Here is a 144179-nt window from a genome sequence, read left to right on the forward strand (position 1 = left end):
GAGCTAAGGTTGCTTTTATAGTATCCTATTTGGAGGGTGAGGCTTTGGCGTGGGTTAATCCCCTCTGGGAGCGTGATGATCCTTTGGTCTCCCAACTCAATCCGTTCCTGGATACCTTCCGTAAGGTTTTTGATGAACCTGGTCATCTGGTCTCTACCACTGAGTCCCTCTTTAACCTTTACCATGGTACTCTCTCAGTAGCCCAGTACGCCATCCGTTTCCGGACTCTGTCCTCAGACCTTGGGTGGAATAATGAGGCTTTGGTTGGAGCGTTTTGGTGTGGTTTGTCTTCACGGATTAAGGATGAGTTGGCGGGACAGGACACTCCCACCTCTTTGGATGATCTTATCTCCTTGGCCATACTCATTGATCTGCGCTTTCAGGAGCGCACTCGTGAGCTTGCCAGAGAGAGGAGACCTCTTCGCCAGACCACTGTTGCTCGAGGGACTTCTTTTTCTCAAGCAGACCCGGTGGCTTCTTCATCTTCTCCTGAACCCATGCAGGTCGATCGCCTTAAGTCTTCTGAGCAACGCCGCAAGGAGAGACTCGCACAAGGTCTTTGTTTTTACTGCGGCAGTGCCTCTCATCTCTTACGCGCTTGTCCTCAGAAGCCGGGAAACGCATCCGCCTAGGACAGGTAAGAGAGGCCTTCCTAGGTGGTTATGATTCCTCTCCGCCTCTGGTTTTGTCTGTTATTCTACATTTAGGTTCCCGTCACTTTTCTCTGGAGGCTTATGTTGATTCAGGAGCGGCTGGGAACTTTGTTCAGCTCGAGGTTGTTAACAGGCTTGGGATACCTGTTAGACCCTTGGAGACTCCTAGACAAATAGCTTCCGTCGATGGTCAGCCTTTGCGGGAGACCGTCAACTTGGTTATGGAGGAAGTCGAACTTCAGATTGGAGCTCTTCATCGTGAGAAACTGGCCTTTTATGTTTTACCTTCTTTGTCTCATTCTTTCCTTTTGGGTCTTCCTTGGTTGAGAGATCACGAACCCACGCTGGACTGGCGTACTGGAGATGTTCTACGGTGGGGACAGTCTTGTCTGAACAGGTGCCTGCTTCCCGTCAAGCCTGCATCCTCCTCTCGGTCTGCTTCGGAATCCGTGGGAATTCCTCCAGCCTATTGCGCTTTCTCGGACGTCTTTAACAAGAAGGAAGCGGAGATTTTGCCGCCGCACCGCTCTTATGACTGCCCGATAGACCTTGTTGCTGGTTCTACTCCACCTAGGGGTCGTATTTACCCATTGTCTCCTACCGAGACTCAAGCCATGTCCGAATATATTCAAGAGAATCTGGCCAGAGGCTTCATTCGAAAGTCTTCCTCACCTGCAGGAGCTGGGTTCTTCTTCGTTAAAAAGAAGGACGGTTCTCTTCGCCCATGTATAGACTACCGGGGTCTCAACACCATCACGATCAAAAACAAGTACCCACTTCCTCTCATACCAGAACTCTTTGATCGTCTACGTGGAGCACGAATCTTTACCAAATTGGATCTCAGAGGAGCTTATAATTTGATCCGTATCCGTTCTGGTGACGAGTGGAAGACTGCGTTTAATACCAGAGATGGTCATTATGAATATTTGGTTATGCCATTCGGTTTATGCAATGCACCCGCAGTCTTCCAGGAGTTCGTAAATGATGTTTTTCGGGATCTACTTTACACCTGTGTTGTAGTGTACTTGGACGATATCCTTGTGTTCTCTCCAGATCTGTCTACTCACAGAAGAGATGTACAACAAGTACTTCAGCGTTTGAGAGAGAATCGGCTGTACGCAAAACTGGAAAAATGTGTCTTCGAACAGTCATCCCTACCCTTCTTGAGTTTCATCATTTCCGACGCTGGTTTGTGTATGGATCCGGGAAAAGTTTCTGCCGTGCTCAACTGGCCGCGTCCTCTTGGAGTGAAAGCAATTCAGCGATTTCTTGGATTTGCTAACTACTATCGGCAGTTTATACCTCACTTTTCCTCTCTTTCAGCTCCAATCTCCTCCATGATTCGGAAGGGTGCCAATCCTCATCTGTGGTCGTCTGAGGCTGAAGAGGCTTTCCGGTCCATCAAGCAAGCCTTTGCCTCAGCTCCTATTCTTCATCGTCCAGTGGCCAATAAACCCTTCATCCTTGAAGTAGATGCTTCTGCAATTGGAGCTGGAGCTGTGCTCTCGCAGACATCCTCTTCTGGTCGTCTTGTGCCCTGTGGTTTTTTCTCTAAGATCTTCTCCTCCTCAGAAAAAAATTATTCCATCGGTGATAAAGAACTTTTGGCAATCAAGTTGGCATTAGAGGAGTGGCGGTACCTCTTAGAAGGGGCTTTACATCATTTTATAATCTACAGCGATCACAAGAATCTGGCGTATATTCGTTCTGCGCAAAGACTTAATCCTCGGCAGGCCAGGTGGGCCTTGTTTTTCGTCAGGTTTGACTTCGAACTTCGTTTCTTGCCAGGAAATAAAAGCTCCAAAGCCGATGCTCTGTCTAGGTCATTCCAGGTGGTGGATTTGGAGGACGAGCCTGCACACATCATTGATCCTGCCAGAGTCATCACAGTTGCTCCAGTCTCTCTCACTTCGTTGCCTCCCGGTAAGACCTTTGTCGCTGAAGGGAACAGGAGACGTGTCTTACTTTGGGGTCACGCCTCCAAACTGGCTGGACATGTTGGTTTAAAAAAAACCTTTCGTTTGATCTCTCGTTTTTACTGGTGGCCAACGTTGTCTAAGGATGTCCAAAGTTTTGTTGCCTCTTGTCCTTCCTGTGCCAAGAATAAGATTCCCAGGCAACTACCTTCTGGGCTTCTACATCCTTTGCCAGTACCTTCCACTCCGTGGCAACATTTATCTATGGATTTCATCACTGATCTGCCTCACTCTTCTGGTTCCACCGTCATCTTCGTGGTCATGGACCGTTTCTCCAAGATGGCTCATTTCATCGCTCTCCCAGGTTTACCTTCTGCTCCCGAATTGGCAAAGATTTTTGTTCACCATATTTTTCGTCTTCATGGTCTTCCTTTACATATTGTTTCTGACCGAGGTGTTCAATTCACCGCCCACTTCTGTCGATCCCTCTGCAAATCTATGAACATTTCGCTTGATTTTTCTTCGGCCTACCATCCACAGTCCAATGGCCAGTTGGAACGTACTAATCAGACCTTGGTAACTTATCTCCGTCATTTTTCCAATTCTCATCAGAATGATTGGTCTGACTTACTGCCATGGGCTGAGTTTTCTTACAATAACCATCCCAGCGAAGCCACTAACAAATCTCCATTTTTTATCGTCTACGGTCAACATCCTGGTCTTCCTCTTCCGGTTCCTCCTGTCTCTACTGTACCAGCGGCTGATCTTCTGTCTAGAGAGTTCTCCAGGGTCTGGCAGGAGAACAAGTCCGCCCTTGAGTTGGCTCAAGTTAGGATGAAGAGACATGCGGACAAAAGACGTCTTGATTCTCCTATATTCCATCCTGGGGACAAGGTTTGGGTTTCTTCTAAATTTATCCGTCTCAAAATCCCTTCACATAAGCTGGGTCCTCGCTATATCGGTCCATTCGAAGTTTTGTCTCGTATTAATGACGTTTCTTACAAACTTAAGTTGCCTGCCTCTCTGCGTATTTCTAATTCTTTTCATGTGTCTCTCCTTAAACCTGTAGTTTTTAATCAGTTTCATTCTTCTAACCTTTTTTCTCCTTCGCCTGTTTCCGAGGATGATGTCTTTGAAGTTAGGGACATTTTAGCCATGAAAAAACTTAGAGGGAGAACTTTGTTTTTGGTTGACTGGAAGGGTTTTGGTCCTGAGGAGAGGTCCTGGGAGCCTCGAGAGAACATTCGGGCTCCTCGTATTTTGTCCCGGTTTCTTTCTAGTCTTAACCCTCCGTCACATACAATATTCGGACTAACGAGTTCACATACAATGTGCCTGTCAGGCGCCTGCTGGAAAAATACCTATAATATCTAATGTTTGCAATTTCAGTGCTCTAAAAGTGATCAGTGACCTTCATAGGGATGTAATAAAAGAGACTACACATAATCAGTTGCAAAAAAAAACATTTACTTAACATAAAACTAATAACTATGAAATACAAACTTTTCAAAACTCCCGCCAAATAGTCCCCAGTTCGACTCTCTCAAAAAAATGTACAAAGAAAATTTTTGAACACAAACTTAATTTTAAGGTACCTTAAGTACTATTAAAAACATATTCAATCAGAAGTAGATGCTGAGGTTTCCCCAGAAAAGTCACACTTGCAGAGCAAATAGCAAGAATTACACACCATTTTTGCATGTGTCAGGCAAATTGCTTTATGACATTTGAGACATTCATAATTTGAAAGCCTTCTGGTTCCCCTTTCCGGTTGGCAGGTGGTGCATCTCCTTCTTTTGTGAGGTGGTGCAGATGGTGACTTTTCACCATCATCTTCTGGGCGGAACCTTTTGAGCTGAACTTGAAGGCGAGAGGGGATACCGATTGTTTTCACGCTTCTCCTGCGTAGCTCTCCAAGTACTAGTTCATGGGCCAATTTTTTCAGATACAATCGTCTACGGAGTGGTTCAAGCTTGTTTTCAAGATAAATTACTTGTGAATTTATACCACCCAAATTCAACATAGCAAAAAATATGACCATTGGCCAGCGTTTGATGTTTCTGCTGACGTTGAAAGTGGAGCACATCTGATCTGCTGTATCCACACCCCCTTTGGTGGCATTGTAAAATGTAATTATCTCCGGGTTTTTTTCTGCCCCAGTCCCAGGATCGATGGCAGCATCATCATGAAGTGTTGATAGAAGAAGTACGATTTTTCTGGAATGGCTTCTTGTTCCATTTAGTATTTTTATCTTTTCCAATATAATATGATCCAACTTCTTCATCCTCACCACTGTCACCATCTTGCTCTGTTTCAGAATCCAGGACACATTCTTCCACCTCATCATGAGAATCAATCTCACTTTCCTCTCCTAAATCCTCATTCAGTGTGAGGTCTCTATCATCTAACAGCATGTTTGTTACTTCCTCAACATCAAGTTGTTTGGATAAATTGTACATTTTCCTCTCCATTTCAGCAGATAATCTGAAGCAAGAGAAGGAATATGTTAGGGAACTACTGTATATGCCTGAGCAGCACACTTTCTTTTATAAAATCTCCCTTATTTCTATGAAATATCCTCACATTTTGTGCTATACATTCATAAAACAAGCTAAATAAACTATTGTGATGAATAAAAACATAAAATACCAACCTTACTGAATGTGACGTATTCACATAAAATGAGCCTGAGAGATCTGTGCAGCTATATCCTCTCCCCTGAAGCTCTGAAATCCAACTGTGATATCAGGTTTCACAGACCTTCAAGAGACAGGAGACTACCTGGAGGGAGGGGGTTTCCTCACAATCTGGTGAGGAAGGAGAAATGAAAGTAAAAGAGAAGCGCCTGTCAGATCAGTTGTATGTGACGGAGGGTTAAAAAGGAGGGGCGTAAAGATGGGGGTACTGTCATGCCATTGCTGCCGCCGCCTCTCCCCACTGCAGCTCGCCGGGTGTGCGCGTGTCGCATTCAGCTCTGCGCGTGCGCACATCTGATTCCTCTGTTGGCGCTCTTTCCTGTCCTCTCCGTCATCCTGGGGGACTGTAACCCGGAAGTAGCTCCCATGCTGCTATGTAAACTGCTTCCTGCTGCTTCTCTGTGCCTTGATGTTCATTTGTGTTTACAAGTGCTACTGGTCACCTGTGGTCTCTGTGCGTTCCTAGCTCTCTGACTTTGGGTCTCCCCCGCCCTCTGCAGTGCCTGCCTGTTTCCTGTGTTCCTGCCTTGTTCCTTCAGTTCCTTTTCCTCTGCGGTACCTGCCCGGCTCCTATATCTTTTCCTTGCTCACGTCAGCCTCGGTGTCTCCATATTGTCCTGCCAGCCTCCGTGCCTCCGTAGCGTTCCCATCTTCTCCCTTGTCTCAGTAGTTCCTTTCTGTTCCCTCTTTCCCTTTGTGCCTGCTGTGTTCCCATCTGATCTCAGTCGACCCTCCAGCTTCCATGGCGATAGTCCCTCACGAGCCTGCCCCTAACTCTCCCTGTATAGGGGGCGGTCCACCTGGTCAGCTCGTCCGAGAGGGGTTCGTCATCACGGTCCAGTGGGTCCACTCTCCGTTTTTCACTGTTTGAATCTACATGCTCTAATAGGACTGCACTCGGGTGACATCCGAGTGCAGCCAGATTCTTACAGCATCACATCTCCATTTTTAGATTAATGGCTTTCGCAGGGATGCGTCATTTTGAAACTAGAATCCCAAAGATACACTCTTTTGTTCTTCGGGCCCTGGCCAGTCTGTAGTTATAAATCCTTTTAGTGTGGTTCAAGTCCCGACTGGAATATGGCTTCAGTAGGTTTTCACACATGTGGAAGACCTCATCCCCAACCATACCAAATTGCATCGGTGGGCCTTGAGTGTTGGGGAGAGGTCGTGGCAGTAGAAAATTAAAATTTCTTCCATACACACTTTGGCCCATATCCGAGTTCTTAAGTCTGTGAGTCATTGCCAAAAGCTCCAATGTCCACGGCGATGAAGCAACAGTCCGCATCTGCTGCCATGAGCAAAAATATTTTTTGTAGTTGAAATACTCCGATCCAGTCCTGGCGGGTTTGATATTGCGTATGTGCTTTCCATCCACCGCTCCCAAACAGTTGGGGAAATCACACACACTCCAGAATTTTTCTGCAATTTCAATCCACATGTCCTCCGTGGGTAGGGGGATAAACTCATCCAGGAGAACATTCCACTAAGCCCGCCAGGTGTCCGCAACTATTCCAGACAGGGTGGAAATTCCAAGACGGAACTGAAAGTGGAGGGATGATAAGCTCTCTCTGGTTGCCAGAAATCTGAAGTAAAAATAAAAAAATAAAATTACAATCAATTCCATTTATGGTGGTGTTTAGCTAAAGACATAAAGGAAAATACAAATAATACATGGCAGACCAATAATTATGACTGGCATTTGTTTAGAATTATTACATACCTTAATGTAACCAGGAGATGTTCCTCTGCTGGAATCGCTCTACAGAGCTGCGTGTCCTGTCTCCGGATGGCTCCTTGGACACGACCAAGCAATTCACGAAAGAGTCTTGAGACATCCTGGTATATTCCGGGAATTTGTCCGGGTTGGCATTAAGCTCGCCATATAGCGTATGATAGGCTCCACAGCTCTCCCAGAGTTCAATAATGAGGTGTCTCCAAAAACGCAGACGCCGTGTCTTTCTCTGTCATTCTCTATTTCTTTGCTGCTCCCAAGCAAACGCACAGGCAAGAAACAGCTTGATGCTTAAATCCAGGTTGAAATAAAAGCTCTCCATGCGAAGATCCATCATGACACAGGATACAGTAGCAAATTGTGAAGATTTCAGCAGTCCAAGGGTCTATATATAGATATCCCATAATATACACACACTGTAGTCCCATTAGTGGTGTCTGTTTATCTTGATTTAGTTCCTGCTAAATTTTTCACCATGCGTACAGAAAATGCAAACGCATGAAAAAAGCATGGAAAAGCGTGAAAATGCCATGTTTTTTAAATGCATGCGTTAACGTATGTGTCTTATAAACGCTGCGTTTGTACGCGTTTCAATGCGGTTTTTCTTGCATTTGCTGTTGCGGATTAAAAGCTGCGGATTCTAACGCAAATGTGAAACTAGCCTTAGCAAGTTATTTCTAACCATTTTATTTCTGATTAAGTTACATTCTGCTATTCTTATCTATTTGTACCAGTTCTTTACAACTTAGAGAGCACAGCATGATTACGAACACTGGCTCTGAGATCTATTCTTATTCTTATCAGAATAATTTCTCACCAGTACATCCACAATTATATATTAGCTAAGTTATTCTCTAGCCTGTTTACTATTTCTATTTTGCTATTGCTATTTGCTATTTACAGAACTGTTATGTGCAATCGCAGAGAGACTGTGCAAGACTGACACCAAATCAGAAAAAGCGCAGTCCCAGACACAATGGGGGAAAGCTGTCACAACTAAGCGATCTTTAAAGGGCCAGGCACTCTTCACCCATCTACCAGTAAATGGGAGGGGGACTTTAGCAGAGCCCTTCCCAGACCTGCTGTCACTGGACACTGCTGTGCAAGCGGGATCTAGTCAAGATAAGTTAGATAACTATGCAAGAAACCTTGGGTGTGTAGCAGGAAGAGAAAGGAAAATGAACCCTAAGACCAACCTGAAAGAGAGCAACCAAGTCTGCAAGCACCACTGACCACTACAACACAGAGCAACTTCAATATACGCAAAGGCCCGAGCTGAGACCGTGGTTAAATAACCCGCCTGATGCTGAAGGAAATGATCAGGTGTTAAATACCTCCAAATCATTTTCAGGCAACCACCTAGTACTAAACACAGCAGCGTCCTGCGTTGCCTGGCAACTGGAGAACACAGAGTTCAATGTTCCCCTGGTAGTGAAATCCATGAGAGATATGGCATTCTGCGTCCCCACACATCCTACCATTCCAAAACACAACACTCCGTAAGACTGGGATGTTTTTCCTTCGCGCATAGTAGCTCTACCTTCAGGGTCAGAACAATGGCGGCGCTTGAGACTGAAGAAATATATCACCGGACCCGATCCATTCCCAGGTTGGAGCATAGAGCCACAATTCCTAACAGTACTCCATCCCTAGGAGAGACATTTGGGCCCTTACCATCCACCTTGTCCATAAACCTCTTTTGGAACTCTTTCACCACCACAGCACCATAGGAACTGCAATAAACAGAAAAGACTTGAGCTGTGAACAGGGTTAAATAGCAAGCCTGATGCTAAATGAAATTACTAGGTGTTGAATACATCCCAATGTTTCTCAGACAACCACTCCCTGCTAACTTGCACAGCAGAATGGACACCATCCCAACCATGTATGTTGTTTCATGGTTGCAACTTACCACGTGACTCCACAATGGGGAAGGAAAGCTGAACGAAGGCTTCTTGCTGGAGATGGAAAAAAAGCAGCTCCGCCATGATGCACCGAGCATCTGTACTTGGTTTCAACAGTCATTCTGCTGATATTTCCTTTACATGAATGCTTTTAATGTATTTGATGTTTCAACTAAGCAAAATCTGAGAACAGGACCAAAGGGGTTTGGGCAGTTTTTGAAAAGCTGCAGCACTGTCATTTTGGCAATTCCCACAGTTTCATAACACATATCTTTGACTTGACAGCAGATAATTTTTGGCTGAATTTGACCATTTAACATTTCTAACATTGTATATCTGCCCAGGTTAAAAAGATTAGTGTAACAACTATTGCTTATCGCTCACCACATTACTTTCCTACTGTGTTTAGCATGCAAGTAGTTAAGACTGCTGGCGCGACAACATCCGACATCAGTCAAAGTCGCTAATGATTAATATTTCCCATGAGACCAGGTGGTCTGTCTATAACGAGTATTAATCTAACTTTAAGGGGAAATATGTAGTGCGTATTTATTCTGCAGCTCACTTCATAAGCTCTGCTAAATTCTACAAAACTAGCTGCCCATTAGCATCTAAATCAATGAAATCTTGTACATTTAAATCAAACTTTTTTAATTAAATTTTCCTCCCCTCGTGTCCCCCTCGCTGCCTCCCTCCTCCTCTGTGTTGCTAATATTACACATTTATTTAACAAAATGGGTTCTCATTAGAAATGCATTTACACTTGGAAAATCTTAAAAACATTAATCAGCTGCATCTCTAATTTCCATGTGGTAGATTAATATGCATTGTGACAGGGTCCTGATCATTGCACAGATTGGTAGACCATGCCTTTTATCCAGCTAGATGCAGACTGAAGCATGAAGGATAAGCACTGGACTGTGATATGATGGACACTTAAAGCGTCCTTCCAGCTATTTACCATGCGGTAAGGTAATGTAGATTAAGCTCCTCATGAAATGACTAGATGGTTTGAAAGTGATAACTTATGATCTAATCTAGAAACTAGGTACTTCTCCAAGAGTGGTCTCAACATCTTCTGCCTCTGTAAGACTCTGGACAGACTACAAGAATATTGAATGTTTTATATTTCAGAATACACCAATTACTGTCAAAACCCATGTATTCTTCTTTTTTTATCCCTCTAAAGTATATGCAAGGTCATTGTGACCTTCAGAGTCAAATAGACCAAGCCATCAGTAGTAAGGGTGTAAGGTTCACCCAGGGATACTTATGACAATTCCTAGTTGTGTTGGTGGATCCAGGCTGTGGACAGAGACATGACATTGGTTTGTGGAGGCAACAGGTAGCTTTACTTAGTATAATGGCTTCTCTATCAGTGGTGTACAATACTTAAAGCACTTCATATGGGCAAGGAATCTTGGTAGTTTATTAAAAGGCAGAAGCAGTTTGGCCAGGGTGACCTTACTCTTGCCACATCAAACACCATACCCTCACAGTACAAGACATGCTAAGATTACACCGCGGCATCGCTCTGTTTAGCTTATCTTCCATTTAAGACATAAGGTCTTCAGACCAGTTATGGGTATAAGCTACTAATAAGTCTCATCAGATGACATCCAAGTCTAATCCAGGACTACTAAAGTGAAGATATGACCTCTTTTTTATCTAGTGACCCCCTGTTCAGGTGGGTGACACCTTGCCCTCAGGGCATTCCATCAGAGATCTGACCCTATATGTCAAGTACAATATGGCCACCGTGCCATATCCAATTATGGACAACAACTAATAAGCTAAGTACTCCTTTATCAACATTTTACTCCTGATGAACCTCGGAAGAGGGGAAACGCATCAAGTATAATCATGAGCGTCATAAAGTTATTGAGTTTTTTTGTGGTTTTGTGATCTGTGTCCTGTGGTTATAATATCAGTACACATTAGTGCTTTGTTCAATATTAGCACACATTACCACATTGGTGGTGTAAAACTCTGCTTGGGTCTCTATATTGCTTCTACTGTATCAAGTGGGTCTATTATCTCCTTATGAATATTTTTTGTATATATAACTCTTTGAACCTGACAATAGCAATATACAGTATATCAATACATGAATTACTATTAGTAAGTGAGTGGCATTTTTTCACTCGATTTGGTTCTCTGCGCCATACTCGCTGTGCTAAGTGGGTCTATTAACTCTTTGTATCTTTTCATAACCAATCTTCTTCATCTCTCTATAACTGACTGACTCTTATGTCTTTGGATTTCCACATTGGAGTCCTTTTTATGTACTATTACTTTTTGATTTTTCTCTTCTGAACCTCTCCATAATGGGGATGGCAGCAGCATTTTCCTCTGTATAAAGCACTGAGCACTATTCCTCTGTTTGGTCTCCTCATTACTTTACCTTTAATTAGCCTAGTTAGGGACAGGAGGGACAGCCGCTGATGAGCGAGGGCACCAATCTAGTTATTAATAGGGTGCCAACCCCTGCTGTTAGGCAGGCAAATATATGTAGGGTCCTACTAATTGCGGACTTACATTATCTTGGCCGCATGAAGAGACCCATGTAAATATGTTTAAAAATTCATCCTTTATTTAACATCAAAATTAACTATTTGATAGCATAAATATATGTAGAGGTAGCTTTGGTGACATTTATACACCCAGATGTAGCCTGATGTTATCTGATGCCAGGACACATGTCATTATATATCCCTACTTCCGTAGGTCAATGAGCCTCACTGTTTTGACTATCACATTTCTAATACAATATTATTACGCTTTTTGCTGCTGACATACTGTATATATCTATCCATCTCTAACTACGAATCTTCTGCTCCCCTATTCCATCCAGAACTTTTAAGGGCGAGCAGGATGTGCTGTCGACGAGCGGGGGCGTCATTACGCAGGTTTAGGGTGCCAACCTCTGCTGATAGGTAGGGCGAATCAGTGATAGAACAGGGGCAGCCACCTCCTTGTGTGATATTCTCATTTTTTGTACCTGAGTGTCTCTCTGGTGGTGGTGTGTGTCTTTTTCAATTTTTAGAACATATATATTTTATTGATAAAAATAAAAGTTATATTTTATTATTGCAATATAGTATTGAGTCCAACGGTGAATTGTCTTGTTATATACAGTACTTGTACTGTCTATCTTTGAAACTGTGAAATCACTTTGGCATCCCCATACTGCTTAAGGAACCTAAAGATTTGATTTCCACCATGGTGGTAAGGCCAGAATTCTCTCTGGTGACATGATGGATGAAACCCCATACCACGAAGAGCAATGCATCACACTGGAGCATGTATACCACACATTCATTAATGTGTTCACAATAATAATAACGTACATACAAAGAAACAAACAAGGTATTGTGCAATAACTGTAGATGGGGAATTAAATGGCAAAATCTCCCAGAATCATATCATTTTCAAGGAGATAAAAAAAATGAGTAAAATCATCAGTAAAGGCAGTGTGGTTAGAAACAGGCCAGCAAAAGAAAGTTAAAAAACTTTTATGTTTTTCCCAATTTTTCTATTCTGATTTCTCACTATTTTTGGCAACAATAGGATCAGATTTAAGATTGAATCTTGAGATGCAGCATTACAGAGTTTCTTCTTTATCATCAATCTAGAACTGAAGTTAAATCAGGATGTGCAATGATTTCTATTTCCACTAAATACAGGTCCTTCTCAAAAAATTAGCATATAGTGTTAAATTTCATTATTTACCATAATGTAATGATTACAATTAAACTTTCATATATTATAGATTCATTATCCACCAACTGAAATTTGTCACGTCTTTTATTGTTTTCATACTGATGATTTTGGCATACAACTCCTGATAACCCAAAAAACCTGTCTCAATAAATTAGCATATCAAGAAAAGGTTCTCTAAACGACCTATTACCCTAATCTTCTGAATCAACTAATTAACTCTAAACACATGCAAAAGATACCTGAGGCTTTTATAAACTCCCTGCCTGGTTCATTACTCAAAACCCCCATCATGGGTAAGACTAGCGACCTGACAGATGTCAAGAAGGCCATCATTGACACCCTCAAGCAAGAGGGTAAGACCCAGACAGAAATTTCTCAACAAATAGGCTGTTCCCAGAGTGCTGTATCAAGGCACCTCAATGGTAAGTCTGTTGGAAGGAAACAATGTGGCAGAAAACGCTGTACAACGAGAAGAGGAGACCGGACCCTGAGGAAGATTGTGGAGAAGGACCGATTCCAGACCTTGGGGAACCTGAGGAAGCAGTGGACTGAGTCTGGTGTGGAAACATCCAGAGCCACCGTGCACAGGCGTGTGCAGGAAATGGGCTACAGGTGCCGAAATGGGCTACAGAGAAGCAGCACTGGACTGTTGCTAAGTGGTCCCAAGTACTTTTTTCTGATGAAAGCAAATTTTGCATGTCATTCGGAAATCAAGGTGCCAGAGTCTGGAGGAAGACTGGGGAGAAGGAAATGCCAAAATGCCTGAAGTCCAGTGTCAAGTACCCACAGTCAGTGATGGTGTGGGGTGCCATGTCAGCTGCTGGTGTTGGTCCACTGTGTTTCATCAAGGGCAGGGTCAATGCAGCTAGCTATCAGGAGATTTTGGAGCACTTCATGCTTCCATCGGCTGAAATGCTTTATGGAGATGAAGATTTCATTTTTCAGCACGACCTGGCACCTGCTCACAGTGCCAAAACCACTGGTAAATGGTTTACTGACCATGGTATTACTGTGCTCAATTGGCCTGCCAACTCTCCTGACCTGAACCCCATAGAGAATCTGTGGGATATTGTGAAGAGAAAGTTGAGAGACGCAAGACCCAACACTCTGGATGAGCTTAAGGCCGCTATTGAAGCATCCTGGGCCTCCATAACATCTCAGCAGTGTCACAGGCTGATTGCCTCCATGCCACGCCGCATTGAAGCAGTCATTTCTGCCAAAGGATTCCCGACCAAGTATTGAGTGCATAACTGAACATTATTATTTGATGGTTTTTTTGTTTGTTATTAAAAAACACTTTTATTTGATTGGATGGGTGAAATATGCTAATTTATTGAGACAGGTTTTTTGGGTTATCAGGAGTTGTATGCCAAAATCATCAGTATTAAAACAATAAAAGACCTGACACATTTCAGTTGGTGGATAATGAATCTATAATATATGAAAGTTTAATTGTAATCATTACATTATGGTAAATAATGAAATTTAACACTATATGCTAATTTTTTGAGAAGGACCTGTACTGGATAGACATGAAGAAGATTTAAATGGCAATGCTTTTCAGGATTCATCATGCATCAGCCTCCTACGTTTTGAACAAGGCATCAACTTTTATATTTCATTGTAATATCTGCTCAAAAGCACGGATCTCATTAAAGGACATGTCCAATGGACGAAGATCATTTTAATAATTGGATCTTTGAATAATAATTTCCACAATTGGATGTGTTCCTATAAATAAAAATAAAATGCTCCTGTGCTGAGATAATCTTATAAATGTGTCTCTAGACTCCCTACTGTGTAATGGCTATGTCTGACCATGCAGGAACATGGTCTGATAATACTACAGCTCCTGGGCAGGGGAGGAAGCAAAAGAGTCTGGTCTGGTCACATTCTCCTCCATCAGTAGCTATTATGAAGACAGGAGAGCCATGCAACCTGTGATGAAGGCAGTACTGACAAGTGTAAAGGACACCGGTAATACTTAAAAGTTAGTAAGTGCCACAAACTCATTTCTTCAACACATTTAAAAAAAAATATTTACTGACCACTCCCTTAAAGTCTTACTTGAATACATTTTTTGGGAGGGTCTATGCCACAAGCGGTGGTATAGACTATTTAGTTTGGTGAAAGGGTCATCAAATCTATATGTCCCATCTCAGAGTAACCTGTGTTGTGAATTCTGTGGCCAAGCTCCCTCCTGTGGTCGTGAGTGGTACTTCGGCTGGTTCTGTCTATGAGCTTCCTTTGGTGGATGAGAGTGGTACTGCGGCTTCTGAGTTTCCTTCCTCAGGTGATGAGGTTAAGTCGTTAGGTGCTGCTCTATTTAACTCCACCTGGTGATTTGATCCTGGCCTCCAGTCAATGTTCTAGTTTTGGTCTTGCTTCCTCCTGGATCGTTCCTGTGGCCTGTCTATCCTGCATAAGCTAAGTTCTGCTTGTGTTACTTTTGTTTGCTATTTTTTCTGTCCAGCTTGCTATATTGGTTTTTCTTGCTTGCTGGAAGCTCTGAGACGCAGAGGGAGCACCTCTGTACCGTTAGTCGGTGCGGAGGGTCTTTTTGCCCCTCTGCGTGGTTGTTTGTAGGTTTTTGTGTTGACCGCAAAGCTATCTTTCCTATCCTCGGTCTATTCAGTAAGTCGGGCCTCACTTTGCTAAATCTATTTCATTTCTGTGTTTGTATTTCATCTTTACTCACAGTCATTATATGTGGGGGGCTGCCTTTTCCTTTGGGGAATTTCTCTGAGGCAAGGTAGGCTTATTTTTCTATCTTCAGGGCTAGTTAGTTTCTCAGGCTGTGCCGAGTTGCATAGGGAGCGTTAGGCGCAATCCACGGCTACCTCTAGTGTGGTGTGATAGGATTAGGGATTGCGGTCAGCAGAGTTTCCACGTCTCAGAGCTCGTCCTATGTTTTTGGTAAATGTCAGGTCACTTTGTGTGCTCTGAACTTCAAGGTCCATTGTGGTTCTGAATTACCTGTTCATAACAGTACTGGAGGCCCAAAGTACTAATGCTTCTCAATAGAGGGAAAAGAGAAGTTCTGAGACTGTGTTCTGTCTTTCTTTTCCTCTTTACATCAGGGTGGTTCAGAACACAGGTGTAGACATGGACATTCAGGGTCTGTCCTCTTTGATGGCTAATCTCACTATAAGAGTACAGAACATTCAAGATTTAGTGGTGCAGAATCCTATGTTAGAACCTAAAATTCCTATTCCTGAGTTGTGTTCTGGAGATAGAGCTAAGTTTTTGAATTTTAAAAATAATTGTAAACTATTTCTGGCTTTGAAACCCCGCTTCTCTGGTGACCCAGTTCAACAAGTTAAGATCATTATTTCTTTATTACGTGGCGACCCTCAAGACTGGGCATTTTCCCTTGCGCCAGGAGATCCTGCATTATGTAATATTGATGCATTTTTTCTGGCGCTCGGATTGCTGTACGACAAACCTAATTCAGTGGATCAGGCAGAGAAAAATTTGCTGGTTCTGTGTCAGGGTCAGGATGAGATAGAGATTTATTGTCAGAAGTTTAGAAAGTGGTCCGTGCTCACTCAATGGAATGAATCTGCGCTGGCAGCTATTTTCAGAAAGCGTCTCTCTGAAGCCCTTAAGGATGTCATGGTGGGATTTCCTATGCCCGCTGGTCTAAATGAGTCTATGTCTTTGGCCATTCAGATCGGTCGACGCTTGCGTGAGCGTAAATCTGTGCACCATTTGGCGGTATTATCTGAGCATAGACCTGAGCCAATGCAGTGCGATAGGACTTTGACCAGAGCTGAAAGGCAAGAACACAGACGTCAGAATGGGCTGTGTTTCTACTGTGGTGATTCCACTCATGCTATCTCCGATTGTCCTAAGCGCACTAAGCGGTTCGCTAGGTCCGCCACCATTGGTACGGTACAGTCGAAATTTCTTTTGTCCGTTACTTTGATCTGGTCTTTGTCTTCCTATTCTGTCATGGCATTTGTGGATTCAGGAGCTGCCCTGAATTTGATGGACTTGGAGTTTGCTAGGCGCTGTGGGTTTGTCTTGGAGCCCTTGCAGTGTCTTATTCCATTGAGAGGAATTGATGCTACGCCTTTGGCCAAGAATAAGCCTCAGTATTGGACCCAGCTGACCATGTGCATGGCTCCTGCGCACCAGGAGGATATTCGCTTTCTGGTGTTGCATAATCTGCATGATGTGGTCGTGTTGGGGTTGCCATGGCTACAAGTCCATAACCCAGTATTAGATTGGAAATCAATGTCTGTGTCCAGCTGGGGTTGTCAGGGGGTACATGGTGATGTTCCATTTCTGTCTATCTCATCATCCACCCCTTCTGAGGTCCCAGAGTTCTTGTCTGATTACCGGGATGTATTCGATGAGCCCAAGTCCAATGCCCTACCTCCGCATAGGGATTGTGATTGTGCTATCGATTTGATTCCTGGTAGTAAGTTTCCTAAGGGTCGACTGTTTAATTTATCTGTACCTGAGCACGCCGCTATGCGGAGTTACGTGAAGGAGTCTTTGGAGAAGGGTTATATTCGCCCGTCATCGTCACCATGGGGAGCGGGGTTCTTTTTTGTGGCCAAGAAGGATGGTTCGCTGAGACCTTGTATTGATTACCGCCTTCTAAATAAAATTACGGTCAAATTTCAGTACCCCTTGCCGCTGCTGTCTGATTTATTTGCTCGGATTAAGGGGGCTAGTTGGTTCACCAAGATAGATCTTCGTGGTGCGTATAATCTTGTGCGTATTAAACGGGGTGATGAATGGAAAACAGCATTTAATACGCCCGAAGGCCATTTTGAGTACCTGGTTATGCCATTCGGGCATTCTAATGCTCCATCAGTGTTTCAGTCCTTTATGCATGACATCTTCCGAGAGTACCTGGATAAATTCCTGATTGTATACTTGGATGATATTTTGGTCTTCTCGGATGATTGGGAGTCTCATGTGAAGCAGGTCAGAATGGTGTTCCAGGTCCTGCGTGCTAATTCTTTGTTTGTGAAGGGGTCAAAGTGTCTCTTTGATGTTCAGAAGGTTTCATTTTTGCGGTTCATTTTTTCTCCTTCTACTATCGAGATGGACCCTGTTAAAGTTCAGGCCATTTTAGATTGGACTCAGCCAACATCCCTGAAGAGTCTGCAGAAGTTCCTGGGCTTTGCTAATTTTTATCGTCGCTTCATCAATAATTTTTCTAGTATTTCTAAACCGTTGACTGATTTAACCAAGAAGGGTGCTGATGTGGTCAATTGGTCTTCTGCTGCTGTGGAAGCTTTTCAGGAGTTGAAGCGTCGTTTTTTTTCTGCCCCTGTGTTGTGCCAACCAGATGTTTCGCTTCCGTTCCAGGTCGAGGTTGATGCTTCTGAAATTGGAGCAGGGGCTGTTTTGTCGCAGAGAAGTTCTGATTGCTCGGTGATGAAACCATGCGCCTTCTTTTCCAGGAAATTTTCGCCGGCTGAGCGAAATTATGATGTTGGCAATCGAGAGTTGCTAGCCATGAAGTGGGCATTCGAGGAGTGGCGTCATTGGCTTGAAGGAGCTAAGCATCGCGTGGTGGTCTTGACTGATCACAAAAACTTGACTTATCTCGAGTCTGCCAAACGGTTGAATCCTAGACAGGCTCGTTGGTCGCTGTTTTTCTCCCGTTTTGACTTTGTGGTTTCGTACCTTCCGGGCTCTAAAAATGTGAAGGCGGATGCCCTGTCTAGGAGTTTTGTGCCCGATTCTCCGGGTTTGCCTGAACCGGCGGGTATTCTCAAAGAGGGGGTAATTTTGTCTGCCATCTCCCCTGATTTGCGGCGGGTGCTGCAAAAATTTCAGGCTAATAGACCTGACCGTTGCCCAGCGGAGAAACTGTTTGTCCCTGATAGGTGGACGAATAAAGTTATCTTTGAGGTTCATTGTTCGGTGTTGGCTGGTCATCCTGGAATCTTTGGTACCAGAGATTTGGTGGCTAGATCCTTTTGGTGGCCGTCTCTGTCGCGGGATGTGCGTTCTTTTGTGCAGTCCTGTGGGATTTGTGCTCGGGCTAAGCCCTGCTGTTCTTGTGCCAGTGGGTTGCTTTTGCCCTTGCCGGTCCCGAAGAGGCCTTGGACACATATCTCTATGGATTTTATTTCGGATCTCCCCGTCTCTCAAAGAATGTCGGTCATTTGGGTGGTTTGTGATCGCTTCTCTAAGATGGTCCATTTGGTGCCCTTGTCTAAATTGCCTTCCTCCTCTGATTTGGTGCCATTGTTTTTCCAGCATGTGGTTCGTTTACATGGCATTCCAGAGAACATCGTTTCTGACAGAGGTTCCCAGTTTGTTTCGAGGTTTTGGCGAGCCTTTTGTGCTAGGATAGGCATTGATTTGTCTTTTTCCTCGGCTTTCCATCCTCAGACAAATGGCCAGACTGAACGAACCAATCAGACCTTGGAAACATATCTGAGATGTTTTGTTTCTGCTGATCAGGATGATTGGGTGTCCTTTTTGCCTTTGGCCGAGTTTGCCCTTAATAATCGGGCCAGCTCGGCTACTTTGGTTTTGCCGTTTTTCTGCAATTCTGGGTTCCACCCTCGTTTCTCTTCAGGGCAGGTTGAGTCTTCGGACTGTCCTGATGTGGATACTGTGGTGGATAGGTTGCAGCAGATTTGGACTCATGTAGTGGACAATTTGACTTTGTCCCAGGAGAAGGCTCAACGTTTTGCTAACCGCAGGCGCTGTGTGGGTCCCCGACTTCGTGTTGGGGATTTGGTTTGGTTGTCATCTTGTTATATTCCTATGAAGGTTTACTCTCCTAAATTTAAGCCTCGTTTCATTGGTCCTTATAGGATTTCTGAGGTTCTTAATCCTGTGTCTTTTCGTTTGACTCTTCCGACTTCTTTTTCCATCCATAACGTGTTCCATAGGTCATTGTTGCGGAGATACGTGGCACCTGTGGTTCTATCTATTGATCCTCCTGCTCCGGTTTTGGTTGAAGGGGAATTGGAGTATATAGTGGAGAAGATTTTGGATTCTCGTGTTTTGAGACGGAAACTCCAGTATCTGGTTAAGTGGAAAGGTTATGGTCAGGAAGATAATTCCTGGGTCTTTGCCTCTGATGTCCATGCTGCCGATCTGGTTCGTGCCTTTCATGTGGCTCATCCTGGTCGGCCTGGGGGCTCTGGTGAGGGTTCGGTGACTGTTGTGAATTCTGTGGCAGAGCTCCCTCCTGTGGTCACAAGTGGTACTTCGGCTGGTTCTCTCTGTGAGCTTCCGTTGGTGGAGGAAAGTGGTACTGCGGCTTCTGAGTTTCCTTCCTCAGGTGATGTGGTGAAGTCGTTAGGTGCTGCTCTATTTAACTCCACCTAGTGCTTTGATCCTGGCCTCCAGTCAATGTTCTAGTATTGGACTTGTTTCCTCCTGGATCGTTCCTGTGGCCTGCTGCTCTGCATAGCTAAGTTCCTCTTGCTATTTGTTTGCTGTTTTTTTCTGTCCAGCTTGTCAATTTGTTTTTTTCTGCTTGCTGGAAGCTCTAAATTGACAAGCTGGACAGAAAAAAACAGCAAACAAATAGCAAGAGGAGCTTAACTATGCAGAGCAGCAGGCCACAGGAACTAGGTGGAGTTAAATAGAGCAGCACCTAACGACTTCACCACATCACCTGAGGAAGGAAACTCAGAAGCCGCAGTACCACTTTCCTCCACCAACGGAAGCTCACAGAGAGAACCAGCCGAAGTACCACTTGTGACCACAGGAGGGAGCACTGCCACAGAATTCACAACAGGTGACCCCTCCTCAAGGGGGGGTACTGTAGTGAATTCTGTGGCCAAGCTCCCTCCTGTGGTCGAGAGTGGTACTTCGGCTGGTTCTGTTTATGAGCTTCCTTTGGTGGATGAGAGTGGTACTGCGGCTTCTGAGTTTCCTTCCTCAGGTGATGAGGTTAAGTTGTTAGGTGCTGTTCTATTTAACTCCACCTGGTGCTTTGATCCTGGCCTCCAGTCAATGTTCTAGTTTTGGTCTTGCTTCCTCCTGGATCGTTCCTGTGGCCTGTCTATCCTGCATAAGCTAAGTTCTGCTTGTGTTTCTTTTGTTTGCTATTTTTTCTGTCCAGCTTGCTATATTGGTTTTTCGTGCTTGCTGGAAGCTCTAAGACGCAGAGGGAGCACCTCCATACCGTTAGTCGGTGCGGAGGGTCTTTTTGCCCCTCTGCGTGGTTGTTTGTAGGTTTTTGTGTTGACCGCAAAGCTATCTTTCCTATCCTCGGTCTATTCAGTAAGTCGGGCCTCACTTTGCTAAATCTATTTCATCTCTGTGTTTGTATTTCATCTTTACTCACAGTCATTATATGTGGGGGGCTGCCTTTTCCTTTGGGGAATTTCTCTGAGGCAAGGTAGGCTTATTTTTCTATCTTCAGGGCTAGTTAGTTTCTCAGGCTGTGCCGAGTTGCATAGGGAGTGTTAGGCGCAATCCACGGCTACCTCTAGTGTGGTGTGATAGGATTAGGGATTGCGGTCAGCAGAGTTTCCACGTCTCAGAGCTCGTCCTATGTTTTTGGTAAATGTCAGGTCACTTTGTGTGCTCTGAACTTCAAGGTCCATTGTGGTTCTGAATTACCTGTTCATAACAAACCTGGTGTCAGATTTATACAAATGACAACTTAGAAATTCATGTATTGATGTCTGACTTTTTCAGTGGGTCTTACTCATAAGTACATAACAAAGAAATAAGATATGCAGGTATAAGAATAAGCTATTACTAAGATCCCACAAAGAGAATAGTACTGTTTCAACCATTTAGCATCCATTTTAGAATACTGTTACATGAACATGTGAACATACTGTGTAGTCAAAAGTTCAGGAAAGAGAAACAAATAATGGTCCAAATAGTTAACATCATCTATCCATTGTACTAGAATAGCTGTAATGGTGATGAACAGTATGGAAGAAAAAGGTCTGCTAACTCAGATATGAAGAGCCAACTTGTAGTGCCGCAGGAATATCTAACAGAGAAGGAAGGGAATTCCAGTATCAGGATCTTCAATAAAAAATACTATATATTGCGAGAAAAGAATTAAAAGGTTGCAATTCCAAAGCCAACTGTGGCTAGCAAACGCGTTTCAGATATATCATTATACAGATTCTGATGTAGGAATTCCTTTCCTTCTCTAGTTGATGAACAGTAGAATGGGATGGAATTGAGGAAGGAAAAAAAACAAGGAGAAAAGAAAAAAAACAAAGGAAAGAAGGAATAAAGCAAGAGAGGACACTAAGAAATGATCGTCTATACTGACGCATAGGCAATAGACCTTTAGGCGAAATTCACACACGGCAAAATTGTTGCAGCCTGTAGATCTGCTCAGTTAAAGATCAAAGCACTTTACAGTAACAGGAGAAGGAATGAGAATTTATAAATGTCATCCATAAACTGCAAACATTTTTGTGTGGAAAAACAAACAAGCTGCCAATTTTCACTTCTGCTCACTGCTCACTCTGATGCAGCAGCAAAGCAGTCGATTTTCACTGTGGACTTCACAACTTTCATTGAAGTAGGGGTGAAAGCTGCAGTGAATTTGCAGCTAAATCCACATTCAACACATGATTTATTAAGGATTTGCTGCAGATAATTCTGTTGCGTGTGGACTCACCCTTACATTGGTTTGATTGATCATTGTCTCCAAAATCCAAAATGAAATGCCCATTGAAAATCATCACAATTACAGCACAGTGGAAGTGGAACCATTGCTCATAGGGTGGTCTTCTATAAGACTACCCTTCTATAATCACAAACTCTAAGTTCCAAATTCTGAGTTAAGAATATAATCTCAGTTCTTCTCTTATCAACAATTCTTCTACAAGAGGCCAATCTTGAAATACAAGAGAACAACACAATTAAGGTGTCCCCGATCTAATTTTGGTATGAATCCTCTAATATATGTTGGCCCTATAGTTGAACTTGCGGACCCTAATATCTGTAGTTATGCTGTGCTGATTATGATATCTTAGCTCTTCCCACCTGACGCGAGTGAAACACTATGAGCATGATTACACCTTGTGTGAAGCATCTGATCGTGATGACACTCATCTAAATGAAATTTACTCCATCTGTATATCACACATGTTATTAAAATCTTAATAATGCACCTAGCCTTCTAAATGAAACATTACTATGTCTACAGAAATAACATGGATGCATCTGTTGACTTACAAAACAACTTTAAATAGAGTTATGGTTGGAACATTCCCATAGTTTTATTCTTGTCAAAAACAGAAAAGACAAAGATTTGCTAGCTTGACCTTTAATAAGGTTCTAATGTCTGTCAGTTAATTTTATTATCTAATATGAAGAAAATGCATAACTAGCTGAATATAATTTTGATTTAAAGTAATTTTAGATGGGAGGTCTTAAATATTGATGATCTTTCCTTAGGATAGGCAGTCAATATTTGATCTGGTGCAGTCTCCTTTACCTCTACACAGCTTGTCTACATGTGGAGCTATGAGAGATGACTTGATCATTTCACGTCACGCTGGTCCATGGTCTAGGTTAGTGCATTCTGGCCGTGGAAAGGAGCAATGTGAATTTCCTGACATTCTAGGACCTGGAGCTCATGTTATGCTTGCTGTGCTGGTGCATCATCACTTGTGCACCACACTGCATGCAGATAATGTCATGCCAGGCTGGCAAATTAAACACCGCATTGAGGAACGTGGGAGGTCAGAAAATGAGTGCAGCTGCTGTCTACAGCCAGACTTCACTAACCAGGACCGTGGACTGGGGTTGTGCAAAGTTATTTGCTCCTCTCTAGTGGCCATGCTTGCTACATCTGTATTTAAGCAGTTTCAATACTGTAGTGCAGCAGTATTCACGCTATGCAGTTGTAAGGTTCTAGCAGGAACACAGGATGCAGTGATGAGCAGGTGGCAGAGCAAGAGTTAACAAACTTTGCATGAGAATATGTCCCAACAGTAATTACTCCCCACAGGGAGTAAGGGGGTGTAAGCATACGGGCCCACAATATATATTTATCAATAAAGGAATTGTAACAGATGAAAAACAACAGGATAACTTATCAGTCTCTGGATCCTGGAAGACGGTGGTTGGAAAATCGCACGATGGCATCATAGGTGGTGCGTGACGTCCCCTAGCCGATCCTGAAGATAGGTGAAGCACTGTCTGTATGGCGACGGAGTATCCTGATCTTCTTATACGTGGCCTTGTGATCCTGGAAAGAGGTGCAGAGCGGGGGGAAGGATTGCTGCTCAGCCAAAGAACTACAAAGTCTCGGAATGAAGGCCGCAGTCTCACAGCTGTGGACCGCAAGTCAGCTTTGCAAGAAGAGTCAGTGAATATAAGTTGCACCAAATGGTCAGTACTATTAGAGCCGGGGTTAATGGGTAATTAGTCTCTGTAGTTGCAGAGTCTGTAATTGTGCAGTCTGTCGGTGCAGGGGATGTAAAGCGGACCTATAAGCTGGCATCGGTCTGTGGAGAGGGAGTCAACCTTCTCTTGTTGCACACCCTGGGAGCCCCCAAAAGCCCTGTTTCTGTGCATGCAGTCCCCTTTATATCACCTCGCCCCCAGAAGTCAGGTGCAAGGTCTATTCCAGTCAGGAAGTGCTTCCCCAGCAACAAAGGTGACAGACCCGATAGTTCCGGCCTGGACACACAGGGAAGATCACTATTCTGGTCCATTTTCCTACACAGTGAGGAGGCAATGACCCAGGGAGTGGAACATCTCCATACTGGGAAACCCAGAGGGAGCCCGAGTCCCAAAAATAAAAAGGGTAATAGAGCCACCACTGGGGGAGTCCAAAGCCCCCAGGAGCCTCTGAAGGGTTACTAAAGGCTGATGGTAAAGACCTGATCTGCAGGCCATGTTACGGTCCTGGACGGTAGCCTTCTCAATGTCTGATGGGTGTTTTCAATACACCAGGATGCCCTCCGGTCTTCAGGGGGCCCCGGCCACATTCCAGAGGGTGATGGATCGGATCCTGGCTCCACATAAGAAGTATGCCAAAGAGTACCTCGATGACATAGTGGTCTTTAGCCCTGACTGGGCTAGTCATCCGCCAAAAGTACAGGTGGTTCTGGATGCTTTAAGAAATGTGGGGTTCACGGTAAATCCAAAAAAATGTGCCATAGGGAAGGAAGAGGCCAAGTACCTAGTCTATGTTGCCGGTTGAGGTGAAATTAAACCGCAAATCAACAAGATCCAGACGATCAAAGAGTGGCTGCAGCCGCTTTCCAAGAAGCAAATGAGAGCGTTTCTTGGAATTATGGGTTACTGTCAGCGATTCATTCCAAATTTCGATATGATCACCAAGCCATTGACAGATCTTCTTAAAGGCTCCAAATCGACGATAGTTAAATGGACTGATAACACAAAGATGGTGTTTCAGGAACTGAAGAGAGCTCTGTGTAAACATCCAATTCTGGTCGCACCAGATTTCAGCTAAGAATTCGTGGTCCAGATGGATGCAATGCATCAGAAGTTGGCTTGGGAGCCATGCTGCTCAAGTAATAAATGGAGAAGAACATGCCATCCTGTATTTGAGCCAGAAGATCTCGTCATGCAAAAAGAACTACGCCATCGTTGAGAAGGAGTGTCTAGCCATAAAATTGCCCCCGGATACATTGAGGTACTATCTACTAGGCCGGAGGTTCACACTTTTGTCTGATCATGCTCCTCTGAGATGGTTAGGTTAAGGGAGAAAAAGTGTAAGAATGCCCGGGTGACTAGGTGGTTCTTAGGCCTCCAGGATTTCAAATTCCGTGTAGAACACAGGCCCGGGAAGTCACACAGGAAAACAAATGCCCTCTCCCGAATGCCCTGTTTGTGTCTCAGGGTGCAAAAGCCCCAGGCTTTGGGCAGAGGGGAGAAATATGTGACAGGGTCACTGGCACTGTATGTGAGGGGAGATATGTCTCATGGAGATTGCTCTCCTCCATGATCTAGAAACCCATAGGTTTATTTTCAGCATGATATTTGCTGAAGGAGCTAAGCAGCCATGTTATGGGGAGATTTTGGGGTGAGTAGGTAAGAGATGGGTGGCATGCCTTCTCACTGTGTCTCAATCTCAAGGGTGTGGCTTGGGAAATAAATGTCCATCCAGTTTTTTCATCTGTCTGTGATTTGCAGTGGCAAGGAAGCCTCTATGCTGACGCTCCTGAGAGAGCTTCCATATGTGTCAGGGCCGCCATCAGGGCACTACAGCCGTGACTGGCGTATGGGGCCCGGTGAACAGAGGGGGCCCGCATCGGGCCCCCTTTTACCTGCTCACCGGGCCCCTACCGGCAGCCACAGGCTGAACCGGGCCCTTAGCGGCGGCCGGTGCTACAGCTGTACGCTATTGACGTGCGGGCCCGCGCCCGCACGTCAATAGTTAACAGCCGCCAGCCGCAGCGTGCAGGTCGCCGGCGTCTGACGTCAGTCGCCGGCGAGTGCACGGTGCAGCTGCGTGGAGAGAGGAGCGCGGCAGGTAAGTCGAACTTTTTTGTTTTTTTGAGAGCGGCGATGGGGGGGGCACAGGGTGGGGGCCGGGGGGCAGTAAAGCTGGACACAGGGTGGGGGCCGGAGGGCAGTAAAGCTGGACACAGGGTGGGGGCCCGGGGGCAGTAAGGCTGGACACAGGGTGGGGGCCGGGGGGCAGTAAAGCTGGAAACAGGGTGGGGGCCGGGGGGCAGTAAAGCTGGACACAGGGTGGGGGCCGGGGGGCAGTAAAGCTGGACACAGGGTGGGGGCCGGGGGGCAGTAAAGCTGGACACAGGATGGGGGCCCAGGGCAGTAAAGCTGGACACAGGGTGGGGGCCGGGGGGCAGTAAAGCTGGACACAGGGTGGGGGGGTGGGGGCCCAGGGCAGTAAAGCTGGACACAGGGTGGGGGCCGGGGGGCAGTAAAGCTGGACACAGGGTGGGGGCCGGGGAGCAGTAAAGCTGGACACAGGGTGGGGGCCCGGGGGCAGTAAAGCTGGACACAGGGTCGGGGCCGGGGGGCAGTAAAGCTGGACACAGGGTGGGGGCCGGGGGGCAGTAAAGCTGGACACAGGGTGGGGGCCGGGGGGCAGTAAAGCTGGACACAGGGTGGGGGCCCGGGGGCAGTAAAGCTGGACACAGGGTGGGGGCCGGGGGGCAGTAAGGCTGGACACAGGGTGGGGGCCGGGGGGCAGTAAAGCTGGACACAGGGTGGGGGCCGGGGGGCAGTAAAGCTGGACACAGGGTGGGGGCCGGGGGGCAGTAAAGCTGGACACAGGGTGGGGGCCGGGGGGCAGTAAAGCTGGACACGGGGGGGCAGAGTGCTGGGCAGAGTGCTGGACAGAGATGGGGCAGAGTGCTGGACAGAGATGGGGCAGAGTGCTGGACAGAGATGGGGCAGAGTGCTGGACAGAGATGGGGCAGAGTGCTGGACAGAGATGGGGCAGAGTGCTGGACAGAGATGGGGCAGAGTGCTGGACAAAGATGGGGCAGAGTGCTGGACAGAGATAGGGCAGAGTGCTGGACAGAGATGGGGCAGAGTGCTGGACAGAGATGGGGCAGAGTGCTGGACAGAGATGAGGCAGGATTGGAAACAGACGGGGCAGAGTGCTGGACACAGATTGGGCAGGATTGGACACAGATTGGGCAGGATTGGACACAGATGGGGCAGGATTGGACACAGATGGGGCAGGATTGGAAACAGATGGGGCAGGATTGGAAACAGATGGGGCAGAATGGAGACAGATGGGGCAAGATTGGAGACAGATGGGGCAGGATGGATACGATAGAGACAGATGGGGCAGGATGGGGAGATCATATGGGGCAGAATGGATACCCATGAGGGCAGGATGGGAGAACATATGGCTGGAGCCTGGAATGAGACACACGGGGGCTAGGATGGCGAATATTACCATAGGGGCTAATTAAGGGATATTATTATTGCAGTGATGTATTTATTTTATTTTTTGAGTATACTGTTTTAAATGGGGGGGAGGTCCTGTTACTGTGTAGAGTGATACTATGTTGCCTTCTTCATGTGGTGTAATGTAGAAGTTGGGAAAATTAAGTAATGTGTTCTACAAGCGGAACTCGAGATAACTGTTTTATTTCCTGCAGAGACGAGTCCTGGCTGGATGAAGTGATGGCGGTCTGTGCTGGATGAAAGATGAAGGACTTCACCTAGAGACGTCACTGGTGAGTCAGTGTTACCTATACACTGACACTATACACTGTATACTATATACAGAGGTCCTGTGTACAATGTCACCAGTGATCACTGTATTACCTATACATTATATACAGAGCTCCTGTGTATAATGTCACCGGTGATCACTGTATTACCTGTACACAGACACTGCATACTAATTACAGATCTCCTGTGTATAATGGCACTGCTGGTGATAGTATTGTGGTTTTTTTTTTATTACTGATCAGTATTGTAGTATTCAGTCATTTGTGGTTATATGCGGTCTGGTCATGGTGTAGCGGTATTTGTTCCTTGTATTTTATATTATTCGATCACTGTGGTGGTAATATGTCATCTGGTGATAGTGCGGTGATATTTGTTCCTTGTATGTAGTATTATAGGTCATTTTAAAAATTGAAAAATAAATAAAGATATACCTAAATTGTATTGCATATTTTAACAAATATTTAGTAGGTGTTAGGAGTCAAGTTTCCTCTGCTGCACAGGGGGAATCTCGATCCGTCTCCGCTGCGGTCTCCCATTCTCCTCCAGCCGCAGTGGAGCCTGCTCAGCAGGGACGTCGATCCCAGCTTCTCGCTCAGTCTGACTCTGTGAGAAGAGTTATTGCTGCTTCTCCAGCTTCTGCCTGTAAAGCCTATACTGGTCAGCAGCGAGTGGACTTCTCTGGGACTAAGTCCTTGTCTGCGCACACTGAGCATGCCCAGGGCAAGATCTCCCATTGGAGATCGAGGGTAATGTGCTCAGACTCTGCAGCGCATTCTATTGGTCCTCTTGGCAGGTCTTGGAAGGGCAAAGTTTCTGTGGCCGCTTCCTGTCCTGCAACTATATAAACTGCGCATGACCGCACGGCCATGCGCTAGTGTACAATTTAATACGTGTGTTTGTTGTGAGTGCAAGTCGTTCTTTAAATACCCCTACCCTATTGTATGATTGTTCGCGTATGGAGTATGGCTGCTATCTAGCGCCCGACTTATCACTCAACGTGTCACACACGTGTCAGCGTCTACTGCTGTGACCGCCAGTGCGGTGCCACGCGCCAGTGTGTGCTTCCTGACCCACGTCTGGGTGCTTAGTGGTGCCTGCCAGCACGGCACAGTTCGCACTTCGGTGCCTTAATTATATTATTCCTTTCACACCCAGTAGCGGTGTAGTGCCAGCAAGGGTCTAATCGGACTACAATCCCTGTTGGGGTTTAGTTCGCTGACCACTTGCTCGCGCTCTATGTGCGGTACCGCGGTCCTGTGACGCAACAGGATCGCTTTCTTCACGCTGGGTGAGGTTTAACCCACGCGTGTATACTTTTGAATACCGCCATATTGTCTGTCATTTCCTAGCAGCAGGTTTCACCTGCACGGTGGACCCCGGACTGCGAACGCATCTATATCATCTCTCTTGGTGCGTTCCGCCAGTCCTAACATTACACTAGCGCCAGGGTCTGGCTAGTGATGACAGACAAACAGCAATCTCTGCGGCATATCCAGCAGCTGGAGGGTAGGTTGGCGGCTCTCGAGAGCGCGACCTCAGCTGTGGATGTTACTGCAGTAGCTGTACAGGCTGCCAGCGTGGCTGCAGCTACTATGTCCATTGCCACCCCTGTTCCGACATTATCTCGCCTCCCGCTGCCAGAAAAATTTTCTGGTGATAGCAAGTTTTGTAGGGGATTTGTGAGTCAGTGCTCTATTCACCTCGAGCTCCTGGCTACACGTTTTCCCACAGAGCGGGCTAAGGTGGGATTTATTCTGTCTCTATTGTCGGACAGGGCATTGGAATGGGCTACGCCGCTGTGGGAGCGTGGCGATCATGTGGTGCAGAGTGCTCCGCTGTTTCTGAGCGCTCTGAAACAGGTCTTTTTAGGACCTCAAGTCACCCATGATACTGCGCTCCAATTGCTGGCATTAACTCAGGGTGAGTCCTTGGTCAGTCATTTTGCCGTCCAATTCCGCACCTTAGCATCTGAGCTGGATTGGTCGGATAAAGCTCTTATCCCCATATTTTGGAGGGGCTTGGCTGACCACGTAAAGGACGCTCTGGCCACTAGGGAGATTCCTGCCACACTGGAGGAGTTAATAACTGTCTCCACTCGAATTGACCTCCGTTTTAACGAGTGGAGGTTAGAGCGAGCCCAGTGTAGGCAGAGGTTTCGGCTGGCTCCTACTTTCGCCAAACCTCTGGAATTTCCGGTCCTGGTTCCTGAGTCACATGAGGCCAGGGAAGTGTCACAAGCAGGATCTAAGTCCCGGACCGCTTGTGCACTCAGGGTCTGTCATGTTTGCCAGCAGTCAGGACATCTAGCAGCCAGATGTCCTCAGCGGTCGAGGAAACGTCAGCGTCTAGTGGTAGTAGGTGGAGGTACACTAGACACGGCGACGTTTGCCTCTAAGTTGTCCTTTAAGGGGACAATTACTATTGGCTCATTCTCCCACTCGGTAGAGCTCTGCGTGGATTCTGGGGCGGAGGGCAATTTTATGTCTTCTGCCTTTGCCCAACGTCACGCAATACCCCTGGTTATGCTTGCTCAACCAGTAACGGTGCAAGTGGTGAATGGGTCGACATTGCCCTCACAGATAACACATCAGACCATCCCTTTTACCCTGTCCATGTCGCCATCTCATCAGGAGATAATTTCTCTGCTCGTCATTCCGGAAGGAATTGATGAGGTCCTGTTGGGAATACCTTGGCTACGGTACCACTCTCCTCATATCGAGTGGTCCTCAGGCAGAATTCTGGGTTGGGGTGAATCTTGTGGGGGTAGGTGTCAGAGGGAGTGCGTTCAGGTTGCTACTACTGAGGTACCCGCAGATCTATCCTCTCTTCCCAAGCAGTATTGGTCTTATGCAGACGTGTTCTCCAAAAAGGCGGCGGAGGTCCTTCCGCCTCATCGCCCCTATGACTGTCCTATTGATCTCTTGCCTGGTGCTGAGCCTCCCCGGGGTCGAGTTTATCCGCTATCTCTCCCGGAGACGGAGGCAATGTCACAGTACATCCAGGAAAATCTGGCAAGAGGATTCATTAGGAAGTCAGTGTCACCTGCTGGGGCAGGGTTCTTCTTCGTGCAGAAGAAGAATGGGGAATTGCGCCCATGCCTAGACTACAGGGGTCTTAACGCCATCACCGTTAAGAATAAGTATCCTTTGCCCTTGATATCTGAGTTATTCGATAGACTTCGGGGAGCAAGGGTATTTACTAAATTAGATTTGCGGGGTGCTTACAACCTGATTCGCATCCGTGAGGGGGACGAATGGAAGACAGCCTTTAACACCAGGGATGGGCACTATGAATATCTGGTGATGCCCTTCGGGCTCTGTAATGCCCCAGCCGTTTTCCAAGACTTTGTGAACGATATCTTCCGGGATATGCTTTCCACCTCGGTCGTAGTCTATCTGGATGATATTCTTATCTACTCTCCAGATATTGACTCCCACCGGAGAGATGTTTGCAAAGTCTTCGACCTCCTACGGGCAAACTTCCTCTATGCCAAATTGGAGAAGTGTATGTTTGAGCAGGAGTCTTTACCTTCCCTGGGCTACATCATCTCGGCCCAGGGATTGGCTATGGATCCTGCCAAACTACAGGCAGTGATGGACTGGCAGGAACCCCATTCTCTGAAAGTGGTGCAGCGCTTTATGGGGTTCATAAATTACTATCGTCAGTTCATCCCCCACTTCTCAACCCTGGTAGCTCCCTTGGTATCCCTCACCAAGAAGGGAGCGAATCCTAAATCGTGGTCCGAGGAGGTCTCCAAGGCCTTCACTTCTATTAAGTCCCACTTTGCTAGCGCTCCCATCTTACATCGTCCCGATGTGGATAAGCCATTCCTAATGGAGGTGGATGCCTCTTCCGTTGGTGCAGGAGCAGTCCTCTATCAAAAGGATGCTCAAGGTCGGAAGCATCCATGCTTCTTCTTCTCAAAAACCTTCTCACCAGCGGAGAGAAATTACTCCATCGGGGAAAGGGAGTTGCTGGCAATGAAGTTGGCCTTTTCGGAATGGAGACATCTCTTGGAGGGTGCTCGGTTCCCATTCCAAGTCTTCACGGACCACAAGAATTTGGTCTATTTACAGACAGCCCAGCGGCTGAATTCTCGTCAGGTCAGATGGTCCTTGTTTTTCTCCCAGTTCCACTTCACTCTACATTATCTCGCCGGGGAGAAGAACATTCGTGCTGACGCTCTCTCTCGCTCCCTGGTGTCAACTGTGGAGGAGGAGGACGAGCCTCGGCTCATTGTCCCTTCAGAGAGTCTGAGAACCGTAGCTCCGGTTTCGCTTGAGTCTGTGCCTCCGGGCAAGACTTTTGTCCCCATCAATTTGCGTCCGGAGGTTCTCTCGTGGGCTCATTCATCCAGAGTGGGTGGACACTTTGGGGCAAAGAGGACATCTGAGTTGTTGGCGAGAATGTATTGGTGGCCACATATGGTTCGTGACGTTGGAGACTACGTTCGGGCATGTGTCTCTTGTGCCAAAAATAAGTCTCTCCGTCAACGGCCAGCTGGGTTGTTATACCCTCTGCCGGTGGCAGACAGGCCCTGGGAGATGGTCGGGATGGACTTTGTGGTGGGTTTGCCCAAGTCACGTGGCTGTACTGTCATTTGGGTTATCACCGACCATTTTTCTAAAATGGTGCATTTGGTGCTGCTTCCCCGGCTACCTTCTGCACGGGCCTTGGCAGCATTGTTTGTTAAACACATCTTCCGTCTTCACGGTATGCCAGACAAAATTGTCAGTGACCGGGGTCCCCAGTTTGCGTCTCGGTTCTGGAGAGAGCTTTGTCGCCTTCTCAGTATCGAGTTGAATCTCTCTTCGGCATATCATCCCGAGACGAATGGGTTGGTGGAGAGAGCCAACCAGACCTTGGTCACATATCTGCGACATTTTGTCTCTGCTAAACAAGATGACTGGGCATCTTTGCTACCGTGGGCGGAGTTTGCTCTTAACAATGCTGTAGCTGACTCCACTGGACAGACCCCATTCCTCCTTAACTATGGTCAGCATCCGCGGGTACCTGTGCCCATGCCCGTGTCTTCCGCCGATTCCAGGGTGGCAGACTGGGCTGTGGAGGCACGGGACATTTGGGATCGCACTCAGGATGCCATTCGGGCTTCCAAGGAGAGAATGAGGTCCTCCGCCGATGTTCATCGGCGCCCCGCTCCGACCTTTGCTCCTGGCGACTTGGTGTGGCTCTCCGCCCGTAACATCAGGCTGCGAGTTGAGTCCACTAAGTTTGCGCCTCGCTACTTGGGTCCCTTCAAGGTTCTCGAACAGGTTAATCCTGTGGTCTACCGCCTGGCTCTTCCTCCACGCTTGGGTATCACCGACACCTTTCATGTGTCCCTCTTGAAACCCGTATACATGTCCCGGTTTTCCGAGTCATCTGCCGGGACATCGGGTTCGTCTACGGACGATTACGAGGTGAACGCTATTTTGGGGTGTAAGGTGGTACGCGGCAAAAAGTTCTATCTGGTGGATTGGAAGGGTTATGGTCCAGAGAACAGGTCATGGGAGCCTGCTGAAAACATTCGGGCCCCACAGCTCATTGCTGCCTTCGAACGTAGCGAGGCCCAAGGAGGGGGGGGCCCTAGGAGGGGGGGTAATGTTAGGAGTCGAGTTTCCTCTGCTGCACAGGGAGAATCTCGATCCGTCTCCGCTGCGGTCTCCCATTCTCCTCCAGCCGCAGTGGAGCCTGCTCAGCAGGGACGTCAATCCCAGCGTCTCGCTCAGTCTGACTCTGTGAGAAGAGTTACTGCTGCTTCTCCAGCTTCTGCCTGTAAAGCCTATACTGGTCAGCAGCGAGTGGACTTCTCTGGGACTAAGTCCTTGTCTGCGCACACTGAGCATGCCCAGGGCAAGATCTCCCATTGGAGATCGAGGGTCATGTGCTCAGACTCTGCAGCGCATTCTATTGGTCCTCTTGGCAGGTCTTGGAAGGGCAAAGTTTCTGTGGCCGCTTCCTGTCCTGCAACTATATAAACTGCGCATGACCGCACGGCCATGCGCTAGTGTACAATTTAATACGTGTGTTTGTTGTGAGTGCAAGTCGTTCTTTAAATACCCCTACCCTATTGTATGATTGTTCGCGTATGGAGTATGGCTGCTATCTAGCGCCCGACTTATCACTCAACGTGTCACACACGTGTCAGCGTCTACTGCTGTGACCGCCAGTGCGGTGCCACGCGCCAGTGTGCGCTTCCTGACCCACGTCTGGGTGCTTAGTGGTGCCTGCCAGCACGGCACAGTTCGCACTTCGGTGCCTTAATTATATTATTCCTTTCACACCCAGTAGCGGTGTAGTGCCAGCAAGGGTCTAATCGGACTACAATCCCTGTTGGGGTTTAGTTCGCTGACCACTTGCTCGCGCTCTATGTGCGGTACCGCGGTCCTGTGACGCAACAGGATCGCTTTCTTCACGCTGGGTGAGGTTTAACCCACGCGTGTATACTTTTGAATACCGCCATATTGTCTGTCATTTCCTAGCAGCAGGTTTCACCTGCACGGTGGACCCCGGACTGCGAACGCATCTATATCATCTCTCTTGGTGCGTTCCGCCAGTCCTAACAGTAGATTACAGTACAGTAGGGCCCGGCCAAAAGTGTCTACCGTGTTATGGTGGCGGCTTAAAAAATCTTTTGGCCAAAACAAAAGCTGCCGGCTATATGTGTGATCTGGTGATGGGAACTGTCAATGTGTGATAGGTGAGAAGTGGAGATTTTCCAAGAGAGAGCGGTGGGACTGTGGACAGTTCGAGGGGTGGAGCCTGGAAGCGGGGCTGGGGTGGAGCCTGGGCGGAGTTTCAAGGGGGCCCCGAAAATTTTGCCAGTATGGGGCCCCAAAATTTCTAGTGGCAGCCCTGATATGTGTGGGCCCAGAAGTGCTGGGCTGGACTGTTTATGAACTTTTTATTTCCTTTTGAGCCAGAAAGGCTGTTTTTCTGTTACCATTTTGGGTTTATGATACAATAAACCACCCAGAGACTTTAACCCCGCGTGTGCCTTTGTCTACCTCGAGGAGCAGCTAAGTGAGCCGACCTTCCACAATACCTATTGGTAGGCAACAAAGTTGCAGGAAGCCATCCTCAATTCCCTGTCTTTTGGTGCATTCCGATTGCTTTCTTGGCATGTCTGTCCCTCACCTTTGAAGCTCAGGATGGCCATAAACATTAAGGTACCTTCACACTGACCAAATTCACAACGATATCGCTAGCGATCTGTGACGTTGCAGCGTCCTCGATAGCGATATCGTTGTGTTTGACAGGCAGCAGCGATCTGGATCCTGCTGTGACATTGTTGGTCGGAGCAGAAAGTCCAGAACTTTATTTCGTCGCTGGATCTCCCGCAGACATTGCTGAATTGGCGTGTGTGACGCCGATTCAGCGATGTCTTCACTGGTAGCCAGGGTAAACATCGGGTTACTAAGCCCAGGGCCGCGCTTAGTAACCCGATGTTTACCCTGGTTACCAGTGTAAATGTAAAAAAAAAAAACACTACATACTTACATTCCGGTGTCTGTCGCGTCCCTCGGCGTTCTGCTTCCCTGCACTGTCAGCGCCGGCCAGCCGTAAAGCAGATTACAGCGGTGACGTCACCGCTGTGCTTTATGGCCAGCCGGCGCTCACAGTCAGTGCAGGAAAGCACAGCGCTGGGGGACAGACACCGGAATGTAAGTATGTAGTGTTTGTTTTTTTTTACATTAGCACTGGTAACTAGGGTAAACATCGGGTTACTAAGCGCGGCCCTGCGCTTAGTAACCCGATGTTTACCCTGGTTACCAGGGGACTTCGCATAGTTGGTTGCTGGAGAGCTGTCTGTGTGACAGCTCTCCAGCGACCACACAGCGACTCTGCAGCGATCGGCATCGTTGTCTAGATCGCTGCAGCGTCTCTAAATGTGACGGTACCTTAAGTCCTATTGTGTTCTCTTTAAAAATGCCACTCACTGACATGTCTGTCTGTATTTTATCTCTATTAGAACAAAGCACTCGACCTTTTGACATCTCTCAGACAATCAGTTGGCTGGTGCCCACATACTGTACACATTAGATGGTAATGGGCCAAACTTTAGCCTTGAAGTTCTGGGATTCCAGGTTCAAATCTCACTAAGGTCAACATCTGCAAGGAGTATGTATTTTCTCTTAATGTTTGTGTAGGTTTCCTCCACGTGCTCCGGTCTCTTCCCACACTCCAAAGACATACTGATAGGGAATTCAGATTGTGAGCCCCAATGGGGACGTCGACAACAATATTTGTAAATAGCTATGAAATATGATAGCACCATATAAACAAGCATAATAAATAATTAAATATCCTGTTGGCCAACACATTTCAACATCTTTGGCAGACATTAGTATAATGTGTATTGGGGTCTTAAGACCCTGACCAGTTGCCCAGAATTCTTTCCAACTGCTGTGTCTTTTTCCTTAATTATAAATCTAGTACAGTAACTTAGCAAAGTTTAAACTGTATATGCTTTTGGAAAGAGATGGAACAAGCTTCCTAGGGTAGTCAGCCAATGACTGCAGCTGTAAGAGTCACATGAAAGTGGGAGGAGCTAACTCAGGTAAGGTAGTACGAATTGAGTTGTGTGTATTATGGGAGAGGAGAGAGAAGAGAAAGGCAGATTGCAGGGAAAGGAGTTATCTTTCTCTGACTGCTGGGTCTAGAAGGGACCAATTAAATATGGTGAGCTGACAGCCTTCATATTAGGGAGATTCTTATTTTCCAGGAGGAAAAGCTGTCTTAAAGCAGAAGTAAAGCTCAGCCTTAAGGTACCGTCACACTTAGCGACGCTGCAGCGATACCGACAACGATCCGGATCGCTGCAGCGTTGCTGTTTGGTCGCTGGAGAGCTGTCACACAGACCGCTCTCCAGTGACCAACGATGCCGGTAACCAGGGTAAACATCGCGTAACTAAGCGCAGGGCCGCGCTTAGTAACCCGATGTTTATCCTGGTTACCATCCTAAAAGTAAAAAAAACCAAACACTACATACTTACCTACAGCCGTCTGTCCTCCAGCGCTGTACTCTGCACTCCTCCTGTACTGTCTGTGTGAGCACAGCGGCCGGAAAGCAGAGTGGTGACGTCACCGCTCTGCTTTCCGGCTGACCGACGCTCACAGCCAGTGCAGGAGAAGTGCAGAGCACAGCGCTGGAGGACAGACGGCTGTAGGTAAGTATGTAGTGTTTGTTTTTTTTACTTTTAGGATGGTAACCAGGGTAAACATCGGGTTACTAAGCGCTGCCCTGCGCTTAGTTACCCGATGTTTACCCTGGTTACCAGTGAAGACATCGCTGAATCGGTGTCACACACGCCGATTCAGCGATGTCTGCGGGGAGTCCAGCGACGAAATAAAGTTCTGGACTTTCTTCCCCGACCAGCGACAGCACAGCAGGGGCCTGATCGCTGCTGCCTGTCACACTGGACGATATCGCTAGCGAGGACGCTGCAACGTCACAGATCGCTAGCGATATCGTCTAGTGTGACGGTACCTTTAAGGAAGGAATACACTGAATTGATGAAACAATTGTCCCACAGAGATCTTCCTGTTCACATCTATTAGTTAATCTTCAACTGTGAGTGTAAACCTAATCACCAATTACCAACGGTTTGTAAATAATTACATGCCCTGTTATCATTAGTAAAGAGACTATTCTTTTCAAGTTAACACTGCTTCTTCATGATTGGGGATTAGTTGCACAAGCCACCATCACCACCATCATCCTCTACTTAAAGAGGCAGCTACTGTGTTCTGATGTGCCCAAATTTGGGATTCACCATGAGTCCTATATCAAGGAGCCTGTCTCAAACAGATTGATACTCACCTTGCTATGCAACAAACTATTTCCTGTTAAATCCCTTTTCCTTTTATATATTGTGGAATTTTGTGTGTGTGTGTAATTGGGGAGAAAAGAAGACTAATCATGATTGAAAGAAAGCTTGGCCACAGTAAGGCACATTATAGATCGCTAGAACCACAACCGTCTTCCTTACACTACATGAGGTCATCACACTTCCAATTCCAGGTCTTGGAATGGCCTATTTAAAGCTGTCCAGCTGACTCATTCAGTGTCTGGGAAGTGAAGGTGGAAAGACCTGTATTGTGTTGGTCAGTATATGCCTGAAGGCTTACTCGGTATAAAGTTCTTTTAAATTTTCCCATTTTTGTTTGCCCTACCATGTTTTGAGTGGGGCTTAATATAGTATCCTTCTCTGTACTTCCTTGCTGTCTATAGTTCCTGGTCGATGTACGTTTAGGAGTTACAGCTCTTTATCTGAGGGGTTTTCCTTGCCGAGTAAACTCCTTGTTGTATTCTTGCAGTAAGTTGGTTTGCTTTCGCTCTCAGCACCTTTTCTTTTTATCTCTGGTAGGTTCGTGGGCGGACTTACTGGTTACTTTTATTTTTGGTATTCTTTAACATTTACTCCCTCACCGTATTTGAATGTGCCTTAATTTTTCTCCTTGGGTTCTTGTATCCATCCTTGCACTTTGCTTTTCCCTTGTTGGTAGCGTCTTGTGGATGCTACTCTGGTTGCTCAGTAGGTACGAGAAACCCTTTGAAAGCCTTTTAGGGAGTCAGGCCGGAGGTAGTGTTTTTTTGTTGTGTGACTAGGGCCTTTCTAGTCTGTACAAGGACCAGTTGGGTGTAGGTGCTGCGTTTCTTTGCTGTGACTGTGAACACGTTCATAACACTGATTTAAGCAGGTGAGCCCATACTTGCTGCATGGACTGTGTTTTGTTATATTGTATCTTTGATGCTGAATAAAGGCCAGATTTATGGCCTTATGGACTTCAATAAATCTTCTAATTTTATTTAGAACCTGCTGCCTGCGCCTAACTTAAGTGTTGCCAGAGCGAGTGAATCCCTTTAGCATATCTGTAAATGGTGTATGTAATTTGTTGGAAGGTTTTCCATATATTCAGAAGCCTAACAAGGCCCTTCGTGTCATTTACAATATTGGAGTCTTATACAGCAGAGGAGCTTTTTCGCTTATCCAGGAACTTGTACTTGTGCAACTATAACCTCTGCACCCCATGTAACATACCCCTGCATATATTAGCTTCACTGGATGAGTTAACAGAAAACAACTAAAGCTTTTCTGCTTTTATTGTTTGGTTTGCATACAGTTTGGCTGTCATGTAACATCTCTTTCACAGTACTGCCTTACCATCATTGATTTAAGAGGTCACCAGCTGAATTCCAAAGATCAGAACATTGCCACTGTGGTGCAAAGACTGTGTACGAGAGTGCCCAGAATGAAAGGCAGTTTACTCTCGCACTGTCTGGAGTATTAAATCTTTTCTCTCCACACTCATTTCCTTTAAACAATGAAAAGAGACATCAAAAATGCAATGATCCATCAAGACTTTCTTTCCAAATCAAATATACAGAGAAATTCATTCTGCAGTGATATAGCACGGCACATTATAATAATCCTTAAAACATAATAAAAGAGGAGAAAAATGGACAAGATTGATTTTCTGAAGAATTTGCGTTTTATTGATTCATCTTCTCAGCTCGAGAGTCTCTCTCTTCTTTCCTCTTTCCAAGTTAAATGACTTTATTGTTTTAACGGCAGAGTTAATATCAGATGAGCTATTGATTGAGTTTCAATGGGAAGAAACAGTAGCTGGGGAAGCTCTGAAATGCTGACTAATGAATCATTCAAATCACATTTTAACACATTTTAAATACTGCTCTCCATTTAATTCAGTTACTAGGTGTGAGCTGAAAAGTGTATAAAAGAATTTACTAATGACTTTGTAGTCATGTATGCCGTTACTCATTCTATTATCATACTCAGAGGGAATTTTCGCGTAGATCGATTGCCTGAACACTCATTTCAAAGGGTACTCCAACAGCTACATTAAGAAGACGTCCTGGCTAAGGACCCCCTTCTGTGTGCAGATAGGTAGCAATTTTCAGTCTGAGGGACCCTGTTATGCATTCATAGGTATATAAAAAAAAGTATTTTTATTTTGAATAGTTATTTGTTTTGGGGTTTTTTTTACCCAGGGAAAATAAGCAAACTAAATCAACTTTTTAGCTTTCATTTACAGAAGTTATCTCCAATGACACAATTCTTGTATTGGAATTTTACCACTTATACGATAGTAATATTATCTAGAGCATATCATAATGATAAATAGGGGTGCTAATTTACCAAACTTTGTGTGAATCTCACAAGTAGGATTCCCAGTAACAACTGGTCAGGAGTAGGGTTGAGCGACTTTTACTTTTATAGGATCGGGTCGGGTTTCACGAAACCCGACTTTCTCAAAAGTCGGGTCGAGTGAAATCGGCCGATCCTATAGAAAAGTCGGGGTCGGGGTCGGCCGAAACACGAAACCCAATGCAGTGCAATGGGATACTATGGTTCCCAGGGTCTGAAGGAGAGGAAACTCTCCTTCAGGCCCTGGGATCCATATTTAAGTGTAAAATAAAGAATTAAAATAAAAAATATTGCTATACTTACCCTCTGACGCGCCCTGGTACTAACCGGCAGCCTTCCTTCCTTAGAATCAGCGCGTGAAGGACCTTAGATGACGTCGCGGCTTGTGATTGGTCGCGCGACCGCCCATGTGACCGCTCACGCGACCAATCACAAGCCGCGACGTCACCGAAGGTCCTTCAAGCGCTGATTCTTAGGAAGGAAGGCTGCCGGAAAGAAGCAGGGTGCGTCCGAGGGTGAGTATATACTCCTATTAGGTATATACTCACCCTCGGACGCACCCTGCTTCTTTCTGGCAGCCTTCCTTCCTAAGAATCAGCGCTTGAAGGACCTTCGGTGACGTCGCGGCTTGTGATTGGTCGCGTGAGCGGTCACATGGGCGGTCGCGCGACCAATCACAAGCCGCGACGTCATCTAAGGTCCTTCACGCGCTGATTCTAAGGAAGGAAGGCTGCCGGTTAGTACCAGGGCGCGTCAGAGGGTAAGTATAGCAATATTTTTTATTTTAATTCTTTATTTTACACTTAAATATGGATTCCGATACCGATTTCCGATATTGCAAACATATCGAAACTTGGTATGGGAATTCCGATACCAGATTCAGAAGATCGCTGACCTCATGGCCGACCCCACACAGGGGTCGGGTCGGGTTTCATGAAACCCGACTTTGCCAAAAGTCGGCGACTTCTGAAAATGGCCGACCCGTTTCGCTCAACCCTAGTCAGGAGGATGTGTTCATTTCTCAAACTGAAGAGGCCAAAAAATAGACTAGACTAGATACTTTCCATACCTCATTGCATCTGTAACCCAGAACACCCTCATTCTTTAGTTCAGTCCCAGCAGGTCAGCAAAATAAGACATACAAAGAGTAAAATTAATGAAATCAAAGTAAAATTGGGGCTTTTAAGGGAACAGTCAAAATATAGGAAACATGAGCTTTGCACAGGATGCAAACAGAAAACATACATTTCACTTTTATCCCATTTAGCATTTACTCAAAATGCAGCAGGCAAAAAAGTATTGAACACGTCACCAATTTTGTAAGTAAATACAATATATGGACATCATTGGTTTGACTTATTTGCCTGATCAGATTGGATGGGTTGTTACAGACATCTGGTGAGAATTTCCTGTCAATAGCACCTTTAGAGTTCGCTCACATCAGTGGAAGAGTGCAATAAGAGAAAAAAATCGCATTGCTCTCTGTCCAATGTTATTCAATGAAGCAGTGCTCATCTGCAAGTTTTTCCTGAGCTCGAATCAGGCTGAGGAAAAAATCGCAGCACGCTACAAGTGGCCTCGTATATCGGACGAGACTCGTCAATGTAAGTCAACGGGTGCAAGAAAAAAATTGAACGGCACATGGACCGTTCTTATGTATTGCTATTGATACGCACACATCTCAAAGGATAAAGGTGTACTTCGGCAGAGTGGTGATGTCAGTAACTATTCCGCTCATCAGAGTCGAGTGGTCTCACAGAGAGCAGCGTGACTCTGCGACTTTGATGAGCGGTATAGTTAATGACATGACCACTGTTCAGAGCTGCCGGGTCTTTCGGAACTTGGAATGGCTGCTGCTATAACCTATAGAGCTTGTTTCTGTGAATGACGCTCTATAGCCTTTAGACATTGGATTCGGAGATCGTCGTGGGATTCCCAAGGACTATATCAAACCTGTGTGGGAACTTTTTGACTTCTAATAAATTGGTTAAGGAGGGACAGTGTCTTGTCGCTTTTTGTCTCTATGTTTTTAAGGTTTCCATTTATGGACTATAGCAGATTTGGTGGACTTTGACAGATTCCCAGCACTACGGCAGACTTGCCTGGCTTTTTATTTTTTATAAATTGGGGAACCAGGGAATATGTCGGGAAGTGTTTGAAATAAAGTATGTTTTTGTGTTTTTATTTTTTGATTACTGGGTTAGTAATTGGGGTGTCTGATAGACACCTCTCCTTTACTAACGCTAGGGCTTGATGGCAGCTGTGAATTTTGTCACATCCAACTACCATTACACCAATTGTCTTTGTACCAGGGCAGTCGCGAAGAGCCAGGCAAAGCGCCAGAACTGGAGCATCTAATGTGAGGCGCCATTTCTGTGGCAGCTTTGAGCTTGTATTTTTAGGCTGGGAAGGGCCCAATAACCAGGAACCTCGAGGTGTAGGTCGAAGTGGAGGAAGAGATGGAAATGTCAGTATGAGTGGAAGATGCAAGGGAAGAGTAATCCAACACTTTTTTTTATATTTTTTTTCTTTTTTTTCTTTTTTCATGCATTTTCCTTTTTTATGTAACTCACTTAAAAGAAACTAGAATTTGCAAATCTAAAATTAGCTATCTAGAACCACGAGGTGTAGGTTCAACAGGAGGAAGAGGTGAATGTGGCGGTATTAGTGGAAGAGGCAAGGGAGGTATAATCCAACACTGTTTGGTTTTTTTTTGAATTTTTTTGAATTTTTTTCTTTCTTCAAGTATTTTTTTAATTTTTTTTAAGTAACTCACTTAAAGTAGAAATTGCAAAACTAAAATTATCTATCTAGAACCACGAGGCATAGGTCCAAGTGGAAGAAGAGTTGGACGTAGCTGTATAGGTGAAAGAGGCAAGGGATGAGTAGTTTGTTATTTCTTTTTGTTTTTTTTTTGGAACTAACTTCAAGGAACATAGAATGAGCGCAAAATACAAGCAACAAGATACAAGCTACAACCAGGGGGTGGAGGTCCAACTGGAGGAGAAGGTGGAAGAGGTGGACGTGGCGGTGGAGTAGGAGGTAGCCAAAAAAGATTTTTTGTTTGTTTATTTGGGTAGGAGGCACCCAAATGAAACTAATGGCAAAAGAGTTGAAGACTGGCTGAGTGTGATTATTGTTGTCCATACCTTTGGATGACTAGACAAGTCCTGTGGGATCCATGCCTGGTTCATTTTAAGGAATGTTAGATTCCTCATGTTGGAAGTGGATAGGAGGATCCCCCTGTCAATGATGAAACCACCTGCCGTGCTAAACATACTTTCTGACAGTACAATTGCTGCAGGGCAGGCCAGCAATTCCAAGGCATAAAGGGCAGGCTCAGGCCATGTGTCCAATTTGGAGACCCAGAAGTTAAATGCAGCAGACCTATCTGTGAGTATGTGGAGACCAATGGATACATACTCTTCCAGCATCTTGTTGTAATGCTGCCTTCTGCTAATACAGGTGATATGAGATGATGATGCCTGATGTTGGGACATGCTCACATAGTTTTGTCACATTTTGGCCATGCTATCCATGCCCTTGGTGGTGCTGGCGGTGCCCGAGCTGTGTTCGCTACTTCTCCCTCCACCTCTGCCTTGTTGTTCCTATGAGCCCACGCTATCAGGTGGAAAAGCGATTAGTAGTTTTTCTACCAGCCCTTGCTTGCATTCACACATTTTGCGATCCCTCTTGAGTGATGAAAGTAATGATGGTACATTGTCCTTGTAGCGGCGATCCATCAGGGTGGCCACCCAGTATCTGCACTGGTAACAATACGGGCAACTCGGCCGTCATTTTTGCAAGCACTGCAGCATGTATTGGCTCATGTGTGCCAGGCTGTCCAGAAACAATGACAAGCTGTCCTTAATTTCAATTAAGGACAGCTTGTCCAAATTTGGGGGGGAAATGGGGGTATATCATCTGAGTACTCTTTATCCCCCCAGTCATGCTCCAGTGATACCCCTGAGCTGATCTTACTGCCACCTTGCTGTGAACTGCTGTGAACAATGTTGTTCCTCCTCATCATTAGCGGTCCTGAAAAATGATTTCTTTGGCCTAGAAATGGCACCTAGGTGGATAAGGCCAATTATTTATTTCCCAGACTACTAAAAAAAGACTCAAGTACAGAAAACATATTTCTGGGGCCTAGAAATTGCAACAAAGCAGCGGATGCAATATATATTTGCTAAACTACTAGAAAACACACAGCAGTTCTGAAAAATTACCGTATTTTCCACTTTGTAAGACGCACTTTATTTCCCCCAAATTTGGGGGGGAAATGGGGGTGCGTCTTACAAAGCGGATATACCACTTACCGTTACAGGCTGGGATGAGGGGGTGTCCGCTGCTGCCTGCCGTTGCCCGCCACCGCTATCGCCCGCCACCGCTGCCGCGGTTGTCCGCTGCTGCCCGCTGCTGTCCCGGGAGATCCTGGAAACTCCGGTGCTGCGGCGGGCTCTGGCGACATTTTGTGAAAGACCAGAGCCCCCAGGCAGTTCGTCCATGCGTTCCTGTATGACTGACTTCGGGAAAATGGCTGCCGGAATCTCGAGAGATGAGATCTCAGTGCTGAGATCTCATCTCTTGAGATTCCGCCGGCCATTTTCCCGGAGGTAGTTCCAGTATGACTGACTTCGGGAAAATTGCCGCCAAAATCTCGGGAGATGAGATTTCAGCGCTGAGATCTCATCTCTCGAGATTCCGGCGGCTATTTTCCCAGAGTCAGTCATACAGGAACGCATGGACGAACTGCCGGGGGGCTCTGGTCTTTCACAAAATGTCGCCAGAGCTCCCCGCAGCCCCTGAGACAGCCCTGCAGCCCCTGAGAGAGCCCTGCAGCCTCCGAGACAGCCTTGCAGCCCCGGAGACAGCCCTGTAGCCCCGGAGACAGCCCTGCAGCACAGGAGCCCCTTTGCAGCACAAGAGCCCCCCTGCAGACCCCCTCATCCCAGCCTGCAGCACAGGAGCCCCCCTGCAGACCCCCTCATCCCAGCCTGCAGCAATGCTCCACTCCTGCCTCCAGCACCGACCCTGGGACCCTGATCCGCTTGCAGCCACAACCCCTGGTGAGTAATAAGACGCATGGATTATAAGACGCCCCACCAATTTATTAAAAGAAGTTTTTTTCCTATTTTTCTCCTCAAAATTTGGGGTGCGTCTTATAATCCAGAGCGTCTTACAAAGCAAAAAATACGGTATTCCTTTAGGCTTTTCATCCCTAATGGTTGCTGTTTTTGGTTGGGGAAGTCCAGATGGAATACAAAGTGGATTCAGCGGGATGTTGTCTAAATGAGTTTTTATGGATGAAAAGTTATCAGAAATATAAATACAATAAAAAGACAAAGTGAAAGGTGAAAAGTCCACACAATGCATTTCAATGCAGGACCTACATCTTCCTCCTTTACTATCCTCTTGTTACCTTTCTTAAGAAATATTTTTATTAAGCACTGTTTATGGTAACCAAGATAACAAGCCATAAACAATACAAATCTCTCCTTTCTTCAGAGCATTTTTCGGACTATAAGATGCACCGCAACATAAGACCCACACCAAATTTTCAGTAGAAAAATAGGGAAAAAAATTAATTAGTCAAATGAGGGTCCATCTTACCATCAAAATTATTCAGCTTACCTGGGGGGGTAAGGTGTGATAGGAGCGCTGGTGGAGTGGGTTCACAGGAGGTGTTCAGTGGTCTGGCTCATCCCAGGCTGGTGCAGGAAGTTTGTTGGTGTGGGGGCTCCGCCATTGTGTGAAAGCCCCCACACATCCATCCCACGCTGATGTGCTGCAATTTTGGAGATGATGGGGAGACGAGATCTTGACGCTGACATCTCATCTCCGGAGATCTCATTCCGCCCATGCGCCGCCTCTGGCAGCCATTTTCATGGAGACCAGCTCATTACAGTGATGGAACAAATGAGGGGGCTCTGGCCTTTCACAAAATGTCAGCAGAGCCCCTGCACCACCGAGCATCTATAAAAGTGCGCACACCAGCCTGGGATGGATGTGTGGGGGCTATTGGATTTCCACAAATGCTGGTGGAGCCCCTGCACCACCAATCATCTGCGAAACTGCCATGCATCAGCCTGGGATGTGTCTCCTGGTAAGTGCATCCAGTCTGTAATCTTTGAAGATAAGTTGGTGGATGGGTTATATGTGTTGTATGATATATAAGGGGTGCTCACTGTTTGGTAGGTTATGATGCTCTGAAGAAAAAGTCATCCATAAAAAATCAAAAACTTCAGCACTCAAGTGATAAATGTATTCTCAAATAGCAGTTGCTCCTGTTCTGCACAGATGTCATTGTGTCCGTGAAGAGAATCTGCCACTGACATAATCTGATCCTGCTGACACAAAGCCAAGGACATGATGCACAAAGTGATTTTGCTTGAAAAAGGCATATCCATGCCGAAACGTTGCTGAAGTATATCTGTTTTCACTGGGGTCATTTATCCTGATTTTTTTGTATTGAGGCTTTTTTTGCCTCCTTTGTTTCACATGAATATTTGGAATAAATTAATCACTTGAGTGCCAAAGTTTTGGATTTTTTATGAGTTATATTTGTGGCCATTTTTCTCACTTTCTTTAAATGAGTTGTCTGAGCAAAATGAAAATTTTCCGGTGACTTGGTTTGCTTAAAAAATAATAAATAAGGCTGTACTCACCTCCCAATATTTATCTAGATTTAGCACAGACAGCTCCATGGTTTGTGTTTATGTAACACCCCAGGAAAATGGTTGTCACAGTGATGTTGCCTTCCCTTCGGGGAGGGTGATGCCATGCCTGGGAGCAAGGAAGATCCCTTTAACTTGGAGGAGGAGCTAGTTAGTCTATCAGAGGGAGAGAGCAGAGAGGAAGCATACAGAGCGTGTCTGAGAGCAGAAAAGCTGGGGCTGTGCCGCGAATGAAGTGCTGCAGCTTCAGGCCAGAAAGGAGAAGCAGGCACGTTGCATTTGTAACAAGTGCCAGAGAGGAGAAGCACATGAGAGTTTAGGAGCTGGAGGGGAGCTGCGACTGGGCTCCATCCAAGCTGAAGCGCAGGAACCGGACATCGGGAGCCCGCGGCCGTGTGGAACTGCATGTCCCACAGCAGAACTGGAGGGCAGAAGACTTCAGGTCGCCCTTTCGCACCCACACCCGAAGGTGCAGCAACATGCAGAGCCCAGATTCGTGATGGAGACCCTGTAAAAAGGCTCACATTGCCTACCATGCATGAACTGTCTTAGGACAGGGAAAGAGAGGACCTTGTGTGGAGCCATACACAGCAAGGGACTCGCCTCAAAGCACGAGAAGGAAGGCTTTCTAACCTCACCTGAGAAAGGGATCCAATTGCTTCCAGGCCGACCAGATCTTACCAACACCTATTACCGATACCCTGGACTATGGCCGTAACCACCAGTAAACAGGTAAAGAGACTGCAACCTTGTGTCCTTTGATTATTTCTGGCACCACACTATCCTTGCCAAATACATCGGGAGCCCTGGGGACCCAGCTTCACCTGTGGGAAGCCATACCATCCCTGCTGCCATAACACCACCCCAGAGGACCCCTTTTAGCAGCTTTGGTCACTCTTGATCGGGTACCACAGGTGGCATCACAAACAAACTTTATTTCATATCACCCCTTTAAAGACCGTCTCTTTACTTGGACGCCCAGGGCCACGGACCGGGTCGCTGCCACTGTGACTTCCCCTTTAATGACCACCAAACCCCGTACCGAGTAACCCCAGAGGCACAAGCGAGCACTCCATATACGCAGGAAGGAAAACATCACATTTTTAGCAGCAGCGGGACCACAGTGACCTGTGATTGGTGGCCTCAGTAAGGTGACTTTCGCAGTGCATCATCAGTCTCTGATGATCTGCTGCAGAAGTCAAATGACCCAAGCAGTCAATCAAAGGTGACGTCTCCATTCTGGACTAAACGCAAACAACGGAGCAGCCTTTGCTGCTTCCAGATAGGTTCTGGAAAATGAATATAAGTAATGTTTTACTACATAAAACCAGGTGGAAAGTTTTCATTACACCCAAACAACCCCTTTAATGCTGATAATTATAATTGGGGTCCTTATTTGAAAGTAGCTCGGAAAAAAGCCTTCCTTAGTGAATTGAACTCTGTGATAATTGATCATTAACAGCAGGAGCGTAAGTATAATAGGCACAGGGGTTGCAATCACACCAGAGCCCAGGAGCCTAGTAGGCCCAAATGCCCCTTGAGCCCATATGAAAAGAGCATTGCTGTTAAAGACTTACAATAATTGGGGGCTAGTTGGAGCATTGACATTGTAGTCCACAAGCTTCAAGTTACGCCAGTGATTAACAGCCACACAGTCCTCTGTAGACCTGTCCTGCAATAACTTGTATTAAGATAGTAAGAGGGAACTGAAAACTTAAACTGGTCCCAGAATTAACTTAGACCACCAGGAAATAGGTATTAACCAACTAGTCAACTATTCTAAATCACAAATGAAGCTGGCGTTAATGTTTCCACTCCCTTCGACATTGAGGCTAGACCCCTTCACTACCATAGATCATTGGGCAAGTATGTGTAAGGAGGAGAACCGGGCCATGGGTACCTGTCCTGTGCCGGGTCCCTAATTGTCGGGGCTGTCTCATCTGTTGTCCGGGAGAAAGAGTCAGAGGCTGGACAGACTTTTGCACTCGGAAGCTAGGGGTGTGGCTAAGCGGCAGCAGCCACAGAGTGTGAGGAAGCAGTCAGATTTGGCAGGAACAGGCAGCACAGAGAGAGGACTGCTCCATCCCTGGAGCACAGGGACTGCGCCGGCCCACATCTGTGTACTCACACCGTCACCAGCGGGGATTCCAGAGAAGGAAGTGCATTGCACCCGGTAACTGGCACAGAGCGAGGTGCCGTGCGCTTTGTGACCGTGAGTACAGCGCACGTGCCGCCTAGAGAAAACCGGATACTGGACAGACGTTTGCAACCCACCTTACCAGTACATACCTGCCCGCTCACGTTGGACTCTGATAGTGCTGCGGCCTTGTTTATTCCGGACGCATATACTTATGAACTAGGAGTTCAACGGAAGGTGCCAAAGACTGACCGCTGCAGCCAGAAGACGGACCGCCATTACTAAGAGAACCTTTTTTGGACAAGCACCGCGCCAGCCGTTGTTGGCGCTACTAACCCCCAAGTAGTATTTGCAATCTGAGGAACTTCTGACACGATAAGTGTACAAAAAGGACTGCCGTTACCGTGTTAAATAACTCTGCATATCCTTTGCAATTGGACCTCGTTTAACCCTTCATCTCCCTGCGAGGAGTTACTCCCCTGTTCAATTAGAATGGTAAAAATTGTTAACCATTGCCCTGTTTCCTGTCTGTCACTGCATCCCTACCCTGCTCACATATGCATAAAGCTTTGCGCTATACTGCCAAAAATATGTTAAAACAGATAACATGCACTGAAGATAGGGAGAAATTAGCTAAATTGTCTAGACATGGCTCCTCGCATTATCATCTGTATTGTACTGTCCGTTTTCACATCCTGCTCCTTCTTTTAGTATGTGCCATGTTGCATCTACTTGACAGCATAGATCCATTATATAGGTCAATAGTGTCAACTCTATACTGTCATGTTATGGACTAAAGCGTGGAGGGGGGATGAATAATTTAATACCATGATGGGTCTCAGCCCTTCAGATCTCTGACGTGTATGCGGGTAACTATTGAAAAACTGTCACACTACAAAGAAAATGATAGCTGAAAGTTTCTCATTATTAATAAGTTTTATAGACCATAAAATGACAAAAGCCAAGCAAAACATATGTATATTTAATGAATAGCCACGGAGAAGGTAATTAACACCGGGCTAATCAATACCAATACAATTTAAACAGGTGTAAGATGTCCGATAATGATGCTCCTGTCGGTTTCTCTGTAGAAGCCACTTTGTTTTTATGACAGCAGGAAAAATACTTACAGTAAAACCGCAAGATAAATATATAAATTGTAAGAAATTGTAATTGATTGCATGACTCATGTGCAATTAACATCATCTACTATATAATTGTCTAAGGGTCACTTCCGTCTTTCTGTCTGTCCTTCTGTCTGTCTGTCTGTCACGGATATTCATTGGTCGCGGCTTCTGTCTGTCATGGAAATCCAAGTTGCTGATTGGTCGCAGCAAAACAGCCACGGCCAATCAGCGACAGGCACAGTCCGGAAGAAAATGGCCGCTCCTTACTCCCTGCAGTCGGTGCCCGGCGCCCGCATACTCCCATCCAGTCACCGCTCACACAGGGTTAATGCCGTCGGTAATGGACCGCGTTTTGCAGCGGGTTACGCACTCCGTAACAGCTGCTATCAACCCTGTTTGTCCCCAACTTTTTACTATTGATGCTGCCTATGCGGCATCAATAGTAAAAAAAATGTAATGTTAAAAATAAAAAAATTAAAAAAAACCTACTCATCCGACGATGCGCTTGCGCCTGCCGCCATCTTCCGTTCCCAGGATGCATTGCGAAGTTATCCAGATGACTTAGCGGTCTCGCAAGACTGCTGAGTCATCTGGGTAATTTTGCAATGCATCCTGGGAACGGAAGTTGGCGGCAACCACGCGCGTATCGCCGCGTCACCTGACGAAGGACAAAAGGTCAGAAACGCGCGTCGGGGTGCGCTGTTTAGGACGTGGTGACCCTTGAAGGTAATACTCAGCGTATCATATGGTTTAGATACCCCCTTTTTTCTCTGGCACTTTGCACTTTATTTCAAATACTGCCTTATGTTAGCTTCTACCTTGATCTGGCACAAAGCACTTTTTGATTTTTATATGATACACATTGTTTGTGGTTATGCAGTTTAGTAGGATTTTTGCACTATTGCACATTTTGTGTATTGCACTTTGGTAGCAATTACCATATGTAAACTGGGTCGTCATTACATATCACAGCATATATACTGGCTGGCTTTTAGTCCTATTTTGCGCACGTGATATTGATTATTGGTATTGCCATCTGTATAAAATAAAGGCATTTTATCATTTACCTCCTGTAGGGTGTTTCTCTGGGGATCTGTTGTCTGGTTGTTTGGATTGTTTCTATATACTGCATGGGCAGTGTTATATACTACGTGGCTGCTATATACTGTGTGGGCTGTGTTATATACTACGTGGCTGCTATATACTGCGTGGCCTGTGTTATATACTACGTCGCCTGTGTTATATACTGCGTGGCTTCTATATACTGCGAGGGCTGTGCTATATAGTACGTGGCTGTGTTATATACTACATAGGCACTGTTATATACTATGTGGGCTGTGTTATGTACTGCATGAGCTGTGATATATATATTACATGGCCACTGTTATATACTGTGTGGGCAGTGTTATATATTACGTGGCTGCTATATACTGTGTGGGCTGTGCTATATACTACGTGGCCACTGTTATATACTGTGTGGGCAGTGTTATATACTACATAGGCACTGTTATATACTATGTGGGCTGTGTTATGTACTGCATGAGCTGTGCTATATATTACGTGGCCACTGTTATATACTGCGCGGGCAGTGTTATATACTATGTGGCTGCTATATACTGCGTGGGCAGTGTTATATACTATGTGGCTGCTATATACTGCATGGGCTGTGCTATATACTACGTGGCCACTGTAATATATTGTGTGGGCAGTGTTATATACTATGTGGCTTCTATATACTGCGTGGGCAGTGTTATATACTATGTGGCTGCTATATACTGCATGGGATGTGCTATATATTACATAGCAAGTGTTATATACTGAGTGGCCTGTGTTATATTCTATGTCACCTGTGTTATATACTGCGTGGCTTCTATATACTGCGTGGGCTGTGTTATATAGTACGTGGCTGTGTTATATACTGCCTGGCCACTGTTATATATTGTGTGGCCTGTATTAATGCATCGAGTATTCTACAATATGTATGTATATAGCAGCCACATAGTATATAGCACAGGACACGTAGTATTTGTCTGCTATATACTACATGGCTCCTATATACTACGTGGCCTGTGCTATATACTATGTGGCTGCTATATCTAATATATAAAGCTGAATGTGTGTGTGTGTGTATGTGTGTGTGTGTGTGTATGTATGTATGTCCGGGATTGGCATCTGCACCGTCGCAGCTACAGCCACAAAATTTTGCACAGTCACACGTCTGGACCCTGAGAGCGTCATAGGCTATGTTGTGAGGCGAAATTTTAACCCCGCGCGTTCCAATTCACCAAACAGTTTTGCCCCTATCTACATGATGGGGGAAAAAAGTGAAAGGAAAAGTAACATAGTAACATAGTAACATAGTTAGTAAGGCCGAAAAAAGACATTTGTCCATCCAGTTCAGCCTATATTCCATTATAATAAATACCCAGATCTACGTCCTTCTACAGAACCTAATAATTGTATGATACAATATTGTTCTGCTCCAGGAAGACATCCAGGCCTCTCTTGAACCCCTCGACTGAGTTCGCCATCACCACCTCCTCAGGCAAGCAATTCCAGATTCTCACTGCCCTAACAGTAAAGAATCCTCTTCTATGTTGGTGGAAAAACCTTCTCTCCTCCAGACGCAAAGAATGCCCCCTTGTGCCCGTCACCTTCCTTGGTATAAACAGATCCTCAGCGAGATATTTGTATTGTCCCCTTATATACTTATACATGGTTATTAGATCGCCCCTCAGTCGTCTTTTTTCTAGACTAAATAATCCTAATTTCGCTAATCTATCTGGGTATTGTAGTTCTCCCATCCCCTTTATTAATTTTGTTGCCCTCCTTTGTACTCTCTCTAGTTCCATTATATCCTTCCTGAGCACCGGTGCCCAAAACTGGACACAGTACTCCATGTGCGGTCTAACTAGGGATTTGTACAGATGCAGTATAATGCTCTCATCATGTGTATCCAGACCTCTTTTAATGCACCCCATGATCCTGTTTGCCTTGGCAGCTGCTGCCTGGCACTGGCTGCTCCAGGTAAGTTTATCATTAACTAGGATCCCCAAGTCCTTCTCCCTGTCAGATTTACCCAGTGGTTTCCCGTTCAGTGTGTAATGATGATATTGATTCCCTCTTCCCATGTGTATAACCTTACATTTATCATTGTTAAACCTCATCTGCCACCTTTCAGCCCAAGTTTCCAACTTATCCAGATCCATCTGTAGCAGAATACTATCTTCTCTTGTATTAACTGCTTTACATAGTTTTGTATCATCTGCAAATATCGATATTTTACTGTGTAAACCTTCTACCAGATCATTAATGAATATGTTGAAGAGAACAGGTCCCAATACCGACCCCTGCGGTACCCCACTGGTCACAGCGACCCAGTTAGAGACTATACCATTTATAACCACCCTCTGCTTTCTATCACTAAGCCAGTTACTAACCCATTTACACACATTTTCCCCCAGACCAAGCATTCTCATTTTGTGTACCAACCTCTTGTGCGGCACGGTATCAAACGTTTTGGAAAAATCGAGATATACCACGTCCAATGACTCACCGTGGTCCAGCCTATAGCTTACCTCTTCATAAAAACTGATTAGATTGGTTTGACAGGAGCGATTTCAAAGTGTTGGAGGCGTCGCAGCTACAGCCACAAAATTTTGCACAGTCACATGTCTGGACCCTGAGAGCATCATAGGCTATGTTGTGAGGTGAAATTTTAACCCCGTGCTTTCCAATTCACCAAACAATTTTGCCCCTATCTACATAATGGGGAAAAAGTGAAAGGAAAAGTGTTGGAGGCGTCGCAGCTACAGCCACAAAATTTTGCACATTCACACGTCTGGACCCTGAGAGCATCATAGGCTATGTTGTGAGGCGAAATATTAACCCTGCGCTTTCCAATTCACCAAACAATTTTGTCCCTATCTACATAATGGGGAAAAAGTGAAAGGAAAAGTGTTGGAGGCGTCGCAGCTACAGCCACAAAATTTTGCACAGTCACACGTCTGGACCCCGAGAGCGTCATAGGCTATATTGTGAGGTGAAATTTTAAAGCCGCACTTTCCAATTCACCAAACAATTTTGCCCCTATCTACATAATGGGGAAAAGTGAAAGGAAAAGTGTTGGAGGCAAATTGACAGCTGCCAGATGTGAACAAGGGGGACTTAAAGAATGAGAGCGATGGCCCCAAAGAGTATATACCTTACAGTTGCTAAGGTGGGGCCCCGACATGGGATACTCACCACACACGGGGATATGAACACACACACAAAATGCGCCACACACTACCACGTGCTTGAACACATATTACCCTCAGCACACATTTCACCACACATACACCAACCTCGCCACATAAAAGTCGAAACACAAAAGTTGCCGCTCAAAACTCGCCACGCGCAAAACTCGCCACATGCAAAAACTAGGCTCACGCAAAACTCGCCACAAGTGCAAAACTCACCTCATGGAAAACTCGCCACACGCAAAACTTGCACATGCGGAAAAATTGCCACATGCACAAAAGTTGCAACACATGCAAAAGTTGCCTCACACAAAACTTGCTCATACTCAAAAGACACCACACATAAAACTCGCCACACGCAAAACTTGGCATGCGCAAAACTTGCTGCACACAACTTGCTACACTAACCTGTCACATGCAACTCGACACACAAAAAGTTGCTACACGCATGTCCCCACACAAAACTCATCTCACAAAAGTCGCTACATGCATGTCGCCACACGCAACTCAACACACACAACTTGACAAACGAAACTCGCTCTAAAACACACACAAGTCTGGTATTATCCTTCAAAAATAAAAATCTGATTAATAAGCAGACAAACTACAAGAGCAACAAATGTACCATATAGGAAATACGGCAGCTGTCAGTCACATGACCTGACTATTATGTGTATGTGTGAGCTAATATATACAGCCAGGGGGAGGGCTTCCTGTTGGCTGGGGATTTATCAGGCTGCCAATTTAGCTTACAAATACTGAGGTCAAAATACTGAGCAAATAACGTGTGAATGAGGTCTAATACAGGAGGAGATGACACACAGGTATATACCATATAAAGGAGAGATGACACAGGTATATATTATATACAGGAGGAGATGACATACAGGTATATGTTATATATAGAAGATGACAAACAGGTATATACTATATACAGGAGGAGATTACACACAGATATATACTATATACAGGGGAGATGACACCCAGGTATATACTATTTACAGGAGGAGATGACATACAGGTATATACTATATATAGAAGGAAATGACATACAGGTATATACTATATATAGGAGATGATGACATACAGGTATATACTATATACAGGGGAGATGACACACAGCAGGTATATACTATATACAGGTGAGATGACATACAGGTATATACTATATACAGGAGATGACATACAGGTATATACTATATATAAGGGAGATGACAAATATGTATATACTGAGGTGAAAATGAGAGGTGTGAGGTGAAAATGAAAAGGTGTGAGTGCAAAATGAGAGGAGTGAGGGAAAATAGTGGAGTGATCGGAAAATGACAGATGTGAGGTCGAAATGACAAGTGTTAGGGGGGAATGAGAGGAGTGAGGGAGAAAATGAGAGGTGTGAGGGAGAAAATGAGAGATGTGAGGGGGAAAATGAAAGATGTGATTGGGAAAATGAGAGGCGTGATGGGAAAATAAGAGACGTGAGGTGCTATAACTAACCACAGATATTTACTATGCTCAGGCAACGCCGGGCTCTTCAGCTAGTACATACATAAATACATATTCTAGAATACCCGATGCGTTAGAATCGGGCCACCATCTAGTGTTGCATAATGGTTTATTTATAGGGAATTTCTTAGTACTTCTCTATCTAGTAAATAGGAAAACATTTCCAGGGTGCATATTTAATGGTCAGTTTATTATTATTAATATTATAATACTTTCTACTTAAAAAGACTGCGCTCAGCATTGGATTTAATGAATTTCCTTTGATGCTCAATTTGGATATATTCGCTGTATGGCATCTTATATTGGTGTCAGTGTTGACTGTATGTGTTCTCTGTTTCCAGCATACTTTTAGAAAAATGAAGCTGAATCTCAAGTTCAGAAACAGAGCTTCAAAGTATTATTCTTTATGTAGTGCCTCTGCTTCCCAGGGCACCGTACATGTGAAGCAGAGGATTAATAATAGCTTATTAACAATGGGTAAATGGAGCATAAACTTTATGGGGCATTGGGAGACCCCAGAGCTCACTTTTCTGCATTCCCTCTGTAAGATCTTTGAATTTTCTATAGTAGAAATGTTGAACAGTACAGGTTGCTGGATCTATGAAGCAAAATAAAAAAAAAGATGTGGAAGGGGATGTCCACTGCTTGGATTGATTTGCATTACTTGGACAACTTATTCCTTACGTTTGGCCCCGTAAACATAAAAACATACAGTGGGTACGGAAAGTATTCACACCCCTTTAAATTTTTCTTTGTTTCATTGCAGCCATTTGGTAAATTCAAAAAAGTTCATTTTTTTCTCATTAATGTACACTCTGCACCTCATCTTGACTGAATAAAAAACAGAAATGTCAAAATTGTTGCATATTTATTAAAAAAAGAAAAACTGAAATATCACATGGTCATAAGTATTCAGGCCCTTTGGTCAGACATTCATATTTAAGTCACATGCTGACAATTTCCTTGGGATCCGCCTTGAGATGGTTCTACTCCTTCATTGGAGCCCAGCTGTGGTTAATTAAACTGATATTCCTAATAGGTATATACTCACCCTCGGACGCGCCCTGGTTCTAACCCGCAGCCTTCCTTCCTAAGAATCAGCGCTTGAAGGACCTTTCGATGACGTCGCGGCTTGTGATTGGTCACGTGACGCCCATGTGACCGCTCACGCGACAAATCACAAGCCACGACGTCATCGAAAGGTCCTTCAGGCGCTCATTCTTAGGAAGGAAGGCTCCCGGTTACAACCAGGGCGCATCCGAGGGTGAGTATAGCAATATATTTCATTTTTATTCTTTATTTTACACTTAAATCTGAATTCAGATACCGATTCCCGATATCTTAAACATATCGGGAATCGGTATCGGAATTCCGATTCCAGATTCAGAAGATCGCCGACCTCATGGCCGACCCCACACAGGGGTCGGGTCGGGTTTCATGAAACCCGACTTTGCCAAAAGTCGACAACTTCTGAATCTGGCCGACCCGTTTCGCTCAACCCTACTCATGAGAAAAAAATAGACCTTTATGGTGATAATTCTAAGCTGAATGTGTGGAGAAAACCAGGTGCTGCTTATCAACTGCCCAATACAATCCCAACAATGAAACATGGTAGTGGCAGCATCATGCTGTGGGGGTGTTTTTCAGCTGCAGGGATAGGACGACTGGTTGCCTTTGAAGGAAACATGAATTTGGCCAAGTACAGAGATATCCTGGATGAAAACCTCTTCCAGAGTGCTCTGGACCTCAGTCTTGGACGAAGGTTCACCTTCCAACAAGACAATGACCCTAAGCACACAGCTAAAATAACAAAGGAGTGGCTTCAGAACAACTCTGTGACCATTCTTGACTGTCCCAGCCAGAGCCCTGACCTAAACCCAATTGATCATCTCTGGAGAGACCTGAAAATGGCTGTCCACCAGCGTTCCCCATCCAACCTAATGGAACTGGAGAGGATCTGCAAGGAACAATGGCAGAGGATCCCCAAATCCTGGTGTGAAAAGCTTTTAAGATCATTCCCAAGAAGACTCATGGCTGTACTAGCTCAAAAGGTGCTTCTACTCAATACTGAGAAAAGGGTCTGAATACTTATGACCATGTGATATTTCAGTTTTTATTTTTTAATAAATTTGCTAAATTTTCTTGATTTCTGGTTTTTTTCAGTCAAGATCTGGTGCAGAGTGTACATTAATGAGAAAAAAATGAACTCTTTTGAATTTACCAAATGGCTGTAATGAAACATGGAGTAAACAATTTGAAAGGGGTCTAACTACTTTCCATACCCACTGTGTATACTCCCCTCCAGCAACGGCACCATTCCTGCGGTGTCGGCACCCACGTTCCCAGGGCTCACATGAGGTTGTTATGTTACACAATGCCGGTGCCTAATGGACACTGGCATTACTATCGCCACCTTCAGACTAATGAAACATCAGCAGGAAGTGAGAGAGAAGCCGAAGTCCTTTTTCCTGTTGGTGTTTGATTTGTCCGATGCCGGGGCGAGTGACGCCATCGCTGATTGGGCACAGGGCTCACATGACTTATCAACCTCACATGAGCCCCAGGAACAAGAGTGCCAACACCATTCGAATGGCGCTGACATCAGAGGTGAGTATAGATGTTTTAATTTTCATGGGTCCAAACATGAGCAATAAGAAGGGGTTGTCCTAGTAGAGGACAACCCCTTTAAGCATTTCTTATCCAACATGAGTAATGTCATGCTATGCCATATATAATACCTACAAATGCACTCCCTTAAATCTCATTATTTTTTGCAAAAAAAGAAAATGTGTCCATTTTTACCACCAGTGTTTCTTCCGTATTTATCATATGCAAACAAATAAAAAATGTTATGCTTCTACTACTCATTAAACTGTAAAAAAAGGACACTCGGTTGACACCCAAATGTCATTGTCTTACTGTCATTTTTTTAACAGATTCATTGATTTGAATGTCTGGGCTTAGATCAGAAATTGACATGTATCCATCATTTTATTCTTTTCGGGCACTATTTTTTCCCTTCAAAAATGCAAACAGGTCAATCTATTCATATAATGTTTTGAGAAAAAAGGGCCATATATTATAAGCTCATCCATGAAAGCATGAACATTAAACCAAAAAAACAGAATATGGATCTCTGAGCAATATTTAAAATATAAATTTTATTGATGATTATATTGAAACAATTTTATCATCATAACAATAAATAAATAAATAGAAACAAAAAAGGAGAAGGGTATAGTGACACCTTGGTGCCGCGTCCAAAGACAGTTGGTATAATTAAAAAGGTATAATTAGACCACAGACATGTAAATATGCACATATAATTCCTATAGGAGGCAGCCGAATTAGAGACTATATATCTACTATATAATTGTCTAAGGGTCACTTCCGTCTGTCTTTCTGTCTGTCGCGGACATTCATTGGTCGCGGCCTCTGTCTGTCATGGAAATCCAAGTCGCTGATTGGTCATGGCAAAACGCCCACGACAAATTTGCGACGGCCATAATCTGGCAGCGAAATGGCCGCTGCTTTACTGCCCTGCAGTCAGCGCTGAGCGCTCACACAGGGTTAATGTCCGCGGTCTGTTAACGCAGCTATTAACCCTGTGTGACCAAATTTTTACTATTGATGCTGCGTATGCAGCATCAATGGTAAAAAGATGTAATGTTACAAATAATAATAATAAAAAAAGGTTATTCTCACCTTCCGAGGTCGGGCGCTGTCCTCGGCAGTGCAAGTGGCAGGTTCCGGTGCCATGGATGCTATGCGAGAAGGACCTGCCATGACGTCACGGTTAGGGTTGAGCGAAACGGGTCGAACATTTTCAAAAGTCGCCGACTTTTGGCGAAGTCGAGTTTCATGAAACCTGATCCGACCCCTGTGCGTGGTCGGCCATGCGGTACGCGACTTTCGCGCCAAAGTCGCGTTTCAATGACGCGAAAAGCGCCATTTCTCAGCCAATGAAGGTAAACGCAGAGTGTGGGCAGCGTGATGACATAGGTCCTGGTCCCCACCATCTTAGAGAAGGGCATTGCAGTGATTGGCTTGCTGTCTGCGGCGTCACAGGGGCTATAAAGGGGAGTTCCCGCCGACCGCCATGTTACTGCTGCTGATCTGAGCTTAGGGAGAGGTTGCTGCCGCTTCGTCAGAAGCAGGGATAGCGTTAGGCAGGGTCCATTAACCACAAAACCGCTTGTGCTGTAGCGATTTCCACTGCCCAACACCACCTTCGGTGTGCAGGGACAGTGGAAGCTCCTTTTTTTTTTTTTTTCCTCAGCGCTGTAGCTCATTGGGCTGCCCTAGAAGGCTCCCTGATAGCTGCATTGCTGTGTGTACGCCGCTGTGCAAACCAACTGCTTTTTTCAAAGCACAAATCCTCTTGTTCCTTCGTTTCTGCACAGCTATCTTGTTTGTTTGTCCACACTTTTTATTTAATTTGTGCATCAGTCCACTCCTTATTGCTGCCTGCCATACCTGGCTGAGATTACTGCAGGGAGATAGTAATTGAAGGACAGTTCCTTTTTTTTTTTTTTTTTTTTTTGTGGGAGATTAAGATTGACATTTCTGCTAGAGTGCCATCTCTGTCTGTGTCATCTCTCACTCAGTGGGCCATAGAAAGCCTATTTATTTTTTTGCTTGATTTGGGTTCCAAAATCTACCAGAAAAAATCACAACATCAATCAGTGGGAGAAAAATATTGGCCTCAGGGCTTGTGTGCCACTCCTTACTCCTGTGTGTGCCATCTCTCACTCAGTGGGCCATAGAAAGCCTATTAATTTTTTTGCTTGATTTGGGTTCTAAATTCTACCTGAAAAAATCAATAAATCAATCAGTGGGAGATTAATATTGGCCTTTGGGCTTGTGTGCCTGTCCTAAGCGTGCCATCTCTCTCTCTCTCAGATAGTGGGCCATAGAAAGCCTATTTTTTTATTATTTTATTGGGTTTATAAATTTTCCCTGGAAAAAAAAAAAAGTGGGAGATTAATATTGGCCTCTGGGCTTGTGTGCCAGTCCTGAGCGTGCCATCTCTCTCACAAATAGTGGGCCATAGAAAGCCTATTTATTTTTTTGGTTGATTTGGGTTCATAATTCTACCTGAAAAAATCAATCAATCAATCAGTGGGAGATTAATATTGGCCTTTGGGCTTGTGTGCCAGTCCTAAGCGTGCCATCTCTCTCTCTCTCTCAGATAGTGGGCCATAGAAAGCCTATTTATTATTATTTTTTTTATTGGGTTTATAAATTTTCCCTGGAAAAAAAAAAAATGGGAGATTAATATTGGCCTCTGGGCTTGTGTGCCAGTCCTGAGCGTGCCATCTCTCTCACAAATAGTGGGCCATAGAAAGCCTATTAATTTTTTTGCTTGATTTGGGTTCCAAAATCTACCAAAAAAAATCACTAAATCAATCAGTGGGAGATTAATATTGGCCTCTGGGCTTGTGTGCCACTCCTGACTCCTGTGAGCGTCATCTGTCACTCAGTGGGCCCTAGAAAGCCTATTTTTTGTTTTATTTGTTTTCTAAATTCTCCCTGAAAAAATCATTTTATTTTCTTTGGTTTCTAAATTATTCCTGAAAAAAATCATTTTTTTTGTATTTTTTTTTCTCTAAAGTCTCCCTGAAAAAAAAAAAAAAATCTGTGGGAGATTCATATTGCCCCTTCTGCTTGTGTGCCAGTCTTGACTCCTGGGTGTGCCATCTCTCTCTCTCTCCCCAATTGTGGGCCATAGAAAGCCTATTAATTGTTTTGCTTGATTTGGGTTCCAAAATCTACCAAAAATAATCACTAAATCAATCAGTGGGAGATTAATATTGGCCTCTGGGCTTGTCTGCCACTCCTGACTCCTGTGTGCGTCATCTGTCACTCAGTGGGCCCTAGAAAGCCTATTTTTTGTTTTATTTGTTTTCTAAATTCTCCCTGAAAAAATCATTTTATTTTCTTTGGTTTCTAAATTATTCCTGAAAAAAATCATTTTTTTTGTATTTTTTTTTCTCTAAAGTCTCCCTGAAAAAAAAAAAAAAAAAAAAAATCTGTGGGAGATTCATATTTCCCCTTCTGCTTGTGTGCCAGTCTTGACTCCTGGGTGTGCCATCTCTCTCTCTCTCCCCAATTGTGGGCCATAGAAAGCCTATTAATTTTTTTGCTTGATTTGGGTTCCAAAATCTACCAAAAAAAATAACTAAATCAATCGGTGGGAGATTAATATTGGCCTCTGGGCTTGTGTGCCACTCCTGACTCCTGTGTGCGTCCTCTCTCACTCAGTGGGCCCTACAAAGCCTTTTTTTTTTTTTTTTCCTAAATTCTCCCTGAAACAATCATTTCATTTTATTTGTTTTATAAATTCTTCTGTAAAAAATAATTTTTTTTAAATTTTTTTTTTTTCTGAAGTCTCCCTTTTAAAAAAAACAAACACAAATCAGTGGGAGATAAATATTTACATTTGCGCTTCAGTGACAGTCCTGCGTGTGTGCCATCTCATTTGTTGCCAACAACAACAGAGTGTGTAACATTGTGGCTGATTTTCGTTGTGGTCTCACCCACCTGTAAAGGGGTAGCTAAATCATACTGAAGTTATAGCTCACCGTGTAAGTTGTGTGACAGCAACAAATACCGTTCGTTTGGTAACGTTTTTAAAACAATGAGGAAGTCTGGTGGAAGAGGTCGTGGCCGGGGGCGTTCATTGTCAGCTGGTAATGAGGGTAGTGGTAGTGGTGGAGCATCAGGTGGTCGTGGGAAAAAAAATATTGCACCTAAGTCTGGAGCTGTGGAGCCAGGTTCGTCGTCTGGCTACACAAGGCCTCGAACCCTCCCTTTTCTGGGAGTAGGAAAACCGCTTTTAAAGCAGGAGCATCAAGAGCAAGTTTTGGCTTATCTTGCTGACTCAGCCTCTAGCTCTTTTGCCTCCTCTCGTGAAACTGGTAAAAGTAAAAGCAGCGCGTCGTTAGTGGATGTTCACGGTCAGGGACAAGTCGCTTCCTTGTCCTCTTCAGCAAAAACAACAACAGAGAAGAATGCAGCAGGCGACACAACGGGTTACTCCATGGAGCTCTTTACACATACCGTCCCTGGCTTAGAAAGTGAAGCAGTTAACAGTCCATGCCCATTACAAGTTGAATCTGACATGGAGTGCACTGATGCACAGCCACAGCCAGACTACTATGCTGGTCCTTTGACTCAGACCACAACATTGCCCTCGCAGGGTGCTGATCAAGAATCAGACCCTGATGAGACTATGTTGCCCCATCACGAACGCTATACCACCGACCGACACGGTGACACAGACGAAGTTGCACACGAGCTACAAGAAGAGGTAATAGATGACCCAGTTCTTGACCCCGATTGGCAGCCATTGGGGGAACAGGGTGCAGGCGGCAGCAGTTCTGAAGCGGAGGAGGAGGGGCAGCAGCAGGCATCAACATCGCAACAGGTTCCATCTGCCGGGCCCGTATCTTGCCCAAAACGCGTGGCAAAGTCAAAACCTGTTGGAGGACAGCGTGGCCATCCGGTTAAAGCTCAGTCTGCAATGCCTGAAAAGGTATCCGATGCTAGAAAGAGTGCAGTCTGGCATTTTTTTAAACAACATCCAATTGATCAGCGCAAAGTCATCTGTCAAAAATGTTCAACTACCTTAAGCAGAGGGCAGAATCTGAAAAGTCTCAATACAAGTTGCATGCATAGACATTTAACCACCATGCATTTGCAAGCTTGGACTAACTACCAAACGTCCCTTAAGGTTGTAGCACCCTCGGCCAATGAAGCTACTCATCAACGCAACATCCCTTCCGGCAGTGTAGGGCCACCATTTTCTGCACCACCTGCAGTATCTGTGCAGGTTTCTTTGCCAGGCCAAAGCAGTCAGGGTCAGGGAATCTCCAGTTTCGTAGTAGGAAACACTGCATCTAGGGCACCGGCGGCAACAATACCATCTCCCACCGTCTCTCAGTCTGCCATGTCCACCGGCACCCCCGCTAGTTCCACGATCTCCAGCTCTCCAGTCCAGCTCACCCTACATGAGACTATGGTTAGAAAAAGGAAGTACTTAGCCTCGCATCCGCGTACACAGGGTTTGAACGCCCACATAGCTAGACTAATCTCGTTAGAGATGATGCCCTACCGGTTAGTTGAAAGCGAAGCTTTCAAAGACCTGATGGACTACGCTGTACCACGCTACGAGCTACCCAGTCGACACTTTTTTTCCAGAAAAGCCATCCCAGCCCTCCACCAGCATGTTAAAGAGCGCATCGTCCATGCACTCAGGCAATCTGTGAGCACAAAGGTGCACCTGACAACAGATGCATGGACCAGTAGGCATGGCCAGGGACCACTCCATCTGCAGCTGCCACTGTTGCACACCAGGTCTCCCATTATGGGGCAGCTACTGGCAAACGTCAGCAGGCTGTATTGGCTATGAAGTGTTTGGGCGACAACAGACACACCGCGGAAGTTCTGTCCGAGTTCTTGCAGCAAGAAACGCAGTCGTGGCTGGGCACTGTAGATCTTGAGGCAGGCAAGGTAGTGAGTGATAACGGAAGGAATTTCATGGCTGCCATCTCCCTTTCCCAACTGAAACACATTCCTTGCCTGGCTCACACCTTAAACCTGGTGGTGCAGTGCTTCCTGAAAAGTTATCCGGGGTTATCCGACCTGCTCCTCAAAGTGCGTGGACTTTGCGCACATATCCGCCGTTCGCCTGTACACTCCAGCCGTATGCAGACCTATCAGCGTTCTTTGAACCTTCCCCAGCATCGCCTAATCATAGACGTTGTTACAAGGTGGAACTCAACACTGCACATGCTTCAGAGACTGTGCGAACAGAGGCGGGCTGTTATGTTTTTGTGGGAGGATACACATACACGGGCAGGCAGTAGGATGGCAGACATGGAGTTGTCAGGTGTGCAGTGGTCGAAAAGATTCAAGACATGTGTCAAGTCCTTCAGTGTTTTGAGGAATGCACACGGCTGGTTAGTGCAGACAACGCCATAATAAGCATGAGCATCCCCCTAATGTGTCTGCTGATGCAAAGTTTGACGCACATAAAGGATCAGGCGTCTGCACCAGAGGAAGAGGAAAGCCTTGATGACAGTCAGCCATTGTCTGGTCAGGGCAGTGTACAGGACGAGGTAGCGGGCGAAGAGGAGGTGGAGGATGAGGAGGATGATGGGGATGAGTATATTTTTAATGAGGAAGCTTTCCCGGGGTCATTGGAAATTGGTGGCGTGGCAAGGGCGGGTTCTGGTTTTTTGAGGGACACAAGTGACGTAGATTTGCCTGCAACTGCCCCTCAGCCAAGCACAACCGCAGATTTGACAACTGGAACTTTGGCCCACATGGCGGATTATGCCTTGCGTATCCTCAAAAGGGACACACGCATTACAAAAATGATGAACGATGACGATTACTGGTTGGCCTGCCTCCTTGATCCTCGCTATAAAGGCAAATTGCAAAATATTATGCCACATGAGAACTTGGAACTAATATTAGCAACAAAACAATCAACTCTTGTTGACCGTTTGCTTCTGGCATTCCCTGCACACAGCGCCCGTGATCGTTCTCACACGAGCTCCAGGGACCAGCAGACCAGAGGTGTTAGAGGGGCAGAAATCAGAAGTGGCATTGGCCAGAGGGGTTTTCTGACCAGGTTGTGGAGTGATTTTGCTATGACCGCAGACAGGACAGGTACTGCAGCATCAATTCAAAGTGACAGGAGACAACATTTGTCCAGTATGGTTACAAACTATTTTTCATCCCTTATCGACGTTCTCCCTCAACCGTCATTCCCATTTGATTACTGGGCATCCAAATTAGACACCTGGCCAGAATTGGCAGAATATGCATTGCAGGAGCTTGCTTGCCCGGCAGCTAGTGTCCTATCAGAAAGAGTATTCAGTGCTGCAGGTTCAATACTAACTGAAAAAAGGACTCGTCTGGCTACCCAAAATGTAGATGATCTAACCTTCATTAAAATGAACCACAACTGGATTTCGAAATCTTTTGCCCCACCTTGCCCGGCTGACACCTAACTTTCCTATGAAAAGTTCTTGCCTGTGGACTTTTCTGAATGACTTTTCCAATCTCGTAATTTTCTGCACCTGATTGTCCAGCATACGACATGTTTACTCCTAACGAAATGGCCAAACTCCCCACACGGGGCCGTGGTATCGCCACTTTGCGCCAGCACCCGTGAGAGTGCTGTTTGTCTGAAGAGGTGGGTGTGCCCGCTTTTGGTCGACGGCACTGCCACTGGGTCCCTCATAGTACAATAAAGTGTCTCTGGCGGTGGTGGTGCGCACCCAACGTCAGACACACCATTGTAATATGAGGGGCCCTGGGCCTGTACCACCGGCCACAAGACAGTTCCCCCCCCAGCTCAAACAGTGCTCTACCACTAGCAAAATTATCTCTCACAGCTTCACCAATGTTTAGTCTATGCGCTGACATCCTTCAATGCCTGGCACTGACAATACCATTGTTTTGACATTTTTGTTATGTTAGGCCTTCGAAGCCTGTCTGCGGTCCGTTCTTTCTACAACTACTACACTGACCAGGCCACTGCTGGCCGTGTTCCCCTGGAACCAATTTAAACTTGCCTACAGCCAGCCCAATTTTGTTATGTTAGGCCTTCTTAGCCTGTCTGCCGTCACTCCTTCCACTAGACTTCCACTGACCAGACCACTGTTGCCCGTGTACCCCTGGAACCAATTTTAAATTGCCAACAGCCCAATGTTATGATGTTAGGCCTTTGATGCCTGTCTGCCGTCACTCCTTCCACTAGGCCTCCACTGACCTGTCTACTGCTGCCCGTGTTCCCATGGAACCAATTGTAAATTGCCTACAGCCAGCCCATTTTATTACGTTAGGCCTTCGAAGCCTGTCTGCGGTCCCTCCTTCCACTAGGCCTCCACTTACCTGTCTACTGCTGCCCGTGTTCCCCTGGAACCAATTTTAAATTGCCTACAGGCAGCCCAATTTATTATGTTAGGCCTTCGAAGCCTGTCTGCGGTCCCTCCTTCCACTAGGCCTCCACTTACCTGTCTACTGCTGCCCGTGTTCCCCTGGAACCAATTTTAAATTGCCTACAGCCAGCCCATTTTATTATGTTAGGCCTTCGAAGCCTGTCTGCGGTCCCTCCTTCCACTAGGCCTCCACTGACCTGTCTACTGCTGCCCGTGTTCCCCTGGAACCAATTTTAAATTGCCTACAGCCAGCCCATTTTATTATGTTAGGCCTTCGAAGCCTGTCTGCGGTCCCTCCTTCCACTAGGCCTCCACTTACCTGTCTACTGCTGCCCGTGTTCCCCTGGAACCAATTTTAAATTGCCTACAGGCAGCCCAATTTATTATGTTAGGGCTTCGAAGCCTGTCTGCGGTCCCTCCTTCCACTAGGCCTCCACTGACCTGTCTACTGCTGCCCGTGTTCCCCTGGAACCAATTTTAAACTGCCTACAGGCAGCCCAATTTATTATGTTAGGGCTTCGAAGCCTGTCTGCGGTCCCTCCTTCCACTAGGCCTCCACTGACCTGTCTACTGCTGCCCGTGTACCCCTTGAACCAACATCATAAAATAAAAAAAAAAGTATTTTGCTTATAAAAAAGAAAATACTGGTGAGATATCAAATGCAGACATTTTAACATTAAAAACAAACACACAACTAAAATCTGGTACAGTACTAAAAATGGCCACCAGCTACAATTACTTTCTCCTGCAAGTAGTTAACTGAAAGGTTTTTTAAATTGAAAACACAGATATGGCATCCACCGAGTGTTGTCCTGTCGCGTCTTCTTTATATTATTGCCGAGAAGATGCAAAACAATGAAAATAATAAAATCATTAATTACCAAAATAATAGAGAAAGTCAACACCACATTGCAAATAAACATTCATTCCAAATAAAGAAGCAGGGCGCGTCCGAGGGTGAGTATATACCTAATAAGAATATAATCACCCTCGGACGCGCAATGCTTATTTCCAACAGCCTTCCTTCCTAAGAATCAGCCCTTCCGTGGTGTAGAGAGACGTTGTGTTACACTCCAAGGTGTTCCCCAGGTTGCCTTTCCTGAGCTTCGATCTTCCGGCTCTCGTTTAGTAGTTGTTGGAAACTACGCTGCATTAGGCCTTCAAATTGGGTATGGGGTGTAGAGAGATGGTGTGTTCCACTCCAAGGTGTTCCCCAGGTTGCCTTTCCTGAGCTTCGATCTTCCGGCTCTCGTTTAGTAGTTCTTGGAAACTACACTGCATTAGGCCTTCAAATTGGGTATGGGGTGTAGAGAGAGGGTGTGTTACACTCCAAGGTGTTCCCCAGGTTGCCTTTCCTGAGCTTCGATCTTCATGCTCTCGTTTAGTAGTTGTCGGAAACTACGCTGCATTAGGCCTACAAATTGGGTATGGGGTGTAGAGAGAGGGTTTGTTACACTCCAAGGTGTTCCCCAGGTTGCCTTTCCTGAGCTTCGATCTTCCGGCTCTCGTTTAGTAGTTGTTGGAAACTACGCTGCATTAGGCCTTCAAATTGGGTATGGGGTGTAGAGAGAGGGTGTGTTACACTCCAAGGTGTTCCCCAGGTTGCCTTTCCTGAGCTTCGATCTTCCGGCTCTCGTTTAGTAGTTCTTGGAAACTACACTGCATTAGGCCTTCAAATTGGGTATGGGGTGTAGAGAGAGGGTGTGTTACACTCCAAGGTGTTCCCCAGGTTGCCTTTCCTGAGCTTCGATCTTCCGGCTCTCGTTTAGTAGTTCTTGGAAACTACACTGCATTAGGCCTACAAATTGGGTATGGGGTGGAGAGAGATGGTGTGTTACACTCCAAGGTGTTCCCCAGGTTTCCTTGCCATTGCTTCGGTCTTCCGACTCTCGTTTAGTAGTTGTAGAAAAGTACACTGCATTAGGCCTACAAAATGGGTATGGGGTGGAGAGAGATGGTGTGTTACACTCCAAGGTGTTCCCCAGGTTGCCATTCCTGAGCTTCTATCTTCAGGCTCTCATTAAATTGTGGTTAAATGGAACAACTGCATTTGGCGTACTAGTTGGTTTGGGGCCTACTATCGGTGTCTGCCACTCCTTGCTGTTCTCCTGGTTTCCTGTCCTGAAATTCCATTTTCAGGCTCTCGTTAAGTAGTTGTTAATGTTAGACTGCATTTGGCCTACTAGTTGGGTTGGGGCCTACTATCGGTGTCTGCCACTCCTTGCTGTTCTCCTCCACTGAACAAAGCTGTGCCGCCTGTTTACTACGGTTGCCAATTTTGAACTGCATTTCGACTACTTACTGATTTGGCCCTACTCTCTGTGTCAGCCTCTCATTCCAGTTGTCCTCCACTGCAATGCCCCCTGGTTATTCCTGTGTTACCAATTTTGAACTGCATTTAGCCCACTTTATTCTTTGGGCCTATATCTGTGTTTCCACTTCATCGTGCCCATTGCCCAGCCAGTGATAGATGAGTCTGCTGGTACATTGACCCATAACGCAACATTCCCCGTGCATGCTACACAACAACATTGTGACCCTGCTGAAAGTCAGGTTGCTCTTCCCGCATACCATACCACCTTACACGGGGACAAAGAGGAAGGTGCAGATGAAAGTGCAGGTTCCTTCATCAGGTGGGGGGAGGAATACTAGTTGGCGACGTCACTGGCACAGGGCCTCTCATAGTACGCAAAAGTGTTGCTGCCGGTGGGAGGCGCCCCCGCCGTGCAAACACACTGCTGTACTTTGAGGGGCCCTGTGCCAGTGCCAATGCCAACAAGTGGGCCCCCCCTGCTTGCTCAGGATCACAGCACTTGCAAAGTTGAAATACTTACCTCTCCCTGCTCCACTGCCGTGACGTGGTCCAGATTTCCTGGGCCCACTAATTACTTGAACCAGCCCTACCCCACACAACTTTAGCCAAATGACCCCCAATTTCAAATGCCTTCCAATCATTATAAGGTAAATTACGCTTGACAAGCTTCATTAAGAAGAATGGATGGTTTTGACATTAAAATGGGCACTCTAGGTGTTTTCCTGGCCCCCACTCACTGCCGACTATGCTGCCCCATTGACTTGCATTGGGTTTCGTGTTTCGGTCGATCCCGACTTTTCGCCATAATCGGCCGATTTCACTCGACCCGACTTTTGAGATAGTCGGGTTTCGCGAAACCCGGCTCGACTCTAAAAAGGTCAAGGTCGCTCAACTCTAGTCACGGTCATGTGACCATGACGTCATCACAGGTCCTGCGCTCATACCAACCCTGGGACCAGAAGCTGCCGCGTGCACCGCACACAGGGCCAGGATTTCAAGGAGCCTTTGGAAGGTGAGTATATGTTTATTTTTTACTTTAAGTCTTTTTTAACCATGCATATAGTGCCCACATTGCTGTATACTACGTGGGCTGTGTTACATACTGCGTGGGCTCTGTTATATACTTCATCTCTGTGCTATATTGTAGCTGGGCAATATACAATGTGACTATCCAATAAACAACCTGGCTGTGCAATATACTATGTGGCTCTGCTATGTACTACGTGGCTGGCCAATATACTACATACCTGTGCAATACACTACGTGACTGTGTTATATACTACGTAGCTCTGCTAAAAACTACATACGCTGTGTTATATACTATGCTGGTTGTGTTATGTACTACGTCACTGTGCAATATAGTACGTAGCCTGTGCTATATACTACCTACATATTCTAGAATACCCGATACGTTAGAATCGGGCCACCATCTAGTGTGTATATATATATATATATATATATACTTACTAGCTGAAGAGCCCGGCGTTGCCTGGGCATAGTAAATATCTGTGGTTAGTTATAGCACCTCACGTCTCTTATTTTCCCATCATGCCTCTCATTTTCTCCCTTACACCTCTCATTTTCTCCCTTACACCTCTCATTTTCCCCCTCACTCCTCTTATTTCCCCCCTCACTCCTCTCATTCCCCCCTAACACTTGACATTTCGGACTCACATCTGTCATTTTCCGATCACTCCACTATTTTCCCTCATTCCTCTCATTTTGCACTCACACCTTTTCATTTTCACCTCACACCCCTCATTTTCACCTCAGTATATACATGTTTGTCATCTCCCTTATATATAGTATACACCTGTATGTCTTCTTTTGTATATAGCATATACCTGTATGCCATCTCCCCTGTAAATAGTATATACCTGCTGTATGTCATCTCCTCCTGTATATTGTATATACCCATGTGTCATCTCCTCCTGTATATATTATATACCTGTATGTCATCTCCTCCTATATATAGTATATACCTGTATGTCATCTCCCCTGTATATAGTATATACCTGCTGTATGTCCTCTCCTCCTCTATACCTATGTTTCATCTCCTCTTTTATATAGTATATACCTGTATGTCATCTCCTCTTGTATATAGTATATACGTGTGTCATCTCCTCCTGTGTATAGTATGTACCTGTAAGTTATCTCCTCCTGTATATAGTATATACCTGTGTATCATCTGCTCCTGTATAAAGTATATACCTGTGTGTCATCTCCTCCAGTATATAGTATATACCTTTATGTCATCTCCACCTGTATATAGCATATACCTGTGTGTCATCTCCACTATATATAGTATATACCTGTGTGTCATCGCCCCTGTATATAGTATGTGATGTTCGTCCTTCGTTTTCGAAGATGACCATGACTTCAGGGTTAGAAGAGAATTAATAGTTATGGGTCCGGAGGTGGCTGATGAGTCCAATCCGGGCCCTGAAGGTTCGCCCACATACTTGACATACGAAAGCAGATGTGGTCAGTACACAAGATTCTACTTGTGCCTTGCGTACAGCACGCTTTCTTTTTGCGTCACAGATTTTCCTATCTTCAGCTGCACGTGCTCCTGAGGTGATCCTGCCCCGCCATCCTGGACGATCCAGGGCAAGCTCTTCCCATTCATTGGTGTTGACTTCCAGGTTTTTGAGAGACACCTTTATGCAGTCTTTATAGTGCTTCTTCTGCCCCCCAACTGCTCACTTTCCTTGGCACAGTTCTCCATACAGCAGTTGTTTCGGTAGTCGGCTGTCCGGCATTCGGACCACATGTCCAGCCCACCTGGCTTGGACTTTCAGCAGGAGAGTGTAAATGCTGCAGAGCCCAGTTTGTTCCAGAATTGCCGTGTCTGGGACATTGTCTTCCCACCTGATGTGGAGGAGTCTGCGGAGGCAACTCAATATAGTATGTACCTGTATGTCAACTCCCCTGTATATAGTATATACCAGGATGTCATCTCCTCCTGTATATAGTATACACCTGTATGTCATCTCCTCCTGTATATAGTACATACCTGTGTGTCATCTCCCCTGTATATAGTATATATGTGTGTGTCATCTCCTCCTGTATATAGTATACACCTGTGTGTCATCTCCTCCTGTATATAGTATATACCTGTGTGTCATCTCCTCCTGTATATAGTATATACGTGTCATCTTCTCCTGTATATAGTATATACCTGTAAGTCATCTCCTCCTGTATATAGTATATACCTGTGTGTCATCTTCCCTGTATATAGTATATATGTGTGTGTCATCTACTCCTGTATATAGTATATACCTGTGTGTCATCTGCTCCTGTATATAGTATATACCTGTGTGTCATCCTCCTGTATATAGTACTAAATTGGCAGCCTGATAAATCCCCAGCCAACAGGAAGCCCTCCCCCCTGGCAGTATATATTAGCTCACACATACACATAATAGACAGGTCATGTGACTGACAGCTGTCGTATTTCCTATATGGTACATTTGTTGCTCTTGTAGTTTGTCTGCTTATTAATCAGATTTTTATTTTTGAAGGATAATACCAGACTTGTGTGTGTTTTAGGGTGAGTTTCATGTGTCAAGTTGTGTGTGTTGAGTTGCATGTGACGACATGCATGTAGCGACTTTTGTGAGATGAGTTTTGTGTGGCGACATGCGTGTAGCAACTTTTTGTGTGTTGAGTTGCATGTGACAGGTTAGTGTAGCAAGTTGTGTGCAGCAAGTTTTGCGCATGGTGAGTTTTGCGCCTGGCGAGTTTTATGTGTGGTGCGTTTTGAGTATGTGCAAGTTTTGAGTGAGGCAACTTTTGCATGTGTTGCAACTTTTGTGCATGTAGCAATTTTTCCGCGTGTCCAAGTTTTGCGTGTGACGAGTTTTCCATGAGGTGAGTTTTGCACGTGTGGCGAGTTTTGCGTGAGCCTAGTTTTGCATGTGGCGAGTTTTGAGCGGCGACTTTTGTGTTTCGACTTTTATGTGGCGAAGTTGGTGTATGTGTGGTGAAATGTGTGCTAAGGGTGGTATATGCATTCAAGCACATGGTAGTTTGTGGCGCCTTTTGTGTGTGTGTTCATATCCCCATGTGTGGTAAGTATCCCATGTCGGGGCCCCACCTTTGCATCTATACGGTATATACTCTTTGGTGCCATCGCTCTCACTCTTTAAGTCCCCCTTGTTCACATCTGGCAGCTGTCAATTTGCCTCCAAAACTTTTCCTTTCACTTTTTCCCCATTATGTAGACAGGGGCAAAATTGTTTGGTGAATTGGAAAGCGCGGAGTTAAAATTTCACCTCACAACATAGCCTATGACACTCTCAGGGTCCAGACGTGTGAGTGTGCAAAATTTTGTGGCTGTAGCTGTGACGCCTCCAACACTTTTCCTTTCACTTTTTCCCCATTATGTAGATAGGGGCAAAATTGTTTGGTGAATTGGAAAGAGCGGGGTTAAAATTTCACCTCACAACATAGCCTATGACGCTCTCGGGGTCCAGACGTGTGAGTGTGCAAAATTTTGTGGCTGTAGCTGCGAAGGTGCAGATGCCAATCCCGGACATACACACATACATACATACATACATACACACATTCAGCTTTATATATTAGACTAGCTGAAGAGCCCGGCGTTGCCTGGGCATAGTAAATATATGTGGTTAGTTATAGCACCTCACTTCTCTTATTTTCCCATCACGCCTCTCATTTTCCCAATCACATCTTTCATTTTCCCCCTCACATCTCTCATTTTCTCCCTCACACCTCTCATTTTCTCCCTCACTCCTCTCATTCCCCCCTAACACTTGTCATTTCAACCTCACATCTGTCATTTTCTGATCACTCCACTATTTTTCCTCACTCCTCTCATTTTGCACTCAAACCTTTTCAGTTTCACCTCACACATCTCTTTTTCACCTCATCACCTCCGTATATACATGTTTGTCATCTCCCTTATATATAGTATACATATGTATGTCATCCCCTGCATATAGTATATACCTGTATGTCATCTCCCCTGTATATAGTATATACCTGCTGTGTGTTATCTCCCCTATATATAGTATATACCTGAATGTCATCTCCTTCTATATATAGTATATACCTGTATGTCATCTCCTCCTGTATATAGTATATACCTGTGTGTCATCTCCCCTGTATATAGTATATATCTGTGTGTCATTTCCTCCTGTATATAGTATATACCTGCATGTCATCTTCTATATATAGCATGTACCTGTATGTCATCTCCTCCTGTATATAGTATATACCTGTAGGTCATCTGCTCCTGTATATAGTATATACCTGTGTGTCATCTCCTCCTGTATATAGTATATACCTGTATGTCATCTCTTCCTGTATATATATATGTACCTGTATGTCATCTCCTCTATATAGTATATACCTGTGTGTCATCTCCTCCTGTATATAGTATATATCTATGTGTCATCTCCTCCTGTATTAGACCTCGTTCACATGTTATTTGCTCAGTATTTTTACCTCAGTATTTGTAAGCTAAATTGGCAGCCTGATAAATCCCCAGCCAACAGGAAGCCCTCCCTCTGGCAGTATATATTAGCTCACACATACACATAATAGACAGGTCATGTGACTGACAGCTGCCGTATTTCCTATATGGTACATTTGTTGTAGTTTGTCTGCTTATTAATCAGATTTTTATTTTTGAAGGATAATACCAGACTTGTGTGTGTTTTAGGGCGAGTTTCGTTTGTCAAGTTGTGTGTGTTGAGTTGCGTGTGGCGACATGCATGTAGCGACTTTTGTGAGATGAGTTTTGTGTGGCAACATGCGTGTAGCAACTTTTTGTGTGTCGAGTTGCATGTGACAGGTTAGTGTAGCAAGTTGTGTGCAGCAAGTTTTGCGCATGGCGAGTTTTGCGCGTGGCGAGTATTATGTGTGGTGCCTTTTGAGTATGTGCAAGTTTTGTGTGAGGCAACTTTTGCATGTGTCGCAACTTTTGTGCAAGTGGCAATTTTTCCGCGTGTGCAAGTTTTGCGTGTGGCGAGTTTTCCATGAGGTGAGTTTTGCACTTGTGGCGAGTTTTGCAAGAACCTAGTTTTTGCATGTGGCGAGTTCTGCGCGTGGCGAGTTTTGAGTGGCGACTTTTGTGTTTCGACTTTTATGTGGCGAGGTTGGTGTATTTGTGGTGACATGTGTGCTGAGGGTAATATGTGTTCAAGCACGTGGTAGTGTGTGGCGCATTTTGTGTGTGTGTTCATATCCCCATGTGTGGTGAGTATCCCATGTCGGGGCCCCACCTTAGCAACTGTACGGTATACACTCTTTGGCGCCATCGCTCTCATTCTTTAAGTCCCCCTTGTTCACATCTGGCAGCTGTTAATTTGCCTCCAACACTTTTCCTTTCATTTTTTCCCATTATGTAGATAGGGGCAAAATTGTTTGGTGAATTGGAAAGGGCGGGGTTAAAATTTCACCTCACAACATAGCCTATGACGCTCTCGGGGTCCAGACGTGTGACTGTGCAAAATTTTGTGGCTGTAGCTGCGACGCCTCCAATACTTTTCCTTTCACTTTTTCCCCATTATGTAGATAGGGGCAAAATTGTTTGGTGAATTGGAAAGCACGGGGTTAAAATTTCACCTCACAACATAGCCTATGACGCTCTCAGGGTCCAGACGTGTGACTGTGCAAAATTTTGTGGCTGTAGCTGCGACGCCTCCAACACTTTTCCTTTCACTTTTTTCCCCATTATGTAGATAGGGGCAAAATTGTTTGGTGAATTGGAACGCGTTGGGTTAAAATTTCGCCTCACAACATAGGCTATGACGCTCTCGGGGTCCAGACGTGTGACTGTGCAAAATTTTGTGGCTGTAGCTGCGACGGTGCAGATGCCAATCCCAGATATACATACACACACACATTCAGCTTTATATATTAGATATATATATATATACATATAATAAATTTAATAAAAGGTACAAATGGTAGCAGATATAGAAAGATTAACTCTAACGATTCATAAGGGCACGATGATATGATGTGATAAGTGCATAGTGCAGACAGGCATCCAGATGAGAGTAATCGTATAGAAAAAAGCCCAACCATTCATATAGTCATAAGTAGAAGCGGCTTAATCGACTCAGATTATAGTAAAATACAGACCCATAGGTAATGTGCAATAAATCATAATGAAAGTGGTAAAAAAGAGCACCCATAATAGACCAACCTCAATGAAGGATGTGGAGAACAGACTCCAACGCGCGTTTCGCAATGTTGCTTCCTCGGGGGTTTTCTATACATTTACTAATTTTAACAGATCGGTACATCCTTTTCTATAGATTGAACATCCTGTTTGTTATCTATTTATTGAATACACATCAGTGGCAATCTGCGTATACCCGTGTTCAACTTTCATATTCCTGGGTCCTAATACAAAATCTATAAGTGGCCCCCATCTGTAATGTGCCATCTATAGCACTGTGACAGAAGATACTGTGGTCCCTCTCAGTACAGGGGCCAGGGTATGAGTGGTTCCTCTGCATATCTATAGCTATGCCCCTGATGTTTTCTACATCCCTCTCCATATTTTCCAGTAATTGCTCCATTTGCTGTATTGTTGAGTACATTTCCCCTGTCTCTGATCAGAATATAATTTTTCTGTTTTTCTATTTACTGATATATTTTCAGAATAATTTTGCAAATGTAGAAACAATGATAAATGATGTGTTTCATGGGAAAAGTGCAGTAAATTGCAGGCTGCTTTACTTACGCAAGGCACAAAGGCTGGAACACATATTTTATGAGAAATCAGTCTCCATGCAACAAAGCAAAACCACATTAATTATTTTAGGCTCCTGTCTTCCCTAACGGGGGGAGAATAATATGCAGCTTGAAATAAATTGGGCAGAGCTGCAATTCCAATCACAACCTGCAGACAGTAAGCAGCGATGTTATGTGATTTTGCACAAAGGGAATCTGCCATCAAGTTTTAGACACCTAATCTGAGCAGCATAATATTTGGCAGATATTCTAATTCCAGCTGTCTGTCACTTACTGGACCTTATCAGCAGGAGATTATCACTATAGGACTAGTAAACCTGCTGACATATAGTCCTCCATATTCATGAGTTCTGTGTAACCCCACCCACTCCACTGGTTGACAGTTTTCTACCTATGCACAGTGTACACAGAAAGCTGCCAGTCGGTGATGGGGCGGACCTGTTGGGCTCGGCTGAACTTTCAAAAAAGTTTGGATCAGATACCAGAACGGTAGCCGACTCCGGACCCCATTCAAATAAATGGGGGGCCCAAACATCCGGTGTTTGCCACGCTGTCCTCTGTGTGGCAGCAGGAGAAACGGCGTCTCTGATCAGCTGTGATCTGATCAGCTCTAATCTGATCATGACAACGCTCTGGTCCCCGCAATTTAAATTGTGAGCCCAAATAGGTACAGTGATGATAATGTCTTTAAACAGCTGTGGAAATAAATGCTGCTATATAAGCAATTAAAAAAAATACTGACAATGTACATCATTGGAATCAAGGTCTCTGCCGTACGTTATGCTGGTCAAATTTGGCAATGTTGTAATCGTAATAGCCCACTTAATAAAAAATAACAGATAAACTTGATGAAGAACATCCGCAGGATGGTCGTCACATCAGTACTTTTTGGCAGATGGAACAATGTTGAGCACTAGGTACCGCTATGCCATAATCAAGCAAAGGCATAGTTATCAGCAGAGGTTCCCAAGACGCCAGCATTAAAGGGCCAGCTGAGGCAGCTTGCACTGTCTTGGTACAGCTGCAAGACAGTATCAATGTGGATCTTGTGCCGGGGTCCTGGGAATATTTTTGCTCAACTCTAGTAACTTGGCATTCATACCACACAGTGAACTCTGTAGAAAACCTCAGAAAACATTGATATGACTCTTGTTTTTTCAATTGCCCCCAGAATAAAATCTTTATAATAACTTATTCAATACATTATACAGCTCTGGCAAAGATTAAGAGACCACCACATCAAATCCCTGTTATGAGCAGCCCAATCTCCAGACCTGAACTCCACTGAAAACCTCTGGACTGTAATCAAGAGGATGATGGATAGTCACAAGCCATCAAACAAAGAGCTGCTTAAAGGGAACCTGTCACGCATCTCAGGCATTTGTAACTAGAACAGCCACCTTGTGCAGCACAAATGCTGCATTCTTACAAGGTGGCTTTTTTAGTTATGATACCTGCACACGCTGAAATAAACGTTTATTAACTCTGGGCCTGTGCGCACCAGGCGCCGCCTCCTCTTGCAGCATTATCGTCCCCCTGGCGCCTGTGCATTAAGTTTTTTTGGGGCATGCGCAGTTGTGCTGCCCTTCGTACTACTTACAGTGCAGGCGCCAGGGACGATAATGCACCAAGAGGAGGCGGCACCCGGTGCGCACAGGCCCGGAGTGACGGCTGAGCTGCGTCTGATTAGGAAGGAAAGACCCGCTTCCGGGACGGTTTCACAGTATGAAGGGGCACATTTTATAAATGTTTATTTCAGCGTGTGCAGGTATCATAACTAAAAGAGCCACTTTGTAAGAATGCAGCATTAGTGCTGCACAAGGTGGCTCTTTTAGTTACAAATGCTTGAGGGTGGTGACAGGTTCCCGCTAATTTTTTGTGCCACGAGCTGTGTGGAAGACTGGTGGAAAGCATGCCAAGATGCATGAAAGCTGTGATTAACCCCTTCATGACCGGGGGATTTTTCGTTTTTCCGTGTTCATTTTTCGCTCCCCTCCTTCCCAGAGCCATAACTTTCCGTCAATTTGGCCATGTGAGGGCTTATTTTTTGCGGGACGAGTTGTACTTTTGAACGACATCATTGGTTTTAGCATGTCGTGTACTAGAAAACGGGAAAAAAATTCCAAGTGCGGTGAAATTGCAAAAAAAATGCAATCCCACATTGGTTTTTTGTTTGGCTTTTTTGCTAGGTTCACTAAATGCTAAAAATGACCTGCCATTATGATTCTCCAGGTCATTACGAGTTCACAGACACCAAACATGACTAGGTTATTTTTTATCTAAGTGGTGAAAAAAAAATCCAAACTTTGCTAAAAAAAAAAAAAAAAAATTGCACCATTTTCCGATACTCGTAGCGTCTCCATTTTTCATCATCTGGGGTCGGTTGAGGGCTTATTTTTTGCGTGCCGAGATGTCGTTTTTAATGATAGCATTTCGGTGCAGATACGTTCTTTTGATCGCCCGTTATTGCATTTTAATGCAATGTCGCGGCGACCAAAAAAACGTAATTCTGGCGTTTCGAGTTTTTTTCCCGCTACGCTGTTTAGCGATCAGGTTAATACTTTTTTTAATTGATAGATCAGGCGATTCTGAGCGCGGCGATACCAAATATGCGTAGATTTGATATTTTTTTATTGATTTATTTTGATTGGGGCGAAAGGGGGGTGATTTAAACTTTTATGTTTTTTTTATTTTTTTCACATTTTTTTAAACTTTTTTTTTTAACTTTTGCCATGCTTCAATAGCCTCCATGAGAGGCTAGAAGCAGGCATAGCACGATCGGCTCTGCTACATAGCAGCGATCTGCTGATCGCTGCTATGTAGCAGAATTGCACGTGTGCTGTGAGCGCCGACCACAGGGTGGCGCTCACAGCGACGGGCAATCAGTAACCATAGAGGTCTCAAGGACCTCTATCAGTGGCGTAACTACCACGGTCGCAGCAGTCGCCACTGCGACCGGGCCCGGGGGAAGTCAGGGGCCCCGGCAGGTCAGATGCACGCCGACACCAGCAAAAAGTTAAAAACTGTTGCCGTGCAGGTGATTCCTCCCGCACGGCAACAGACAGACCGGCCCTCCACCTGACCTGCCGGGCGCACACATCAGATCAGCAGCCGACGCCTGATCTGAAAGGAAGAGCTGAAGATCCTGTGGTGACGTCATCACTATCATAGGGCTTTCACCATTTATCAGCTCCGCCTCCTGATCACATGACGATGACGTCACCACAGGTCCTTCAGCTCTCAGCAGCTCAGTCCTGGTTGTGTGCAGCTCGTGTTCTCTGGTATCAACCAGCAGCAGATTTCCGGTTCCTGCTGTTCTGGTGAGATGTGGAGACAGGGGCAGAATGCGGAGTCGGATGGGGCAGAATGCGGAGACGGATGGGGCAGAATGTGGAGACGGATGGGGCAGAATGTGGAGACTGATGGGGCAGAATGCGGAGACGGATGGGGCAGAATGCGGAGACAGATGGGGCAGAATGCGGAGACGGATGGGGCAGAATGGGGAGACGGATGGGGCAGAATGCGGAGACGGATGGGGCAGAATGCGGAGACGGATGGGGCAGAATGCGGAGACGGATGGGGCAGAATGCGGAGACGGATGGGGCAGAGTGAGGAGTCGGATGGGGCAGAGTGAGGAGTCGGATGGGGCAGAGTGAGGAGTCGGATGGGGCAGAGTGAGGAGTCGGATGGGGCAGAGTGAGGAGTCGGATGGGGCAGAGTGAGGAGTCGGATGGGGCAGAGTGAGGAGTCGGATGGGGCAGAGTGAGGAGTCGGATGGGGCAGAGTGAGGAGTCGGATGGGGCAGAGTGAGGAGTCGGATGGGGCAGAGTGAGGAGTCGGATGGGGCAGAGTGAGGAGTCGGATGGGGCAGAGTGAGGAGTCGGATGGGGCAGAGTGAGGAGTCGGATGGGGCAGAGTGAGGAGTCTGATGGGGCAGAGTGCGGAGTCGGATGGGGCAGAGTGCGGAGTCTGATGGGGCAGAGTGAGGAGTCGGATGGGGCAGAGTGAGGAGTCGGATGGGGCAGAGTGAGGAGTCGGATGGGGCAGAGTGAGGAGTCGGATGGGGCAGAGTGCGGAGTCTGATGGGGCAGAGTGCGGAGTCGGAGGGGGCAGAGTGCGGAGTCGGATGGGGCAGAGTGTGGAGTCGGATGGGGCAGGAGCATGGGCAGGATGTGGATTTGGGTGAAAAATATTTTGGCGGGGGGGCCCCATTTGAAAGTTCGCACCGGGGCCCATAACTTTGTAGTTACGCCACTGGCCTCTATGGTTACCATTCACAAGCATCGCCGACCCCCGATCATGTGACGGGGGTCGGCGATGACGTCATTTCCGGCCGCCCGGCCGGAAGCGGTAGTTAAATGCCGCTGTCTGCGTTTGACAGCGGCATTTAACTAGCTAATAGGTGCGGGCAGATCGCGATTCTGCCCGCGCCTATTACGGGCACATGTCAGCTGTTCAAAACACCGCGGAGCCCTGCATCAAAGCAGGGGAGCCGGCATCGGACGGTATAGTACGTCCGATGCCGGTAAGGGGTTAAAATCATGGTTATTCCACAAAATATTGATTTCTGAACTCTTCCTGAGTTACAACATTAGTATTGTTTCTAAATGATCATGAACTTGTTTTCTTTGCATTATTTAAGGTCTGAAAGCACAGTTTGTTTGTTTTTTGACCATTTTTCTTTGTCAGGAAAAAATACAAAATGTATTGCTCGGAAATTTGGAGACATGTTGTCAGAAGTTTATAGACTAAAAGAACGATTTACATTTCACTCAATAATATACCTATAAAGAGAAAATCAGACAAACTGAACATTTTGCAGTGGACTGAATTTTTGCAAGAGCTATATGTTTCCCAAAACACTCATCTTGCAGTCACAAACATGCCGTCATATTGTTACATCATTGAAAAATTAACCCCATTCTGCCATCAGATGTACTATCCCATCCATGTGACCTGGGACTTAATTCCCATGGATGGGATATTACGTCATACGCAATCAACCGCGCTCACATGGGGAGCACAGCCAGGTAACAGCGGATCATCACAGCTGACACCCGGCACCATGTGTCAGGAGCGGTCACGGACCACTCCCGGCACATTAACCCCCGGAACACTGCGATCAAACAAGATAGCAGCGATCTGGTGGCACATAGAGAAGCATCGCACAGGGAGGGGATTCTGCGTGCTTCTCTGAGACCCTCAGAACAACGTGATGTGATCACGTTGTTCCAAGGTTCTCCTCCCTGCAGGCACCCCAAATCCAAGATGGCCACGGGGTCCTTCTGGGTCCTGCAGGGAGGTGGCTTGTCAGTGCCTGCTGAGAGTAGGCGCCGGCATGCCTCCTGCACTGCCTGTCAGATCGCTGATCTGACACAGTGCTCTGCAAAGTGTCAGATCAGCAATCTGACTTCATATAGTGATGTCCCACCCTGGGACAATGTAAAAAAGTTTAAAAAAAATAACATGTGTAAAAGTATTTAAAAAAATCCTAAATAAAGAAAAATAAAAAAAATACATTTCTTTATCTAAATTAAAAAAACAATAAAAGTACACATATTTAGTATTGCCGCGTCCGTAATGACCCGACCTATAAAACTTTCCCACTAGTTAACCCCTTCAGTGAACATCGTAAAAAATAAATAAAAAAAGAGACAAAAAACAATGCTTTATCATCATACCACTGAACAAAAAGTGAAATAACACGTGATCAAAAAAATCAAAAAGTTATATCCCTCAGAATAAAGCGATGCAAAAATAATTATTTTTTACATAAAATAGTTTTTATTGTATAAAAGCACCAAAACATGAAAAAAAATGCATTAAATGAGGTATCTCTGTAATCATACTAACCTGAAGAATAAAACGGCTTTATCAATGTTACCACACGCGAAACGGCATAAACGCCCCACCCAAAAGAAATTTATGAATTGCTGCTTTTTGTTCATTCTGCCTCACAAAGATTGTAATAAAAAGCGATCAAAAAATGTCATGTGCCCGAAAATGGTACCGATAAAAACGTCAACTCGTCCCGCAAAAAACAAGCCCTCACATGCCTCTGTGGGCCAAAATGTGGAAAAATTATAGCTCTCAAAAGATGGTGATGCAAAAACTATTTTTTGCAATAAAAAGGATCTTTTAGTGTGTGACAACTGCCAAACAAAAACCAGCTATAAATATTAAATCAAACCTCTCTTCATCACCCCCTTAGTTATGGAGAAATAATAAAATAAAAAAAAATGTATTTATTTCCATTTTTCCATTAGGGTTATGGTTAGGCTTAAAGTTAGGGTTGGGGCTAAAGATAGGGTTTGTCAGGTTTAGGGGTGTGGTTAGAGTTATGATTAGGGTTGGGATTAGGGTTAGGAGTGTATTGGGGTTAAGGGTGTGGTTAGGGTTGGGATTATGGTTAGGGGAGTGTTCAGGTTAGGGGTGTGGTTAGGGTTCTGGTTAGGGTTGGGATAAGGGTTAGGTGTGTGTTCGGGTTAGGGTTGGAGTTAGAATTGGATGATTTCCACTGTTTAGGCACATCAGGGGCTCTTCAAATGCGACATGGCTTGCGATCTCAATTCCAGCCAATTCTGCGCTGAAAAAGTAAAACAGTGCTTCTTCCCTTCTGAGCTCTGCCGTGTGCCCAAACAGTGGTTTACCCCCACATATGGAGTATCAGCGTACTCAGGACAAATTGTAGAACAACTTTTGGGGTCCAACTTCTCCTGTTACCCTTGGGAAAATAAAAAAACTGGTGGCAAAAAAATAATTTTTGTGAAAAAATATGATTTTTTAATTTTTCCGGCTCTATATTATAAACTTTTGTGAAGCAGCTGAGGGTTCAAAGTGCTCACCACACCTCTAGATAAGTTCCTTAGGGAGTCTACATTCTAAAATGGTGTCACTTGTGGGGGGTTTCAATGTTTAGGTACATCAGTGGCTCTCCAAATGCAACATGATGTACAATCTCAATTCCAGTCAATTTTGCATTGAAAAGTCAAATGGCGCTCCTTCCCTTCCGAGCTCTGCCATGCGCCCAAACAGTGGTTTACCCCCACATATGCGGTATCAGCGTACTCAGGACAAATTGTTCTACAACCTTTCGGGTCCAATTTCTCCTGTTACCCTTGGCAAAATAAAAAATATTGGATCAGAAGTAAATTTTTTTTAAAAGAAAGTTAAATGTTCATTTTTTTTAAGCATTCCAAAAATTCCTATGAAGCACCTAAAGTGTTAATAATCTTCTTGAATGTGGTTTTGAGCAGCACCTTGAGGGATGCAGTTTTTAGAATGGTGTCACTTTTGGGTATTTTCTATCGTATAGACCCCTCAAAGTGACTTCAAATGTGATGCGGTCCCTAATAAAAATGGTGTTGTAAAAAAATGAGAAATCGCTGAACAACTTTTAACTCTTATAACTTCCTAAGAAAAAAAATATTGGTTCCAAAATTGTGCTGATGTAAAGTAGACCTGTAGGAAATGTTACTTATTAAGTATTTTGAATGACATCTCTGTGATTTAAAGGAATGAAAATTCAAAGTTGGAAAATTATGAAACTTTCAAAGTTTTCAACAAATTTGTTTTTTTTCACAAATAAATGCAAGTAATATCGAGGAAATTTTACAACTATTATGAAGTACAATATTTTCTCGAGAAAACAGTGTCAGAATCACCAGGATCCATGCAAGTGTTCCAGAGTTATAACCTCATAAAGGGACAGTGGTCAGAATTGTAAAAATTGGCCCGGTCATTAACATGCAAACCACCCTTGGGGGTTAAGAGGTTAAAAAGTGAAGATTAAAATGTATAAAAGAAAGTGATGGCCAGACTCATTGCAGCAGTATTGGGCTCAATTGAGAACCATTTGATTTGGTTGGCTCGGTGGCATTGCTACTCATTATGGTGGCAATCGGGAGGAGATAGCACAACATCACATAGGCAAATTCTCATTGTGACGCACATTCATACAACCCCAAACTGTCTGTTTTCCATTTCTCTATAAATTCTGAAGCAGTTTATAAGCTTTTGCATCTGGTAAACTGCTAGACGCTCTGTAGACAAAGACTAAACCCATAAATCTAAAGTAGTTTACAGGAAGTGGGAAAATAAGAAAAAAGATCCAAGAACCGGTGAACATAACACTGTTACACTTGGCCTCAAGTTCTATAAAACAGGGAAAACAATCAGCGAGATGTGCAGCATTTTTCTTGTCTTTTATTGAAGAGAATGTTGAGAAGGCACATTACGCATGTAACAAGGTTCTGGGACAAAGGATGTTCCCTTAGTAGTTGCTGAGAGCTGTATTATCAGTAAATTGAAGTTATCTGCACCTTTTGTACCAGGGAATAGTACAGGAAAGGTTCCCTTGATTGTCATATATTCCACGCTACATTGTGCTTAAACAATATGTGATCTGCCAACAAAATGTTTCATCTCGGAAATAACATGTGTAAACTCCACTGACGCCAGGCTCCTTCTGCCATTAATCCATATTACAATGTGTCTGTGTCGGGGATGGAATTGTAACCACCATGTGGTCATTTAAGTCAATGCATTTTTTTTTAAATAATATATTGGAAATTTTGCTTCTTCTCTGAAAGATTGATCATAAATATTTAACATACAGCAGCACATTTTATTGAACATATTTCTGAACATCGGAAGCATTCAGACATTATCTTTGGAGAGGAATAAGGTGCGGTGGGGTGATTCATTAACTCCATATATGATCGGGGAACATTCTCTATGCAATATTTATACTGATGTGTCTTTAAAAAAAATGTGGATTTCTGCTTGATGTAACAAAATGAAGAAAAGTTAAATTAAGGGTTAGAAAATGGGATTAATCAGTGGTATTGAGAAGTAATCTAGTGATGCAATTGCAAACTGCTTTCTTTGTGTTGTGTGAACATCCTATGAGCATTTATCTATCTATCTATTATCTATATATCTATCATCTAACTATTATTTATCTATCTATCTATCTATCTATCTATCTATCTATCTATGTATTATCTATCTATTATCTATCGCAATATATATTGTCTACCTATCTATTGGCTATCTCTCTATCTATTATCTATATATCTATCATCTAACTATTATTTATCTATTTATCTATGTATGTATCTATCTATTATCTAGTATATCTATCTATCTATCTATTATCTATCTGTCACAATATATATCGTCTATCTATCTATCTATCTATCTATCTATCTATCTAGGTAGCTAGCTAGCTATAGGTACCGTCACATTTAGCGACGCTGCAGCGATCTAGACAACGATGCCGATCGCTGCAGCATCGCTGTTTGGTCGCTGGAGAGCTGTCACACAGACCGCTCTCAAGCAACCAACTATGCGAAGTCTCCTGGTAACCAGGGGAAACATCGGGTTACTAAACGCAGGGCCGTGCTTAGTAACCCGATGTTTACCCTGGTTACCAGTGCTAATGTAAAAAAAACCAAACACTACATACTTACATTCCAGTGTCTGTCCCCCGGCGCTGTGCTTTCCTGCACTGACTGTGAGCGCCGGCTGGCCATAAAGCACAGCGTTGACGTCACAGCTGTAATCTGCTTTACGGCTGGCCGGCGCTGACAGTGCAGGGAAGCAGAACGCCGAGGGACGCGACAGACACCAGAATGTAAGTATGAAGTGTTTGTTTTTTTTACATTTACACTGGTAACCCTGGTTATAAGTGAAGACATCGCTGAATCGGCGTCACACACGCCGATTCAGCGATGTCTGCCGGTGATCCAGCGACGAAATAAAGTTCTGGACTTTCTGCTCCGACCAACGATGTCACAGCAGGATCCAGATCGCTGCTGCGTGTCAAACACAATGATATCGCTATCCAGGACGCTGCAACATCACGGATCGCTAGCGATATCGTTGTGAAGTTGGTCAGTGTGAAGGTACCTTTAGGCAACTGTTTCATATCTATGTATTTAGTAAAGATTGGTTCTGCTGACATTCAATTTCAGCAGTTTGCTTGAATTTAGCATAGAAACTCAATTTGCTCCGAATTAATTTAATCTGAATCAAATGTGCATTATAAAGCTCTGGGGTCTCTTCTGAGCACACTCACCGCATTGCCCACTAGCTCTATTTTTTAAATACCACATACTGGCTAGTAGTCACTGTCCTTCATCTCTGCAAGCCAGATACGCTCAATGGTGTATCGCTAATGCCAGAAGACTGGGTGGTCCCTATGGGGCCCGTAATGTCACCTCACACTTTCAAAAGTATCTGTAACCTGGATGCAAATAAAGTTGAAAGTATTAATAGAAGAGGTGTTCCATCATTCATCTTGTGTGTCTGAGCTCCGATGTCTCAATGTAGCGGGCATGATGACGTTACTACTTGGCGCCCATCGTACGGAGAGTCAGAACACACGCTGCAAAGACTGGAGCAGTGAGAGAAAAAGGAAAGGTGAATAATGACAAATTGTAACATCCATTGCCAATGTAAAGATTTCCAATAGGAATAGAAGAGGACTGCAAAATGGATATTCTATTTAAGAAATAAGTCATTTCTATGTTGGCCTGTGCTTAGGAGTGGACCTCCAGCACCTCCAGTGATCAGCTAACTGATGGAAATGACTTAACCAGGCACAGATCCATATATTTTGTGTTTTGTTTCTTAATCACTCGAACTCAGTCGAGGGGTTCAAGAGAGGCCTGGATGTCTTCCTGGAGCAGAACAATATTGTATCATACAATTATTAGGTTCTGTAGAAGGACGTAGATCTGGGGATTTATTATGATGGAATATAGGCTGAACTGGATGGACAAATGTCTTTTTTCGGCCTTACTAACTATGTTACTATGTTACTATGTTACTATGTAATCAGCTCATTATTTATTGAAAAATGAGAAACAAGTAACAGTCACACAACAATCAATTGAGCATTGAATTATCCATCATGTCTTGATGTTGAACAGAATTGTAATATATATCTAATATAAAATAGCATTGACTTTTCATATTTTCTATATTTTTATTTATTCTGTGCTCTCCTTGTCATGTGTACCGGAATAGAATGCAGAATAGAAATGACAGATGTTTAGGTGTTATAGGGTAGATAGAAAGCTAGATAGATATCCATGAGATTTATAATTAGTTATTTGCATTTGTAGTTTAGTGTACATGTATTAAGCTGATAAATAAATTAATCAAAAACTGATGTGCGGGTCTACCTTATTTTTGATAACTAGCAAAGGTTAAGCAGACAACTGCAGGCTGACATTACCAGACTAGGAAGGTCCATCATTATTGGGCACTTCCCAGCCTAAAAATACCCACATCTGCCCCAGAAGTGGCGCCTCACATCAGATGCACTAATTTTGGAGCTTTGCCCACCTCTTCCCAATTGGCCTGCTGCAGTGATAATCGGGGTAATGGTAGTTGGGGTTAATGTCAGCTGTGATTTGTCAAAAATCCTCAGTAGTGGTGTGGACAAGCATTAAAGTCTCCCTCCATAATTACTGGGACTTCTAGGAAATGATTGACAAAAGAAAGTACAGTTTTTAAAACTTCCAAAAAGTATGGGAGGGGGTAATGTATAAAGCAACAATTATAATTTTGTTGATATATTTTACATTCAATAAATCTAACTTCAGCATCAATTCCGACATATAAAGGGGATAGATTTATATATTAAAACACTAACCCTCCTTAGCATGTGCGGAGTATCCAGAGTGAAATTCTCTGCCCATCCATGGTCTTTTCATCATGTGTAATAAGTCATTGGTCATGTATGTTTCTGATGCATAAACTATTCCAAGCTGACTCTGGCCTATCCAGGAAACCACAGCACATCTTTTTACTGACTCTCCCAGACCCCAGACATTCCAGGCTAATATATTAATCTGGTACGCCATTCCTAAACAAATATATACGGTATGTAGACCAGCATATGGCTTATACACTTTAAATGAGTTTCCCCTTTTGCTGCTCCAACCTTCCCAGCAGTTTCCTGAGGAGATGCAGTTTCTATGGATGATAACCCCATTTTCAGATATCAAGTATAATACAACAAATAACGGAACCAGAATCCCCAACCAGTGAAGGGCAGGGCTATTAGATAGCTTGAGATTGACAAGTGAAAATTCAACCTATTCCATTTTAACGTAAATAGTGCTAATCGAAACATTGAAACTCTTCCCGCAGACTTTTCTCCAACTCAGAGAGGAAATGTCAACAATCCTGCCCATACTTTGCAAATCCCTTATGTTAAAGTGAAACAATGTTTTCACCGGTGTCCTTTTGTTCAGTAACTGTCTCCTCCTCTGTTTGTGGAATGCATGGACCGTTGGTTGGCGTCCAGCCAAGCCATGGCCTTCTTTGGAGAGGTAAACATGGGTACTTTTCCCCCTACAATCACTCTGCAGCACATAGGGTACATCATGGAGTAGGGTCATTGTTTTGCATGTAGTCTCCTTTTATGGCCATAAATTAAGCTGTCCTTCTCTGTACTTCTGCTGAGACATCTGGGTATACGGACATATTGAAGCTGTAAATGCATAGTGCTGGATGATCCCTTGCTTTTCGCAGTATCATGTCATGACCTGGAAGAGAAGTAGCATCATTAAAATAGGACATAGCAAGTCAGCCGGCAGTCCCAGATGAGTGCTCTCCCTATGAGCATGCTCTAGAGCAAACAAAAAGGGGGATAGGGCTTTTATTCCGAACTTATCCAGAAGCCAAGCTTCAAAGTATCCAAACAGATCACGGTCCTCCACCTTCTCCGGCACCCCCACATTGTGTAGGTTATTTCATATTAGCCTGTTTTCCAGCTCTTCTGCTTTGCTAAGAAACATGTTGATATTTTGTTTCTTTACTTTCAGATCTTTCTACATGCATGGTACTTGGTCCTCCACAGCACCCACTCTTCTCTCCACTTCATCCATCCTTTCATTAGATTTTTGCATATCATGCGACTTTGTCTTTCTTTAGGTTTAGTGTTACTTACCTTATAAATATTCCTATTTTCAGAAGACATCATTAGACGTGATCTTTTATTGCTACCATCTCTCAGATGCCTTAGTTACTTCGGGGTCACATATAGATTTTTATGCACATAAGTTTTCTCAACTTGTTTGATAATATTTGATAATTGGCTCATTATTCATAGTGATAATGGCTCATTACAACCAACACTGATAACCTACCTCACATGCAGGATATACTATACCAATTATTGTATGCAAGGAATGTATAATGTAGATGTTCTGATGTTTATTAACATATGAGAGATAATGGATCTTTCCTTACAGCATAAAAATTTGAAAAGTTAAATAATAAGCAACAATCAGAAGTCAAACAAGTAGACCAAAAGAAGCAAGAAGACCATGGAGAAATCACCAACCACACAACTGAAGAACCGATATCAAATCTTTGTAGAGGATGAAGATGGCACACCTAAGGATGAAGCAATACCAGCAAGCAAAAAAGAAAAGGGCACACAGCAACAAGTGACAGCAAAAAGTACAGCCAAGAAGCAATGAAGAGTGGTGGTGGTGGGAGACTCACTACTGAGAGGCACAGAAGCAGCCATCTGCAGACCGGACATAACTGCAAGAGAAGTATGCTGCCTTCCAGGTGCGATGATCAAGGATGTGACCGATAGGATACCAAAGCTCTTCAGCTCCAAGGACGTCCATCCATTTCTTCTGATACATGTTGGCACCAATGACATGGCAAGGAAGGACCTATCGACAATCTGCAAAGACTTTGAAGAGTTGGGGAAGAAAGTAAAGGAACTGGATGCACAGGTAGTTTTTTCTTCTATCCTTCCAGTAGACGGGCATGGCACCAGGAGATGGAACAGGATCCTTGATGCAAACAACTGGCTAAGACGATGGTGCAGACAACAAGGATTCGGATTCCTGGACCACGGTGTGAATTACTGGTACGATGGACTCCTCGCCAGAGACGGACTACACCTCAAAACAAACCTGGGAAACACACATTCACCAGAAGACTCGCTACACTCATCAGGAGGGCGTTAAACTAGAAGAAGAGGGGACGGGAAGAAAAACATTAGACTTGAACAAAGAAGACCCAGGAAAACATACTCAGAAGGGAGGTAAGAACATTTCTAAAACAATCCACAGCGAGGAGATTGGAACAAAACAAAATCCTCTAAACTGCATGCTTGCAAACGCCAGAAGCCTGACAAACAAGATGGAAGAACTAGAAGCAGAAATATCTACAGGTAACTTTGACATAGTGGGAATAACCGAGACATGGTTAGATGAAAGCTATGACTGGGCAGTTAACTTACAGGGTTACAGTCTGTTTAGAAAGGATCGCAAAAATCGGAGAGGAGGAGGGGTTTGTCTCTATGTAAAGTCTTGTCTAAAGTCCACTTTAAGGGAGGATATTAGCGAAGGAAATGAGGATGTCGAGTTCATATGGGTCGAAATTCATGGAGGGAAAAATGGTAACAAAATTCTCATTGGGGTCTGTTACAAACCCCCAAATATAACAGAAACCATGGAAAGTCTACTTCTAAAGCAGATAGATGAAGCTGCAACCCATAATGAGGTCCTGGTTATGGGGGACTTTAACTACCCGGATATTAACTGGGAAACAGAAACCTGTGAAACCCATAAAGGCAACAGGTTTCTGCTAATAACCAAGAAAAATTATCTTTCACAATTGGTGCAGAATCCAACCAGAGGAGCAGCACTTTTAGACCTAATACTATCTAATAGACCTGACAGAATAACAAATCTGCAGGTGGTCAGGCATCTAGGAAATAGCGACCACAATATTGTACAGTTTCACCTGTCTTTCACTAGGGGGACTTGTCAGGGAGTCACAAAAACACTGAACTTTAGGAAGGCAAAGTTTGACCAGCTTAGAGATGCCCTTAATCTGGTAGACTGGGACAATATCCTCAGAAATAAGAATACAGATAATAAATGGGAAATGTTTAAGAACATCCTAAATAGGCAGTGTAAGCGGTTTATAACTTGTGGGAATAAAAGGACTAGAAATAGGAAAAACCCAATGTGGCTAAACAAAGAAGTAAGACAGGCAATTAACAGTAAAAAGAAAGCATTTGCACTACTAAAGCAGGATGGCACCATTGAAGCTCTAAAAAACTATAGGGAGAAAAATACTTTATCTAAAAAACTAATTAAAGCTGCCAAAAAGGAAACAGAGAAGCACATTGCTAAGGAGAGTAAAACTAATCCCAAACTGTTCTTCAACTATATCAATAGTAAAAGAATAAAAACTGAAAATGTAGGCCCCTTAAAAAATAGTGAGGAAAGAATGGTTGTAGATGACGAGGAAAAAGCTAACATATTAAACACCTTCTTCTCCACAGTATTCACGGTGGAAAATGAAATGCTAGGTGAAATCCCAAGAAACAATGACAACCCTATATTAAGGGTCACCAATCTAACCCAAGAAGAGGTGCGAAACCGGCTAAATAAGATCAAAATAGATAAATCTCCGGGTCCGGATGGCATACCCCCACGAGTACTAAGAGAACTAAGTAATGTAATAGATAAACCATTATTTCTTATTTTTAGGGACTCTATAGCGACAGGGTCTGTTCCGCAGGACTGGCGCATAGCAAATGTGGTGCCAATATTCAAAAATGGCTCTAAAAGTGAACCTGGAAATTATAGGCCAGTAAGTCTAACCTCTATTGTTGGTAAAATATTTGAAGGGTTTCTGAGGGATGTTATTCTGGATTATCTCAATGAGAATAACTGTTTAACTCCATATCAGCATGGGTTTATGAGAAATCGCTCCTGTCAAACCAATCTAATCAGTTTTTATGAAGAGGTAAGCTATAGGCTGGACCATGGTGAGTCATTGGACGTGGTATATCTCGATTTTTCCAAAGCGTTTGATACCGTGCCGCACAAGAGGTTGGTACACAAAATGAGAATGCTTGGTCTAGGGGAAAATGTGTGTAAATGGGTTAGTAACTGGCTTAGTGATAGAAAACAGAGGGTGGTTATAAATGGTATAGTCTCTAACTGGGTCGCTGTGACCAGCGGGGTACCGCAGGGGTCAGTATTGGGACCTGTTCTCTTCAACATATTCATTAATGATCTGGTAGAAGGTTTACACAGTAAAATATCGATATTTGCAGATGATACAAAACTATGTAAAGCAGTTAATACAAGAGAAGATAGTATTCTGCTACAGATGGATCTGGATAAGTTGGAAACTTGGGCTGAAAGGTGGCAGATGAGGTTTAACAATGATAAATGTAAGGTTATTCACATGGGAAGAAGGAATCAATATCACCATTACACACTGAATGGGAAACCACTGGGTAAATCTGACAGGGAGAAGGACTTGGGGATCCTAGTTAATGATAAACTTACCTGGAGCAGCCAGTGCCAGGCAGCAGCTGCCAAGGCAAACAGGATCATGGGGTGCATTAAAAGAGGTCTGGATACACATGATGAGAGCATTATACTGCCTCTGTACAAATCCCTAGTTAGACCGCACATGGAGTACTGTGTCCAGTTTTGGGCACCGGTGCTCAGGAAGGATATAAAGGAACTAGAGAGAGTTCAAAGGAGGGCAACAAAATTAATAAAGGTGATGGGAGAACTACAATACCCAGATAGATTAGCGAAATTAGGATTATTTAGTCTAGAAAAAAGATGACTGAGGGGCGATCTAATAACCATGTATAAGTATATAAGGGGACAATACAAATATCTCGCTGAGGATCTGTTTATACCAAGGAAGGTGACGGGCACAAGGGGGCATTCTTTGCGTCTGGAGGAGAGAAGGTTTTTCCACCAACATAGAAGAGGATTCTTTACTGTTAGGGCAGTGAGAATCTGGAATTGCTTGCCTGAGGAGGTGGTGATGGCGAACTCAGTCGAGGGGTTCAAGAGAGGCCTGGATGTCTTCCTGGAGCAGAACAATATTGTATCATACAATTAGGTTCTGTAGAAGGACGTAGATCTGGGGATTTATTATGATGGAATATAGGCTGAACTGGATGGACAAATGTCTTTTTTTGGCCTTACTAACTATGTTACTATGTTACTATGTTAATTTTTGGATATTGTGTGCGTCTCGGACGGGCATGCCATTGGTGCCAGTTATACAGCCACTATAGGGCCTCAACAGGTAATAGGGGGTACTTCTACCTCCAAAGAACCAAGCGGATTTTGTCACAAAAACATTCGAGGACTACAAAGGACCCATAAAGAGTTTGTACACAGGAGTCCTCTTATGTCTGTTTCCCCCGATGCATCTTTTCTATGGTCATGAACTCCTAAATTATTTATGCAGGTCACAACATGGATGGAGTTTCTTTAGCAGGCTATATGTAAAGTTAAAATGTTAAACTTCTAAAATATTGTGTATGACACTGCAGTGAGCTCCCTCTAGTGGCAGCTGCGATACAGAATTCTGTAATGTGATGAGATGGGCGGACACCTAACAGACCGCTAGAACTCTGACGAGAACTTACAGAAGTAGCATAGCATTTCCTGAAAATTCCATAGACACAACGGATTAATGGGAATAGAGCCTAAAACTGGAATGTTCATTAGACAAAAACTGTCCAAAGTAGTAACTTTCACAAGACTGACTGAATCTAATGTGTAGGTGGATTTCCCAGAAATAATTGTTGGCATTTCTACATGCCAGATCCTTTGTTCCAATGGAAAATTAACCACTTCCATTATGTAAATATAAACCTAGCACTCAGCTTAAATGTGTAGAAGGAGAATTTATTGCAGTACACAGAAAACATTTCGGTTCATATAGAACCTTCTTCAGTTACGTGCAGTACTGAGCATGCAAGATGCGCAACTCTCTAATGAGAAACTTGGTATGATGTATGTTGTAACGGAAAACCGTATCGTGTGGTTCAAAAAGCTATAATGAGAATAGCGATCGGGCAAACGTGCCACCAGACACGGAGTCCACTGCAAGTCTCAGACTTGTGCAAGTCTCAGTACAGCACGTAACTGAAGAAGGTTCTGTATGGACAGAAACGTTTTCTGTGTACAGCAATAAATTCTCCTTCTATGCGTTTAAGCTGAGTGCTAGGTTTATATTTACTAGACCTACGGTCTGGGAACCTAACTTTAGCACCACCCCATAGCTGTGCTCACGGTGTTTCTATACTTCCATTATGTGTCTGCTAATAGCTTTTTCTAGTTTCTAGTCTCATTGACAAAACATACTTGATTAGAGTTTAGGCTTATGGAGCAGACATGGGACAGATATCTAAGGTGTATGACCAGCATTACACAACTAAAGACATCACTGGAACATCATTCTTTACAGGAATAGACTTTTGTTTGGAATATTTGAAGTTTTTTTTCTAGAATTTGTTACCTGCTTATTTTTCGAAGTTGGCACTTGGGAGGAGAGCTTAGTTAAACCCAAATCGTTCCTCTGTTAATTTTAAGGCCTATTCACAACCTTGTTTAGGTGTTATCTCATTTATACTTGTCCCTTCCTTGCTCAATGCCCAGGTCCCAAGAAATCTTACAGAATCGCTGATTTACAGAAGTTTTTTGTGGGGTCAGGAAGACTTGCCTTCCTGAATAGAAGGAACCATTCAGGTAACTCTACGCCTTTGGGTGATATACTCACCCTTTTTTTTTAGTGTTTTTTTTCCAAGAGCTTTGTAGATGTTCTGGTAGGATTGGCAAGGTTATATTAATGATGACACTATTTTCAAATCATTTTCTAAAGTAGATTTTAAAAGCAATCAGATGTCACAGTTTTTGATTTCAGGGTGCGCAATGCTGTGATGAAAAGACTGGGCAGATACCTGTCCTGGAAATTGCTAATTGGACATGAACTTATGAGTTACCAACAAATTGATGATATCACATAGAAATGGTTAATTCAATAGCTATGGTATAAACAATGTCCTGTTCATTATATCTTCTATTTTCTTACGTGTTAAGATTTTGGCATGTGATGTCTACTTCTTACAAACTATACAGAGTCTGGAAATACTGTAGGGGATTTATATGACAGCTCTCCGGTTTGCAGAAAGCAAACAACAACAGACATTGCTCAGAAAGGAAGAGAACAATATAGACAGGATTGATTGAAGCAGTAGGGTTTAGCCGATTTTCTGAGCTTTGCTTTGCTACATGTAAATTAAGTATACTCACCAAAGACCTTCATATAGCAGGTATTCATAGACATTGTATTGAACACTTTTCTTCCTGGAAATTCTGGCATTCTTATATAAAAATACACCACCCATTAAACTGCGTCTGTCCTGTGTTATTGATCCCTCCTTTCCTCCTCATCAAAAGGCCCAAACTACTGTTTCTCTGTCTTTCTCTTTGGGAAAAACATGAAAATCTATGTGTATAAATCAATCACTACTTATGAATGCTGGCAGTGGTTCATTTCTTGGGTCCTGTGGGAGAGAATTCATGTAAATTGAGCCTTATTGTTACATAGTACAGTGTGAGTGTAATTACTGTAACAGTACTGGGAGAGCAGCCTCTGAAACAGATGGGATTTGTGCTTTAGTCTCAATGCGCCGAACCTGGATTTTGCAAAGTATGTAGAATTAGTAATGTGTGTTAAACTAGGGATAGGAATCCTGCAGCTCTGCGGCTTGCGATTATCAACTGGGAACTTACAGTATTCTGTGAGAAAGCAAGTAAACTTTCTTTGACTTCTATATATATATATATATATATATATATATATATATATATATATATATATATATCAAGATCAGAGAAGTATGAAGAAACACATAAAATATATAGGAAATACAGTTGATGCAGCATGTATTGCTTTAAATGTTAAATGTCATATCTTTAGCTAGACCTGCTCCAGTGACAGTTGACTGTGACCAGGCTTTCCCGTCTTCACTTTGTGGGTGACACTAGTGATGGAGAAGTCATGATCAGTATCTCCTGTCTAGCCAGAGATTACTGTGGCTGGTACCTATAGTACCACCTAGCCAGGCTGTGGGTGTGTGCTACCCAGCAGCCCATCAGGAGTAATCTGCTCCATGCTGTGGCCAATGGGGCAGCACCGCAACCCACTTAAACTCCCAGCATACTGCTGGAAATTGCCAGATTTTCCCTCAGTTAACTTCAAACATCTCTGGTGCTATTTTGTGGTTTTAAAATTGTTGACCTAGCTTTATGCTGACCCCATCTTATCTGTCATCCCTCCTGATTCTCATCTTTGCGTTACCAGTGTGAACCCAGTAATGACTGATACTTTGCTCTTATAATCACACACAGATAAATCATAAATATAAGGTTCTATCCAGCAGCCCAGCAGGAATAATCTGCTTCAAGCTGTGGCCAACGGGGCGGCATCGCAACCCACTTAAACTCCCAGCATACTGCTGGAAATTGCCAGATTTTCCGCTCAGTTAACCTCAAACATCTCTGGTGCTATTTTGTGGTTATAAAATTGTTGACCTAGCTTTATGCTGACCCTGTCTTATCTGTCATCCCTCCTGATTCTCACCATTGTGTTACCAGTGTGAACCCAGTAATGACTGACACTTTGCTCTTATAATTACACACAGATAAATCATAAAAGTTTATACACATGGGAAGAAGGAATCAATATCACCATTATACACTGAATGGGAAACCACTGGGCAAATCTGACATGGAGAAGGACTCGGGGATCCTGGAGCAGCCAGCGCCAAGCTGCAGCTGCCAAGGCAAACAGGATCATGGGGTGCATTAAAAAAGGTCTGGATGCACATGATGAGAGCATTATACTGCCTCTGTACGAATCCCTTGTTAGACCGCACATGGAGTACTGTGTACAGTTTTGGGCACCGGTCCAGAAGGATATAATGGAACTAGAGCGAGTACAAAGGAGGGCAACAAAATTAATCAAGGGGATGGGAGAACTACAATACCCAGAGAGATTAGCAAAATTAGGATTATTTAGTCTAGAAAAAAGACGACTAAGGGGCAATCTAATAACCATGTATAAGTATATAAGGGGACACTACAAAGATCTGTTTATACCAAGGATTGTGACAGTTTTTCCACCAACATAGAAGAGGATTCTTTACTGTTAGGCTAGTGAGAATCTGGAACTCCTTGTCTGAGGAGGTGGTGATGGCGAACTCAGTTGAGGGGTTAAAGAAAAGCCTGGATGTCTTCCTGGAGCATAACAATATTGTATGTTACAGTTATTAGGTTCTTTAGAAGGACGTAGATCTGGGAATTTATTCTGATGGAATATAGGCTGAACTGTATGGACAAATGTCTTTTTTCGGCCTTGTTAACTGTGTTACTATTAGTGATGAGTGAGTGTACTCGTTGCTCGGGTTTTCCTGAGCATGCTCGGGTGACCGCCGAGTAATTATGACTGTTCGGAGATTTAGTTTTCATCGCGACAGCTGATTTACAGCTACTAGACAGCTTGATTACATGTGTGGATTCCCTAGCAACCAGGCAACCCCCACATGTACTCAGCCTGAGTAGTAGCTGTAAATCATTCAGTTGCCGCCATGAAAACTTAATCTCCGAGCAGTCATAAATACTCGGAGGTCACCCGAGCGTGCTGACTAAAACCCGAGCAACAATTACACTCGCTCATCACTAGTTACTATGTTACTATGTTAGATCTTCAGTGAGATCAGAACTATTACAATCCAGCAGAGCTCACACAATCCAGCAGAGCTCCTGCAGTACAGCAGGGCTCACACAATAACGCAGAGCTAACACAGTACCGCAACACAGTACAGCATGTGCTTACATAGTGCAGTAGAGCTAACACAGTACAGCTGAACTAAAACAGTACAGCAGATGAATCACAATACACTAGAAGTGAAGTTGAAGTTTGTATCATTACCAAAACATTTGCAGCTGAAATATCTCACAGTGCTTTAGCTCCCATCATTCATGTAGCCTGTGTGGAGGAAGGGCAATAAATCAGAGCCAACATCTATGTGAGAAAACAACTGTAAATATGCTTGTTGTGTTTGTAATGAGACAAGGTTCAACTCTGCAGTACTGTCTTGATTATCATCAGACTCTGAGCTGGAAGCAGAGCTAACAGCACTGGTGGAAAAATAAAGTCTAGATGCGAATGTAAGAAATAAATCTTTAAGGACATGTTACAGCCAAGATCCTTTTGTTTTGAGGAGATTTTCCACCAACTCTTCATAGTTATATGCTCTTGAGTTTCCAAAAACATTAGTTATCACTACAGCGAATGTTACCCTTGAAGCCTCTTTCTTGCCCTGCAACAAACAGAGAAACTCCCCATCCTCAAGAAGCTTCTGAATCTTAGGTCCAATAAAGACTCAACCTTAGAAATATATCAATGAGATACTTGAATGCTTATTCATTTTTATACATTGCCTTTACAAAGTTCTTCAGTAGGCAGTGGAGTACCGCCAATGGCTACCGCTCATCGGGCCCCAGCCAGTAACTGAACCTGAGTCCAAGACGCAGGTTCAGGTAAACTCTATTGCTGTGTAGGCCTGCACGGCAATAGTTAAAAGCCACCAGCCAGTTGGTGGCTGGCAGCTGACGTCAGCACGCATGTCGTCGGCGTATGACATCATTGCCATTCGTCGGTGAGTGCACGCTTGAACTGCATGAAGGGATCATTGCTGCAGGAACTCAGCCAGGAAAGGAGAAAGTTTTTTATTTAAAGTGGTACGGGAGCAGGATGGGAGACTTGCGGGCAGTATCGGAGACAAGGGGGCAGGATATGAGACATGGAGGCAGGATGGGAGACACGGGGGCAGTATGGGAGACATGGAGGCGGGATGGGAGACATGGTGGCAGGATGGGAGACATGGTGGCAGGATGGGAGACACAGGTAGTAGGATGGGAGACACAGTGGCAGGATGGGAAACATAGGTGGCAGGATGGGAGACACAGGAGGCAGGATTGGAGACACAGTTGCAGGATGGGAGACACAGGTGGCAGGATGGGAGACACAGGTGTCAGGATGGGAGACACAGGTGGCAGGATCATGGAGCAGGATGGAGACAGATGGGACAGTATCACGGGGCAGGATGGAGACAGATGGGGCAGGATGGAGACAGATGGGGCAGGATGGAGACAGATGGGGCAGGATGGAGATGGATGGGGCAGGAACACAGGGCAGGATAGAGACAGATGGGGCAGGATCACGGGGCAGGATGGAGACAGATGGAGCAGCAAGGAGACAGATGGGGCATGATGGAGACAGATGGGGCATGATGGAGACAGATGGAGACAGATGGGGAAGGATCATGGGGCGGTATAGAGACACATGGTGCAGGATCATGGGGCAGGATGGAGACATATGGTGCAGGATCACACGGCAGATGGGGCAGGATCATGGGACAAATGGGGTAAGATCATGTGACCGATGGGGCAGGATCTCCTGTGTATAATGACACTTATGGTGATATTAGTATTGTGTTTTTTTTATTAATGATCAGTATTGAAGTATTCAGTCATTCTATGGTGGTAATATGTTGTCTGGCCATGGTGTGGCAGTATTTGTTCCTTGTATGTGCTATTTGGTCACTATGTGGTGGTAGTATGTGATCTGGAGATGGTGCGGTGGTATTTGTCCCTTGTATGTGATAATATTTGGTCACTGTGGTGATAATATGTGGTCTGGACATGGTGTGGTGGTATTTGTTCCTTGTACTAATGGACTAAACAGAATTCATCATCTTTCCCTCATCTCACTCTACCCCTTTACCAGACCTATCATCAATGTCAATGGCTGCACACTTTCCCCAGTCCCGCATGCTCGGTGCCTCGGGGAGATCCTGGACTCTGCCCTCACTTTTAAGCCACATATCCAAGCCATTGCCTCCTCGTGCTGTCTCAAACTCAAAAATATTTCCCGGATCCATGCATTCCTTGATCATGAAACCACAAAAATACTAATGCACGCCCTTATTATCTTCTGCCTTGACTACTGCAACCTCCTGCTCTCTGGCCTCCCCTCTAGCACTCTGGCACAACTCGAATCTATCCTTCACTCTGCTGCCTGACTAATCTACCTTTCTCCCCGCTATTCCTCAACCTCTCCCCTATGCCAAGCCCATCACTGGCTTCCTATCATCCAGAGACTCCAGTTCAAAACCCTTACTATGACATACAAAGCCATCCACAACCAGTCTCCTCTATACATCTGTGACATGGTCTCCCGGTACTTACCTACATGCAACCTTTCATCCTCACAAGATCTCCTTCTCTATTCCCCTCTTATATCTTCTTCCCACAACCGCATACAAGACTTCTCCCGTGCTTCCCCCATACTCTGAAACCCTCTACCCCAACACATCAGACTCTCACCTACCATAGAAACCTTCAAAAAGAACCTGAAGACTCACCTCTTCTGACAAGCCTACTGAACCACCGCACAACCAGCTCTACCCTCTCCTAGTGTATCCTCACCCATCCCCTGCAGACTGTGAGCCCTTGCGGTCAGGGTCCTCCCTCCTTCTGTACCTGTTAGTGTCCTGTTTTTTTCTCATGTTTATTGTATTTGTCTATATTTGCCCCCCTTTTTCACATGTAAAGCGCTATGGAATAAATCACGCTATAAAAATGTATAATAATAATAATAATAATAATATGTGGTCTGGACATGGTGTGGTGGTATTTGTTCCTTGTATGTGCTATTATAGGTCACTTTGTGGTGGTAATATGGTGTCTGATCATGGTGCGGTGGTATTTGTTCCTTGTTTGTGATATTATTGGTCATTTTTAAAAATTGAAAAATAAATAAAAACATACCTAAATTGTATTGGATATTTTAACAAAGGTTTAATAGGATAGAGTAGAGTAGCCAAAAGTGTCTACCTTGTCGCTTTTGCAGCTTAAAAAATCTTTTGGCCAAAGCAAAAGCTGCTGGCTATATGTGTGATCTGGTGATGGGAACTGTTAATGTGTGATTGGTGAGAAGTGGAGTTTTTCCAAGACAGAGCTGTGGGGCTGTGGACAGTTCAAGGGGTGAAGCCTGGGCGGAGTAGCTTTCCAGCCAGATAGAGCAGTGTATGCTAGGCCCAGCCGGAAGTAGTTGCACATGCAGAGGCAAAACTGCACTTTTAATTGTGCTTTTGTGTCACCCTGGCCGCGTCATTACTAGCAGACACAGCCGCACTGCGCACAACCATGTTTGTTGAAGTGACTGCACTCAAACACTGGGGGAGCGGCCCAGGCCTCAACAGCGAGTGGTCCCCTCTGCTGGTCCAGGGCTGTGTCTGTGACTGTGGCGATCCTGCACTACCACGTGCCTGAGGAGCTGGATGGGACACACACAGGCTGGGGAGAGGTGAGCGAGACTTGTTGCAAGCTTCCCCAATCCCCATATTAAAAATATTTCTAATGTTTGTGTGTGAGTGCATGTATGATGTGAATATCTGCGTTTGTCAGTGTTTATGACTGTGTACAAATATGTGTGTATGTTTATATGTGCCTGTATCTGTGTACATGTCTTCTATTTCAAGGCAATCTACAGTATTTCTTGAACAATGTTTGGCCTATATCTATAACATGCATGCTTGGAGTTAAGAGCACCTGTTGATTATTTTATTTTTTTATTTTTTTGCAGGGGGGGGGCACTCAGACTTTTGGTATGGGGCCCCATGATTTCTAAGTACGTCCCTGTCAGTAGGCCCAACTTGATATGTAATGTTGGTAAAAAATATTATGTGGGTCAACAAGTGCTAGATGCAAGCCATTTTTGTCATAATATGTACTTTTGCCCTGTCCTGTATTTGAATAATATGCCATTTGATGTATGTAACTGTTCTCTGGTTTCTATTAGCTGCAATTTATGTATTTTCTTGTGCTGGGAGTTCACCTGTAACAATATGTCTCCTTCCCCCAATACTTGCAGCCCTCAGCTCTAATGTAATTAAGCTTTGTCAACATCACTAGTGGAGGAATAGCCATTCTTCCTCACAGCGGGTGGCTAGTCAAATGTACATAGTACATAGACTACGTGGAGCCCACCAGTCTAGAATCTTCTGGTGGACCCAACCATTGAATAGAAGGTGTGACCCCTACCCCCCTTCATGGGCGGATCCCAGGAGCTCAGACAATCCATTCTTATTTTGAGATCAGATGTGAGTAGATCCTTGAAGGAGGAGTGGGGATTCTTAGCTGAGGCAAGACCCCATGTCCATCTGGGACTGCGCAAGAGAACGGGGCGAGACTTGAGCTGAGGACATATCTCGTCGCTCGTGGGATTGTTTTGGGATCCCTAGGACTCGTGTGGACTATTGCTTTGTTAGCTGGCACAAGGATTATCGGGAGGTGCTCCCGAATCTGTTCTGTTGGACTAATTGTGGACTCTGTAGATCTACCTGCATGTGTTGTTCCAGCGTTCTTGATAATAAATCTGTTGAATCATCCCTCGGCCTGTTGTCCCTTCTTGCTCTGCCGTACACCCCGTCACAAACTGGTTGGCAGCAGAGGGACCAGAGCAGAAGGAATGGAGGACAAAGGCCCATCAACATCGGGAACCAACACCGCAGAGTACAAGAACTGGACTTTGGGGAGCCTACAATCAAAGGCCCGTGAAGTAGGAGTCCGTTTTAAGGGACTCTCCAAGGAGCAGCTTATTGAGGCTTTGGAAGGAGTTCGCCTGCAAGATGACGCTGAGGAAGGATCCTCACAGCAAATGGAGGAAAGACTGCAGCCGGATGTAAATACCCAAAAAAGTCAGTGGGTTATGTGGTACGAGGAGGAGTTGGCATTGCTGGGAGAAGAGGCCACCATAGACTATAAGAAAGAGGCCATTCACCGAGCTCAAGAGAGGGAGAGGGAGGCCATTCACAGAGCCGAGGAGAGGGAGAGGGAGGCCATTCACAGAGCCGAGGAGAGGGAGGCCATTCATAGAGCCGAGGAGAGGGAGGCCATTCACAGAGCCGAGGAGAGGGAGGCCATTCACAGAGCCGAGGACAGAGCTCAGGAGATGGCATTGCTGGAGAGGCAGATCGCTTTGGAAGCAGCTAGAAGCTCCAGACAGACTCTAACCCCAGCACCCACCAATGAGGGAACTCCCCAGAGTGTCCCGCAAAGACTTCAAGCCCTTTAATGAGGCTGCAGGCGACATTGAGGGCTTCTTCCAGGACTTTGAGCATCAGTGTCGATTAATGGAAGTCCCGGAAAGGGACCGAGTCCGACATCTGGTGGGGCTCTTAGAGGGTGGAGCTGCGGAAGCCTATAGAGCTATGGACCCTCAGGGGAACTGTGAGTATGCGGATATTAAACAGACTATTCTAGAACATTATGCTGTTACCCCAGACACTTACAGGACTCAGTTCCGTACTTTAACCTGTGATGAGGAAGTGTCTTTCAAGATGTATGCCCACAGACTCAAACAGATATGTCGTTGCTGGCTAGAGGCAGAGGGGGCCTTAACCTGGGAGACCTTCCTCCAGGTTATTCTAAAAGAGCAGTTTTACTTCAAGTGCCCTGCTGAGATCCGGGAATGGGTGCGTGAGAGGAGACCAGCCACTGTGGAGGAAGCTACAGCTCTAGCTGATGAGGCTCTCACCATCAAGCCTCAGTGGAGGATTCTGTTGGAGGATGGAGAGAGGCCTACCAGCTCCACAACACCGGTGGCCCCCTGTTCTTCTGTCCCCATTGTTCCCCGTTCCTCTAAGCCACCACCTTATGTTGATACCCGTGTAAATGTGCCTCCAGTTGCTTCTACTGCGTTTTCTGGAATACGACGAGGAGAGGAAGTAGCAGAGCTGTTGTGAATTCTGTTGTCGGGCTCCCTCCTGTGGTCATGAATGGTACTTCGGCTGGTTCTGTCCATGGACTTCCTCTGGTGGGTGTTTCTGAGTTTCACAGGTGATGAGGTTAATTCGTTAGCTGCTGCTCTATTTAACTCCACTTAGATCTTTGCTCCATGCCACCTGTCAATGTTCCAGTATTGGTCTGTTCACTCCTGGATCATTCTTGTGACCTGTCTTCCCATCAGAAGCTAAGTTCCAGCTTGTATTTCTTTGGTTTGCTATTTTTCTGTCCAGCTTGCTTTTTTATTTGTGTCTTGCTTGCTGGAAGCTCTGGGACGCAGAGGGAGCGCCTCCGCACCGTGAGTCGGTGCGGAGGGTCTTTTTGCGCCCTCTGCGTGGTCTTTTTGTAGGTTTTTGTGCTGACAGCAAAGTAACCTTTCCTATCCTCGGTCTGTTCAGTAAGTCGGGCCTCACTTTGCTTAATCTATTTCATCTCTATGTTTGTATTCTCATCTTTACTCACAGTCATTATATGTGGGGGGCTGCCTTTTCCTTTGGGGAATTTCTCTGAGGCAAGGTAGGCTTTATTGTTCTATCTTCAGGGCTAGCTAGTTTTTTAGGCTGTGCCGAGTTGCATAGGGAGCGTTAGGCGCAATCCACGGCTATTTCTAGTGTGTTTGATAGGTTTAGGGATTGCGGTCATCAGAGTTCCCACGTCCCAGAGCTCGTCCTTATTATCAGTAACTATCAGGTCATTCCGTGTGCTCTTAACCACCAGGTCCATTATTGTCCTGACCACCAGGTCATAACACAGAGCGCAGGTGTTATGGTTGTGGGCATCTGGGGCATCTGCAGGCCTCATGCCCAGCCAGCCCATGGAGGAGTCGTCCTCAAAACCCTACAGCACCTTCAGGTGGGGGCCGGCCTCCAGGTTCCCTTACCCCTCGCCCAAGAGGACGCCTTGGATGGAGTGAGACCCAGCACAGATGCTATCGATGTGGACAGCCGGGGCATCTGCAAGCCTCCTGCCCAGCTGTTCAAATGAGGATTGATCCTGTACCCAGTCGTATTATTAATTATGTACAGCCAAGTGCCATGGAGGACGACGTGTCACCACTACGTGAGGACTGACCTAGTGCCTCACCCACCCATGTTGCACCACTAGGAGTTTATGGTGTGCGACCTGCAGCTATGACGACTTCTGCTCATCGAGGTAAGCACTTGCAGGAGGTTGTGCTGGATGGACAGAGACTTATTGGATTTTGTGACTCAGGGGCTTTCCTCACACTGGCTGATCCCCGAGTGGTTCGGCCTGAGGCAATCCATCGAGGACCTGGGATTGTCATTGAACTGGCTGGTGGACAATGGAGGACTATTCCCACAGCCACTGTGGATCTGAACTTTGGTTTTGGGGTCAGGCGATGTGTGGTTGGGGTGATGGGTGGTCTGCCTGCAGATGTTCTCCTGGGCAATGATGTGGGAGAGCTACGATGCCAATTCGTGGCTGCATGAAGCCACATGTAAGTTACGCTCTGCCTGTGTGTACTTAACCAGCGACCTGTAGAGGTCCCTGGTACGTACACAAATTGGGAGGGGAAGGGATTGTCATGATATGTACTTTTGCCCTGACCTGTATTTGAATAATATGCCATTTGATGTATGTAACTGTTCTCTGGTTTCTATTAGCTGTAATTTATGTATTTTCTTGTGCTGGGAGTTCACCTGTAACAATATGTCTCCTTCCCCCAATACTTGCAGCCCTCAGCTCTAATGTAATTAAGCTTTGTCAACATCACTAGTGGAGGAATAGCCATTCTTCCTCACAGCGGGTGGCTAGTCAAATGTACATACTACATAGACTACGTGGAGCCCACCAGTCTAGAATCTTCTGGTGGACCTAACCATTGAATAGAAGGTGTGACCCCTACCCCCCTTCATGGGCGGATCCCAGGAGCTCAGACAATCCATTCTTATTTTGAGATCAGATGTGAGTAGATCCTTGAAGGAGAAGGAGTGGGGATTCTTAGCTGAGGCAAGACCCCATGTCCATCTGGGACTGCGGAAGAGAATGGGGCGAGACTTAAGCTGAGGACATATCTCGTCGCTCGTGGGATTGTTTTGAGATCCCTAGGACTCGTGTGGACTATTGCTTTGTTAGCTGGCACAAGGATTATCGGGAGGTGCCCCCGAACCTGTTCTGTTGGACTAATTGTGGACTCTGTAGATCTACCTGCATGTGTTGTTCCAGCGTTCTTGATAATAAATCTGTTGAATCATCCCTCGGCCTGTTGTCCCTTCTTGCTCTGCCGTACACCCTGTCACAATTTTTACTCCCTGGTTGAATTGAATGTTAGAGAGGCCGGTCTCTTTCATTGTAGTGATATCCTCTTGAACGAGTATCCCACTCACAGAAAGCAGCAATACTTTCTGTATCCACCCTGGAGACCAAGTTAGAGAGGAACCATTTGTCATTATTAGCAATGACGGCTTTTAGGCTTGTTTTGGACAAAACGATGAAGAGCCTCCATGCCTCTTGATTATGACTTATCTTCAGAGCTTCCATTAAACTGTTGATGTTGTTGTATGTGTGTATGCCACAAGATTGCCCTCCATTAAAAAGTTTTGTATCTTTATCATGATTGCAGGACAAAGAAATCCGAACATCGCCTACTAGGTGATTTCACCACTGTAGTCTAGAACCTTTGAGCTCAACCTTACTCTTGGGCAGACCCAAATCTTTAACAAGATTGTTTAGTTCACTTTGTTTTACAAGGTGTGGTTCAGTTGAGGTTGCTAACAAAAAGTCTGGCATGCTTCATGACACTAAAGCGCCCTCTTCTTCCTCACTTGACTTGACTGAAAATGTTTCTGATGCTTTTGGAACTGGCAGTTTTTCTGTATGTGGTACTGGGCGTAAAGCAGATGGAATGTTTGGTCACTGTAAGGTCCATTTCTTCCTTGAAACTCCTCTCATAATGCAATAATCATGCAGAAATAGCAATTGGTAGTGTGATCGGTTGTCTCTCTCTGGATCATTGGCATAGATTGCCTCTTCCCATGCAACCACTTGGTAACATAGTAACATAGTAACATAGTTAGTAAGGCCGAAAAAAGACATTTGTCCATCCAGTTCAGCCTATATTCCATCATAATAAATACCCAGATCTACGTCCTTCTACAGAACCTAATAATTGTATGATACAATATTGTTCTGCTCCAGGAAGACATCCAGGCCTCTCTTGAACCCCTCGACTGAGTTCGCCATCACCACCTCCTCAGGCAAGCAATTCCAGATTCTCACTGCCCTAACAGTAAAGAATCCTCTTCTATGTTGGTGGAAAAACCTTCTCTCCTCCAGACGCAAAGAATGCCCCCTTGTGCCCGTCACCTTCCTTGGTATAAACAGATCCTCAGCGAGATATTTGTATTGTCCCCTTATATACTTATACATGGTTATTAGATCGCCCCTCAGTCGTCTTTTTTCTAGACTAAATAATCCTAATTTCGCTAATCTATCTGGGTATTATACACATCTGTTTCGACACAGCATTTAATATTAAATTATGACAGACATCTATTTTCAGTAGGCCAAGAGACATAGGCTATTGTATGAATGTTTACTATTGAATTTGTGTTTATCTTCAAATGGTAAAAAACATAGTCTGTTGTCATATGAGTCTGAATGTTAACTCTTGGATTGATTTTTGTGAATTGTTGAATGGCTGCTGTTGACCTTGTATATCAACTACTACAGGTTATTGTTACTATATTTGGGGGACAGGCATGCAGGGTAATTGAGCAATAGATGTTTGCTAATATGTTGATTACCCATTGTAGCAAGCCATACAGTTTGTTGACCTGCATATAGTGAAGGACAAACTATACAGATTGATTACTTAATGAGAGTTGAACTCCTGCCACCTTCCCCCAATACTGTGGCAAAATGCCTGAATAAGAGCTGTAAACTATAAAAGGGGATCTACCTTTGTTTTCAGAAAATACTCTACAGAACAGCCAGGACACCATAACTCCTTCAACAAGGCTACAGTTTAAAAATTAATTTCTACGTTTCTGTTACCTCCTCTCTATGGGTGCCCACCAAAAGCGGAGTGTCACTGGTGGGGTAGTCTGCCCTGGAAGCCCCAAAATCACAGTTGCTCTAATCTCAGCGTATCAGCAGAAGGGTGAAACTCTGTAATTCTGCACCATTTTGTGTATTTGCTGGGACTGTGCTATACGTTATTGTCTGTTTGTGGTTCAATAAAGTATTGCCATATTGTTTTACTCTCACCCTGTGTTATCTGAATAGTATTATGCCCATGGGAAAGGAGAGCAGGTGTTCTGTGGGATGAACCTTGGTCTTTGAGGTCTCAGGCCAGCAGACGAGAGAACCCACTGACCCACCGTGCCTCCCCAACATCTATTGCAGCATATGTGTAGAGACAAACTCTTGTCCTGGTTGAGTATTCTTCAGCCAAAATGCAGGGTGTAGGCTTTGACGGTAGTCAAGTTTTGCCTTTTTGTGACGAAAAAGTGACTTTACTGTTTATGTAGCAAAAACTATCCTCTTTGTTAATGCAAGAATGAGGCATATCTGAAAAAACATATAGAGACATGTCAATATGCTAAGAAACTAAGCTATGAAATCCTAAAACTGTATACCTCACTCAGAGAGCATTTATAAAAGTAGATGATGCAACTTTAATTAGGATTACATCATCAGAGCTGAATTGGCACTTTTTTGATTGGTCAGCCTAAGATGATAGAATACTGAAGGCTCAATAGACTTACCATTTTTGATTATAAAAAAATAGTAAAATCCATCCAACCAGTGTCAAGGTGTACGCAGAATTGGGATGGTCCTAAACTATTGCATTGTAACCTTACCATGCATCATGTTGACATCTGTGTGAATAAGGGCTGAGCAGAACTGGGTCCCAAACACGGGCAATCAGCAAATGAGAAGCTATTTAAATGTAATGCCCAGATCAAAGGAATACATGCAGCATATTAGATCCACCAATATTGCAACACTAAGAAGGCATACTAAGTACATCCCTCACAAAATCTTTTGTGGATTTTTTTATTTTTTTCAGGATCTGGTAGTTTTCACCCGATTTGTCTCCATCTAACTGTGATGTTGTATGTAACAAAAACCTCATATTCTTATGCTTTTAAGTATGATATTTTACGCAACATCATCAGGCCACATAGTCATAACAATTGAAAAGCCAGAAAGCAATGGTAGAACTCAAAAAGTACCACTTTAAAGAAAGTTATTTGGAGATACCTTACGGGGATGGAAAACTTATTGGAAATGATAATTTACAAACCATTTCTCACAGATCCTAAAGCCATACAAGTCTTGTAATTATTCCCACGTAGTTTACTGACATGAGTCATTAAATTTTGATGGTGAATAACCTTCAATCTTAATTAGTTTATACTCATTAGAAAAGATTACGGACTTGGCATCATAGAGTCTCTCAACCCAAGATGACCTACGTGTATGTTATTTACCATGTCTGTGGTTCCATGATTAAGCCAACAGAAGACGTGAGTCACAATGCAATCAATAAGGCTCTGTTGGAACAGTGGGTCTGAAGAGCTAATTGAAATTACAGAATAGGGAGAAAGCTCATAAGAGAGACCTGTCATGTAGATATGTTAGGTGGAAATGGTAGGCTTCTGTCGTAACCATCATCTACATTTCTAAAATTGCTTCTCATTTAAGGATGAATGACATCTTCATCATCATGATTTTTATCAGACACGTGTACCTCCACATTAGAGATTAGCGAACTTGTTCGGAAAACGTTTGTCAATCTCAAATTTGGCACAAATTCTTGTTCGGATTCCCAAGCATTTTCGTCAAAATCTGCAAAATTCGTCCAAAATTTGGTAAATTATTGAGTTTCCACTTATACTTTTGTTAGGACATTGGCTAGCATAGTGGTGCTATAGGGTGAGCAATGGGGGCATGTTTGATAAGATGAGGGAGTGGAGAGAGGTCAGAAGAGTAGCAGACTGTTATTCATTTTTTTTTAACCCTGCTGTTCTGTTCGGGTCATAGTGACCCGAACAGACTTTTTGCGGCCCTGTAGATTTTTTTCTGTAAGTCTCTAAAACTTGAGACTCCTTGACTTTTCCTCATTTGGGGGGACCCACGTATGAGTATTTTTTTTTTTTGTTTGTTTTTCGTTTACTTTTTGCTACATGCAAAAAGTTACATTTGTTGTGTTCGGGTCATAGTGACCCGACATCGTTTTTTACAGCTGTGAGGCCATATTTTCAGTGAAATAAAGGAGTTATAACCTCAGTTGGGTCTATTTATTGCATCTACTATTGTATATCAATTGATTTATTTCCTAAATTATTTCAATGGGGTCGTACACGCGCTCTACCGGGGGTATGCATTGAGATCTGCGCACCATAAAAATGGCTTTATATTGATTATTTTTGGTGCGCAGTCTATTCTAAAATGTAGAGTGCATCCGGAGAGATCACTAGGTGTGCACTACACGTGTATATTATGCGCAGAACGAACTGCTCAGAACGCGCTGTCTAAGACGTTTTTTTTTTGTAAAGCTAAGCTGTAAAGTCTTGCAAAAAAAAATTATTTGCAAGACTTTACAGTCTTTAAAGTAAGTCTGTCTTCCTGGCTTATCTGCTTGTTTTCAGAAGGGTTCTTATCTTCTCTGCTCTTATCAGTACACATATGCTAGCCCAGACATGTTACCTTTCAGTTTCTTTGGAGAGCAGCTGTGTGCTTCTACCCCCATGGCCTCTTCCGGCATCAAAAGAAAAAGATGCAGCTATTGCCCTTCTACTTGTGACAACGAGACGAGTATAACATGTTCTGGCTGTAAAACATTTCTATGCAAAAATCATGTGTATTGTTTTTCATGCAAGAATCCGTAAATTTATATGATCATGTAAATATATTCACATTGTAATGTTTATTATCTTTAATTTTTTATCACAAAATGTTTGATTTGATTGTTTTGTTTTTTGTTTTTTTTTACAAAATGTGTAGTTTTCTATTTTCGCTTTGCTCATTGGATGGATCTGATTTTTCAGAATAAAAACAAAAAAAAAAAGATTTCTAGTTCATTTTTCTTTTTTTTTTTTACTACCAAACATGTTCACAAACAGTCTAGTAAGCAAAAAGTATAAAAAAAAATGGAGTTAGAGTGTCTAAAATCAAGGTTTAATAAGCCGGGTCATAGTGACCCGGAACACTACAAGTGTATAGTAAATGCGACCAAAACAGCAGGGTTAAATTAACTTAATGTGTGGAGATTCCAGTGGCCAATCAGGGCACAGAAACAATCCACAACATCCAGACACAAGGGCTTGTGTCATTGGCTGTCGAAGTCACATGTCCCTTTCCATAAAGAATGTGGAGATATGGCTTCGGCATGATTTTGTGAGTGCAACAGCATAGTGAGGCTGCGGCTTGTATTCAGATAGGTAGCTAGGCGGTTTATTCTCAGCTAGTTCAGATAGGTTCCTGTGTCAAATCGACCTTCCAGCATTTATATCTGGAGTGCTAATTCTGTGGTGCAGCCACAAGTTGCCACTTCAGCATGTAAATCCTTTGTGCAAATTCTGTGGTCCTGTCACTTTATCTCAGCAAATAAATACTGATTGTTAATTTAGTGACACGTGACTGACAGGTATGGGCATTGGATTGTGAAACAGGTGGTTAAAAGAGCGGATGGGTACATCCAACATGAGTGGGGAAAAAGCGAGGTCAAGATGGAAGGCGGAAATGGCATTGCATTCGAGGTGTACTTGGGGTAGGTGGTAATGTTGCTGAAAGCTCTACTGAACAAACACTGGCTCATCCTATTCAAAGACAACTAACAACTTATGATACTGTATAGGCTACTCGACTCCCTTTCATTGTCAGCCGTAGATAATTTTTGAAATGTGGAGACTCCAAGTTGGGTCTCCATCTGGTGAGTTGCCTGTAGTGGAAGGGGTCTCCAAGCACCAAGCCTACACTTGACACTCATCTACCTCTTACTGATCAATTTTTAAGCTAGGAATGCTTGGCCAAGCTCTGTCCCATTCTTCCATGTTGCACCATTATAAAAGTTATACTGTGGGTCAATTAATGTCACTTTTCCTGGTGTCTGTCCCTAATTTTAGGAAATGTTTGGACTCCAAGTTGGGTCTCCTTCATGTGTGTTGCCTGAATTTGGCAACGCCCTAGTGCACCAGGCCTACACCTGTCACTCATCCACCTTCTAATTTCAAAGCTAAGTGCTGGCATAGACCCTCTCTCATGCATGGCCCATGCCTGACTGCTGCACCATTATAAATTTTCTACTGTGGGTCAATTGATGCAACTTTTCCTGGTGTCTGCCCATAATTTTTGGAAATGTTTGGACTCCAAGTTGGGTCTCCTTCAACTGTGTTTCCTGTAGCAGTAGGGATCCTAGACCGTCAGGCATATTTTCAGTCAAGTACCTGTGTTGCTATTCTTAATTCACGACCAGAGGTATTTATGTTTTTGTTTTTTTGCTCTCCTTCCTCCCAGAGCGATAACTTTTTTTTTTTTGTCAATATGACCATGTAAGGGCTTGTTTTGAAATGAAAATCTAATCTACCCGAAGATTTCATCCATTATAAGTTCATGCTAAAGACATACAATTCTGCCCTTCACCTCTCCAAACAAACCTACTTCAACACCCTCATCACCTCCCTGTCCAATAACCCTAAACGTCTCTTTGACACGTTCCAGTCCCTACTCAACCCAAGAGAGCAGGCCCCAACCACGGATCTCCGTGCTGACGATCTGGCCAATTACTTCAAAGAAAAAATTGACCACATTCGACAGGAAATCATCTCCCAATCTCTTCATACCATGCACTGTCCTCCCTCCCCCACTGCATCTAGTTCACTCTCTGACTTTGAAGCAGTTACAGAAGAAGAAGTAAGCAGGCTCCTTGCATCTTCTCGCCCGACCACTTGCACCAGTGACCCCATTCCATCACATCTCCTCCAGTCCCTTTCCCCGGCTGTCACCTCTCACCTAACAAAAATATTTAACCTTTCCCTCACTTCCGGTATTTTTCCCTCCTCATTTAAGCATGCCATCATACATCCATTACTTAAAAAACCATCCCTCGATCAAAACTGTGCCGCTAATTATACACCTGTCTCTAATCTTCCCTTCATCTCTAAACTCCTCGAACGCCTGGTCCACTCCCGTCTTACCCGCTATCTCTCAGATAACTCTCTTCTCGACCCTCTTCAATCTGGCTTCCGCTCTTTACACTCTACTGAAACTGCCCTCACTAAAGTCTCTAATGACCTACTAACAGCTAAATCTAATGGTCACTACTCCATGCTAATTCTCTTGGATCTCTCTGCAGCATTCAACACTGTGGATCATCAGCTCCTCCTCACTATGCTCCGCTCGATCGGCCTCAAGGACACCGTTCTCTCCTGGTTCTCCTCCTATCTCTCTGACCGATCCTTCACTGTATGTTTTGCTGGTTCCTCCTCCTCTCACCTTCCCCTTACTGTTGGGGTTCCTCAAGGATCAGTCCTAGGCCCCCTCCTCTTCTCGTTGTATACTGCCCCTATTGGACAAACAATCAGTAGATTTGGTTTCCAGTACCATCTCTATGCTGACGACACCCAATTATACACTTCTTCTCCTGATATCACACCGACCTTTTTAGAAAACACCAGTGATTGTCTTACCGCTGTCTCTAACATCATGTCCTCCCTCTATCTGAAACTAAACCTGTCAAAAACTGAACTGCTCGTGTTCTCTCCCTCTACTAACCTACCTTTGCCTGACATTGCCATCTCCGTGTGCGGTTCCACCATTACTCCAAAGCAACATGCCCGCTGCCTTGGGGTCATCCTTGATTCTGACCTTTCATTCACCCCCCACATCCGATCACTGGCTCGCTCTTCTTACCTGCATCTCAAAAACATTTCTAGAATTCGCCCTTTTCTTACTTTCGACTCTGCAAAAACTCTTACTGTTTCACTTATTCATTCTCGTCTGGACTATTGTAACTCTCTACTATTCGGCCTCCCTCTTGCAAAACTCTCCCCGCTCCAATCTGTCCTGAATGCTGCAGCCAGGATCATATTCCTCACCAACCGTTACACCGATGCCTCTACCCTGTGCCATTCATTACACTGGCTACCCATCCACTTCAGAATCCAGTACAAAACTACTACCCTCATCCACAAAGCACTCCATGGCTCAGCACCACCCTACATCTCCTCCCTGGTCTCAGTCTACCACCCTACCCGTGCCCTCCGCTCCGCTAATGACCTCAGGTTAGCATCCTCAATAATCAGAACCTCCCACTCCCGTCTCCAAGACTTTACACGTGCTGCGCCGATTTTTTGGAATGCACTACCTAGGTTAATACGATTAATCCCCAATCCCCACATTTTTAAGCGTACCCTAAAAACTCATTTGTTCAGACTGGCCTACCGCCTCAATGCATTAACCTAACGATCCCTGTGTGGCCTATTTACAATAAAAAAAAAAAAAAAAAAAAAAAAGGTTCCTCGCATCATGTTCTCATACACTTTATGCAGTATTAGCCCTCTGTGTCTGTACTGCTACATACTGGTTCATGCAGCTTTACATGAACACCTGAGCCTTACACTATAGCTGGTCCGAATAACTAAAGCAATTGTTATCATCCACCTCTCGTGTCTCCCCTTTTCCCCATAGTTTGTAAGCTTGCGAGCAGGGCCCTCACTCCTCCTGGTATCTGTTTTGAACTGTATTTCTGTTATGCTGTAATGTCTATTGTCTGTACAAGTCCCCTCTATACTTTGTAAAGCGCTGCGGAATATGTTGGCGCTATATAAATAAAAATTATTATTATTATTATTATTATTATTGTTTTTTCCAGGACAAGTTGTACTTTTGAACGATACCATTGGTTTTAACATATCGTGTGTTGGAAAACGAAAAAAACAAACAAATGCAGTGAAATTGCAAAAGAAGTGTAATTCCACAGTTCTTTCTTTATTTTTTTTACCATGTTCACTAAATGCTAAAACTGACCCGCCATTCTGATTCTCCAGGTCATTGCGAGCTTGTACACACCAAACATGTCTAGGTTCTTTTTTATTTAAGTGGTGAAAAAAAATCCAAAATTTGTTAAAAAAACAAAGGAGCCATTTTCCAAGATTTGTAGCATCTCCATTTTTTATGATCTGGGGCTGGGTGAGGGCATATTTTTTGCATGCTGAGCTGATGTATTTATTGATACCATTTTGGTCTAGATACGATATTTTGATCACCCGTTACTGCATTTTATTGCAATGTAGCGGCGACTAAAAAGACATAATTCTGACATTTGGAATTATTTTTCTCGTTACGCCATATGGCAATCGGATTATTTTTTTATATTGATCGGGCAATTCTGAATGCAGCGATACCAAATATGTGTATATTTGATTTTTTTTTTATTGTTTTATTTTGAATGAGGTGAAAGGGAGGTTATTTGAATTTTTATAATATTTTTATTTTTTTATATATTTAAAAACTTTTTTTTTTACTTTTTGCATGCTTCAATAGTCTACGTGGGAGACTAGAAGCTGCAGTACTTCGATCGCCTCTGCTACACACAAGCGATGATCACTAGTGTTGAGCATTCCGATACCGCAAGTATCGGGTATCGGCCGATATTTGCGGTATCGGAATTCCGATACCGAGTTCCGATACTTTTGTGGTATCGGGAATCGGTATCGGATCCATATTAATGTGTAAAATAAAGAATTAAAATAAAAAATATTGATATTGTGGCACCCCTAGGGGTATTTGCCACAAAAATAGTTACTGACAGTAAGTACAAATACTAAAATAGCAAGACTGCACTACCACCTCCGGCCAGAAGGGGGAGCTCCAGAGACTCCCCTTGATCCATTCTGGTCTGAGAGAAGAAATGGCAGTTGGGCTAAGGAGCTGATAGTGAGAGGTCATACAGCTGAATTTCTAACAGCCCTATGATGGTTTCCAGGCCCAAATCACCGGCCTGAGGAGAAGAGGGACAGAGAAAAGGGACATTGTGAGAACCGGGTAGCATTAATCACTACCCAGAACAGGCGCAAACACGGATACCGGATCCGTGGCTGTATTCATTATATATAATACAGCAACCGGAAAAACGTGAGGTGATATCAGCTTCACTAGGGCCGGACGCAGCAACAGACACAGAGTTCAGCGGTACTCCCGGAGGGGGTAAGCCGATAAAAGGACTCGGGTTGCCCGTCGAACCAGGACCCGGAGGGGACAGATTGGGCCGGCAGCCAGTTCACATACAGCAGCAGGGCCACACAGAAATTGCGCACAATAAGAGGCGAAGACCCCGGCAGGGTCAAAGTAACTCAGAGTTCCCATACAGACTCCGGTGACAGGACTGGTTATAAATCCTTTTATGTTAAAGTAAACTGGTTAAACGTTTCAGTGCCTCAGTCTTTCATTTGGACAATAACCATCTATCCAGGATCGGGATCGTCACCGCTGGGAGAACCTGCTGCTGGTCAAGTAAGTGCCTGTCCCCTCACGATACCCCTTACACTGTGCATTGCCTGAGGCCACAGCACCGGGTCAAGCCACCCGTGACATCCCCCTCAAGAGACAGACTCCATTGGTCCGGTGCTGGGTATCCCGGTCTCCTGGGCGTCACAATTGGCGTCACGAACAGGATCTAGCCAGCCCGTATACCGGGTATTGTGTGCCGTGATTGGAGCCCAAAACTGTGAAAACTGGGATGAAAAATCTTGAAAATTGACTTTATTAAAGAAAAATCCATTCCCCATTGAAAACTATTGAAAGTGACTTTTCCCCATTGATTATAATGGAGTAAAGATGGCCGCCATCCCCTGAGGTAATCACTTCATAACCGTTAGGCACGAGACTGTTAATTGAGCTACGCCATTACCTGAGCCCCAGTCTAACTGAAAAACTTCAGAATCCGCCATTACTGAGCGCGCGGCGGGCGGGAGCAGCAGGGGGCGTGTCATTGTGGGCAGCACCAAGCTGAGCGCTCTGACATCAGAGCAAGGGGAAAATCGATCCTGCTGCACAGCGGAACGAATCTACACTATCCCGACGGAAGCGGAGGACCGGAAGGGTCCGGATTAACTAAGGGGGCACAGTATGTCGCAGCACGGAGACGCCGCAGCACCCGGCAACGCTAATGCAGCTGAAAGACAGAGTGTCAATAGAGAGTCCGGTAGCACAGCGGTGCAAGGAGTGGCGCCCATCATGCCGGTGCTGATGCCATATACCCCGGGTGGCCCATGGCTTCCAATGTATGAAGGTGAGCCTAATACCCTTGACGATTTCAGAGAAAAGATGCTGGCCCATTTTGACATGTTCCCTGTGGGTGAAGTTCAGCGTGTTAGTCTCCTGATGATGCAGTTAAGTGGCCATGCTAAGCGAGAAGTCACAGCATGGGCAGCTGATCTAAAAGGCACTGTTGAACGCATATTTGCTGGATTAAAAGCTACATTTGAAACCACGGCCAGCAGCAAAGCTAAAATACGATTCTTTAATTGCAAACAAAAAGCTAATGAGGGCGTGAGAGACTTTGCCTTAAACCTGCAGGAAGCCCTTAAATCACTTACACTGGCTGAACCCATTTTTAACACCGAGCGGATAAACTACTAAGAGATCAATTTATTGAGGGACTCTACACCCCTTCTCACCGGGGGCATGTGAGCATGCTTGTTTTTAAGAACCCTGAATTGACATTTGCCCAATTAAAGGAGAGCGCTATACGTCTCCAGCTGGCAGAGGCACCTCGGGATCAGGATCCTGCGCAACCCATGGCAGAGGCACCTCAACAACAGGGAGTGCCAGTGACATCAGCTATGTCTGGGGCCATTGCTAAGCCCCTGGGGCCCAGTACTAATGAGGCTCTTCAACAAAAGCTTGACTCTTTAGCTGATGTTGTTGCTTCAATGGCTAAAACCATGCAGGAGATGAGAGGACACAAGATGGAGTTGGCAAACTGTAGAGAGGATGTTCCATGGATGAGACCCGGAGATACCCGACATGGAGAGGACGACCCCGCGACCGCTACCAACCGGATGGACAGCCCATTTGCCGCCGTTGCCAGCAGCCGGGCCACTTTGCACGAGATTGTGATTTAAACGGGAATCCCCTGGGAATGCGGGCCGCTTCGCAGGAATGAACTTTCAAGGCCCAACACCCTGGCACGACAGGTACATCGGAGGACGACCCATTATCCCTATCGTGCTGGATGGAATTCCCCTCAACGCTTTGCTGGACACAGGTTCCCAGATTTCATCTATACCGTATATCCTTTATAAGAGGTACTGGGCTGATGCAGATATTGATAAAGGGCCCTCTGATGTTGAACTAGATATATGGGCCAGTAATGGTAAGTTGGTACCGAAACTAGGATTCAGGGAGATGACCATAAAGATTGGTAAAGTAGAACTGAAGAAACAGGGTATAATTGTTGTTGATGTTGACCGGCGGAACTGTGAACCAACTGTATTGATAGGAATGAATGTGTTAGAGAACTGCTTTTCCGAAGTCATTTCTGTCTTACAGCAAATTGCTGAAACTGCCCAATCCTGCCAGCAGAGAGTTCTCCGGAGGGAAATAAAAGTATTGATGTTAAGGCAACAGGTAGAAGTTGCAGGTGGAGAAATCGGCAGTGTGAGGGTAAGTGATCTAACGTCTATTGTAATCCCACCAAAAACAGAAATGCTGGTATGGTGTAGAGCAGCCATTGATACTAAGGGACGAGATTATCAAGCCTTAATAGAACCAGTGTACACCGACAGCAGGCCCACTATACTCACAGCACGAGGGATAGTCGAGGTACACCGGGGACGAGTGCCGGTACGACTTTTGAACTGTGGAGAGGAAGAGGTCACTTTGCCAAGGTATGCTACAATGGCAAAGCTATATACTGTTGACAACAATGCCATCACAACCATTGAGCCCTTAGAACCAACCTGTCAGGTGGAAGGCAATGGCTGAGATGGAGAAATGGAGGATTGGTGCCAACAGCTACACGTGGGCATAAATTCAACACCTACCCATCAAAAACAAGGGGTGTATAGGCTAGTGACGGAATATGAACAAGTCTTCAGTAAACACCCATTGGACTTCGGACGGATAGAAGGGGTAGAACACACAATCCCCACAGGTGACCATCCCCCAATAAAAGAAAGATATAGACCCATACCGCCCGCTCACTATCAATGTGCAAAAGATATGCTGAGGGAAATGAAACAGGCCGGGGTAATATAAGACAGCTGTAGCCCCTGGGCGGCCCCTCTAGTGATTGTCAAAAAAAAGGACGGAACCATGAGAATGTGCGTAGACTACCGGAAGATTAATAACATCACCCATAAAGACGCCTACCCCTTGCCTAGGATAGAAGAGTCCTTAACTGCTTTGAAATCTGCTAATTATTTTTCCACCTTAGACTTAACAAGCGGGTATTGGCAAGTCCCTGTGGCTGAGAGAGATAAGGAAAAGACGGCATTCACCACACCAATGGGTCTATGTGAATTTAATCGCATGCCGTTCGGACTCTGCAACGCATCCGGTACCTTCCAGCGGCTGATGGAATGCTGCCTCGGACACAAGAACTTCGAGACCGTCCTCCTGTACCTAGATGATGTGATCGTCTACTCAAAGACTTACGAACAACACTTAATAGACCTGGCAGAAGTGTTCGAAGCCTTATCCAGGTATGGCATGAAAGTCAAGCCATCCAAATGTCACCTTCTCAAGCCAAAGGTACAGTACCTGGGACACATCGTGAGTTCGGAGGGAGTAGCACCAGATCCTGAGAAAATAAGCGCCATAAGGGATTGGCCAAGACCTACCAGCGCAAAAGAAGTGAGACAATTCCTGGGATTGGTGGGTTACTATCGCAGATTTATAAAAGGATTTACCAAGTTGGCAGCACCCTTGCAAGACACCTTGGTAGGGCAGACGAAGAAACCTTCAAACCGAAACCCTCCTTTTCAGTGGAACGACGAAAGGGAAGACTCCTTTGAACAACTAAAGAAGGCACTAACCGGAGAAGAGGTTCTGGCATACCCAGATTACCATCAACCTTTCATCCTCTACACCGATGCCAGTAATGTGGGGCTAGGAGCGGTGCTGTCACAAAAGCAAGAAGGTCGGGAGAAAGTCATCGCCTTTGCAAGTAGAAAGCTCCGGCCTACTGAAAGAAATTCAGAAAATTACAGCTCCTTCAAATTGGAACTACTGGCAGTAGTTTGGGCTGTGACGGAGCGTTTCAAGCACTATCTGGCCGCTGCAGAATTTATTGTCTATACTGACAACAATCCGTTGACCCACCTGGACACAGCCAAATTAGGTGCGTTAGAACAGCGATGGATAGCCCGGTTATCTAATTACAACTTCATAATCAAGTATCGAGCAGGTCGCAAGAATGGAAATGCCGATGCCCTATCCCGGATGCCACACTTGAGAGATGTAGAAGAGGAAACGGGGGAGCTTGAAGAAATTGAACTACCAGCCTTCCATCGTCCCAAGGGAAAACATCATCAGTCAAGTACCTATCAGAAACAACAAGAGGTGAATTTTAATCCGTTAGCACACCATAGATGGGCTGACACCCAAGACAGCAATCCGGCTGTGAAGTTGGTGAAGGAACTGTTGACTGAGCAAAGTGCATATCCCGATGAGGATGCCCCAGAAGAGACGCATCAACTCTGGAAAGAGAGAGGCAAAATGTTCCTGTATCAAGGGAAGCTCTGTAGAAGATACACCAATCCGAAAACACATGAATTGGTTTGGCAGATTATTGTGCCTAAACAAGATGTGAAGATGGTCCTCGAAGCTTACCATAATGGTGCTGGTCACTTCGGTTGGAAAAAGTTAGAAGTACTTCTAAGAGAAAGATTTTATTGGGTCGGGATGAGAAAATCAATCGAACAGTGGTGCAGAAATTGTGGCCCGTGCAACCTCAGAAGAAACGATCAAAAGAACCAAAGAGCACCACTGCAGCCCATAATCACCAAACAACCACTTGAACTTGTAGCCATGGACCACGTGAAGTTGACACCAAGCCGGTCCGGCTATGTCTATGTCTTGACCATCGTGGACCATTATTCACGTTTCTTGGTAGTAGTACCCGTAAAAGATCTGACAGCAAAAACAGCAGCCAAAGCGTTCCAAACGTACTTTTGTAGACCCCATGGATATCCGGAACAGGTTCTCACCGACCAAGGTACAGCCTTTGAATCAGAGATCTTCAGAGAATTCTGTAATATGTATGGTTGCAAAAAGATCCGGACGACGGCCTATCATCCACAAACAAACGGCTTATGCGAGAAGATGAACCATATTGTAATAGACCTACTAAAGACTTTACCTGAGACAGATAGGAATCAATGGCCAGAGAAATTGCCTGACTTGGTGGATCTGTATAATCATGTCCCGGTGAGCTCCACCAACTGCACCCCAGCTTACCTTATGCGTGCAAGACCCGGCCAATTACCAATCGATCTAGAAATGGGAATTCTGAAACCAGACGCAGAAGTTCAAGACTCCAATTGGGATATCATACGGCAAAAGCAGTATCGCCAAGTGCAAGAGAGTGTGGAAAGAAGCCTTCAGCAAACTAGAGAAAGACAAGAGCGAACTTTCAACCAGAATGCTCTAGCGACCCCATTAAGACCGGGTGACCAAGTGCTCAAGAGAAATCGTCGAACCAATAAACTAGACAATCAGTGGGAAGCCGTACCCTACACAGTTTTACCAACAAGAATGGATAATCCTAAAATGTGTCTCATTAGCAAAAACGGAGGCTTAACATCTGTACTAGTGTCAAGAGACAATCTTAAATTGTGTCCGGAAGCATTGAAAGAGCCAGAAGTTGTCCAGCCAGAACCAGAAGTTATTCAACCCATACAGGTTCAACCAGTAAAGGAAAAAGAAGAGGAAATGTATCACACCTGTATAGGAGACTTTCCCAAAACCCTACTAACATACCATGGTGCAGTAGTGGTTCCCATGGTGGCCTTTTACCCAACACCGAACCCAATACCAGAAGTCCCAAGACAGGAAGAGGCTGACCCCGTACTACAGGAGGTTCCAGGCCAGGAAGAACAGATTCCTGATCAGAGTAATCTCATTCACGGTGGACTTGCCAACTCCATAGTCATGGAATTATCTTTAGCAGAGCGGGCAGATACTACATCCGCAGTAGACAGTAGTACACCACATGAAGAGATACCGCTATTACGTAGATCACAGCGTAGTACCCAGGGCCAATTACCGGCCAGGTATGCAGATTACCAACTATAAAGCTCATAATGTGAATTGTATATATGTTATGCCATATATAGTTAAACAGAAAATGTAGTATAGTCATTGTTATCAGTCTGCAACGTTTAAGCCCAGTGCCTACAGAGACTTGTCTGTATGAACTTATTGCATATTCTTGAACTTTTTATCAGCCCGGAAGCACTAAATCAAAGCTCCGGAAAGACTGCTTTTTGAACTTTGCTTTTTGCTCTTTTTGAACTTTCTTTAAACTTTATATTGATAACTCCGTTGGAAAAATGGAACTAAATTCCTGGACACGAAGTACAGTGCCTTTCCTAATACCTTCAAGGATAGAACTGTATTAATGGACGCTATTTGAAGTGACTTTTTACAGAACTCTATTTTTGTTTCCTTGAGTGGTTTATGTAACTTTTCATTTTTAAGACTCTGTACATATTAATTGTTATTTCAAAATGTTATTGTCCCACAGTCCCGGAGTACTGTTCTTAACTAAGGGGGAATGTGGCACCCCTAGGGGTATTTGCCACAAAAATAGTTACTGACAGTAAGTACAAATACTAAAATAGCAAGACTGCACTACCACCTCCGGCCAGAAGGGGGAGCTCCAGAGACTCCCCTTGATCCATTCTGGTCTGAGAGAAGAAATGGCAGTTGGGCTAAGGAGCTGATAGTGAGAGGTCATACAGCTGAATTTCTAACAGCCCTATGATGGTTTCCAGGCCCAAATCACCGGCCTGAGGAGAAGAGGGACAGAGAAAAGGGACATTGTGAGAACCGGGTAGCATTAATCACTACCCAGAACAGGCGCAAAGACGGATACCGGATCCGTGGCTGTATTCATTATATATAATACAGCAACCGGAAAAACGTGAGGTGATATCAGCTTCACTAGGGCCGGACGCAGCAACAGACACAGAGTTCAGCGGTACTCCCGGAGGGGGTAAGCCGATAAAAGGACTCGGGTTGCCCGTCGAACCAGGACCCGGAGGGGACAGATTGGGCCGGCAGCCAGTTCACATACAGCAGCAGGGCCACACAGAAATTGCGCACAATAAGAGGCGAAGACCCCGGCAGGGTCAAAGTAACTCAGAGTTCCCATACAGACTCCGGTGACAGGACTGGTTGTAAATCCTTTTATGTTAAAGTAAACTGGTTAAACGTTTTAGTGCCTCAGTCTTTCATTTGGACAATAACCATCTATCCAGGATCGGGATCGTCACCGCTGGGAGAACCTGCTGCTGGTCAAGTAAGTGCCTGTCCCCTCACGATACCCCTTACACTGTGCATTGCCTGAGGCCACAGCACCGGGTCAAGCCACCCGTGACATCCCCCTCAAGAGACAGACTCCATTGGTCCGGTGCTGGGTATCCCGGTCTCCTGGGCGTCACAATATACTTACCTGTTGTGAATTCTGTTGTCGGGCTCCCTCCTGTGGTCATGAATGGTACTTCAGCTGGTTCTGTCCATGGACTTCCTCTGGTGGGTGTTTCTGAGTTTCACAGGTGACGAGGTTAATTCGTTAGCTGCTGCTCTATTTAACTCCACTTAGATCTTTGCTCCATGCCACCTGTCAATGTTCCAGTATTGGTCTAGTTCACTCCTGGATCGTTCTTGTGACCTGTCTTCCCATCAGAAGCTAAGTTCCAGCTTGTATTTCTTGGGTTTGCTATTTTTCTGTCCAGCTTGCTATTTAATTTGTTGTCTTGCTTGCTGGAAGCTCTGGGACGCAGAGGGAGCGCCTCCGCACCATGAGTCGGTGCGGAGGGTCTTTTTGCGCCCTCTGCGTGGTCTTTTTGTAGGTTTTTGTGCTGACCGCAAAGTAACCTTTCCTATCCTCGGTCTGTTCAGTAAGTCGGGCCTCACTTTGCTTAATCTATTTCATCTCTGTGTTTGTATTTTCATCTTTACTCACCGTCATTATATGTGGGGGGTTGCCTTTTCCTTTGGGGAATTTCTCTGAGGCAAGGTAGGCTTTATTTTTCTATCTTCAGGGCTAGCTAGTTTCTTAGGCTGTGCCGAGTTGCATAGGGAGCGTTAGGCGCAATCCATGGCTATTTCTAGTGTGTTTGATAGGATTAGGGATTGCGGTCAGCAGAGTTCCCACGTCCCAGAGCTCGTCCTTATTATCAGTAACTATCAGGTCATTCCGTGTGCTCTTAACCACCAGGTCCATTATTGTCCTGACCACCAGGTCATAACAGTACAGGTGGCCCAAAGTACTAATGCATCTCAATAGAGGGATAAGAGAAGTCCTGAGACCATTTTTTTTTCTTTGCAGTGTGTTTTGTCTCTATTTTCCCCTTTACCTCTGGGTGGTTCAGGACACTGGTGTAAACATGGACATTCAAGGTCTGTCCGCTTGGATGGATAATCTCACTACAAGGATACAAAACATTCAAGATTTTGTGGTTCAGAATCCGATGTCAGAGCCTAGGATTCCAATTCCTGATTTGTTTTTTGGTGATAGATCTAAGTTCTTGAATTTCAAAAATAATTGTAAATTGTTTCTTGCCTTGAAACCTCGCTCCTCAGGTGACCCTGTTCAACAAGTAAAGATCATTATTTCTTTGTTACGTGGTGACCCTCAAGACTGGGCATTTTCCCTTGCGCCAGGAGATCCGGCATTGCGTGATGTTGATGCATTTTTCCTGGCGCTTGGATTGCTTTATGACGAACCTAATTCAGTGGATCAGGCAGAGAAAATCTTGCTGGCTCTGTGTCAGGGTCAGGATGAAGCGGAGATATATTGTCAGAAGTTTAGAAAGTGGTCTGTGCTCACTCAGTGGAATGAATGTGCCCTGGCAGCAATCTTCAGAAAGGGTCTCTCTGAAGCCCTTAAGGATGTCATGGTGGGGTTTCCCATGCCTGCTGGTCTGAATGAGTCTATGTCCTTGGCCATTCAGATCGATCGACGCTTGCGTGAGCGTAAAGCTGTGCACCATTTGGCGGTACTAACTGAGCATGGTTAAACACAACCACAGATACACCACAACACTATATACTTATAACTCAGCCATAATGGCAATATATACTTGTGAAATATAAGTGACCAGTGCTCTGTGGAAGAAAAGAATGTGGACTGAAACCACTATTCAAGGACAAGAACACCCACAACCAAGATATAGACTAGTACCAGGTAAAACGCCAGGCAGAGAATAGATATAAAAATGCCTTTATTGTATATGACTGGCAAATGAATATATTTTAACAATACATAATTTGTGCGCACAAAAACAAAGGGAATTATTTATCAATAAAAAACATATAAAACCAATGTATGTATACAATAAAAGATGGAATATTATATCGGACTGACCCAAAAAATAGTCTAATATTGTTTATATAAAGGTAGGAGCAACCACTAAAAATAGCCACATGTCTAGAAAATACACGTAAGGTGACCAAAATAAATTAAAAAATGAAAAAACCATATAAAAAGAGCAACAGTAAAAAATGAACAATAAAAAATGTGGTGAAAAAATCCCAAAGGTGGTATATGAGGAACAACTGTCCTACTAATGTGCTATGTGATAAAAAATATATATATAAGTGCACAAAGAGTAATGTGCAAAATAAGCAATATACGATAATAAAGTGCAAATTTAGCAAAAAGTGTATGCAATGGCAGTGCAAAAAACCACATCTAAACCATTTGGCTCCAAAGTATATGGTAGTGTAACCAGTAATCAGCTGTAACACAATAAGGCTGCAGAAAAAGGTGCAATCATCTGTGCAATACTGGGCTTTCAATCAGAAGTTATATACTGTGTCAAAAAAGGATTGCACCACAAATGTACTCCACAGTACTAAGTGAATAAAGGTGCTATCGTGCAGTATACAATACTATGCTATAATAAGAAAGGACACATCATGCCTCAAATGAAATATGGCCAAAATATGTGCGGTTATCACTGACGGGCTCCTCTGGAGTAGCGCAAACAGCTACATACAGACTCCAGCAGGTGTACCACCACAAGGTGCAAATTAACATAGGTAATATAGAAGCGCACCGTACCTTATCCAACAAAAATCAGGGTCAGTCCGGTCCTTTGTAAGAGCGCACCCCGACGCGCGTTTTGGATCTAAGTCCTTCGTCAGGGGGTGACTCATGGAGCGCCTAGGCGCTATATATATAGTGTGTGTCCCCAAACTAGCATCAGCTGCCCGGGTGTAGGTGGCGCATGCGCGGTCCTTTCGCTTCCGGGTTCCGAGCCGTCCGCGTCACGCAGCCGGACGTACGGGGGCAGAGTACCCGACGTCACCATAGCTACGAGGACGCAGCGCGGCCGAATCCCTTCACGCCAACCGCGCATGCGCACCACCAAGAGCCGCGTCTAGAGTAGGTGGAAGCCAGAGCAGAACTGTATCAGCCGTAGCCACTGCAGTGCAAGGCGGGTAAGAATGATTAAAGACAGGCCAGATGTATATCTACCCCAGAGTATCACTACTGCGCTATATAAAGATAGGTAAGGGAAATCACCTAACCACTCATATTCAGGGTCGTATATAAGAGCGGTCAATTAATTAATGGGTACCCTTGTCAACCCGCCCTGTATATAAGAGCGGTTAGTTACAACACCACAAAAAGTCCTTGCTGCATAGTAAAAAAATCACTACGGACCACATATAAAAGTGGTCAATACACGGCTCATCCTATCATCCTGCATAGAAAAATCGGTTGTTATCCAAAAGGATAATAACAACCAAGAAGGCTTACGATGCTAATAGAAGCTAAATAATTGGTGATAAAAACCTTCCAAATCAAAGAATTAGCTTTTCCGGCTCTATTGTAGAGAATTAATAAATTAATAAATATGAAGAAATCAAACCTGCAATAATGTATAGAACAATATGTGCATAAGGGAGAACCCGAATATGTATCTAAGTATATATATAGGGGGCTAAGGTTGCACATATATACAAAGTTAAAATATATATATATATATATATATATACCGTATATATATACATACATATAGGTATGTTCCACAATCCCATGAGATCTTACAATATATAAAGAGAAAGAAAAATAAAATTTTAACATAGGGGCAAGCATTACATATCCTACATCTATATATCTGTATATATGTGTAACATATTCGATTTTCCACAGATATCCGACTTGACTCGGAGCAGAATCATCTCCTTCATCCGAAGCACACCCACATCGGGCCCTCCAGAACTACAAATCCCGTAATGGCAAGGAACCAAAAAATGACATGCAGGTAAGTAGATCACTAAAAATGAATAAAACATACAGTTAAAATACAATCCACATAGTTCAATAAAAATTAGAATGGGAACAAGACATAGAAATTACAATGATAAAATGACTTAAAACACTAACAAGAAACAGAGTAAAAATTATATAAAAAGATTTATAAAAAGGTTTATAAAACTGATGATTGTTTATATGTAGGGAGCAAAGCTCAAATTTTCATTTAATCCCTTAGGTGACACCGTATCCAACAGCCAAATCCACTTTGTCTCCATTTTTGCGAGGGGCACACCTATTTCACCCCCACGTTCATTCAATGTAATGGTATCTATCCCTATAAATTTTAAGCCAGACGGGTCACAGTTATGATGGATCCTAAAATGTTTTGGAAGAGTTTTTAATTCAGATATATCCTCCATGTCTCTAGCAGCCTGTATACCACGCACGTGTTCACGAATGCGCACCTTGAATTGTCTTGTTGTCATACCCACGTATATCAATGAACATGGGCATACGGCATAATAAATGACAGCTTTAGTGCCGCATGTGATGGCATGTTTAATTTTAAAAGTGCGATTACCGCTCGAGTCAGTAAATGTATGGGCCCTTACCACGTTAGGGTAGGCCACACATTTGCCACATGTTTTACATCCATTTTGGTGACTCACATTGTCCAGGAAGGTGGGGATTGCTGGTTTAAAGTCATAATGGCTCTTCACCAAACAATCGCCCAAATTCCGAGACCTACGATATGTAATATTAGGTCTGTCACCTACATACTGGGATAAAATGGGATCCGCTTGTAATATCCCCCAAGATTTAGAAAGTTGGGATCTCATCATTTCAGTCAGACCACTATATTGTGTGATGAATCTCACTTTTTGGTTAGTTTTTTGTGGTCTACTCCCATAGAGTGCCTGGTGGCGTGTGATATTTTTAGCTCTGTTATATCCCCTCTTAATTGATCGCCGGCTGTAGCCCCGCTCAATAAATCTCTCTTTTAACGCCACTGACTGTTCCTCAAAGTCCATATCACTAGAACATACTCTCCGCAATCTCAAAAATTGGCCAATGGGGATAGCATTAACCATTGGGGGAGGATGAGAAGATGTTGCATGTAGCAACGAATTGACCGCTGTAGTTTTACGAAAAACCTTTGTAGCAAGGCAGTCATCCTCATTCCTGTATATCTGCACATCCAAAAATTCCATCTCATTTGGATCAACTCTATATGTAAGGTGCAAATTTCGTGAATTGTGGTTCAGCTGACTCATAAATTCCTGTAATAAATCCACTGGACCCTGCCATATAAAGAATATGTCATCGATGAACCGCACGCACAAAGGGATGCGGTCCACCGAAGGCATAAGTCCAGACATAAAGAGGTCCCTCTCCCACAGCCCCAGGAATAAATTTGCATATGCTGGTGCAAAAGAAGCACCCATGGCGGTGCCCTGGAGCTGTAGGTAGAGGGACCCCTTAAATAAAAAGAAATTCTTGGATAAAGAAAACTCGAGCAGCCGAACCACAAATCCCCTCATAGATTCAGGTAATGAAGAGGATCCCAAATAGTATGTTGCTGCGTGAATACCATCACTGTGGCGAATGTTGGTGTACAGGCTCTCCACATCACAAGATACTAGGAGAGACCCCGCACCAACATGTAGACCATCAATCTTTTTTAAAAAGTCATTCGTATCTTTGATATATGAGGGCAATTCAGCGACCATTGGTTGTAGTCTAAAGTCTATGTATTTATTGATCTTCTCTAAATAATTACCACAGCCAGAAATTATAGGCCTCCCAGGTGGATTTGTCTGATTTTTATGAACTTTCGGCAACAGGTATAGAGTAGGAATTACAGGTTCGGAAACATGGAGGGCCCCAAAAAGTTCCTTTGTGATTGTGTCTGATTCAAGGGCTGCCTTAAGGATCCCCTCAAGTTCGCCCTGGAATTTGGTCAGGGGGTTGAAGGTCATTTTCTTATAGCACACTCTATCTCCCAATTGGCAAAGTGCCTCACCTTCATATAAATGTCTGGGCCATATTACAACATTCCCCCCTTTATCAGCAGGTTTGTATACCACGTCCTGGAAGCTCTGCAGATTTTTTAATGCCTGCTTCTCCCTACCACTTAAATTATCTCCATTAGGGAACTGAGGTATTTTATCAAAATCCCTACTCACAGTCTTGACAAACACATCAATCGCTGGACACGTCGACAAAGGAAGGAATCTGTGTGATTTAGGTCTAATAGATGGTGGAATCTTACCTCCCACTGGTTCATTATGTTCTCTAGCCAATTCATCAAGGATGGTCAGTGCCTCCTGTTCCGCCTCTGTGGGAAACAATTGTAATGTACCCTCATTATGAAACAATTTTTTGAAAATGAGCTTTCTGGCAAATAAATGTAAGTCCTTTACAGCAGTAAATTTGTTAAATTGGGCTGCAGGACAAAACATTAAACCCTTTTGAAGGATATCAATTTCAATGTCAGTTAACACATGATTGCTCAGATTAATCACCTTTAAGTTGGAATTTCCTGGAGAATACCCAAAACTACGCTTGGCTGGTGCATAACGTGGTTCTCGTTTGCGTTTTGGTGTAGAGGCGACTGATGCGACCACAGAGGCAGAACAGGAGGCACCAGAGACATCACTAGGAGCCTGATTTGATGAGATAGAAGCACTTCGATCACGATCTTCACCGTTTGAATTTGGTCTACGCCACTTGTAGACCTTGCCACTTGCAAAATCCCTCTGATCCCTATGCAGCTTACTCGTTTGATTCATACGAATCTCCTTAATCCACTGGTCCATAAGTTTCTCTAATTGACCATCCAATGTGCCAATTTGTTCCGTGGTTAGACAGGCTTTAGCCTTGATATACACCTCATCCAGAGATCTATCAGTTTCCATCAAATTCGTGGAGTTATATTTAACCAGGAGTTCCATCAATTTTTTAGAGGCCGAGTTACAGACTTCTTCCCAATCCTTAATGAATACTTCGTCACCTACAGGGAACGATGGAGTAACGTGTATGCGCAACCCCCTAGGGATCAAGTTGTGTTGGATGTAATTTTCCAGGAACGCTTTGCTCCACCAACACCGTGTTCTTTTATAGGTCAAATTTTTGATATTTTTAAACATTTCGCCAAATTTTAAACCACCAGTATCATTCGATGCCACATCGAAGGAGGGGGTGACGAAGGACTTAGATCCGAAACGCGCGTCGGGGTGCGCTCTTACAAAGGACCGGACTGACCCTGATTTTTGTTGGATAAGGTACAGTGCGCTTCTATATTACCTATGTTAATTTGCACCTTGTGGTGGTACACCTGCTGGAGTCTGTATGTAGCTGTGTGCGCTACTCCAGAGGAGCGCGTCAGTGATAGCCGCACATATTTTGGCCATATTTCATTTGAGGCATGATGTGTCCTATCTTATTATAGCATAATATTGTATACTGCACGATAGCACCTTTATTCACTTAGTACTGTGGAGTACATTTGTGGTGCAATCCTTTTTTGACACAGTATACAACTTCTGATTGAAACCCCAGTATTGCACAGATGATTGCACCTTTTTCTGCAGCCTTATTGTGTTACAGCTGATTACTGGTTACACTACCATATACTTTGGAGCCAAATGGTTTAGATGTGTTTTTTTGCACTGCCATTGCATACACTTTTTGCTAAATTTGCACTTTATTATCGTATATTGCTTATTTTGCACATTTCTCTTTGTGCACTTATATATATATTTTTTATCACATAGCACTTTAGTAGGACAGTTGTTCCTCATATACCACCTTTGGGATTTTTTCACCACATTTTTTATTGTTCATTTTTTACTGTGGCTCTTTTTATATGTTTTTTTTTTCATTTTTTAATTTATTTTGGTCACCTTACGTGTATTTTCTAGACATGTGGCTATTTTTAGTGGTTGCTCCTACCTTTATATAAACAATATTAGACTATTTTTTGGGTCAGTCCGATATAATATTCCATCTTTTATTGTATACATACATTGGTTTTATATGTTTTTTATTGATAAATAATTCCCTTTGTTTTTGTGCGCACAAATTATGTATTGTTAAAATATATTCATTTGCCAGTCATATACAATAAAGGCATTTTTATATCTATTCTCTGCCTGGCGTTTTACCTGGTACTAGTCTATATCTTGGTTGTGGGTGTTCTTGTCCTTGAATAGTGGTTTCAGTCCACATTCTTTTCTTCCACAGAGCACTGGTCACTTATATTTCACAAGTATATATTGCCATTATGGCTGAGTTATAAGTATATAGTGTTGTGGTGTATCTGTGGTTGTGTTTAATTATATATTGCTGTGTTCTGCACAGGCCTTCTCTTCCACAGCCGAATATGGATTTTAAGTCCAGGGAGGCATCGTGGCAGGGGCAGATAAATGCGGTATTCCTGAACAATGATGTGGCATCGAATGATACTGGTGGTTTAAAATTTGACGAAATATTTAAAAATATCAAAAATTTGACCTATAAAAGAACACGGTGTTGGTGGAGCAAAGCGTTCCTGGAAAATTACATCCAACACAACTTGATCCCTAGGGGGTTGCGCATACACGTTACCCCATCGTTCCCTGTAGGTGACGAAGTATTCATTAAGGATTGGGAAGAAGTCTGTAACTCGGCCTCTAAAAAATTGATGGAACTCCTGGTTAAATATAACTCCACGAATTTGATGGAAACTGATAGATCTCTGGATGAGGTGTATATCAAGGCTAAAGCCTGTCTAACCACGGAACAAATTGGCACATTGGATGGTCAATTAGAGAAACTTATGGACCAGTGGATTAAGGAGATTCGTATGAATCAAACGAGTAAGCTGCATAGGGATCAGAGGGATTTTGCAAGTGGCAAGGTCTACAAGTGGCGTAGACCAAATTCAAACGGTGAAGATCGTGATCGAAGTGCTTCTATCTCATCAAATCAGGCTCCTAGTGATGTCTCTGGTGCCTCCTGGTCTGCCTCTGTGGTCGCATCAGTCGCCTCTACACCAAAACGCAAACGAGAACCACGTTATGCACCAGCCAAGCGTAGTTTTGGGTATTCTCCAGGAAATTCCAACTTAAAGGTGATTAATCTGAGCAATCATGTGTTAACTGACATTGAAATTGATATCCTTCAAAAGGGTTTAATGTTTTGTCCTGCAGCCCAATTTAACAAATTTACTGCTGTAAAGGACTTACATTTATTTGCCAGAAAGCTCATTTTCAAAAAATTGTTTCATAACGAGGGTACATTACAATTGTTTCCCACAGAGGCGGAACAGGAGGCACTGACCATCCTTGATGAATTGGCTAGAGAACATAATGAACCAGTGGGAGGTAAGATTCCACCATCTATTAGACCTAAATCACACAGATTCCCTCCTTTGTCGACGTGTCCAACGATTGATGTGTTTGTCAAGACTGTGAGTAGGGATTTTGATAAAATACCTCAGTTCCCTAATGGAGATAATTTAAGTGGTAGGGAGAAGCAGGCATTAAAAAATCTGCAGAGCTTCCAGGACGTGGTATACAGACCTGCTGATAAAGGGGGGAATGTTGTAATATGGCCCAGACATTTATATGAAGGTGAGGCACTTCGCCAATTGGGAGATAGAGTGTGCTATAAGAAAATGACCTTCAACCCCCTGACCAAATTCCAGGGCGAACTTGAGGGGATCCTTAAGGCAGCCCTTGAATCAGACACAATCACAAAGGAACTTTTTGGGGCCCTCCATGTTTCCGAACCTGTAATTCCTACTCTATACCTGTTGCCGAAAGTTCATAAAAATCAGACAAATCCACCTGGGAGGCCTATAATTTCTGGCTGTGGTAATTATTTAGAGAAGATCAATAAATACATAGACTTTAGACTACAACCAATGGTCGCTGAATTGCCCTCATATATCAAAGATACGAATGACTTTTTAAAAATGATTGATGGTCTACATGTTGGTGCGGGGTCTCTCCTAGTATCTTGTGATGTGGAGAGCCTGTACACCAACATTCGCCACAGTGATGGTATTCACGCAGCAACATACTATTTGGGATCCTCTTCATTACCTGAATCTATGAGGGGATTTGTGGTTCGGCTGCTCAAGTTTTCTTTATCCAAGAATTTATTTTTATTTAAGGGGTCCCTCTACCTACAGCTCCAGGGCACCGCCATGGGTGCTTCTTTTGCACCAGCGTATGCAAATTTATTCCTGGGGCTGTGGGAGAGGGACCTCTTTATGTCTGGACTTATGCCTTCGGTGGACCGCATCCCTTTGTGGGTCCGGTTCATCGATGACATATTCTTTATATGGCAGGGTCCAGTGGATTTATTACAGGAATTTATGAGTCAGCTGAACCACAATTCACGAAATTTGCACCTTACATATAGAGTTGATCCAAATGAGATGGAATTTTTGGATGTGCAGATATACAGGAATGAGGATGACTGCCTTGCTACAAAGGTTTTTCGTAAAACTACAGCGGTCAATTCGTTGCTACATGCAACATCTTCTCATCCTCCCCCAATGGTTAATGCTATCCCCATTGGCCAATTTTTGAGATTGCGGAGAATATGTTCTAGTGATATGGACTTTGAGGAACAGTCAGTGGCGTTAAAAGAGAGATTTATTGAGCGGGGCTACAGCCGGCGATCAATTAAGAGGGGATATAACAGAGCTAAAAATATCACACGCCACCAGGCACTCTATGGGAGTAGACCACAAAAAACTAACCAAAAAGTGAGATTCATCACACAATATAGTGGTCAGACTGAAATGATGAGATCCCAACTTTCTAAATCTTGGGGGATATTACAAGCGGATCCCATTTTATCCCAGTATGTAGGTGACAGACCTAATATTACATATCGTAGGTCTCGGAATTTGGGCGATTGTTTGGTGAAGAGCCATTATGACTTTAAACCAGCAATCCCCACCTTCCTGGACAATGTGAGTCGCCAAAATGGATGTAAAACATGTGGCAACTGTGTGGCCTGCCCTAACGTGGTAAGGGCCCATACATTTACTGACTCGAGCGGTAATCGCACTTTTAAAATTAAACATGCCATCACATGCGGCACTAAAGCTGTCATTTATTATGCCGTATGCCCATGTTCATTGATATACGTGGGTATGACAACAAGACAATTCAAGGTGCGCATTCGTGAACACGTGCGTGGTATACAGGCTGCTAGAGACATGGAGGATATATCTGAATTAAAAACTCTTCCAAAACATTTTAGGATCCATCATAACTGTGACCCGTCTGGCTTAAAATTTATAGGGATAGATACCATTACATTGAATGAACGTGGGGGTGAAATAGGTGTGCCCCTTGCAAAAATGGAGACAAAGTGGATTTGGCTGTTGGTGTCACCTAAGGGATTAAATGAAAATTTGAGCTTTGCTCCCTACATATAAACAACCATCAGTTTTATAAACCTTTTTATAAATCTTTTTATATAATTTTTACTCTGTTTCTTGTTAGTGTTTTAAGTCATTTTATCATTGTAATTTCTATGTCTTGTTCCCATTCTAATTTTTATTGAACTATGTGGATTGTATTTTAACTGTATGTTTTATTCATTTTTAGTGATCTACTTACCTGCATGTCATTTTTTGGTTCCTTGCCATTACGGGATTTGTAGTTCTGGAGGGCCCGATGTGGGTATGCTTCGGATGAAGGAGATGATTCTGCTCCGAGTCAAGCCGGATATCTGTGGAAAATCGAATATGTTACACATATATACAGATATATAGATGTAGGATATGTAATGCTTGCCCCTGTGTTAATTTTTTTTTTTCTTTCTCTTTATATATTGTAAGATCTCATGGGATTGTGGAACATACCTATATGTATGTATATATCTAATATATAATTGCCTAGAATACTACTTCCTGCAATTTGTGCCAACTTCCGTGGCTTTGTCCGGAGCTAATGTCCGGAGCTAATGTCCGGAGCTAATGTCCGGAGATTAATTGCCTAGAATACTACTTCCTGCAATTTGTGCCAACTTTCGTGGCTTTGTCCGGAGCTAATGTCCGGAGCTAATGTGCGGAGCTAATGTGCGGAGATAATGTCCGGAGCTAATGTCCGGAGCTAATGTCCGGAGCTAATGTCCGGAGCTAATGTCCGGAGATAAGTGACGTCAACAGTGTCCAGTGTCTGATTGGTTGCTGCCTGCTGCGAGCGACCAATCAGAAACGTGCCGTACTGTGACACACTCCGCCCGCCATTTTGGTGTGATTTTTGAATTTTTACCTCACAGCAAGTTTCTACTGCGTGGAGGCGGGCCCAGTGACGTTGCTCTTCAAGCTCCTGCCGAATTTCGTCAAAAAAAATGATAATACCATTTACCAAAACTATATATATTTAGTTGTGAAGTGGTTCAGTGACATTTTCACACCAATTTTGAACTTTTGTTTGGGGTTTTCTCCATATACTGCCTATTATTTTTGTTCTTTCTTACTATTATTTATTAATTGTATTATTCTTACATTTGAATAAATAAAGTATATATGGATTCTAGACTCCCGATTCTTTAGAATCGGGCTGCCATCTAGTATATACAGGTCCTTCTCAAAAAATTAGCATATAGTGTTAAATTTCATTATTTACCATAATGTAATGATTACAATTAAACTTTCATATATTATAGATTCATTATCCACCAACTGAAATTTGTCAGGTCTTTTATTGTTTTAATACTGATGATTTTGGCATACAACTCCTGATAACCCAAAAAACCTGTCTCAATAAATTAGCATATCAAGAAAAGGTTCTCTAAACGACCTATTACCCTAATCTTCTGAATCAACTAATTAACTCTAAACACATGCAAAAGATACCTGAGGCTTTTATAAACTCCCTGCCTGGTTCATTACTCAAAACCCCCATCATGGGTAAGACTAGCGACCTGACAGATGTCAAGAAGGCCATCATTGACACCCTCAAGCAAGAGGGTAAGACCCAGAAAGAAATTTCTCAACAAGTAGGCTGTTCCCAGAGTGCTGTATCAAGGCACCTCAATGGTAAGTCTGTTGGAAGGAGACAATGTGGCAGAAAACGCTGTACAACGAGAAGAGGAGACCGGACCCTGAGGAAGATTGTGGAGAAGGACCAATTCCAGACCTTGGGGAACGTGAGGAAGCAATGGACTGAGTCTGGTGTGGAAACATCCAGAGCCACCGTGCACAGGCGTGTGCAGGAAATGGGCTACAGGTGCCGCATTCCCCAGGTAAAGCCACTTTTGAACCATAAACAGCGGCAGAGGCGCCTGACCTGGGCTACAGAGAAGCAGCACTGGACTGTTGCTAAGTGGTCCCAAGTACTTTTTTCTGATGAAAGCAAATTTTGCATGTCATTCGGAAATCAAGGTGCCAGAGTCTGGAGGAAGACTGGGGAGAAGGAAATGCCAAAATGCCTGAAGTCCAGTGTCAAGTACCCACAGTCAGTGATGGTGTGGGGTGCCATGTCAGCTGCTGGTGTTGGTCCACTGTGTTTCATCAAGGGCAGGGTCAATGCAGCTAGCTATCAGGAGATTTTGGAGCACTTCATGCTTCCATCGGCTGAAATGCTTTATGGAGATGAAGATTTCATTTTTCAGCACGACCTGGCACCTGCTCACAGTGCCAAAACCACTGGTAAATGGTTTACTGACCATGGTATTACTGTGCTCAATTGGCCTGCCAACTCTCCTGACCTGAACCCCATAGAGAATCTGTGGGATATTGTGAAGAGAAAGTTGAGAGACGCAAGACCCAACACTCTGGATGAGCTTAAGACCGCTATTGAAGCATCCTGGGCCTCCATAACATCTCAGCAGTGTCACAGGCTGATTGCCTCCATGCCACGCCGCATTGAAGCAGTCATTTCTGCCAAAGGATTCCCGACCAAGTATTGAGTGCATAACTGAACATTATTATTTGATGGTTTTTTTGTTTGTTGTTAAAAAACACTTTTATTTGATTGGATGGGTGAAATATGCTAATTTATTGAGACAGGTTTTTTGGGTTATCAGGAGTTGTATGCTAAAATCATCAGTATTAAAACCATAAAAGACCTGACAAATTTCAGTTGGTGGATAATGAATCTATATTATATGAAAGTTTAATTGTAATCATTACATTATGGTACATAATGAAATTTAACACTATATGCTAATTTTTTGAGAAGGACCTGTATATATTATTTTAACTTTGTATATATGTGCAACCTTAGCCCCCTATATATATACTTAGATACATATTCGGGTTCTCCCTTATGCACATATTGTTCTATACATTATTGCAGGTTTGATTTATTCATATTTATTAATTTATTAATTCTCTACAATAGAGCCGGAAAAGCTAATTCTTTGATTTGGAAGGTTTTTATCACCAATTATTTAGCTTCTATTAACATCGTAAGCCTTCTTGGTTGTTATTATCCTTTTGGATAACAACCGATTTTTCTATGCAGGATGATAGGATGAGCCGTGTATTGACCACTTTTATATGTGGTCCGTAGTGATTTTTTTACTATGCAGCAAGGACTTTTTGTGGTGGTGTAACTAACCGCTCTTATATGCAGGGCGGGTTGACAAGGGTATCCATTAATTAATTGACCACTCTTATATACGACCCTGAATATGAGTGGTTAGGTGATTTCCCTTACACATCTTTATATAGCGCAGTAGTGATACTCTGGGGTAGATATACATCTGGCCTGTCTTTAATCATTCTTACCCGCCTTGCACTGCAGTGGCTACGGCTGATACAGTTCTGCTCTGGCTTCCACCTACTCTATACGCGGCTCTTGGTGGTGCGCATGCGCGGTCGGCGTGAAGGGATTCGGCCGCGCTGCGTCCTCGTAGCTATGGTGACGTCGGGTACTCTGCCCCCGTACGTCCGGCTGCGTGACGCGGACGGCTCGGATCCCGGAAGCGAAAGGACCGCGCATGCGCCACCTACACCCGGGCAGCTGATGCTAGTTTGGGGACACACACTACATATATAGCGCCTAGGCGCTCCATGAGTCACCCCCTGACGAAGGACTTAGATCCGAAACGCGCGTCGGGGTGCGCTCTTACAAAGGACCGGACTGACCCTGATTTTTGTTGGATAAGGTACGGTGCGCTTCTATATTACCTATGTTAATTTGCACCTTGTGGTGGTACACCTGCTGGAGTCTGTATGTAGCTGTTTGCGCTACTCAAGAGGAGCCCGTCAGTGATAGCCGCACATATTTTGGCCATATTTCATTTGAGGCATGATGTGTCCTTTCTTATTATAGCATAGTATTGTATACTGCACGATAGCCCCTTTATTCACTTAGTACTGTGGAGTACATTTGTGGTGCAATCCTTTTTTGACACAGTATATAACTTCTGATTGAAAGCCGAGTATTGCACAGATGATTGCACCTTTTTCTGCAGCCTTATTGTGTTACAGCTGATTACTGGTTACACTACCATATACTTTGGAGCCAAATGGTTTAGATGTGGTTTTTTGCACTGCCATTGCATACACTTTTTGCTAAATTTGCACTTCATTATCGTATATTGCTTATTTTGCACATTACTCTTTGTGCACTTATATATATATATTTTTTTATCACATAGCACTTTAGTAGGACAGTTGTTCCTCATATACCACCTTTGGGATTTTTTCACCACATTTTTTATTGTTCATTTTTTACTGTGGCTCTTTTTATATGTTTTTTTTTTCATTTTTTAATTTATTTTGGTCACCTTACGTGTATTTTCTAGACATGTGGCTATTTTTAGTGGTTGCTCCTACCTTTATATAAACAATATTAGACTATTTTTTGGGTCAGTCCGATATAATATTCCATCTTTTATTGTATACATACATTGGTTTTATATGTTTTTTATTGATAAATAATTCCCTTTGTTTTTGTGCGCACAAATTATGTATTGTTAAAATATATTCATTTGCCAGTCATATACAATAAAGGCATTTTTATATCTATTCTCTGCCTGGCGTTTTACCTGGTACTAGTCTATATCTTGGTTGTGGGTGTTCTTGCACTAACTGATCATGGGCCTGAGCCTATGCAATGTGATAGGACTTTGACCAGAGCTGGACGGCAAAAACACAGACGTCGGAATGGGCTGTGTTTTTACTGTGGTGATTCCACTCATGCTATCTCCGATTGTCCTAAGCGCACTAAGCGGTTCGCTAAGTCTGCCACCATTGGTACGGTACAGTTTAAATTTCTATTGTCTGTTACTCTGATTTGCTCTTTGTCATCCTATTCTGTCATGGCATTTGTGGATTCAGGCGCTTCCCTGAATTTGATGGACTTGGAGTATGCTAGGCGCTGTGGTTTTTTCTTGGAGCCCTTGCAGTATCCTATTCCATAGAGAGGAATTGATGCTACGCCTTTGGCCAAGAATAAGCCTCAGTATTGGACCCAATTGACCATGTGCATGGCTCCTGCACATCAGGAGGATATCCGCTTTCTGGTGTTGCATAATCTGCATGATGTGGTCATTTTGGGGTTGCCATGGCTACAGGTTCATAATCCAGTATTGGACTGGAAATCTATGTCTGTGTCCAGCTGGGGTTGCCAGGGGGTACATGGTGATGTTCCATTTCTGTCTATTTCGTCTTCCACTCCTTCTGAAGTTCCAGAGTTTTTGTCGGATTATCGGGATGTATTTGATAAGCCCAAAGCCAGTGCCCTACCTCCTCATAGGGATTGCGATTGTGCAATTAATTTGATTCCTGGTAGTAAGTTTCCTAAGGGCCGATTGTTCAATTTATCTGTGCCAGAAAACGCCGCTATGCGGAGTTATATAAAGGAATCCTTGGAGAAAGGCCATATTCGCCCGTCGTCATCACCGTTAGGAGCAGGGTTCTTTTTTGTGGCCAAGAAGGATGGTTCTTTGAGACCTTGTATTGATTACCGCCTTCTTAATAAAATTACGGTCAAATTTCAGTATCCTTTGCCGTTGCTGTCTGATTTGTTTGCTGGTATTAAAGGGGCTAGTTGGTTCACCAAGATAGATCTTCGAGGGGCGTATAATCTTGTGCGTATTAAACAAGGCGATGAATGGAAAACAGCATTTAATACGCCCGAGGGCCATTTTGAGTACCTGGTTACGCCATTCGGGCTTTCCAATGCTCCATCAGTATTTCAGTCCTTTATGTATGACATCTTCCGAGAGTACCTGGATAAATTCCTGATTGTGTATTTGGATGATATTTTGGTCTTTTCGGATGATTGGGAGTCTCATGTGAAGCAGGTCAGAATGGTGTTCCAGGTCCTTTGTGCGAATTCCTTGTTTGTGAAGGTGTCAAAGTGTCTCTTTGGAGTTCAGAAGGTTTCATTTTTGGGGTTCATTTTTTCCCCTTCTACTATCGAGATGGACCCTGTTAAAGTCCAGGCCATTTACGATTGGACTCAGCCGACATCTGTGAAGAGCCTGCAAAAGTTCCTGGGCTTTGCTAATTTTTATCGGCGCTTCATCGCTAATTTTTCTACTGTTGCTAAACCATTGACTGATTTGACCAAGAAGGGTGCTGATGTGGTCAATTGGTCTTCTGCGGCTGTAGAGGCTTTTCAGGAGTTGAAGCGTCGTTTTTCTTCTGCCCCTGTGTTGTGCCAGCCAGATGTTTCGCTTCCGTTTCATGTTGAGGTTGATGCTTCTGAGATTGGAGCAGGGGCTGTTTTGTCGCAGAGAATTTCTGATGGCTCGGTGATGAAACCATGTGCTTTCTTTTCTAGAAAGTTTTCACCTGCTGATCGTAACTATGATGTTGGTAATCGTGAATTGTTGGCCATGAAGTGGGCATTCGAGGAGTGGCGTCATTGGCTGGAAGGAGCCAAGCATCGCGTGGTGGTCTTGACAGATCACAAGAATTTGACTTATCTTGAGTCTGCCAAACGGTTGAATCCGAGACAGGCTCGATGGTCGTTATTTTTCTCCCGTTTTGATTTTGTGGTTTCGTACCTTCCGGGCTCTAAGAATGTGAAGGCTGATGCCCTGTCAAGGAGTTTTGTGCCTGACTCTCCGGGTGTTCCTGAGCCGGCGGGTATTCTCGAAGAAGGGGTAATTTTGTCTGCCATCTTCCCTGATTTGCGGCGGGTGCTGCAAAAATTTCAGACTGATAGACCTGACCGTTGCCCAGCGGAGAAACTGTTTGTCCCTGATAGATGGACTAGTAGAGTTATCTCTGAGATTCATTGTTCAGTGTTGGCTGGGCATCCTGGAATCTTTGGTACCAGAGATTTGGTGGCTAGATCCTTCTGGTGGCCGTCTTTGTCGCGGGATGTGCGTTCTTTTGTGCAGTCCTGTGGGACTTGTGCTCGGGCTAAGCCCTGCTGTTCTCGTGCCAGTGGGTTGCTTTTGCCCTTGCCGGTCCCGAAGAGGCCCTGGACGCATATTTCTATGGATTTTATTTCGGATCTCCCCGTCTCTCAAAAGATGTCGGTCATTTGGGTGGTTTGTGATCGCTTTTCTAAGATGGTCCATTTGGTACCTTTGTCTAAATTGCCTTCCTCCTCTGATTTGGTGCCATTATTTTTCCAGCATGTGGTTCGTTTACATGGTATCCCGGAGAACATCGTTTCTGACAGAGGTTCCCAGTTTGTTTCAAGGTTTTGGCGATCCTTTTGTGCTAGGATGGGCATTGATTTGTCTTTTTCCTCGGCTTTCCATCCTCAGACAAATGGCCAAACTGAACGAACTAATCAAACTTTGGAAACATATCTGAGATGCTTTGTTTCTGCTGATCAGGATGATTGGGTGTCCTTTTTGCCGTTGGCTGAGTTCGCCCTTAATAATCGGGCCAGCTCGGCTACTTTGGTTTCGCCGTTTTTCTGCAATTCTGGTTTCCATCCTCGTTTCTCTTCAGGGCAGGTTGAGTCTTCAGACTGTCCTGGTGTAGATACTATGGTGGATAGGTTGCAGCAGATTTGGACTCATGTGGTGGACAATTTGGCATTGTCCCAGGAGAAGGCTCAATGTTTCGCTAACCGCCGGCGCTGTGTGGGTCCCCGACTTCGTGTTGGGGAGTTGGTTTGGTTGTCGTCTCGTTATGTTCCTATGAAGGTTTCCTCTCCTAAGTTTAAGCCTCGTTTCATTGGTCCGTATAAGATTTCTGAGGTTATCAATCCTGTGTCATTTCACCCTTCCTGCTTCTTTTGCCATCCATAATGTGTTCCATAGGTCGTTATTGCGGAGATACGTGGCGCCTGTGGTTCCATCCGTTGATCCTCCTGCCCCGGTGTTGGTTGAGGGGGAGTTGGAGTATGTGGTGGAGAAGATTTTGGATTCTCGTGTTTCGAGACGGAAACTCCAGTACCTGGTCAAGTGGAAGGGTTATGGTCAGGAAGATAATTCCTGGGTTTTTGCCTCTGATGTTCATGCTGCAGATCTGGTTCGTGCCTTTCATTTGACTCATCCTGGTCGGCCTGGGGGCTCTGGTGAGGGTTCGGTGACCCCTCCTCAAGGGGGGGTACTGTTGTGAATTCTGTTGTCGGGCTCCCTCCTGTGGTCATGAATGGTACTTCAGCTGGTTCTGTCCATGGACTTCCTCTGGTGGGTGTTTCTGAGTTTCACAGGTGACGAGGTTAATTCGTTAGCTGCTGCTCTATTTAACTCCACTTAGATCTTTGCTCCATGCCACCTGTCAATGTTCCAGTATTGGTCTAGTTCACTCCTGGATCGTTCTTGTGACCTGTCTTCCCATCAGAAGCTAAGTTCCAGCTTGTATTTCTTGGGTTTGCTATTTTTCTGTCCAGCTTGCTATTTAATTTGTTGTCTTGCTTGCTGGAAGCTCTGGGACGCAGAGGGAGCGCCTCCGCACCGTGAGTCGGTGCGGAGGGTCTTTTTGCGCCCTCTGCGTGGTCTTTTTGTAGGTTTTTGTGCTGACCGCAAAGTAACCTTTCCTATCCTCGGTCTGTTCAGTAAGTCGGGCCTCACTTTGCTTAATCTATTTCATCTCTGTGTTTGTATTTTCATCTTTACTCACCGTCATTATATGTGGGGGGTTGCCTTTTCCTTTGGGGAATTTCTCTGAGGCAAGGTAGGCTTTATTTTTCTATCTTCAGGGCTAGCTAGTTTCTTAGGCTGTGCCGAGTTGCATAGGGAGCGTTAGGCGCAATCCACGGCTATTTCTAGTGTGTTTGATAGGTTTAGGTATTGTGGTCAGCAGAGTTCCCACGTCCCAGAGCTCGTCCTTATTATCAGTAACTATCAGGTCATTCCGTGTGCTCTTAACCACCAGGTCCATTATTGTCCTGGCCACCAGGTCATAACACTTACCTCTCCGGAGGCCCCTGGACATCACCGCTGGTAACCGGCAGCCTTCTTTGCTTAAAATGAGCGCGTTTAGAGCCTTCCATGAC

Source organism: Ranitomeya imitator, chromosome 4 (genome assembly GCF_032444005.1).
Source record: "Ranitomeya imitator isolate aRanImi1 chromosome 4, aRanImi1.pri, whole genome shotgun sequence".
NCBI classification, from domain to species: Eukaryota; Metazoa; Chordata; class Amphibia; order Anura; family Dendrobatidae; genus Ranitomeya; species Ranitomeya imitator.